Consider the following 144,179-nt stretch of genomic DNA (forward strand, 5'->3'; position numbering starts at 1 on the left):
GTTGTGTTTGTTGGATGTCATATGTCTGAGTTTTGCAATAGTTGGTATGTCTTGAATGTTTGCAAGTTTTTGAACAGTCTAATGTCCCTAGATGAGCGTTTCTGCTGGATATGAGTATGTACAGTGATTTCCAAGCCATGGTACAATGTGGTAGATGAATAACCCAGGATAGTGACTACGCTAAGTATGTTCTGGATAGATATATGCTAAGTGTCGGGCGATGGCCGAGAGTGTTTTGATGGATAAAATGGCATGGATATAGAGAAAGGAGCCGGCCTTTCACAAAGGCGCCTGTTTACCAGGTTTTCACCATTTGTTTTTATTGTACTTTGTATTTTGACTTTTTCTGGAGTTTTTTATTTTTTTGTTTGTTTTGGCGTTTTCCGTGCACTAGGCTACTTTAAGTATAGTACTTTTTTAGATGAATGCTATTAGTTGGATCATCAAGCACATCTCCTTCAGAATTTGTTAGCTGATAAGCACCTGATCCATAGACTGAAATGATGACATAGGGACCCAACCAGTTAGGTTCAAATTTCCCTTTCTTTTCTCTATCTTGCTGGTTTCTGGGATTTTCTTTTAGGACTAGATCACCAACCTTGAAGTTACGAGGAATGACCTTATGATTGTAGCTCCGGCACATGCGTTGCTGATATTCTTTGAGATGAGTATAAGCATGTTGGCGTCTTTCTTCTAATAATTCCAATTCCTGCAGTCGATTGACCCGATACTCTTCATCTGGAATCAAACCTTTCAAAGAGACTCTAAGAGATGGAATTTCTACCTCCAAGGGTAAAATAGCCTCTGATCCATATACCAAGGAATATGGTGTTGCCCCTGTAGGTGTGCGGATGCTAGTCCTGTAGGCCCAAAGAGCTGGATTGAGTTGTATATGCCAATCTTTGCCTGCATCATTCACTGTTTTCTTAAGGATTTTTAGGATCGTTTTGTTAGATGCTTCTGCCTGACCATTTCCTTGTGGATAGTATGGTGTAGAAAATCGATGCTGGATTTTGAATTTTTCACATAGTTCCTGCACATCTTGGTTTTTGAAAGGTCATCCATTATCTGTGACAATTGAACTTGGAATACCATATCTGCAGATCAGATAATTTAAGATAAAAGAAGCAATTTGTTTCCCAGTCACTGTGGTCATGGGAACTGCTTCAATCCATTTGGTAAAGTATTATGTGGCAGTTATAATGAACTTGTGTCCATTTGAAGATGAAGGATGTATTTTGCCTACCAGATCTAATCCCCACTGACAAAAGGGCCAGGATGTGGTAAATGGTTGCAGTTCCTGTGCTGGTGCATGTATCAGATTGCCATGGATTTGGCATTTAGGACATTTCTTGGCGAAATGATATGAGTCTTTTTCCATGGTAGGCCAGTAGTATCCCATTCGTAGAAGCTTTTTAGCAAGAGTAGTGCCACTCGAATGTGTACCACAAATACCTTCGTGAAGCTCGTGTAAAGCCGAATCAGAATCATTACGATCAAGACAACGAAGAAGAGTACCATCTAGACCTCGACGATATAAGGTATCAGCGGTAAGGGTGTAACGGGCATCTTGTCGGATAAAGTTACGTTTTTGGTTGCGGGATTGGTCAATGGGTACTATATTATGCTTGAGGTAGTCATATATTGGTCCATATAACGGAGAATCTGAACCGGTTAAGGCATATATAACATGAGATTCAGAATGGTCATAGGCGGGAGAGAACAGTTGCTCTACCAGGAACTCATAACGACTCTGTTGTTCTGGAATTTGTAGTAATGAAGCGATCATAGCCATTGCATCAGCTGCTTTGTTATTTAACCTTGGTATTTGCTCAAAAGTGATGTGCACAAAATACTGTTTGAAATCATCCACCATCCGTTTGTAGGGTAGTAGCTTATCATCCTTTGTCTGATAGTTGTTGTTGATTTGATTGATGACCAATTGTGAGTCTCCATAGACTTTTAATTCTGTGATCTTCCATTCGACGGCCATTTTGATGCCTATGACCAATGCTTCATATTCAGCCATATTATTTGTACATGGAAACATAAGCCTGTATGATCTTGGCATAGTGTGTCCTTCAGGGGTGATGAATAGAATGCCGGCCCCTGAACCATGTTGGGTATAGGATCCATCAAAGTATAGGATCCATTGTTTGGAGGAAAGAGCAAAAACGTCCCCGTCTGGAAATTCAATGTCCATGATTTGTTTTCCTGGTAGCGGTGTGTCAGCCAGCTGATCTGCAATTGCTTGTCCCTTGATGGCGCGTCTTTCTGTGTAGTGGATGTCAAATTCACTGAGAATCATAACCCATTTAGCTAATCGGCCTGTGAGAGCTGCCTTGCTGAGTAAATATTTGAGAGGATCAATTTTGGCTACTAGCTTGATAGTGTGTGCTAGCATATAATGTCGGAACTTTTGAGATGCAAAAACAACTGTTAGGCAAGCCTTTTCAATGAATGTATAATTGAGCTCATATCCATTCAATGTTCTACTGATGTAATATATGGCGTGTTCTTTTCCTTGTTGATCTTCTTGTGCCAATAATGCCCCCAGTGAAACATCTGTCGTTGATATATACAATATAAGAGGCTTTCCTGCAATTGGTGGTACTAGAACTGGTGGATTCATCAGGTACTGTTTGATTTGGTAAAAGGATTCTGCACATTTAGTCTCCCATTTGAATGGCACATTTTTGTGTAACAAGTGGTTAAATGGCAGACTTTTATCTGCTAATTGAGCGATGAATCACCTGATTGATTGAAGTCACCCTTGGAGAGATCGAAGTTGACTAATATTCTTTGGTGGTGGCATATCCATGATGGCGTGTACCTTTGCTGGATCCACTTCAATACCTTTAGCTGAGACGATGTAACCTAGTAACTTGCCTGATGTAACCCCGAAGACACACTTTTTAGGGTTGAGTCGGACTTTGAATTTCTGCAATCGATCAAAGATCTTTGTTAGGATGCCAAGATGTTCAGCTCTGGTGAAAGATTTGGCTAGTAAATCATCCACATAGTCTTCCATAAATGTGTGCATCATATCATGGAATATGGTTGTCATTGCTCTTTGGTAAGTGGCTCCGGCATTCTTTAAGCCAAAAGGCATTACATTCCAACAGTATGTTCCCCAAGGACAGGTGAATGCTGTTTTGTCTTGATCTTCAGGAGCTATTTTGATTTGATTATAGCCTGAGAAACCGTCCATTAATGAGAGCATTGCATGGCCTGCTGTGAGATCTACAATTATATCAATACTTGGTAGAGGAAAGTCATCCTTTGGGCAAGCTTTATTGACATCTCTGAAGTCGGTGCATATTCTGATACTACCATCTGGTTTTGAGACTGGAACAATGTTAGAAATCCATTCTGCATAGTCAATAGGTCAGATGAATCCGACATCTAATAATTTCTTTAATTCCGTTTTGACCATGAGTGCTATCTGTGGATTCATCTTTCGTAGTTTCTGCTTGACTGGCTTGACCCCTACAGAGATGGACAAATGATGCATGATTAGGTGTGGGTCCACTCCAGGCATATCAGCATATGACCAGGCAAAGTTAATTTGCTGTCCTTTAAAGAAGATGATGAATGCCAATCTTTCTTCTTCGGTCAGAGATTCTGCAAGGTGAATGTTTCTGACTGCTTCAGTGGTACCAATGTTGATTGATTGAGTGGGCTCAATCAATATGGGTGATCGTTCATGAAAATGTTCAGGAAGAGTGTCAAGTCTCCCATCATTAGGTGCCTTATAAAGGTTTTCACCCTCAGATGCGTCCTTTATTTTTACCTTTTCTGGATCCATTGCTGCCATTGACTGGTTTTCAGCATTATATTCATTATTTGATTCATTTTTGCGACTGAGAGACTTGGCACTCCCTGAAGAACAGACGTCGTTATGCGGTTCACTGGCAGAGCCTGTTTCGGGATTTACGGTACATAGGTAGCGGATAATAGATTCATCATTTGGAAAAATTGGGATATCATGAGTCTCAGGTTCAGTCCAGTCGATGAGATCAGGGAAGACAAGTGGTAAGGAATCATTGGGCGGGTCAAGTTCAGCTGCTGTAAGTGTTAGAATAGAGTTATCATCGTGATGGGTCTTGTTTTTAAAGAAGTTTAGGGTTTTATCGAGGTCTTCGATGGTATCATCTTCTACATAGACTTGTTCGTAATATTTGTGTTCGCTTTCCTGAACATCATAGATATGTTGTGGTCCAAATTCGAGAGGTCTATCTTCTGCGTTATGTTCTTCTTGAGAAATGGATATGAAATCAGTATCATCTGGGATATTTGTAGTAGTATCTGAACAGGTACCCCATTCATATTCATTTGAATCGGTCTCATAGGCATCATCCCAAATTCTATCTATGTTGTAGACAGGTATGTTGTATGGCGAAAATAAATCCTTGATGATAGATACTATTTTGACATTTTGTGTGGATTCTGTATCTGATCCATCTTCTACATTCTGGATTTGTTCATATATTGTGCTTCCTCGGGGAGGAATGATGGGTGCTTGTGATGATAGGATTGGTTCTTGAGCCACTGGTGTGTGAATATGAACCACTGCTGCAGATATGGCCTTCTTATGATTCAGAAGCTTTCCCTGATGTATCTTCTGATCTTGACGTTCTCTTGCCTTACGGATTGTTTCTGCTGATTCAAAGAGAGCTTCCTGCCATGATTCTTCCTTGTATTTCTTCTTTTCTTTCCATTGAGGTTTTGTATTTGTATGTGGCGGCCTTTTTAATAGGAAAGTGAATTTAGAACCTAATCCTGCCTTATTTCTACTAGGTTGTGAAGGAAGATCTATAGGTTCAGTGACTCCTTCTTGGCGTTTCCCAATAGGTCCTTTACCGCCATATCCCATTTGTTTCATGATCAGGTAGCCTTTTCCATACAAGTGTGTTGGTAGAACAATGTCTAGAGCGGCCGCTCTATTAGCTTCTTCTTCATCTTTGTATAACCAGTTAAGAACATCTTTATCTTCTGATTCATGTGCTAGAGTCCCCAATTGGATGAAGGTACCATTAAATTTAGTTATGGGCTGAGTTGCCTGATGTATTGATAGAGTAGGTAAACCATGTGATCTAGGTGATGTTGGCAATTTGGTTAAACACAAAGGCTCCATAGAGTATTCGCCCATGCCTTGGTCTTTGATTTGCATTTTCTGTTTGAAATCTCCCCATAAGGAGTTGGATTTTGCTAGTGGTAGATCAGGTGTCGAAGACTATTGCTTTTCTCTGTTATAAGGAACCAAACTGTCTTGGGCTGCCCCCATTGTATTGCAATGTTGAAATGGATTGTGATCAGCTGATATGGAGATTTCCTGTCCATCATAAGGAAATTTGACACACTGGTGGTATGTAGAAGGTACTGCTTGCATTTCATGTATCCAGGGTCGGCCTAGTAAGATATTATAAGTGAGATCAATATCTAAAACTTGACATATAGTATCCTTTTGCACTGGGCCTACCTGAATAGGTAATATCACTGTTCCTTTAGAGGACCATTCCTCATCATCATATGCTTTTATGGTAATCTTTTTACAAGGATCAATAGATTCTTCTGAGAAACCTAGTGCACGGATAAGCTTTAAAGTACATATATTAAGTCCGGCTCCTCCATCTATTAAGACTCTTTTGACACGGTGTTTGCAAACAATGACTTCAATATGTAGAGGAGTATTATGCGGATGACTCAATGAAGTATTATCATGCTCTGAGAAAGTGAGGTTATGAGACTCTGTCATGTGGGCCACCATAGCTTGGAATTTGTCTGTATCCAGATTTTGAGGTACATTTGTTTCTAAGAGCGCTTGCTCCAATATGTCTTTGTGTCTTGGAGATAGCTTTAACAATTCCAGGATAGATATCTGAGCCGGAGTTTTTCGCAGTTGAGTAACTAAGTCGTATTGGATCTTGGGTGTGGTGGTTGGAGGTGCAGTATGCCCCTTTAAGACATATTTCTGGGTCCGGGTTGTTACATTGACAGATTCATGATCACGTTTATCTTGAATGGTTATAACATTGACTTGATGGTCTTCAGCTGATATGTGATTGATTGTGTTGTTGTAGATGTGATTAATACGAGCTCCGCGGGTATCGTTTGAAGTTGATGCTCCATCTTTATAATTTGGTAAAGGATCTTTGAAGGCTTCGTGATCATTATTTGTTTTGAGACCATCCACTGTTAAGTCCCCTCGATCAATCATGTCTTGGATTATGTGTTTCAATCTCATGCACTCGTTTGTTCTATGACCTTTATTTCGATGAAAATCACAATAATAGGAATCATTCCACCAAGGTGGTTTGATCGGGGGTTCATAATTGTTGATTGGAGGTAAAGAAAGAACCTTGTTTGCTAACAGCTCTCTAAATGCGGACTCTAATGATTGGCCCAATGGTGTGAAAATACGCTTATGGAAATTGTTGGTGTTGTTGCGTGAATTGTTGTTAGGCCCTGGATTCAGATTTTTGTTTTGATTATCGTTGGCATTGTTGGTGTTGAGTTTTCCTTGAGTATTGTTGGGTGTATTGGGAGTAGCATTTTTAGGATTTTTCGTATTCTGAGTATTTCCTGATAAAGCAAGCACTGGCTGTTTAGATTTAGGATCATAGGATTCATTGTTGCCGTCGTTTTTGTTTCGAGTCCAAAATCGAGTTTTGTCTAGGTTGGTATTGTTTTGGTTATTGTAGTTTGATGAGTTCGTTCCTTCTTTGTAGAATTTGAGTGTTCCCTTTTTGACACAAGCTTCCTCTACTTGGATGCCATTTTCAATTAACTTGTCAAAAGATGGGATGCATTGAAGTTTGAGTCTGTAACTCATTTCCCCATTCAAGTTATCAATGAAGATTTCCATTTTCTCTCTTTTAGGAATATCGCGAGGATATCTTGATACCATGCGTCGCCAATGTTGAAGGAATAACATGAATGTTTCATTGTTCTTTTGTTTGGTGTTGCAGATATCTAACATGGTTATGGCATGTTGGATGTTGTAAGAATAATGGGTGATGAATTTGTTGACTAATTCGTCAAATGATCTAACAGGTGGTGTAATCTTGGATAACCATTCCATTGTTTGTCCTCCCAGGCTTCTTGGGAATAACCTCATCAGATACGTGTCATTATGAGCAAATTCAAGACTCATAGTACAAAATTCTCGAACATGATCTCGAGGATCACCTTTCCCATCATATTTATCAAATTTAGGAATGTCTGAGTTTGGAGGAAAAGGTATCATGTTTAAGCTTCTGTCAAATGGATAAGGACAGATTTCGTTTATAGAATACCGCACTGTTGTCCCTTGTTGCATATCATGCATTTGTCTTTGTAACATTTGCATCTGTTGAGTAAGAGCAACCAAAGGCGTATTATCTTGCCAAGGGAAGAGTTCTTCCCTTGGATTTGTTCTCATTTGAAAAGGTGTAGCAAATGGTATGTGTTGTTCGGGGGTTTCGAACATAGGTACTCGCATTTCTGGTATATGTTGTTCTGGAATACGTTGTTCAGGTATGCGAGTCTCTTCTTCCCTTTGTTGTTCTTGGTATGTGTATTGTTGAGATCCTGTTTGAAAGACATTTGCGTCGAAATCTTCAGGAATTTTGACACCTTTGCTTGTAAGCATAAGCAGATATTTTTCTTTGTCATTTTCCATGAGTTTTTCAATGAGTTTTTGGAATGAAGGATTCTCTTGGCATTCTTGAAGAATTGCATCAGTAATTTCAGGATCTTCTGAAGATGGAACTTCAAAAGGATTTGATAACCTGCGATTCATACTTGATTCCGCGGGTGTCTCGCTTTGTTTGTTTCGTTGAGAACGAGTGACAGGCATTTCAATAGAAACTTTCAGTGATGAAAGGAACAAAGTCCTCGTTGATGTTTTGCTCTGGCGTTGGTGGTTCTGGTCTAGGTGTGTTATATGTGATGCACTCGTCGGGCAGGAATGCTAGATTGATTTTTCCTCCGCGGTTTATCTTTTGATTAAAAGCAGACTTTTGACAGTATGCTCTTGTTTTCAGGGGTTCTTTGTCAAATTCGCTGGATTTGTTTTGGATATAACGTTTGACGTGATAAAGAAATACCCGATGGGATTTGAAGAGTTGACGATTGATGTATAAAAATTTATTTCTCTTGATGAATTTGGAAAAGCTTGGTTGCTGTTTCTTTAACGTGATGTTGCGATAGAGGTTCTTCTTTCTCAGAATAAGGCGATTAGTCATGCATGAGTGATCTATGATTTCCTTTGATTGATTTGGACTCAGTTGATTCTTGTTTTGAAAATTTCAAATTTTACTTTATCAGAATGAAGGTTTAGCTGTCCCTTCAGGATAAAGCGCGCCAAATGATATGGATAAGAGTTTCCCGATCTGGAAACTGAATTTGACAATTTGGAAAATTTTTAGACAAGTGTTTTTTGAGATGAGATCCGTAAGATATTTAAATGATTGAATTGATACTGATGATGACAAGTTTCCGGATTATGATAGAAAAGACGTCCTCTAATGCTTGATTCGTTTTCAGATTTGGACAACCTTGTTTGACGCAAATTTGACTTGAAAAATAGTTTTATGGCTTGTTTTTGTCACTCTGGTTTGATGAAAAACGTGTTTTGATGGAAAACTGTGTTTGAAATATTTTTGAGATTTTCAAAAATTTTGGTTTTTCCAACTCTCTGTTTTTCTCCTTTTTTTTCACGCGCTAAAACAGTTGTTCGATGCGCTAGCAAATTTTTTCAATGCGCTAAGAATACTTACCTACGCGCTACTCTGCCCCTGGTTACGCACTAAACAATTGATTCTGGAAAATTTTGTGTGGTTGACTGTGAAATATGTACATGCTAAACTGTAATTTCCACGCGCTACCTGGTTTGGTTAATGCGCTAAACCAGAGATTCCACGCGCTAAGATGCTTGTTATACGCGCTAAAACAAACTTTTTTGAAATTTGTTGTGAAGTTTTTCTGAGAATTACGCGCTAGACTGTGACCTTGACGCGCTAACTGGGTTGGCTAATGCGCTAAAGCAGAGTTTCAACGCGCTAAAATGTTTGTTATACGCACTAAAACAGATTTTTTTGAATTTTGTTGTGAAGTTTTCAGAAAATTGACGCGCTACACTGTGACTTTTACGCGCTAACTGGTTTTGTTGATGCGCTAAAGAAGAGCTTCAACGCGCTAAAATGTTTGTTATACGCGCTAAAATATATTTTTTTGAATTTTGTTGTGAAGTTTTCTTGAAGTTGACACGCTACACTGTGATTTGGACGCGCTAGTTTGTTCTTCAGATGCGCTAAAATAACTGTTTGACGCGCTAATATGTTGTTCTCACGCGCTAAACTGCCTTGATTTTTTCTTTTGGTGCTTTTGTGATGTTTTTGATTTTTGTTGAGAGAATTATCAAGTAGGATGGATGATTTTCTAAAATACAAAATGTAAACACGGCATACAAAGTATAATCATTTTACTTAATCTAACATAAAGTGTATGTTCTGTCGAGGATGTTTTCGAATCCCCAATGTTTTAACAGGTTGGATACAAGATAAACACTTCAGAAAGACTCTTTATTCAAGGGTCATAAGCAACATCATAGCTCACTAGTCTCGATACTCCGTCAGCTCAAACAGCCGTGTCACCCCCTAGAGGGCGCCCATTTTTTTTCCTTTTGCCAGAAGTTAACCCAAAGTGAATTGCTTCACAGTTGAGTAGTTATCTTGGGAGATATATGGTGAGTAATCTTGTGGGCGGATTCTTCCCCACCCTTGCACTATGATGTTACAAATGTTTGGATACTGACTTAGCTCAAAGTTTCTAATGCTAAGGTTCTTAATCAGGCTTCCTGTTCGGCCGTCAGTGATAAACTCCCTCAGGAGGCTTCCCAACCTTTAGAACAAAGGCTTTACGTATCTCAAGGATACTGGGGGAAGGCTAATCGCTGCGCGCAACCGTTGAAAAGGACTTTCGTCACTTTCCACATTTGATTATAGTGGGTTGGAATTCTTGGCGTCAAAGTCGTTCCCCACTTAGGTCGTTCCCTTCACACCAGCCATAAACGGCTTTAAGAGTTGAGTGCAACTCCTCGGGAAGGCAGGCCTGCTAAAGGATTTATTGCTTGAATAAAAGAAAGCATAAGAGTGGTTTGGCTTTTTGGTCACCCAGTTAAGGGGAGAGCATATACCTTCCACTTTCAATACACGGCAGATAAATTGTTCTTTTTAGCCTTCAAGACAATGGTTTGCTAACCTCTATTTGGAGATGTTGCTCCAATCAGCATGGTGTTCTTTTTAACCCTTTATAGCAATGATTATTTAATCTATGGAAAATAGATCGTCAACAAAGCAAATTTTGATTTTCGAGGTCAACGAAAGGAAAAACGTTTTGCTTGTAAAACAAATCTCCTCACTTTTCCTGCAAGAAATTTGTTAAAAATCCTGCAAAAGAAATCGGTTAGTTTGTTTCGGGGGACTTCCACAAGTCTAAAATTATTTGTTCGGTTACACAATCTTTTTGTTGGTTTTGTTGTTGATGCGCTACAGAACAAACTGTACGCGCTACAATATTCGGTGGATGCGCTACTGTCCCGTTTGCATGCGCTATCCTATTTCTCCGAAGCGCTACTTTGTGGCTTTGATGCGCTAATTTATGGTCTGGTTTTTCAGCGACTTGTTTTTCGGGAATTTTGGAATTTAATGCGCTAACTGTCCGTTCGGATGCGCTGGAAGATTTAGTCTAAGCGCTTGTATATTGGGCCGATGCGCTAATCTGTCAGGTAGAAGCGCTGATCTGTGTTTCGGTTTTTCTCAGAAAATGGTGAATTTCTATGCGCTAACTGTTTGCCGAGACGCGCTAGTATAGGAAGGTGAAGCGCTAAATCTGTGGGTGTATGCGCTAATCTGTCATGTAGAAGCGCTAATCTGTGTTTCGCCGGCGTCGACACCTACAGGAAAATATGTTAAATAGTATCATGCGCTAAGGAACAGTTTTAACGCGCTAAGACAGAAAGCCCACGCGCTAAACAGTAGGCTAGAAGCGCTAAACTGTTAGGCGGATGCGCTAAAATATGTCTTTGACGCGCTAATTCTAATTTCCCGCGTACCTGCAAAACTCTTCAAATTCAAAAAATGATAGGTTATTGGGGTGCGTGCCCCACGGTGGGCGCCAGAAATGTATGCGGGAAAAGTGGGTTGTTAGAATTAAAAATGTGAAAAATATGTAAAATACCAATCCACACACACGCACAGGACTTCTTGATGCAAGCTATGGAGTAACGATGCGTTACTCAGCTTCCCAAGGAGGGTCCCATGGTTCTCTATCTCACAATGTCCCTCAAACCAATGTTTTGCTCTCAGATTACTGAGCAAAATGGCTTAGGGATGGCAAATATGAGAACGAGAGAGATTTTAACTGATCTTAGTATGAGATGTGTTATAAGCTAGATGAGATGCTTGAAATGCAACAAACTAAATGATAAGATGACGAGGTTAGTATGAAGATTATCCTAGCATACTATATTTACTCTATGATTGAGCTAAAATGATAAATAAATTACTCTAGCATGCATGTTCATGATTAATTCTGATCTAAAAGAGGCTAAATGAGGAGCATATATAAAATGAAAGCTTGAAACAATTTGAGCATAAGTGTGATGCTTCAAATTTGAAAGATGGTTGTTAAGAATGGAGGAATGAGAGCTCTATTTATAGCACAAACAGGGCAATGGATGGTCAAGATTGAATGGCTTAATCAAGGGCCAAGTTTGAAAGTTGGGGATCCATGTGCACAATTGGCACCAATGAAATAGTGACAAATGTCCACACCAGATTGGGTTGAGAGAAGAGGTTGGAGGCATTAAAGGCCTGATGAGACCTCATGGTTATCTAAAGGCTAAGGGTCAAGTCTAAGTTAGGTTTACCCACTGAATTAGGATCTAATCCAAAGATAAACCTTTGTGCAAATGATTAAGAGATAATCATGGTCAAAGCATTAATGACCTGATGAGACCCTTGGGTTGGATAGAGGTTGAGTCAAAACAAATGTTTTAACCATGTGGGAGGGTTTGAAATAACCATTAATGGTTATTGGAGACTTTGTGGATTAAGTGGTTGAAGGTTGGAAGCCTTCAATGGTTTTCAAAGACTTTAGGGTTTTAGTGGTTGAAGGTTGAAAACCTTCAATGGTTATCCAAGACTTTGGGCCATTTGAGAAGTGACCTCCCTTTGCTTAGGGATGTGACAAAGTTTAGAGGAGGGTTAGGTTAATTAGAATCGATTAGAAGATTCTAGAAGGGGTTAGGAAGGGGTTTGGGATTTTGCAATTGGATGAGGGGATAATAGGATTTAATTGAATTTATTTGATTTTCATTCAATTTGGTTGGAATTAAATAAATTTGATTTATTCAATTTAGGATAACTATTTAATTAAATTTGAATTTAATTAAAAGTGGCTAGGGGGATTTAATTGAATAAAATGATTTATTCATTAAATGGTATAGTGAATTTTATTTAAATAAATTGAATAATTTATTTAATAAAATAGAAGAATGTGGATAATTTAATTAAATTGGATTTAATCAAATAGAAAAATGAACATAAAATATTCATTTAGGAATGTGGTCATTTTTATACGTCTACATTTATAAATTCAAATTTCAAACTTCAACCAAAAGATGGATTTTTACTGATAAATACCTTTGACATCAGATTAGGTTTACTCACCAAGTCTCGTAGGAAATCGATAGCACCAATTTTTTCTTGATAACCTTCTTTGCAAAGCTCTTTATACTTCTTCTCTTCAATCACAAAGTGGAAAATGAAGAGGAAAAGATAACTTTTATTCACCACAGACCTAACTTTTCATTGCAATAAATGCACTTTGCCATAATTATTTTAGATGCTCTATATCTATTAGTATCAATGGATCTCAAATAGGTTCAAATCTTCAGGAAACAGTTATGCAACCTGTCGAAAATAGGCACATATCTTCAAATAGGGGGTTGAGAGATTTGCATTATAACTCCCCCAAGGTCAAATGCCTAGGTTCAATTACTGGATGTAGTTCCAACACCAGAATCAGGTGTGAACCCACTTCCTACCTCTAAATTAGTCTTCTTAATCCATGTCTTCTTCATCCGATCTCTGATCTCCTCAACTTTTTCTTTTCTTTTCTCATCTAGCTTCTCATTCTTGTTTTTGTCTTCTAGAGCTTTTCTATTCACATTTATGCTTCTACAATATTTAGCAATGTGATTGGATTTGTGGCAAGCATAACAAACAACATTTCCCTGCATAGGTCTAAAATTCATCCGATTTCTCTTTGATATGCATTGATTAGATACATGTCCAAACATACCAGATGCATAAAATTTGATATTTCTCTTATCTTGAAGTTTATTCATCATACTTTTGCATACATTTTCCTTATGACCATACTTATTGCATTTGAAACATATACCGATAAAAGATGAAGCATTATTGATCATCCTATTTCTGCATTGACTTTCCATATGACCAAATTTATTGCAAACAAAATATTTTTTATTGAATTTATGAGCATTAGGTTGTCTTACCAGAGGCTTCCTTGAGCTGATCTTTTGTTGTGTTGATTTGGAGCTTTCACCTTTCTCAAAACCAATACCTTGAGTGTCATTAGAATTCTTTTGACTTGCAAGCATTTCATCAAGCTTAGTTGAAATGGTCTAGAACTTCTCCTTGTATTCATTTGCAACATCAAGATCTTGTCTAATAAGAATGATATGCCTTTCAAGATCTTCCTCATGTTGTTTAGAATCTTGTAAGTCAAGCTTCAATTGTCCATTCTCACTCGAAAGTCTGCAACATTCTTTAGATTTGTCTTTTAGAGACTCAACAAGATTTTCTTCGTTATTCTTCCTTTCTTCAATCTCTTTTGTCAAACTCATTACAATAACTTCCATTTCATTCTTCTGGACTATATTCGCTCTAGCTAGTCTATCACATTCTTCTGTCTTTTCCCTCAAGGCTTCTTCATCAACACTCTGACTTTCCTTCTGCTTAAGTCGATCAAAAAGTTCCTTTCTCTTTTCCCTTTATTTGTTCAAATGGTCCTTCAATGTCTCAATGTATTCTTCTGTTGGCATTTGACTGAACCAGTAAAGATTATTGGTGATATACAACCGGTAAATGATTGATTGGTGAATCGGATGAAGAGATTGAGATACATGTTTGATGACTAAGTCTTGTCTTGTCATTGATGGCAATAATATTTTTGTATTCATCTAAGTCTTGGAATCCAACCGGTAAGGTTTAACCAGTACAAAAGATAGTTTAACAGAGAACTAGTAATTAGGATCTCAAACTGTAAACTATGAACAGAGTTGCATTCTGACAACCAGTATAGGCGATTCATGAAGAGTTGGATGATGCGGTTTTATAGGAGTGATGGAGATAGGTATTTGGAGATATGTTCATAACCGCATTGGAAGATTCAACTGGAAAAGTGAGATTTGATGTACAAAGCAGGAATTTTGATGAACATTTAACCAATAGTGATAAAGTCACTCAAATCGGTAAAATGACACAGTTTTTTAATTTTTTATGTCAATGGTAGACATAAGTAAAGTGTGTATTGCACAAATGTATAGATTAATTGAACCTAGGAAATTTATCCAAGGTTGTAGCCAACTAAAATTGATGTTTATAAAAAGTCTGATGAGGTATCAAGTCGATGTGTGTATGTATGTAAGTGTGTGAGATCAAAGGAAAAATTTTAGGGTTTGATTATGCAATGATTAGAAAAGATTTGTATTGATATGTTGTTGAATTTTTGAGGATCTGAAGAAAATCTTATCAGACACTAAGGTGTTACATGAAGATCATTTGACTGTTGTTTCCCTAACAATTTTTAGCAGTAAAATCCCCTAAGCGGGTAGGTCCCAATAGGCCTTAACTTGTAAATCTCCTAATAGGGTAGCTCTATATCAGAGTGATAAATCCTCTTGTGAGGTTTATCCTAATAGGTCAAAGCTCCTAACAGAGCTTATCATTTAAATCCCTTAACCAGGTGACTCCTAACCAGGTCTTGCTCCTAACAGGGCATATTTGTAAGACCTTAATTGATCAAGATTTGTATTCTGCAGATAGTGAATCTTGTGGGTATTAACTCCCACCGTGGTTTTTCCCTTTTGGGTTTCCTTGTATAAATCTCTTGGGTTATGTGGAATTTGTTTTATTGGGAATTAGCTTATGTGGTGATATTCCTCTTATGTTTGATAAGTTTTAAGTTGTTTAAGTTGGTGATCATATTCATATTGTTTTTGCTTGCACTGATTCATCCCCCCTCTCAGTGCCTTATAAGTTTATCAATTAGTATCAAATCCAACCTTCTTTGAGTCTTAACCGCTTAAGAAGGATTCCTAAGGCAAACATGGGGACATGAGTTATAGAGAGATGTCTAATAAACTTGCAGAAACTGAGGAAGCCCTAGAAACATTGAGAGGCAAGTACAAAGCTTCACTTGCTAAGAGAAGAGAGCTAATTGAACAATTGTTGGAGGTTTCTGAAAGCAATTATTTTGATGAAGCAAACATTGGTGCATTGCTTGATGAGGTGGAGAAACTAAATGATGAGAATTCTAACTTGAGGAGAGAGCTTAAAGCCCTAACAATACGGATGAGTTAGGAACTTGAAGCAAGGAGGGCAGCAGAAGACAAGATCGTGATCTTTAAGATACATCAGGAAAATGGCACTCTATATGCACACTGGCATGAGGAAAAGGAAGAAAAAGAAGAGATAAAGGCGGAATTAGATATGGTAATGTCTCTTAGAGAGAATCTTATGAAAAGGAATGAAGACCTTACATAAGAACTTGTTGAAGCTAATGAGAAGCTTGCAAAGTTTAACAAAAGTTCTACCATGCGGGATTAATAGATCCAATCTCAAAGGATGAAAGGTGATACAACTGGACTGGGTTATAACAATACATTTGAGAAAGGTGAGTCTTCTGGTACTAAGGACAACATGCATGAAGGTAAACCTGCTCCTAAGATTCAGAAACCCACTGGTGAGAAATCCTATAAGCTTGTTTATTTCAATTGTCATAAGCCAGGACATACTACTAATGTTTGTAGAAGCATATTTGATGTTACTAATGGTTATAGACCTAATAGATTTCAAGGATATAATCCTAGAACCTTTAATGGTTATTGTTACTATAATGGTGGGAAAATGATGAGTGATGGATCAAGAGGAAAACTACCCTTTCCCTCAAAGAGAGATGATAGTTTCACTATTGATTATCCTTCAAGCACTTTTCACCATTACATTAGGAGGAAGGTGATGAGATAATTCACTAGATAAAATCTCCACACAAAGATGATAGATTGGATTATGAATGAATTGAGAATGCTAGGATGATCCCCCTTTTCCTTGTTTGAAATGGAAAGGTATTTGATTGAATTATGTAGTGCAAAAGTGACAAAGAATCCATTATAACTTGAGATCAGAATATGGGATGAAGCTGAGCACATGGATCTAGAAGTAAAATGTCGAGACAAAGTCACCTTGGAAATTTGACAAAAATTTGTCTGGACCATGACAGGAATGTACAGGGTCCTCTAAAAAATCCGCGAAACGAAAAGGGTTTTTCTGCCTCTACAAATGGAGCCTGAATCTGAAAGTACAGCTTCGCACTTGCAACCTACACACATATTAGAGAGGAAAATGGGTTGGGATTGGGGGTTTTCCTTTAGGTCAAATCCCAATTTTTGGAACTAACCAAGAAATGAAAGAAAGTACTTGCAAGTAGATGTAAATAAAAGACTGAATTGCAAATCACCTCAAGAGAGGTTGTAGTAGAAATGTTGATAGAAATGCTTGTGTGGAATTGTATGTTGAAATCAATCTCCTCTCCAATGGTTGAATCCTTGACTTGAATGGAACACCTAGCCTTGAAGGGAGACTTGAGAATGCTCAATGCTAGAAAAGAATTCTTAAATGCTTGAATGCTTGATCTCTTCAACATATCCAACTTCGACCTATCCAACTTATGCAAATGAGAGAGTGAATTCCCCCTTAAATACATGTTTGAAGGATTTGAATTTCGTCACGGGCCGACATCAAAGAGGGTTGGCCAAGGAGGGTACAAATAATACTAATATACAATGATGCCAAATGGAGGGAGTGGATTTTAGAGGTTAGGATTTAGGGAGATATAGAAGGAAAATACATGGAAAGGTTGTGTGAGGATAGGGAATAATAGAATGGGAAGAGTGATAGATCACATAAGGCTTATCAAAGGGATTGTAAGAAGACAAGTAATGATTTTGAAACTTGGAAATAAAAATAGAATGCAAGAGCATGTAAGACAAGTGAGTACCATAACTAGAGAGTGTGAGAGGAGGTATATGTCTTTGAGAAAAGATCTCTTCCTCCTTCTCCAAAGGATTCCCTTTACACTTGTTGCAAGATATCTCTTTTACAACTATCCTTTCCTTGCTTCTAAAATTCCTATCTCTTTAGCTTGGATTTATGTACATTGTTGCCTAAAGGATATCTCGTTGGTGTTGAAGGTGTGTATCCTTATTTCTATCTTCCTTAAGAAATCAACATACATTTATGTTGACATCTTAAGGGGAGGGGGGCCATAAATAATGACCTCTTTGTACTATAGTTTTTTTATTTTGCATGGCTTATATAGGGTGTACATTCTCAAAAATAGACCTAAAGTCTTATACAAGATGCAACCTTTTTATATGTCTTATGCCAGGTATATATTCTCAAAACTAGATCCAATTCTTGTACAAGATGTTCATGAAACCTGATGCAGGAGCATCCCCGGTTCACAACAACCAAAAACATTTTTCCTTTCTGTGTGTCCTATTTTTGGCTCACTGGATCCTATGGAGTTGGATTCTACTTGAATACTTGATCATCTTTCTTTCTTTCAGACCGCATTGCATTTGGATCACTTTCTGACAAGATATCGCTACCTGTTTCCATGATAGTTTCTTGTTACCAGTTGTCCTTTGTTACCGGATGCCTGAGGCCTATTATGGTGATCTACCGGAACCCATTCCAAAATTTGCACAGCCTTGGGTGTTGATTTCAATGTTCCTTGGTGTGTGGCCAAACTTTTGTTGTGATCTATGTTTCATCCTTTGGATTTCCTAGAGGAATCTCTTGGCGGAGGCTGACCTTGTTTATTTTACATATTAGGTCTTGTTCTTTGGGTTTTGATCCCTTTTGGGCCAACTGGATCCTTTGGATCAATATATATATTTGTAATCATGCATTAGAATGCAATAAATTATAATCAATTAGAGTATCAAATAGACAGATTGTGCTTAGAAGATAGATCTTTCGATTAAAGGTCCCGGTTGTGACCTATTATACCAGGCCTGTGTGTCGGTATGTTGTTACTGGTTGGGTGTAATCAAATTTCATGCAATAAAACTATCGGTTCCGCATTACCTCCATCATATCTGTGTGTTTTCAGTGTGTTTACTATTGCTGACCGATCTAGATTGATCTCTTTGAGGTCCCTCATCGCTGGTGACAGCTTCAAGTGGTATCAGAGAAAAGTTTCATTCCGAAGGTTGCATGTCCTGAAATTTTGTTGAAGGGTGGTGGATTGCAGATTTGACCTACAATTGCAGAGGACTAGCGTGAATCGATGGCGCAAAGAAGAACTAGGAATGGTGGAGCACGTGGGAATGTAGACCCTGTTGTGATGGAGATGTTGCAAGGAATAGCAGCCTGATTAGAAGTCATGGAGACAACCCAGAGAAGAGGCCGACATATTGAAGATGTAAGTGAATATGAAGGAGAAGAAGCCCTGGGAGAACAAGTAAACCTACCAGCAGTTGATCCTGATGAAGAAAGGTTTTTAAGGGTTTTGAGTAGGGAGAAAACTAAACCTCATTTTACCCCAATGGAATATGATGAGAAGTTAGATTCATATTAATTGATGGATTGGATCTCGGAGATGGAGAAGTATTTTGATTTTGAAAACACTACATAAGAGAGGAAGGTGAAATATGCCTGTACCCTGTTGAAAGATCATGCATCTCTTTGGTGGGAGCATTTGCAAGTTGATAGACAAAGAAGAGGTAAATAAAAGATTAAGACATGGGATCAGATGATTTCTAAGTTGAAATCAAAGTTTGTGCCAACGAATTATCAAGTGGATTTGTTCCGAAAGGCAAAATCTGAGACAGAAGGAATATAGTGTGAAGGAGTACACCGAAGCATTTTACAAGTTGAACGTCAGATCTAGACATGTTGATGATGAAGTTCAACAAATTACAAGATATTTGAATGGATTGCAGATATCTATACAAGATGAACTCGGTATGATCAAATTGGAGAGTGTTGAAGAGGCTTACCAGTATGCACTAAAGGTTGAAGAGAAATTGAACAAAAGACACGAGTAAAGACAGAGAGGTAGAGGTGGAAGGTTTACCGGAGGAAGAGGATATACTGGAGGAAGAGGAACCAATACAGATTAGAACAAGGAAAAGGAAGTGAACAAAGAAGGTAATTCGTACCAAAAGGATGATAGAAATTTCTACCAGAGGAGAGAACCGGATGGTTACTAAAATGAGAACTTTGGAAGACAAGATAAGAGGACATTTAGAGGAACTTTCTTCAAGTGTGGAGGAGAAGGAAACCGTGCATTTGAGTGTAAGAAGATAGAGGCTACTAAAAGATCAGCAGTGGTGGAAGAAAACCCCATTGGATCAGATAATAAACTGGAAGATGAAGAACTATTGATGATGATGAGAGCTTTGTGTCATACCAGAGGATATGAAGAACCATTGCAGAGGAAGAATCTATTCAGAACTAGATGTAAGCTATCTAGTAAGTGTTGTAAAGTTGTTATCGATAGTGGTAGTTCAGATAATCTTGTTTCAGACGAGATGGTGAATAAGTTGAAATTGGAGAGATTGAAACACCCTAAGCGTTATCAGATAGCATGGATTCAGAATGAACATAAGTTGTTAGTAAGTGAATAGTGTTTGGTGAAATTGAAAATTGGAAATTATCATGATGAAGTTTTGTGTGATATTATGCCTATGGATATTTATCATCTTTTGTTGGGTAGAACTTGGCAATCTGATAGAAAAGCAATACATAATGGGAGGAAGAATACATACACTATAGTGGCCAATGGGATGAAGCAAACCCTATTTCCTTTGGAGGAACCTTTGAAGAATGAAGTCTCTACAAATACCAATATTTGTTTAGTAGATGGAAGGAAATATAAGGATGGACTGAGACATGGGAATGTGTGTTTTGCCTTAATTCCTAAGAAGACTGGGAGACCAAAACTGAAAGAAGAGCACCCGGAAGAGATAAGAGGTTTGTTGACAGAATATGAGGACATCATTTTAGATAATGTACCTGATGGATTGCCACCTATTATAAGTATTAGTCATTGCATGGACTTGGTTCTCGGGGATAGTTTTCCTAACAAAGTTGCACACCAGTTGACACCAACACAGAATGAAGAACTGAATAGACAAGTGCAGTAACTATTGAAGAAAGGTTTGATGAAGGAGATTTTGAGCCCTTGTGCAATACCAGCGGTATTAGCACCTAAGAAGAATGGAGAATGGAGGATGTGTACCGATTTGAAGAGAAATAAACAAGATCATAGTGAAATACCGATTTCCTTTGCCTAGGATGGATGACATAATGGACTGTTTGAGTCGAGAAAAATACTTTACAAAGATAGATTTGAAGAGTGGATATCATCATATCAAGATCAGAGAGGGTGATGAGTGGAACAAACATTTAAGACAAATAAAGGACTATATTAATGTTTGGTGATGCCTTTTGGATTGAATAATGCACCGAGTACTTTCATGAGGATGATGAATGAGGTATTGAAGAAATTATTGGGTAAGTTTGTTATTATGTATTTGGATGACATTCTAATTTTTCAGTAAAACAAAAGAGGAGCATTCGTTGCAGTTAAGACAAGTTTTGCAGAGGTTGAGAGAAGAAAAGTTGCTAATCAATATCAGGAAGTTTACTTTCATGAAGGATGAGTTAGTCTATTTAGGATTTGTGATATCTAAGGATGGTTTGAAGATGGACCCTGAGAAAGTGAAAGACATTGTTGAGTGGCCTACACTGGAAAGTATTGGGGATGTAAGATCATTTCATGGATTGACTAGTTTTTACCATAAGTTTATAATAAATTTTAGTTCAATTTGTAACCCTATGGCTGAGACCATGAGAGGAGATCAGAAGGAATTCAAATGGACCACCAAAGCAAACAAAATTTTTTAAATATTGAAGCAGAAAGTGACTGAGTAGCCTATGTTAGCTTTACCGGATTTCAATAAAGTATTTCAAGTGGATTGTGATGCAAGTGGAACAACAATAGGAGAAGTCTTGAGTCAAGAAGGGAGAGTAGTAGCCTATTTCAGTGAGAAATCGAATGATGCCTAGAAGAGATATTCAGTGTATGATCAGGAATTTTATGCCATAATTTAGGCCTTGAAGAAATGGAGACACTACTTGTTTCCTAAGGAGTTTGTGTTTTATACATATCATCAAGATTTGTAGTGGGAAATATAACAAAGTTGCTTATGCATTGAGTAGGAGAAGGAATTTGCTGATAGAGATGAGGGTGACAGTATTAGGTTTTGAATATTTGAAGACCTTGTATGATGAAGACTCGAATTTTGTAGAACCTTGGAAAGCATGTAGAGAATCGGTTATGGTTGATAGGAGCAAATGGTTGGATTATTTCATTTAGGATGAATGTTATTCAAGGGAATTCAATTGTGCATACCTAAGAGTTCCATGAGAGAGAACCTAATAAAAGAGAAACACAGTGGAGGACTAGCTAGACATTTTGGCATTGACAAAACAGTTGCATTTGTGAGTGAGTAGTAATTTTGGCCCCAGATTTATAAGGATGTTAACAGATATGTGCAGAGTTGTAGAATTTGTCAAGTTGCAAAAGGTAGTAGTCAGAATGTGGGATTGTATAAACCTTTGACAGTACCGGTAAGACCTTGGGAGGATATAAGCATGGATTTTGTACTTGGATTTCCTAAGATACCGAGAAGGAATGATTCTATATTTGTGGTAGTGGATAGATTTCTGAAGATGGCTCATTTCATACCTTGTAAGAAGATATCAAATGCATTACATGTAGTAGACCTATTTTTCAAGGAAGTGGCGAGATTGCATAGATTACCTAAGAGCATAGTTTCAGACAGAGACACTAAGTTTGTTGGCTATTTTTGGAGAACACTTTGGAAGAAGATGAAGATAGATTTGAAGTTCAGTTCTACTTTTCATCCATAGACTGATGGATAGACAGAAGTTGTTAACCAGAGTTTGGGAAATTTGTTGAGATGTTTAATGGGAGATAAAACCGAAAGTTGGGATTTGATCCTTGGACAAGAAGACTTTGCCTACAAAAATTTAGTGAATAGAAGTACTGGGAAAATACCTTTTAAGATTGTTACCGGAGTGCATCCTAGAGGAATATTAGAATTGAGAGACGTTAGCAGTGAATACCAGAAGAGTTCAGAAGCAGAAGATTTTGTAGATCACATGGTAACATTGCATATTCAAGTTAAACAACATTTGGAAGACATGAACAACAAATATAAGGAGAAGGCAGATGAGAAGAGGAGACATAAGGAATTTGAAGTTGGAGATGAAGTGACCGTATATCTAAGAAAATAGAGATTCTCGGTTGGAACTTATAATAAGTTGCAGATGAAGAAGTTTGGACCCTATACGATTTTGAGGAATTCAGTTCTGGAAATGCATATGAAGTAGAGTTACTGGATAGTCCAAGTATTTTACCTATATTCAAAATTGCAAATCTTCATGAGTACCATGAACTAGAATTTGATGAGGACAGTGTTGTAGACCTTGAGAAACAATTGCCCCGAAAGGAACCAGATCAGATTAAAGAGATTTTGGACAATAGGATTCGAAGTAGTAATTGGAACAATTAGTACAAATAATATCTTGTGAAGTGGAAGGGTAGAGGTAGACCGCCTTGGTTTCCCTCTGACCCCAACAAAGTGAGAGGCTCACTTTTCATTAACCTCGAATGCCTGATGCAGGAGCATCTTAGGTTCACAACAATCTTGCATCAACCAAAAACATTTTTGCTTTCTGTTTGTAGTTTCAGTTTTCCTTTCTGTGTGTCTCAGTTTTGGCTCACCGAATCCTATGGAGTTGGATTCTACTTGAAGACTTGATCATCTTTCTTGCTTTCAGACTGCATCGTATTTGGATCACTTTCCAACAAGATAACACTACCAGTTTGCATGACAGTTTCTTGTTACCGGTTGTTCCTTTGTTACCAGTTGCCTGAGACCTATTCTGGTGGTCTACTAGAACTCATTATGAAGCTTGCAAAGCCTTGGGTGTTGATTTCAATGTTCCTTGGCATGTGGTCGACCTTTTCTCGCAATCTACGTTTCATCCTTTGGATTTTCCAGAGGAATCTCTGGTGGAGGCCGACCTTGTTTATTTTGCACGTTAGGTCTTATTCTTTGGGTTTTGATCCCTTTTGGGCCAACTAGATCCTTTGGATCGATATATATATTTTTAATAATTCTTTAGAATGAAATCAATTAGAATCAATTAGAGTATTAGATAGATAGACTGTTCCTAGAAGATAGACCTTCCAATTCAAGGTCCTGGTTGTGACCTATCCTACCAGGCCTATGTGTCGGTATGTTGTAACCCAGTTGTTACCAAATGGGTGTAATCAAATTTCATGCAATAAAACTATTTGTTCTGCACTGTCTCCATCATATCTGTGTGTTTTCATTGTGTTTACTATTGTTGACCGATCCAGATTGATCTCTTTGAGGTCCCTCCTCACCGGTGACTGCTTCAAAACCAAACATGTTTATTTTTATTGAAAGTCTTATAAAAGTCGTTGCATGCTCAAAACTAGACCCGGTTCTTAGATGAGATGCTTAACTCCTGAAACTAGACAATGACATATGTAGCAGGGTGAGTTTACTAGCATAACACAACTTGTTATACCTTTCAAGTCTTCCTTTTTCAAGATGAGTGGAACTAGCATGACACAACTTGCTATATTTTTCTGGCTCTCCTTTACATGAATCACACAACATAATAGAACTTGTTGTCTCGTTAGTATTCATGTTCTTGTGGGTCACCTATCATAGCACAACTTGTTAGTATGTTGATTCCATGACCTCTCTTTCTCTTCTTCTCATGCTTGACCTAGATAACACATATTGCTAGCCCATGGTGTCCAGGTTCTCTCCCTTCTCCTTCCCATGAGCTCATAGATTTTCTATTTGTGGATCATAATTCATCATTTGATGCATGCTCTTGCTCTTTTTATGTGACCACTTGTGTTCTTGTAATCACATTCCAAGAATGATATCAGTGATTGAGACATTTGACTATCAAGGTCTCTTCAACTAGTTGACTTGGAGCCTTTTTGTTTTTAGTACTAACCCCTTGTGTGTGTGTCTTTTGTCCTTTGTTTTTTTTTGTTTTTGTCTTATTTTGTGTGTCTTTGCATGTGATTGTGTCAATTAAGATACTAAGATTGGGGGCTTGGTTCCTTAAAATTGGTGATGTCTTATCTCCTTGTGATCTCACTCGTAGTTGCTCCTCTCTTTCATCTTTCTACTTTACTACGCGTATTTGCATAGGATCGTACTCCCATTAAAGTGGGGGCTAAAAGTAGCATCGTAAATTGTAACCAACATAATTTACACCTCATGTTTGTAAGCTCCTACTTTAGTGTGTCCTATCTTTGTCCCCTCTTTAGGTTTGTTTTGGTTCTCTTCTCCAACTTTGATGTCATGAACACCAATGAGTGGGCCCCATTTTAGAGGTCTCTTCCCCCACTTTCTTATTTGTTGGCTCTACTTTTAGAGAAACATGGCAACCCAAAATGTTCTAGTCCCTCTTAAACAGGTCCCAATTTGAATTGGGGCAATCTTTCTCCCTTCCCAGTGGAATTTGGTCCTTATGGCCACACTTGACCATTGGAGGTTGGCCCAATCATTAATTAGCCTAAGGAACCCTATATAAAGACATCCTATCAATTCATTTTGATATTCATAATCTATCCATAATATTTGTGCATCTGTCAAGCATTAATCATCAAGCATTTTTAGAGGTGTAAGATAGCATTATCGTTCAAGCATTGTGGAGAAAAGTAACATCAATCTTCATGCAAGCATGTGTGTTTGATTAGGTCTTTCATGTCCATGTGTTTGTCATGCCACTACATCTAACATCCACGATTAAATTCAAATAGCATTGCATCGTCAGTCCTTCCATCAACAATTGTAGATTTGAGGTGTATCTCCTAGCATTTACTTCAGTATTTAGATTAAATTGGGGTTTGACCTAAGGAAAACCCCTATCCACAATCTTTCTTCTCTCTTTTTGTGTGTAGGGAGTCGACTCAAGAGTTGTACTTAGGAATTCTAATAGAGTTGATGATGATGAACAAGTTTAGCTTTCGATGGAGTGAAAGTTAGAGCAACAAGGTGAATCTATACTACTTGATCTTGAAAAATTAGCCCGAACTTGTGGGAATAGGTTTTGAATATCTTCTTTTGCCCAGATCTTAGTTTGTGGCTCCATGGGACATCTATGTTTTCACTGTCTCTCTTCAATTATCCCTTGTTTTTCCCTAGTTTCACAATTCACATCGAATCTTCAACTTGAAAGAGGGGGAAAACTAAAAATCAGTGAATCTGATTAGAATTTCATCCCTTTTCTTATTTGGATTGTGTCTAGATCTATTGGATTCACCCCTCTTTCAATATATTGGTCCCCCAAATATAATTAGTGATTTTATTATCTTAATTGATGAAACCTTATATGTAGTAAATATAATTGAATAATATATATCTATAAACATTAATCATATAATATATTTATTCTAAATATAAAATTTTATAATAAAATATTCTTTAAAATATAGTGTTTTATTTTTTTATTTATTTTATTTTTATTTTAAGAAGTATTTTTTTAATTAGTAAATACATTGCATTTTAAAGGCTTAATTTTCTAGTTTTAATTTAATATTATTCGTATTTTCATTCTAGGATGCTTATTGGTATAATTATCATATATTTATCTTTATATTTTTTCATGGTGTCTTTAATGCATGAAATCTTTCTTTAATCAAATTTATGGTTTGATTTGATTTGATTACTACTTTTTTCCAACTATACTCATTTGTGTGATGTGTCAACTTCTCACCTATTCATCTATATGCTAGAAATTGAAATGCACCCCGTGGTTAATTGAGTATGAGCATATGACATGTGCAAATTCAATCTTATTATTGACTTTGTGTGATTTATTATTGACCTATCTACATAATTCACATGTAAAAGTATTTCAAACATACCTTGCTTTGACATTTGTTGTTACGAGCATATGCCATTTGAGAATTCAATCTTATTATTGTTTGACTCCATGTGATTTATTATTGACCTATCTACATAACTCACATGCAAAAGCATTTTAAACATACCTTACTTTGACATTTGTTGTTATGAGCATAATATAATGTGCAAATTCAATCTTATTATTGTTTGACTCTATGTGGTTTATTATTGACCTATATACACAAGTCATGTGTAAAAGCATTTTAAACATACACTGCTTTGGCATTTGTTGTTCTATTAGCATATTGGGGTTCTAAATAAGGATTTAAAAATCTTCATCAGTAGACTTTGACACCCTACCGCATGCCCCCCCAAATCTTATCCATCTTGTGTCTCCCAGTTCGTATATTTTTTGAAAATTAAAAGGTAAACACTTTTGATCTAACTATGAACCAAATTGTTCATATAAATTTATAATCTTACGAGTAGATAAGAGTTTACTCTATAATTCATCAAGCAATTTTATCTTTATAGGACACAATGACATGGTTTATCAATAAATATTATTTGCGAGCCTCGACACTAATAAACCATTTTTTATATAATTTTCCCCACATAACAAAACCAAAATGAAACACAATAAAACTTAAAATGAATAATCAAATTTCATTTCATCATCCTACATCATTCTTAGATCCTTTTTTTCATTAATTTTAATTCCTCACTCACTCATAAAAAGATACCTTAATATAACTTTTTTAAACTATTAATTTTAAAGTTAAAATAATATTCCAAACTTTGATATAAAAAAATAATTTACTTTGACACTAAATATTAGATGGCACTAATTAATAATGAGACATATGAAAGAAATTTGTCATCTAGAAATGAGTTGTGTGCACGTAGCAAACATGAGCTTATCCAAGTTAGATATATTCAAACTTTGATGATAACATGTTTCCCCACAACCACGTGGCCTAGAACCCACATTTTGGGGTACGACCAAAAAACGCATATGATGCTGCTGCACTATTTTTATCCACAAAGCATTTCACACGCAAGTTTTTTTAGATCGAGACGATCACTATGGGCCGTAACGTAACTATCTTCAATACCCCACCAAGGAAAACATGGCCAAGGCTAAATCAGGGAATTTGTCTACTTGATTGAAGGAGTATTTATAATAATTTTTTTTAAATGATTATTTGGTATAAAAGTTTATTGCTAATCAATCTTTTGAGTTCTTGTAATATCAGTTTCACTTTAATTATGTACCATTTTTTCTTATTTTTACATCCAAATAAATATAAATAGTAAAATAATTTTGTTATTAATGTATAGGTGAATTGATTGGATATATGAGGAAAGAGTAAGAGATATTTATATGGGTACTGATGATATATCAGTTATGTACATATTAGTCGTCGTTAATGTACATACTACAAAATATATAATCATTAGGAGGATGGTCATTGGCATGATAGTTGATCTTTTAAGTTATTCCTTATTGAATTTACTTTTTGCGCTTGTACTAGCAGTCAAATAGTATCTATGTACTAGCACTCAAATAGTATCTATGGTCACCTTAGGTATTTATGCAGATTCCACAAGATCCATTCTAACTTTTCAAACTTTTTATCGGCGTTGATTGTTAGCAAAGAAGTCACGTAAATTTTATCTTTTTTTCGATTTGACCTCTAAAGATGGATATAACATCACTTTGTCTTGGTTACCAAAACTTTATTATAGCTGGCTAAGAGGAAAAGAGTAAATCACAAAACTACATTCCTATTTACACCAACATATCAAAATGATAAGGTTGTGTATGGTGGGGTCCTTATATTTAGATGGTGAAAGCAAAGGTTATAGGAACAAAATTATAGTTGTGCATATGCATGCATCCTAAAAAAAATTATATTTCACAAGGTGGGGTCCATATTCAACACAAAGTGCAAGGAACATTTTCTAATTATAAACATTTGATATAACTTTAACACTAGACACTTGTAATAGAGTTTGATTAATAAATAACTTACAACAACCTAAATATACATAACCATTTTCTAAACTTTATTGTCCAATTTTAATCTTTTAAATTCATTTATCAAGCAATCTCAACTAATCTAATTAATTTAAAATTATTAAATATTAACATATTTGATTATTCATTACAATTCTAAAATTAAATAATAATAAAAATATTTGTTATACTCTTTATTTACATTATTTTTCATTTAAAATTATTAGTATTTTATACTTGTATAAATAATTGGAGGAAAAAGACAACGAGATCTAACTTCATTCTTAAAGGAGAGTTGGATGTTGTGTATGATTTTTTTGAATTATAAATGACTCTTTTAGTTGATCTTTTAGGTTATTCCTTATTGGATTTACTTTTTGCACTTGTACTAGCACTCAAATAGTATCTATGGTCACCTTAGGTATTTATGCACATTCCACAAGATCCATTCTAACTTCTCAAACATTTCATTGGAGTTGATTGTTAGTGAAGAAGTCTCAACATTTTAGCTTTTTTCAGTTAGGTTTCGAATGAGACCTCTAATTTTTTTAGCTTTTTCGAATTAGGCCTCTAAAGATGGATATAACATTACTTTGTCTTAGTTACCAAAACTTTATAATAGATGGTGAAAAGAAAAGAAGAAAGACAAAGCTATACTTCTATGAACACTAGCATATAAAAAATTATAAAGTTGTGTATGGTGGGGTCTTTATATTTAGATGGTGAAAGTAAAGACTATAGGAACCAAATTATAGTTGAACATACACTTCCATGTTAAAAAAAATAAAAAAAATTATACATGGTGGGTCCATTTTCAACACAAAGTGCAAGGAAAAGTTTTCAACTATAAACACTTGATCTAATTTTCACACTAGATACTTGTAATATATATAAGTAACTTACAACAACCAAAATATAAAAGACCATTTTCTAAACTTAAATGTCTAATTTTAGTATATTTTATTCAGCTATTTTTTAAGCAATCTCAATTAATCTAATCAATTTAAACTTATTAAATATTTACATGATTTTTTATTTAAAATTCTTAATTTTTTATGCTTGTAATACTTATGTATATGTATATGTATATGTATATGTATGTGTATATGTATATGTATATGTATATGTATATGTATATGTGTATGTATATGTATATGCATATGCATATATAAAGTATTATGTGTGAATTTGTGGTGAAATGGAGTTCTAACCTAGAGACATAAACTAATTCCGGAATCAATATAATTCATTGGAGGAATAAACATCGAGATCCAACTTCAGTCTTAAACGAGAGTTGGATGTTGCATATGATTATTTCCTACTTTTTATTTGATTTTATTTGATGTGAATATGAAATGTCTAGGTAAAATGCTAGGAAATTAACAATATTTAACATAAACATAAACATACAAAGCTAAAAACCAACATAAAAGTATAGATCTAGAAATGATATGCAAAGAGGAACTTGTAGCTAAAATTTGGAGCTAAATGAGCTAGTGTAGTAAGCTAGGCACCCTAGACCTAGAGGTTCTTTCATTACACGAGGCTTCAAATTCTAGATTAAAATGCTCTATAGATCTTTCCCTCCAAAATTTAGCCTACACGTGTCGATCAAGTGAGCTAATTGGCATAGTCTAGGGGTTTTTGCCTATTAAAAGTTTGAAATTATGTATCTTAGTCTTCTCTATGCAAATCTACAACTCTTTGGTCTCGGATTTGTAACTTGTACACATAAAAGAGGGAAAATGTTGTGTTGTATAGGGGATTTCCTAATTCAAACCCCATGTTGGTGTTTCTGCCTCCACAACAATAATGACGATGAAAAAGAGTTCTTACCATTTATAGGTTAGAGGCTAAATCAAAATTGAAATGTTGAATTGATAATATTATACCTTAGGATGATAATGTTGGTGATGCAATGCTCTTTAGACAAGTCCTCCAAATGTTGAGGCAATAACATGACAAGTCATAATAAAATCCATTATGAAAACATACTTGAAGATAAGCTGTTGTAGCTCAATGCTCCTTGTACTTAGATCTATTCTTGAAGGAATTAGGAATTCTTGAATTGTAACTTATGGATTCTTAGATTGTGAATAATAAATGATTTTCCTATATAGGGTACTTAAGGTAATTTTCAATTTAGGTTGATTTCGAATGGTCTCATCAAAATATAGGGATTGGATTACAAATGGTAGGAATTGACACTCACACATGTAAATTTGGGCCTCTTTTGGAGAGATCCCTAGTCCATTAGGACTAGGGCGCTAAGAACCACAGTCCACTCAAAAAGAGACCGAAAAGGGTAGTGGCAAGGTATCGTGATCTAGGACATTGGATTTGGTCTCAATCTTGAAATATGATGATAGTAAGATGTGATGAGGTCCAAAAAAGAATGAAATGATCCAAGATAGAAATACACTAAAACAAAGAACCAAAAAAATGTGAAATTATAAGAAGATACAATTTATGACTCTATCTATCTATCTATCTATCTATCTATCTATCTATCTATCTATCTATCTATCTATCTACCTACCTATCTATCTATCTATCTATTTATCTATCTATGTGGTGATACAATTAGGTACTAAAAAAAAAAAGTTGCCACACCCTTGCTTTTAAAAGTTTTTTTATTTATGAAAAAATGTATTAAAATTAATTGAAAAACATTCTTTTGACAAGATAAATAATAATATTAATTTTTAAAATGTATAGTTACAATATTTAAACATATGGGTCATATGAAATTATATTTTAAAATTTAATTGATAAATTTAAAAAGAAAAAAGAAAAATGTAGATCTAAAAATGGAAATGATCATACAAAACAATGAGAATATGGTTCTATAAGGTGATTAGATATGAAATTACTAATTCAATAATTTTTTATTTTTTTTTTCAATTTATGATCATGATGGGGTTTTTCTTATTAGAGTTATTTCACCCTCCACCTACTAGATCCTTGACATCATCCACACATTTTGAATTAGTAAGAACAACATGTTCTCTTTCACTAGGCTCATCTTGTGTCTAGTTTTATATAGCCTTTGATAAAGATAGAAAAGGGAATTTTTCCCAATCTAGAGGGTCCACACATTCCATTAAGTGGACACAAAAGAGTCATACCTAGGTATGTTGACGTGTGATGAAGCAATGATAATGAATGTTGTCATTGATGTCAATAAGTGTTGATGTCAATAAGCTCAAGCAGGTGAACCAGTATGCACCAGTGTAAAGATTGGAAGTGGTTACGATCAACCAGGATGGAGTGGACCAGTGTCGGGGTTCACTAAGTATGACTATCGGTTGGTAGTCTCAGATCAACTCTACGGTTTTCGGTTTGGCTTGTGCAGTGCAACCGATGATGCTTTGTGATGAGTTAGTTAAGAACGAGGATAAAGATTAAGATGCCACGTTAGCTATGTGCACGTGAAGGATTTCTTGAGGATCTTGCACATGAAGATCAAATGCATTGAATGTCTACCTTAGGAATGTGCATTTTTCTTATAGGTATGAGAAAAGCGCGTGATGGGTTACTGATTTCTAGATGCGGTGAAGATTGGACGATGCAAAATGACTTGAGATTTGTTTTAGATCGCTTCACTCTATGTAATGTATTTGACGGTCAAGATTGGACGGCTTGTAATTGTAAACCTAAAATGTTTAGGGTTTAAGGTTTATGCTACCGACCTAATTGTTGTATATAAGGTCGATGAGTTTTGTTATTGTAGTGGTTGGCAAAAGTTGTGTTTTGTATCCACATGTTGGAGATTTGATACTTGCCAAACCAGAGTGAGAAATTTGCAGAGTGTGATTGTATAGGAGGAGAACTGAAAAGGATTTGCCTTAGCAAGAAGTGTTGTTATCAGATCAGAGTTTTACCTATTGTCTTCAAACCATTTCAACAGAAGGTAAATCCCTTGACCAGATAGCTTTAACAGGCTTTGTTGTAAATCCTCTAACTAGGTGGCTCAAGTTCATCGAGTTATTTAAATCCTCTAGCAAGGTAACTCTTAACAAGGTTTCAACCTTTAATAAGGTATATAGCCATCCCTTAACCAGGTGATCCCTAATAGGATTGGTTCCTAACAGAACCTCATTATAGTCTTTAACCAGACTAGGCTCCTAACAGAGTGGACTTCAAAAGAGTTCACAAACAAGCTTGTGGGTATTCATCCCCACCGTGGTTTTTCCCATTTGGGTTTCCACATGAAAAATTTGTGTGTTATGGGCTGTGAGTTTTTCATGTGATGATTGTGTGATTATGATTATGTTATATATGCGTGCAGTGTTAAATGGTTGTGGTATTATTGATACAACTCATGTATGATTATATCGGTGAAGTAGTCATCAAGATTTGAGATCTATTGAATGCTATTTCAAGTATTTTTGTTTGATCAGTTTAGCTATCTGAAGTATTCGTGTTTAACCGGTATTGCTATGGTTAAGTTCAATGGTGAAGGAAACTGGTTACCTGTGTTTTGATATGACAAGGTGTTGAAGCAAGTTTTTGTGTGTACTGATTCACACCCCCCCCCCCCCCCCCCTCATAGTACTGGTTAGGATCTTAGTAGTTTATCATTATTCATCAATTGGTATCAGAGCACATCCAGGTCCCCAGTGATATAAGCTTAACCATTTGAGGCAAAATATTCTTCTTTAATGATGAAGAGGGAAGGTCCTAAGTTCAATAAGGACAACTTTACAATATGGAAGGACAGGATGGAGATATATATCAGGAGTTTGGGTGCACAACACTGCAGCTATGTTGAGAACACTTATGTGATCCCCACTGACACTCTAACTGATGATCAGAAAAGAGAGATACAAGAAAATGTGCAAGTCATGGAAGCCCTCATTAGCAACTTGTCTGATATAGAGTTCATTGATGTACAAGATAAGGACAATGCTAAAGAAGTATGAGACAAACTGGAATCCATTTATGATGGTGATGAATATGTCAAGAAGGCTAAGGAAGAAATCCTTAGAGGAAAGTTTGAAGATATGAGGATGGTTGAAGGAGAGACCATTTAGTAGTATGACATAAGAATCAAGATAGTGGCTGGAGAGATCAAGAGAACTGATCGAACAATTGATGATGCCACTATTGTCAGTAAAGTTCTAAGATCACTTTTACTGGTCTATGCAATTAGGGTTGCCGCTATTCAAGAGCTAAGGTCTATCAACAAAACCAAGGTATCTTTAGACTCTATTATTGTAAAGTTGACTACATATGAATTGAATAGCTGTGATGGTAGTGTTCAGAAGACAAAGGCAGCCTTTAGAGCATTCATTTCCTCCACACCAACCAAGAAAGGAAAAGAGGTCAGTACCAGTTATGAACCCAGGCCAAGAAGAGATATGGACGATGAGGAGATTCTAATGGAGTTTGAAGCTCTTCTTGCCAAGAGACTTCCAAAGGCACCAGAAAATACAGAGGTAAGATTCCTCTGAAGTGTTTTTCATGTAATAAGATAGGACATATAGTTGTTAACTGTCCTAAAAATGACAATAAGGATAAACTAAAGAGGTTTAGGAAGTACAAAGGAGTAGGTAGGAGAAATTTTCTTGTTGCTGTGGATGAAGGTGTTATCGATGAGGAATCTGAGGATGAAGAGAATGAGGACATAGTGTTTGTGGCTATCAAGGAAGAGTTGTCTAGCCAAAAAGCACTTGTCTCACATATTGACAACTCTAATGAGTGGATCATTGATAGCGGGTGTTCTCACCACATGACCGGTGACCGAAGAAAGTTTTTGTCTCTTGAAGAATATGATGGTGGTGTTTTCCAGTTTGGCAATGATGCACCTTGCATGGTGAAAGGAAAAGGATCCATCTCACTGAATGGAAAGAGCAGTGTGGATAATGTCTACTGGGTGGAAGGCCTTAAGCATACTTTGTTGAGTGTTGCTCAACTGAATGACAAAGGACTTATTCTAGAATTCAAAGGTGGAGTCTGTAGAATAATTGGAAAGAGTCATGAACTTATTGCCATCGGTAAGAAGACCAAAGGAAACCTATTTCAGCTGAATGCCAAGATTAGTCAGTGCCTGATGGCAAAATTTGATGATAGTTGGATATGGTATAGGAGACTTTGTCATATGAATTTTGACAATATTGTAAAGGCTAGTAAGATCAAGGTAGTAAGAGGATTGTCTTTGTTGAACAAACTAGAGAATGCCTTATGCAGAGAATGTCAACTTGGGAAGATGTCTTCCTCAACATTTAAAGGTAAGTCTTTTTCCTCAGAGAACTTACTTGATCTAGTGCACACCGATCTATGTGGTCCTTTAAAAACTAGAAGCATTCAGGAGATCGGTACTGCATGATTCTTACCGATGATTGCTCAAGAATGATGTGGGTCACATTCTTGAAAGATAAGTCTGAGGCATTTGGAAAGTTCAAAGCCTTTAGAGCTTTAGTGGAGAAGGAGAGAAACATAACGATAAAATGCCTAAGGATAGATCAGGGAGGTGAATTCACTTTTGATGAATTCAGTAAGTACTGTGAGGAGAACGGGATTAAGAGGCAATTGTCTGCCCCAAGAGCACCATAGTAGAACGACATAGCAGGAAGAAATAACAGGATTGTAGTTGAGGTGGATAGAACTATATTGATCCAAGGAAATGTTGCTCACACATTTTGGAGGGAAGCGGTGAGCACTGCAGTCTATACCATGAATCGGGTACTCATTAAGAAAGGTAAAGAAAAAACCCCTTATGAGTACTGGAACAGGAGAACTCCCAATGTGAGTTATTTCAAAGTGTTTGGGAGTAAATTCTATATCAGGAGAGGTGAGAACCTAAGTAAATTTGATGCTAAGTGTGATGAAGGAATATTTCTGGGATATTCCACTAAAAGAAAATTTCTCAAGTGCTACAACAGCAGGACTCAGAGGATTGTTGAGAGTATCAATGTTAGGGTTGATGAATCCCCTGAGAAGCCCGAGGAAACTGACAACAAGGAAGCAGAAGATGAATCGAGCTTAGCCTTCTGGGAACTGGTTAAGAAAGAAATGAGTGACAAACACTGCAAAGACCTTAGAGTTTCTGTACCGGTAGAAGCTTCAACGGGTGAAGAAGAAGATAAAGAGAAAATATAAGAGGAAAAACAAGCAGAACCATCTATGGTGATTCCTAGGTATGTAAGGTTGCATCATGATCCAAAGCAAATCATAGAAGACAAAGATGCAGGAATACTTACAAGAACAAAGGTGAAAGAAAATTCTTGCATGATTTCAGAATTTGAGCCTAAGACCACTAGAGAGGCACTTACCGATGAAGACTAGATAAAGGCAATGGAAGAGGAGTTGGACCAGATAGAGAAGAATGCAACATGGTCCTTGGTACCTAGACTGAAACATGAGAATGTTATAGGTACCAAATGGGTATTCAAGAATAAGCTGAATGAAGAAGGCATAGTGGTAAGGAAGAAGGCAAGACTTGTATACAAGGGATATGCTCAGGAAGAAGGAGAAGACTATGGAGAAACCTTTGCCCCAGTGGCTAGATTGGAAGGTGTCTGAATGCTACTTACATTTACAGCATTCAAGGGATTTAAGGTATACTAGATGGATGTGAAGTTTGCCTTCTTGAATGGAATCCTGGAGGAAGAAGTGTATATTGAGCAACCAGATGGGTTTGCTTTGTCAGAAGATAGTGACATCGTGTGTAGATTACACAAGGCCCTGTATGGATTGAAATGACACCAAGGGCATCGTATGAACGGCTACACTCTCATCTTGTGAAGATAGGATTTTATAGAACAAGTGAGGACAACAACATCTACCTGAAATCTGAAGGTGACCAGATTCTAATATGTGAAGTATTTGTAGATGACATAATCTTTGGTGGAGATGATGATATGAGTCATGCATTTGTAGATGAAATGAAAAAGGAGTTTGAGATGTCTCTGATTGGAGAGATAAAGGTTTTCACTAGTCTACAGATTCAACAGATGAAATAAGGTATCTTCATTACCCATTCCAAGTATATCAAAGAGGTACTGAAGACCTTTGGTATGGAGGAGAGCAAACTGGTTGGAACACCAATGGTGACCAGCTGCAAACTAACAAAGGAGGATGATACAACGTTAGTGGATGAGAAGGAGTATCGGTCAATGATCGGTAAGTTGCACTATGTGGTGCACAACAGACCGGATATTGCTCATGCAGTGGTCATAGTGGCCCATTTTTAGAAGAGTCCAAGAGAATCCCACTTGGTAGCGGTAAAGAGGATTCTTAGATATCTGAAAGAGACAATTGATTATGGATTGTGGTATCTATACAATGGTGACTGTTATCTCAAAGTGTTTACTGATGCAAATTGGGCAGGTAATGTAGACGACCGAAAGAGCACAACTGGTGGAGCATTCTTCCTTGGTGGGAGACTAGTCTCATGGATGAGCAAGAAGTGGAGTATGTGGCAGCATTCATGAATTGCACACAGGCAATTTGGATGAAGCATGTACTGGATGGCTTCAAAGTGACTATATCTGAACCGGTGAGTATTTTATGTGATAATACTAGTGCAATAAACATTTCCAAAAATCCAGTATTGCATACTAGGACCAAGCACATTGAGCTCAAGTATCATTTCTTAAGAGAAAAGGTTTAGAATAAAAAGGTTGTGTTAGAACATGTTTCCAGTAAGGAGCAACTACCAGACATATTCACTAAGCCCTTACCGAAGACTACATTTACCTATTTGAGAGGTGAATTAGGGGTTTTGCCCCTTCATGAAGTAAATTAAAGTTGTGTGCTCCACATCAGTCAGGTACTACCATGTTAGATCTTACAGGATTGATGTGTTGAAGGATGCTACTCCATAGGGGGAGCAACATAGTGGAGCTTGGAAGCTTTTGCCTCCACTTTGGCATTGTTGTCAAAGGGGGAGAAGATATCTGATGATGAAGATATATGGGGGAGAAGATATATGGTAGAATGTACACTAACCAGTTTAGGTGGTGGTGATCTTTCAAGTTGAACCGATATATGTTATTGAGAATGGTGCAAATATTGAGCAATGATATACTGAGTATTGCCATCAATGCCAAAGGGGGAGATTGTTGGCATATGATGAAGTGGTGATAATGAATGTTGTCATTGATGTTAATAAGTGTTGATGTAATAAGTGCTCAAGTAGGTGAACCGGTATGCACCAGTGTAAAGATTGGAAGTGGTTACGATCAACCAAGATGGAGTGGACCGGTGTCGGGGTTCACTAAGTATGACTACTAGTTGTTAGTATCAGATCAACTCTAGGGTTTCTGGTTTGGCTTGTGCGGTGCAACCGATGATGCTTTGTGATTAGTTAGTTAAGAACCAGGATAAAGATCAAGATGCCATGTCAGTTGTGTGCATGTGAAGATCGAATGCATTGAATGTCTACCTCGAGAATGTGTGTTTTTATTAGAGGTATGAGAAAAGCACATGACGAGTTACTGATTTCCAGATGCGGTGAAGATTGGATGATGCAAAATGACTTGAGATCTATTTTAGATCGCTTCACTCTATGTAATGTATTTGACGATCAGGATTGGACCTCTTGTAATTGTAAACCTAAAATGTTTAGGGTTTAGGGTTTATGCTATCGACTTAATTGTTGTTTATAAGGTCGATGAGTTTTGTTATTGTAGTGGCTGGCAAAAGTTGTGTTTTGTATCCGCGTGTTGGAGAATTCATACTTGCCAAACCAGAGTGAGGAATCTGCAGAGTGTGATTGTAGAAGAGAGGAACTGAAAAAGATCTACCTTAGCAAGAAGTGTTGTTATCAGATCAAATTTTTACCTATTTTCTTCTAAGCATTTCAAAAGAAGGTAAATCCCTTGACCGGGTAGCTTTAACAAGATTTGTTGTAAATCCTCTAACCAGATGGCTCAAGTTCATTGAGTTATTTAAATCCTCTAGTGAGGTAACTCTTAACAGGGTTTCAACCTTTAACATGGTATATAACCATCCCTTAATCAGGTGATCCCTAACAGGATCGGTTCCTAATAGCTCCTCATTGTAAAGTCTTTAACCGGGTTAGGCTCCTAACATAGCGGACTTCAAAAGAGTTCACAAACAAGCTTGTGGGTATTCATTCCCACCGTGTTTTTTCCCATTTGGGTTTCCACGTGAAAAATCTGTGTGTTATGGGTTGTGAGTTTTTCATGTGATTATTGTGTGATTATGATTAAGTTAGATATGCATGCAGTATTAAATGATTGTGGTATTATTGATACAACTCATGCATGATTATATTGGTGAAGTATTCATCAAGATTTGAGATCTGTTGAATGCTATTTGAAGTATTTTTGTTTGACCAGTTTAGCTGGCTGAAATATTTGTGTTCAACCGGTATTTCTATGGTTAAGTTCAGTGGTGAAGGAAACCAGTTACCTGTGTTTTGATATATGACAAGTTGTTGAAGCAAGTTTTTGTGTCCATTGATTCGCTCCCCCCCCTCTCAGTACCGATTAGGATCTTAGTAGTTCATCATTTTTCATCAAGGTAGAGACCATCCAACTTTGTGGCTAGATGATGAAGTTGGTGGTAGGGTTGAACTAGAATGTTCCCTAGTTAGTGATGGTGATAGAGGAGTGGAGGCTCTCCAATACTTATTAGGGTGGCACTAAGAGTGTGAGATTTTGCCAAGATCTAGAGGCAATGGAAAGCACAAATAAGAGAGAAAAAATAGATAATATTAATAAACTATATTCTATCAAGATGCAAAATATGATCAACTGGATCATTACAAGATGTTCAATAATTGCTTGTACAAACAATGTAGATGAGCCTGCTTATATAAACAAGGCTATATGGATACTCACAAACATGACACGTGTCTCAATAAGAAATAAGGGTAGGTAGGAAATAGGTGTGGGTAGGTAGGAGAAACAATATAATATTCCACATGAGGTGGAATGTAACAACAAGATAAGATCAACACCATAAAAGGTGGAAATTTCCTACACACACTATCCCAATGTGGCACAAACACCCAAGTGTCTCATACCTAAACTACTATTAAATGCTTGTACCTAAGTAAAATTAAGTAAGGTGTAATAATATCCAAGATGAATAATTATTTACACCAACACCCCCCCTTAAGTGCAACTTAGGGGAATGCACTAAACTCTACAATGCAACTAAGCAATGCAAGATGGGTCTCAACTATGAGGACATGTTAGGTACCCATGTACAAATGCAAATGCATGGAAACCAATGCAATGAAATCTCTCATAAAGAAGGGAAAGAGAGAAAAAACCAATGGGAAAAAACCCTCCCCCAAAAGAGAGATGATGAAAGCACACAATGCTCCCAATAAGGAATGAGAAGAACAAAATATGTCCCCCCCATAAGAGAGAAGAAGATACCATGAAGCCCCCCCTCAATGTTGAATCTCTTTCAAGGATGGTCCAATGATGATGACCAAAATACCCCCCATAAGGAAGAAAGAGAGCCACTATTGCACCAATAATTTCAAAGTGTGACAAAACCAGGTACCAAGTCGATGATGATGAATCACTCGCTGCAATAAAATGAAGATCGGGCATGGAGACAACCTACTTTGAGCATCATCTTGATACTCGTAAATGGCAGAAATACTGGTACAATACAAGTCTCATGAGAGCCATGTACAAATGCATACAATCTAAGTCTCAACTAGAGCCATGCACCAAGTCTCACAAGATATTCCTAATCTATGTGTACAAGAGGATTACATCAAATAGTCAACAATGACAAGATAGAAAGAGGTGTGACACTTTATGATAGTGTGAGTACAAAATTGCTCAAGCAAGAGCATACATCATGATAAAATATTCAAATGTGGAAACATGAAAATGATGCCACCAACAAAGAAGCCTTGTAGAATACTGCAGATGAAGATGCCTCCGAATGGAATTTCACCAAGAGATATAAATGAACAACTGCCCCCCCATAAAAAGATCATGTTGTAACTTGCAAATAATGGAAAAGTTGACTTCTAATTTCAATGATTATAACTTATCAAAATGAGATATAAGAGACTTCAACAAATACTGCTAGTGATCTAACTGAGTTCCAAGCAAAATACAAGTACCATATAGGCCAAAAAATGACCAAATACTTAAAGTACAATTTCTACTCAAAATCACTGCAAACTAATGGTATATTATGAAAGTAAAAAAAAAATTAGGCACTTTCAAAAACAACGACACCTAAAATGGAGTCCATATGAGCCCAAACGAAGCCTCCATTAAAGTTGTAAAAATTGGGATTTCACGATTTCAGAAAAACTTGTATCCGAAAATCCAAAAAATCCTGCACCACTGTACAGATCACGAAATTCTACCTCAAAAAAAAAAAATTGCTCGAAAAAAGGAGTCTGGATGAGTGAGATATCACTAGTTGAAAATGTTGGTATTATGGTATGGTTTTGTCATTGACGTCAACACCTACTAAAACACTAGCACTTTGGAGATCCAGCATTCACCGGCGGGATATAATGATCACCGACACTTTGAATGATATGGAAGACACTTGGTAATATCACAGACATCGTGTGGACATCTTATCTTAATGAATTAATCATTGATATATTCATATTTGCATATTTGCATTTACTAGCAAATAAGTCCAGGGTTATCTAGGGTTACACCGGAAGGTTTATCTTTTCCAGATCAGCATGGCACGCTATGGAAATGATTAATTATTGTTGTAAATGCATTAAGCCGACATGTTCAATTGATTATTGCATCAGATATTATATTGTTTGTAAAATGTTTTTATTGTAATATCTTGTAGAGCCGACCTACTAAAATTGGTCTTAGGTTATGGTATAAAGGTAAGATATTATTTGTAAGATCAAGTGTGGAATGTGAAAAAGAATTGTGTGAAGGGATATGTGAGATTAAGTAGTGCAATACACGTAGACATCATTTGAAGGTGAAGTTAGGTTTTTGTGAAAGCATATCAGCATTACACCGGTACTGAATCCAGCATATGAAGATGCTATTTTTCGCAGTACATTCTTATTGAATTTAACCATCCAACTATAGTCAGTGTGACTCCCATTTTGTGATTGAGCAGTGAGCTCTAGGTTGTTGGCCTTTCTACATGTGCAGACCCCATTTATGTACACTTACTATCTGCAGTAGTATCATCTGATTATGGGTAAGGTTTCCCACTGTGGTTTTTCCCCTTACAGGGTTTCCACATACAAATATTGGTGTTATGTGTTGTGGATGACTTTGTGTTTATGTTTCATGCATTAATCTTTATAGGTATAGCAATTAACTGTTAAAACTATCTACCGACATACTTAACTGGTTTACCGGCATTAAGCATTAAGTTGGTTAAGTTATTTTTGGTTTGAATTTATTAGACAACTGATTCACCCCCCCCCCCCCTCTCAATTGTCTCCAAGACCTAACAATTGGTATTAGAGCCTAGTCCTCTTTTGTAGAAGTTTAACAGCTTGAGGAGATCCAATGTCTACTAATTATTTCAGAAAGGGCAGTCCTAAACTTGATGGAACCAACTATGGCATTTGGAAGATCAGAATGGAGACACATCTAAATTACATTGGAAAAGACATCTGGGAAGTTACAAAGAAAGGTTATACTGTTGTTGTACCTAGTTAGCACAGTCCAACTAACTTGACAAAAGATGAGGAAAATGATTGCAAAATAAGAGAAGCACTTTTGAGTGCATTATCAGATCAACAAATCATGGGACTATTAGATAGGTCTACTGCTAAAGCTATTTGGGATCATTTGGAGACACTTAATGAAGGAGATTCCATAGTCAAAATTACAAAACTTGAAAGCTTCCGGGTCAGGTATGAGCATTTGAAAATGGAAGAAGATGAAATGATTTCTTCTTTTATGGAAAGAGTAAATGAAATTGTTTTGGGTATTAAATGTTGTGGAGGAACCTTAAGTGAGGATGAAATTGTTTCAAAATTTTTAAGAGGAATTCCACCGGCATATAAAATGAAGGTTACTGCTATAAATGAGTTGAGAACAATGCCTAATGCATTAGTAACTAGGGATACATTGATTGGGAAACTTTCAGCTTTTGAAATTGAAGAATTTGGTCATGTTGCTACTATTAAGACAGATTTAGCCTTTAAAGCATCAACATCATCTGCTCCATCATTTGACAAATCTGATTGGAAAGCCTTTTATGCAAGAGAACTTGAAGAAAACAGGAAAGAAAATGAAGAACTTGAAAAACTTGAAGCACTATTTGCAAGGAAAATGCCTAAAGGTCCAGTTGGAAGTAAGTATGAAGGTAAAGCACCCTTTAAATGTTTTAACTGCAATAAGATTGGTCATATGGCTTTGAGATGCCTTGATAGACATGCTAGACTAAGAGAAGAAGCTAGAAGAACATACAAACCTAATCCTGAATATTAGAGATACAGATTTAAGAAGAACAAAGACAAATCTTGTTACATTGTTGATGAAGGTGTGACTGATGATTCTGTTGAGGATTCGGTAGACAATGGATGGGTTTTTGTTGCTATAATAGAAGATCAACCAGCACCTACTACTCAACCAATAGAACAAGCCCTAGTAGCTAAAGTTGAAGCAAAGGATGAATGGATAATTAACTCAGGATGCTCACATCATATGACAAGAGACAAAGGTAAATTATTGAACTTTCAAGAATACAATGGAGGTTTAGTAAGATTTGGAGATGACAAAGCCTGTTCAATCAAAGGTAAGGGTGCAATATCTCTTGATGGTAAGCATAATACTAACAATGTTTACTATGTTGAAGCATTAAAGCATAATCTTTTAAGTGTTGGTCAATTAGTTGAGAAAGGATTTTAGTTACAATTTAAAAATGGAAAATGCAAAATCATGAATAGAATTGGTTTGGAAATTAGAACCGGTAATCAGACTAGAGGTAATATCTTTCATTTGAATAACAGTGAAAAGACATGCTTAATTGCACATATAGATGAAAGTTGGTTATGGCATAAGAGGCTCTGTCATGTAAACTTTGATTGCATGGTAAAGATCAGTACTACTAAGGCAGTTAGATATTTACTTGAAATTGTCAAACCTCAGAATACAGTATGTAAGGAATGTCAATTTGGAAAACAAGTTAAAGCTAGTTTCAAAAGTATTCCAGAAAAATCCAATAATGCTCTTGATTTGATTCACACTGATTTATGTGGTCCAGCTAGACCTAAAAGCTTACAAGGTGATAGATATTTCATGCTAATCATTGATGACTATTCTAGAATGTGTTGGGTTACTTTTCTCAGAAAAAAATCAGAAGCACTTGGAAAGTTCAAACTATTCAAAGCAATGGTTGAAAATGAAACCAGTAAGAAAATCAAGTGCTTAAGATCAAATCAAGGAGGAGAATTCACATCAAAGGACTTTAATACATTCTATGTAGTGAATGGAATCAAAAGACAACTATCAAGACCTCGGACACCACAGCAGAATGGAGTTGTTGAAAGGAAAAATAGAACTATCTTGGATGTAGCAAGAAGTATGTTATCAGAAGAAAATTTACCACGTGTATTGGAAAGAAGCAGTCAGCACAACGGTCTATACATTCAACAAAGTTCACATCAAAGGTGAAACCGGTAAGACCCCTCATGAACTATGGTTTGGTAATACTCCTACTCTTAAGTTTTTCAGAATTTTTTGGAAGTAAATGTTATATCAAAAGAGATGAGTATATTGAAAAATTTGATCCTAGAAGTGATGAAGGAATATTTCTTGGTTATTCATCTAAGAGCAAGACATATAGATGTTTTAACAAGAGATTGCAGAAAATTGTTGAGAGTACAAATGTAAAGATTGATGAACAATTCAGAGGAACTTCAAGGTATATAGACTCTGAACTGGCAACATAAATTTTGACAAATGAACCTACACTAAATCCACCATTACAGAATGAAGATCCAGTTACCCCGGTACCATCTGAGGATTCCACAATAATTCAAGAACAATAGCAAACAAAGACACCCTGGTATGTAAGATTAAATCATTATGAAGATCGGATAATTGGAAACAAATTTAAAGGAGTTATGACAAGAGGAAGATTGGTAAATGAAGAGATATGTCTTATTTCTTAAATTGAACCATCATCTATTAATGAGACATGTGAAGATAAATTTTGGATTAAAGCTATGAAAGAAGAATTAGAAAAAATTGAGAAAAATAACACTTGGACATTAGTTCCTCGGCCTAAAGATAAAAATCTAATTGGAACCAAATGGGTATTTAGAAACAAACTTAATGAAGATGGTAAGGTTGTCAGAAATAAAGCAAGACTAGTGTGTAAGGGATATTCTCAGAAAGAAGGAGTTGATTACAATGAAACATTTGCACCGATAGCTAGAATTGAGGCAGTCAGATTATTCTTGGCTTTTGCTACACACAAGAACTACAAAGTTTATCAAATGGATATTAAATGTGCATTTTTGAATAGAGATCTTGAAGAGGAAGTATACATTGAACAACCTGATGGATTTTCTTTGACAGATGACAATGATATGGTTTGTAGGTTTTGAAAAGCTCTGTATGGATTAAAACAAGCTCCAAGAGCTTGGTATGCAAGATTGGATAAGTATCTTTTAAAGCTTGGTTTTACTAAAGGAAATGCAGACAACGATTTATATTACAAAATAACTAACGATGACATCTTGATTATAGAAGTATTCATTGATGATATAATATTTGGAGGAGAAGATGGATTATGTAAGGAATTTTCTACTAAAATGCAGCAAGAATTTGAAATGTCTATGATTGGAGAAATAAAATTCTTTTTAGGATTGTAGCTTTCACAGATTGATAAAGGTATATTCTTGAGTCAATCCAAATATTTGAAAGAGTTACTAAAGAAATTTGGGATGGAGAACTCTAAACTGGTAAGCACACCTATGACTACAAATGACAAATTATCTCAAAGGGATGAATCTACACCTGTTAATCCAACTAGATACAAATCTATGATAGGAGGTTTACTGTATTTGACACAAACTAGACCTGATATTATGAATGCAGTATATATTGTTTCAAGATTTCAAAGTAATCCTAGAGAAAATCATGAATCAACAGTAAAAAGGATTTTTTGGTACTTACAAGGCACTATAAATATTGGATTATGGTATCTTAGAGATGAAAACTTTGAATTATGTGCATACACAGATGCAAATTGGGCAGAAAATGTGGATGATAGAAAAAGCACCACCGATGGAGCATTCTTTCTTGGAAACAGACTAGTTTCTTGGTTGAGTAAGAAACATAGTTGTACATCTTTATCAACAACAAAATCAGAATATGTTGCAGCAGCAACTAACTGTACACAGGTACTATGGCTTAAGTAAATGTTGAAAGACATAAAGGTAAAATGCAAGGAACCTATTACTATATATTGTGATAACACTGTAGCAATTGATATATCTAAGAATCCAGTACTACATTCTAAAACAAAACATGTTTCTATCAAACTGAATTTTCTAAGGGAAAAAGTTGAAGAAAAGGAGATAAAACTGGTTTATGTGAATACTAAAGAACAGCTTGCAGATATCTTTACAAAACCTTTACCTAAGGAGACTTTTGAATATCTCAGAGATCAGATTGGAGTAATACCACCATCGGTAGAGACTTAGACAATTGATGATTGTCATCAACCGACAGAATTAATAGACAAATCTTTTACTCCGGTCTTTGATGAGGAAGCTACTTCTTAGGGGGAGTAGTTGGTATATTGATTGGTATTTTGTATATGAACTTAGTTTTGTTGTAACTTTAGCATTTGATGTCAAAGGGGGAGAGATATCTATGGAAAAACACATTATCTTTTGAGGAACTTTGGATAACACATGTTGCTCCCAAGGGGAGAGATTGTTGTTTGGGAGAGACTATTACTCTTTGTATTATGGTTATGATCTTTTTGGAGATTGTTGGTTTTTGGCATTTCTGTTTTGGTACTTTGATGGTTTTTCCATCTTGTGTTGCCATCAATGCCAAAGGGGGAGATTGTTAGTATTTTGGTATGGTTTTGTCATTGATGTCAACACCTACTAAAACACTAGCACTTTGGAGATCCAACAACATTCACTGATAGGATATAATGATCACTGGCACTTGGAATGATATGGAAGACACTTGGTAATATCAAAGACATCGTGTGGACATCTTATATTAACGAATTAATCATTGATATATTCATATTTGCATATTTGCTTTTACCGACAAATAGGTACAGGGTTATCTAGGGTTACACCGGAAGGTTTATCTTTTCCATATCAGCATGGCACGCTATGGAAATGATTAATTATTGTTGTAAATGCATTAAGCCGACATGTTCAATCAGTTATTGCATCAGATATTATATTGTTTGTAAAATGATTTTATTGTAATATCTTGTAGAGATGACCTACTAAAATTGGTCTTAGGTTATGGTATAAAGGTAAGATCTTATTTGTAAGATCAAGTATGGAATGCGAAAAAGAATTGTGTGAAGGGATATGCAAGATTAAGTAGTGCAATACACGTAGACATCATTTGAAGGTGAAGTTAGGTTTTTGTGAAAGCATATCAACATTACACCAGTACTGAATCCAGCATATGAAGATGCTATTTTGTGCAATACATTCTTATTGGATTTAACCATCCAACTATAGTCAGTGTGACTCCCATTTTGTGATTGAACAGTGAGCTCTAGGCTATTGGCCTTTCTACATGTGCAGGCCCCATTTATGTACACTTACTATCTATAGTAGTATCATCTAATTGTGGGTAAGGTTTCCCACTGTGGTTTTTCCCCTTACAGGGTTTCCACGTACAAATATTGGTGTTATGTGTTGTGGATGACTTTGTGTTTATGTTTCATGCATTAATCTTTACCTGTATAGCAGTTAACTGTTAAAACTGTCTACCGGCATACTTAACTAGTTTACCGGTATTAAGCATTAAGTCGGTTAAGTTATTTTTGGTTTGAATTTATTAGACAACTGATTCACACCCCCCCCCCCCCCCCCCCTCTCAGTTGTCTCCGGGACCTAACAGAAAATTGCCTACAAAATTATAATTTCAGGAAAATTTCCGTCCCAGCTTCAAACTTCAAATGCCTCTAGATTTGGCCTTCAAAGTCCAATTTGGATGAAACAAAAGGAAAAACTGACTTTCTTGGACTTCCTCAATCTAATGGTAACCTCATATTTGACCCATCAAGTTTCAATAATAACCTACAATAGAAAGCTCCAAAATACACAACCCCAAATAGCATCAAATTTCTCTCAATTGGCAAATCAATGACACTCTAATGGCTTTGATACCATGTGAGATGTTGCCAATATCTATAAGCAATGGAAAGAACAAATAAGAGAGAACAAAATAGATGATAGTGTGTAGGGGAAAAAGCGAGACTAGGTTAACATGCCCTAATCCTACCTTTTGACACACATTACGGAATACGAAAGAGCCTAGAGGTATCACACAATTGGCTACTTCTTTTTGTGGAAGAGAGAGCCACGGGATACCTATTAGGATTTCTATTCCCTTGTTGAAATTGAAAGATAAAATGATGCAAGTTCAATCCCTAACCTCAAAATGCAAGTAGGAACTAATGACAAGATTGCAGAATTGAACTTAAATGATGAAAAGCTGTAAACACAAGGATAAGACAAGAATGAAAATGCGTACCCGGAGTTAAAATCTGACTGAAAATGTTCGGGACGGGGGCGCGGGCGCCACTGTCCTGATTCTGCCCCTGAAACTGCTCCGGAAACTGTTGTTTTTGCACTTTGGAAAAAGCTGTCAAAAATGCTGAAAATGCTATCGGACCAGGGCGCCCAGCGCCCCTGTCCCAGGGACCAGGGCGCCCAGAAGGGACCAGGGCGCCCAGCGCCCCTGTCCTGGTAGGACCAGGGCGCCCCACGCCCCTGTCCTGGTCTTTTGTTCTGAAATTTGGTGGGAAGGCCGGTCTCAGTCTGCTTCTTCCGGATCTGCAACTTGCGGCGTCGTCCGAGTCCCGAAACCTGCTCTTATATCTGAAAAGGTGTTTGGGCAGCTATATAGGGTTTTGCCTTAGTCAAACCCCCACTTCGGTGATTTCCACCTCCACGAATAGCCAAGTTGTATTGTAAAATGTATTGTGTGTGCAGACCTAGTGTGTGTGCAAGGTCCTAAAATGCAAGAAAGCAAACTAGAGCAACCTAGAAAGTAAACCCTAATTGCTTGTAAATGATAAGATAAATGCTCTAAATCAAGATGCAAAGTGATCTAAAGCATGAATAAGTGATATATTGAAGCTTATGCAAAGACATGAAAACAACATGAAATCATACCCAACCCTCAAGGGAGGAGTACAAGCCAATCTTCAGTCGGTAATCTCCTATTGTTCTTCAATGTCTTCCAAGCCCTAAATGAATGAATGAAATTGATGAATACTTGATAGATGGATGTTGAATGTTGTTGAAGTCTTCAAAGATCTGCTCTTTTGCTGCATATGAGGCCTTTTAAAATCAAAAATCGGATCCTTTCCAATGAGGAAAGAGAGCTTTTATGTATGAAACCCTAGGTTGTAAATTCGTATTTTGGCCGACCTAGAGATTGAATGTCCCGCCAATTTCTTGGGGTTAAGCTTTATTTTATGATTGGATCGCGCTCCTAAAATTTCGGGAAAAATGTCCGGGACCATGTTGCACTCCGGGCGCCATGGTCCTGACAACTTTTCACCAAATTTTCAGGGCCGTCGGATATGATGATTTTAGAGAGAATCCCGAAGTTACAGGTGATTTCGAGATGTTTTGACCCCCAAAATCAAGCCCCCAAGTTCAAAATAGGACCTAATTAGGGTTTTTGATTAAATGATGTATTGGAAGAATAAAATGAAGGGGGCACACTTTAATGAAAGGGCCCAAATTTATGATATGGAAGATGATAAAATAGGGCCTTAGACCTAATTAATTTGATTAATAAAGTGCTTAAGGAGAAATGCAATGCAGAATGCAAAATGCACTAAGGCGGGTGCTAAACTAGGTGCGAAATTGTACCACCCTAGCGAGTGCGTACAATTTACGACGCTACATTTAGCCCCCACTTTAGCGGTCATATGAGTACTACGTGCATATGCAAGCTAAAGTACAGAAAAGTAAACATTATTTGAAAAAGGATATATCCATAAGTCTGTCGAACGAAGCCCCCAGTGGTATCTGCAGTACACAGTTAGGAACCGCACCCTACAAAACACACGTTAGATCACAAAATCACCTAATGCTTACTAAGGAAGGTGATGAAAATTCGAGGGTAGCTATATGCCCCCCCCTGTTTCGGCTTGCTAATTTTAGTGAGTTGAAACAGGGTATCATGTTTACCACTTTGAATTGTTAAAGAATATTGATGACAAATGCTCACAAGAAGATTTGATATGAGATCAAAAACTAATGGAGAATCATTTGGTAAGAAAGAGGACTAAATCTCAATTTCAACACAACAAAGAGTGTGAGGATTTGAGAGTTCTCTAACACAAGATGAAGGATGTAAATGGAGACAAAATGCAAAGAGAAGAAAAGAAAGGAAAAAAGCATGAATACACACATTGGTGATCCATAAGAAGAATAGTGAGAGAGAAAAAATGGACTTCTCACCCCTAGATCTTGTCTAGGTGATCCATGGGAAAAAGGACATGGAAAACTAGCCCCTAGAGTCTGTCTAGGTGATCCATGTAAGGGAGGAGAGTGAGAAAGTCTAGCCTTATGCCGCTAGTTCCACTCAACCTCGTGCATGTGTGTGTAAGGGAGGTTAGAAGCACCTCATAGGAGTCTATGCCCGAGTATGCTACAACCTGTATATGTATAGTACAAAAAGGTGACATCTCGCTCTAAGAGTCTGTGCTCTGGTTTCGAAAATGACCCATTGCTCAAAAAGTGTAATGTTTATGTCATAAGCAAAGTAGAACAAGGATACCTACCTTCATCACAAAAGAAGATACCCCAAAAATGCAACAATGTCATAGATCCAAGCAAGAGAGTTTTGCACTCTTTAAGCAAGGATGAGATAGTTGAAAAGGGATATCTTGTAGTATGTGTAAAGGAGATCCTTAGAGGAGAAGAGATCTTTGTACAAAAGACACCTATCCCCAAGAGGAATTGTCTTAGACAAATATAACATCTTCTAGAATAAGACAAAGAAGAGAATAAGAATGCAATACTTTCTTCTTTTGCAAGTTGAAAGTGATTCTTAATGAAGGATGATGCTCCTTTTAACCCAATTGGGAGAGTGAATTCATTATAGATGTATTTTACCAAGTGCAAAAGAGGTTGTAGTCAAGGACTTAGTCCTCTTGTAAGAGAGAATCCTTGAACAAACAACAACAAATGCGTACAAGGCATAACATCAAGTAATAAAGTCCACACCATCCACAAAATAGGAAAAAGTGGATCCTTAGATAAAAATAAGGAAAGATCATTGCCTCAATGAGAAGGACTTACACAATCTTCTAGGGAGAGATTTGGACACAAGCAAAAGAAGAGATGTATGAAATCACTCTTGTCCCCATAAGAACAAGAAAATTAGGCTATTATGTTGCTTCAAAAAAAAAAAATGATTGCACTTGAAATTGTACCATCACGAATGACAATGAGCCCCCAGTAAATGAGCTACCAATGTCACATAATGATGAGCAACATAATAGCCATTAATGTTATTTAAAGACATGATAGATTGAATGAGGTATTTGAATATGACATGCTAAATGCTCAACTATAAGTGAGATCAAAAACATGTATAAAATTGAAGAAGAAAAGTCACAAGAACTCTTAGAAGAGGGATGAGTGTAATTTATTAGAGCCTTATCCCTGGAGGAAAGGACTTTATGATGAATAGGAGATAAAGATTCATAAGTGGATTTAGAAATTTGAGGGGATTCATAAAGAGATTTGTTCATTGCCAAGATTTCCTTATGAGGGGAATGAGAGTTGATAGAAGTAGAAGATGATTTAGTTGAAGTGAGATCATCATCACTACTAAATATAGCATTCACATTGAGAGATGGTCTTTTAGATGCTTTAGTGCGTTTGCAGGGATTATAGCCAAGTCCAAAGGCATAATTGTGAAAATTAGTCTCTAGAGGAACTTTTATCCCTTGTTCATGAGCACCACAACCTTTTCCATGATACCCATGCTTAGCAAAAATGCGAAAACCACGACCATAACGATCAGCCATTTCAGTAAGAGAAGGTGGTTTTTCATAAGACAAAGAATCAAACTCTTCATAATTAGAGGTGTGAGGAGAAGAAGTTTGAGAAGCGGCCACAAAATTATTGCTCATAGATTCAGGTAAGACTGATTGATCTCTAGTTTCTTCCTTCTTTTTACCTTTAAGATCTCTAGGAGGAACCCTATATTCACCTACAAAGGTGGGATTAAAATCAAGAGATCCCCAATCATCTTCCGCGAGAACCTTCTCAGGATCAAAAGCCTTTTCATGTGTAGACTCAAGTCGAGAAGGATCTTCTTCAGGAGCTTTAGACTCATCCAAAGAATTTTGATTATCAGAGGGTGATGATTCATCCATAGGTATCTTGTTTAACGAGTCATCACTAGAAGAGGAAGGCTTAGAAGAACTCCCTTTGGAAGTAGATGTTTGCAAACAAGCCTGAAGTTTAGTATCACCTATCAAGGTATATGTCTTATTGTTATAAATGAATTTAACTTGTCTATGCAATGTAGAGGGGACAGCTTGCATACTGTGAATCCAAGGTCTCCCTAATAACAAGTTGTATGTTAAATTTCCCGACATAACATGGATAGGAGTAGGCAAAGTAATAGGTCCCACTGTGACGGGTAAGGTGATAATACCTAATGAAGACTTAGCCGCATTATCAAAGCCTCGAATGGGATGAGAGTCAGGCTCAATAAGGGATGTATCCACATTCATCTTATGCAATAGATTAATGCTACACACATTAAGGCCAGAGCCATTATCTACCAATGTTCGTCTTATAGCAGTGTCATTTATGATAACCACAATCATCAAGGGATCATATTGTTGTTGAATTTCACTAGTAGGCAACTCATCTTGGGTAAACACAATTTGAGCTTTAGGATTCATCACAGAGTTAACCAAAGACACTATATTACTAGATGTATTAGGTGGAGGAACATTCAAATCTTTCAAGGCATCTTGTAACATTCCATGATGAGCAGAAGAAGTTTGGATCAAATCCCAAAGGGATATCTTAGCAGGGGTAGCTTTAAGTTGTTCTATGAGATCATAGTCCTTACTAAGCATTTGTGAAATACGAGGTGCTTGAGGAAGAATAGGTTGGGAAGGAGGAAGTGAAGTGGGGATAATTGGAGGAGGACCAGGTTGCCTATTGTTTCTTGTATTATAGGTATGGGCAACCGCATGATAACTCTCTCTAGTTAGTTGCTTAGCATACTCATAAGGGCTCTTAGAAGAATAACCTCCTTGCACAGTAATAATGGGTTTCTTAGGAGTGCAAAAAGAATCATTAGCATAACCACCTTGAACCACTAAGATAGGCTTATTTAAAGGTTGAGAATTTTGAGAAGGACAAGCACCTTGGACAGTGAAGAGAGGTTTGTTAGGTGTCTCGTTCACATGTATCAAATTGATTGAGGATGGTTTAGAGGAATGAACAAAAGTGTTGGAAGAATTATTGATAGTCTTCTCTAAAATCTTATCACGGATTAAATCAATTTTAGGAGAGAGACAAGGGGTAAGCATTGATGTTCTAGTAGGAAGAGGAAAGGTCATATCATCCTCTATCATCAAAGGATCTACATGGGGAATAAACTCTCTCGGAGAAGGATCAACACTACTCTCTAAAGTCTCACTTTTGAGAGGGAGATCTTTGAAAGAAATGTTAACCATCTTGCTTTGAACTAGGGTTTCCTTATGAGTAGAACCAAGTTGAGGAGAGGGAGATGCTTTATTTTTAGAGGGAGAATAATTGAGATTCAAGGAAGGGGAGAAACTATCAAGGGAGTTTCCAATCTTGATTTCATCCCCTTTGGCTAGGGGTAGAGAATAATCTATACCTTCTTCTAATGGTTCATCCCAAATAGTGAGGTTGTTGAAAGGAATGTTTAAAGTATTGTCAATTTCGGGAGAGGAGATAACATTGTTTATTAATTCTTCATCCTTAGGAGGGAAAGCATCAATAAATGTGTTAAACTCATCCTCTTTCCTCAAAATATGTTCAATATGATCTTTAGGGGAGAGAGAATTAAGGAAATTGCTTATTATTTCATCTTCTTTCTCTAAGGGATGCTTATGGGTAAGACAAACTTTAGGAGAAGGGTAAGCATTTATCATTAATTCATCATCTCTAGTGGGAATTTTGTTGGAAAAGGAAAGGCCATCACTAGGAAATGTAGGGATAATGTCATCTTCTTGCACACAAGGATCCTCATGAAGGGAGCATTTTTTAGGAGACACAAAGGCATCAAGGGCATCATCCCACAAAGCATGATCATATCTATTAAAAGGTTTATCTTTTGATTCAAAAGGAGATATTTCCTCATAGAGGGGATTATTGAACACAACCATGTTACTAGATTCAGTGGAAGAGTTGATAGGAATGTACCCTTGAGAGGAACCATTTGACTTATCTTTCTCATCACATCTAAATGGCATAGTAACAAGGTTTATGAGTTTTTGGTAAAATGAAGGTTTGGTATATTTAGGTTTCAAAAATTCATCTAAAGCTTCATCTAACTCATAATCATCACAAATATGATCATCTTGCAAATAAAAATCTAACATTTTGAAATTGCATAAAATTTAAACACACAATGCAAAGAAACACACTTTTTTTTTTTTCTTTTTTTTTCTTTTTAATGAAAATGAAATGAAAACACACTAAATCTAGATCTAGATCTAACAAATGCAATGCAAGAGGAAGCAATGATAGATTCACGTCAGGTTCACCAAAATGTGTAGGGGAAAAAGCGAGACTAGGTTAACATGCCCTAATCCTACCTTTTGACACACATTATGGAATACGAAAGAGCCTAGAGGTATCACACAATTGGCTACTTCTTTTTGTGGAAGAGAGAGCCACGGGATACCTATTAGGATTTCTATTCCCTTGTTGAAATTGAAAGATAAAATGATGCAAGTTCAATCCCTAACCTCAAAATGCAAGTAGGAACTAATGACAAGATTGCAGAATTGAACTTAAATGATGAAAAGCTGTAAACACAAGGATAAGACAAGAATGAAAATGCGTACCCGGAGTTAAAATCTGACTGAAAATGTTCGGGATGGGGGCGCGGGCGCCACTGTCCTGATTCTGCCCCTGAAACTGCTCCGGAAACTGTTGTTTTTGCACTTTGGAAAAAGCTGTCAAAAATGCTGAAAATGCTATCGGACCAGGGCGCCCAGCGCCCCTGTCCCAGGGACCAGGGCACCCAGAAGGGACCAGGGCGCCCAGCGCCCCTGTCCTGGCAGGACCAGGGCGCCCCACGCCCCTGTCCTGGTCTTTTGTTCTGAAATTTGGTGGGAAGGCCGGTCTCAGTCTGCTTCTTGGATCTGCAACCTGCGGCGTCGTCCGAGTCCCGAAACCTGCACTTATATCTGAAAAGGTGTTTGGGCAGCTATATAGGGTTTTGCCTTAGTCAAACCCCCGCTTCGGTGATTTCCACCTCCACGAATAGCCAAGTTGTATTGTAAAATGTATTGTGTGTGCAGACCTAGTGTGTGTGCAAGGTCCTAAAATGCAAGAAAGCAAACTAGAGCAACCTAGAAAGTAAACCCTAATTGCTTGTAAATGATAAGATAAATGCTCTAAATCAAGATGCAAAGTGATCTAAAGCATGAATAAGTGATATATTGAAGCTTATGCAAAGACATGAAAACAACATGAAATCATACCCAACCCTCAAGGGAGGAGTACAAGCCAATCTTCAGTCGGTAATCTCCTATTGTTCTTCAATGTCTTCCAAGCCCTAAATGAATGAATGAAATTGATGAATACTTGATAGATGGATGTTGAATGTTGTTGAAGTCTTCAAAGATCTGCTCTTTTGCTGCATATGAGGCCTTTTAAAATCAAAAATCGGATCCTTTCCAATGAGGAAAGAGAGCTTTTATGTATGAAACCCTAGGTTGTAAATTCGTATTTTGGCCGACCTAGAGATTGAATGTCCTGCCAATTTCTTGGGGTTAAGCTTTATTTTATGATTGGATCGCGCTCCTAAAATTTCGGGAAAAATGTCTGAGACCATGTTGCACTCCGGGCGCCATGGTCCTGACAACTTTTCACCAAATTTTCAGGGCCGTCGGATATGATGATTTTAGAGAGAATCCCGAAGTTACAGGTGATTTCGAGATGTTTTGACCCCCGAAATCAAGCCCCCAAGTTCAAAATAGGACCTAATTAGGGTTTTTGATTAAATGATGTATTGGAAGAATAAAATGAAGGGGGCACACTTTAATGAAAGGGCCCAACTTTATGATATGGAAGATGATAAAATAGGGCCTTAGACCTAATTAATTTGATTAATTAAGTGCTTAAGGAGAAATGCAATGCAGAATGCAAAATGCACTAAGGCGGGTGCTAAACTAGGTGCGAAATTGTACCACCCTAGCGAGTGCGTACAATTTACGACGCTACAGATAGTAATAAATTGTATTCTATCAACATGCAAAATATGATCAACTGGATCATTACAAGATGTTCAATAATTTTTCATACAAACAATGTAGATGAGTCTGCTTATATAGGCAAGGCTATATGGATATGTGAGCACACAAACATGACATGTGGCTCAATAAGAAACAAGGGTAGGTAGGAAATATGTGTGGGTAGGTAGGATAAATAATATAATATTCCACATGAGGTGGAATGTAACAACAAGATAAGCTCAACACCATAAAAGGTGAAAATTCTCCTACACACATTATCCCAATGTGGCACAAACACCCAAGTGTCTCATATCCAAACTACTATTAAATGCATGCACCTAAGTAAACTTAAGAAAGGTGTAATAATATCCAAGATGAATAATTATTTACACCAACAAAGAGGACTCATGGTGGTTGTGTCATGGGTCCTAGTAAGGGCCTTTGGTGTAAGATGATTGAGAACCCCAATGCAAGGGGCATCTCCTCAATTATAAAGAAAGGTTTAAAGATGTTGGACCTTTAGTGCCAATTTTTAGCTTGGAATTAAATTTGCATGGGAACATTAAATATCACCAACATTTGTAATGAATAACAAAGTTAAAATCCACAAGAAAATGAGAAAAAAAAGTACTAGATTTTTTATTTATTTTTTAAATACAAAAAAAAAAAAAAGAATTTCCATTTTGAAAGAATGCTATAGCTAGGAGAAATTAAAAATAAAATGGTCCCATTACTAGAATTTACATTGCACTAAGTAAATGGCTTATACCTTAAAGGATGAAAAAAACATGGAAAAATTACTAACATTTTATGCACAAACATAGAACTAGAAAATATGTAAAAGGGATTTTGGTTATCCACAAAATATACATCTTGGATTAGATAAAATGAGATGTATCAAATGGGTGCCAATAGGATGGTTTTGTAAAAGCATACACTAGGAAAAATAAGCAACTTTACTTTCCATGACTAATTTCCAAACTATTTGAAAATGCTTGGCATAAATAAAATCGGAAGACTAAATTGTAATATGTTTTGTCCTTGAATGCATCATTAGATTCTTTGAAATAATTATTGCACTTTTGTTGTTACAAAGCATTAAAATAGGCTTATCAAATTCTACCTTCATCTTTGTTGTATGTGAACACAACACGCTCCATTTACGTAATAAATGGGGACCCTTCAAAAAATTTGCTTAGTAAAAGCATCATTTCCATAGATGAGTGAAGTAAAATAATCAGACATCAGGGTAAAGAAAGTTTCTAAAGCAAATGAAAGCAATGACAAAATAAGGTTTTTCCTCACTGACAAAATCATTCGCAAAATAGCTTAAGAATGTTAGCGTAATAAAGACTTTACAGAGGATGTTAGGCATTAAGTAAGCATAACATTGTAAGAAGATTGGAGATCAAAAGTTGAAATTCATCCGCAGTTCAATATTTCTCAAGATGAATTAAACTATTTTATACTTGTTAGGCAACGAAGACTTTTTGGGAAATGGATGAAAAGTAAACTAAGGTAATGAACATCATATCAATCCGAAACCTGATAGCAGACTAAAGGAAAATTTATGTCATTACACATTTGGAGTATTATATAATGATGAAGTGTTTCATTTCATAGCCCAAAATAGAAGCAATGATTGCTTAGGAGCCTAAAATTTAAACAATAGTACAACAAATGTCATGAGGACTGCTAGATGAATGTGTTGAAATTCCCCATGTTTAGGCTTTGTTGTGCTTTATTTCCCATATTGACTGAAGTTTCAGAAAAAATTAGAGAATTGCAACTAATGTTTAGTGTTTGTGGCAAAAACCTAGTAATGGTACATTTCATAGTATTAGATTTGCAGAAGAGGAAATTGAAGGATCTTACATGAACTATTCGGAGGCCCAGACACTGGTACAATATTTAGACTCTACAGGTGATACTTGTAGAGAAATGGGCAAGTACCCCCAACTGCTCCGGTTATTTCATGATAGATTAAAGGTTAACTAAACTAATGATAGAAATATGAGTTTGGCATATAATAGTTTAAAAATCTTGAAGGTAGGATTGTGTTACTTTGTAGTTTTTAGCAGCAATTTTAGAAATTTTGGTAGGAAGATCAGAAGTAGATGACATGGCAACTTGGAAAGATAGAATTGAGAAGAGAATTCAAGTGGAAATTCCCATAGGCGGTGCCTAGTACCACATTCTACTTGGATATTCATTTGGGAGATTTCAGTCTAGTGGACATTATTGATAGAATGAGTGAGCTCGTTGCTACGGAAGAAATACAAAATATGGAAAAAAGTGATTTAATTCAGGCGACAGGGTTTCCGGTTGTAGTAGAAGCTAATGATATGGTTAACTAGTTCATTCAACACCATGATCCAGCCCCAAGGGAGGTAGTCTACGATAAAAGGGTATAAGTGGATTTGACAATGGGTGGATTGAAAGATTTGTTGGGGATTCCTACTCCGATAGCATGGATAGATAGAACTAAGGAAACTGTCGAGCAAGAGTTTAATGAATTCAGGCAGGCTTGTGAAAGAAACATAAGAGAACAAAGGTATATCTAGAAACAAAGTAAAGTATTATCTAAATTACCCACCTTAGTGTTATGAAAAGAGTTATACCCAGAGGTAGCAACAACAATCACATTATTGAGTAGGATTGTTGGTCTGGAGATTAGCAGCCAGTTTCATGGGTGGATGTTCACCTATATATGAATCTTGCGACATAATTTAGGAATGTTTGATTGGGAAAAGTTCATCAGTGAATCCATTTACCATTATATAGAAGAGACATCTAGAAATTTCTATATGTCATCTTACTTGGTGTATGCATATGTAGTTAAGGCAAACATTCAAGGACTGAATATCGTAGGTACTCTAGGCATGACCGCAAGCCAAAATTTAGTATATGTTTATTACCCACAGTTGAAGAAAGATGAAGCAATGCTATATTAAAGAGAAGTTAATGATTATTTTATAATGAAGTTTACTAGGGAGTTAGAAGGAAAACCTAGAGAGAGGGTGTCGAAAGAAGTAAGGAAAGTGCTTCAATATTTTGGAGGATGGTACATCAAGATCCCTACTTGATCCTATTTGAGAGCATAAGGATTTTCAAGACAACCTTTCAATCTACCTCGGTATCCCTCAATTTGGGCATGGTTGATAAAATATTATAGACAAATGATGGAATTCCATGATACCTACCTAAGCTCACATAGAAAATTGGGATTTGTTTCTTCTCAAAACACCTGCACAAAATGACTCCTAAACACCCAAGGCTGAAAGACAAACTTGCAACACAATAGTTGAGTCACTTGCCACAATTATATACAAGTGCTCTCTGCTTATTTTCCAAGGAGCAACTACCTTTGAATGATTTGCAAAGAATCAAATAACTTGCTATGCCTTTAACCCGAAGACAAAGAAGGTAAACTAACATTCATCCATTAACATGAGATGAATGTGATTACAGATTTAATGGGTTTAAAGAAAACTAAATGAAAGGAACAAAGGCCATTTGTTTAATCTTCCAACTTCAAGGAAACAAAAGAAAGATTGACATTTCATTTTGGATATATGAGTAATTAAAATTCAAATATTTTGATAAACACATACGCATTTCAAATGAACAGGACAACATCTGAAATGATTGGGACAACTCAAAGATCATCTCCAATCCAAGAAAACATACTTAAACTCAAAGATTTAACATAAGTTATCTTCTTTTTACAAATGCCAAAAACATGGCTCAAAGACCATTCAATCCTCCAGACCATCTCCTCTTCCCCTTTCCTTTGGCTACTATCCCTCTTTTTCTCTCGGTGAGACACTTTCAGTTACCAAAAACTGAATCCTAGCATATCATATGTTGACAGCTGGATATAAATAACTGTCTTCATTCCTTCCACACTTGACTCCTAAACACCCAAGGCTAAAAGAGTGAGTTGCCTTGAACCTTGTCATTCATCCCTCATAACAAGAGTGAGTCACCTTGCAAAAATTTTAGTTGAGTCTTTGTCTTGTTAAAAATTCGTTGGTTCAATCCCTTATCCGCTTGTAAATCATTTTTTTAGATCCTTAACATTAATGTTCAATGGTCTATTGAACCTCTTGAACCCCTTGAACCATCTTGAATAGAGTTCGTAGTGTTCATTTAGGTACTGCAGGTTCTAAGTTGTGTCTAAGACATTTTCGGGCTAACATTCACTCAAGTGTTGTGCAAGTGATATGTCATATACTGTTCAAATGGTTCAAGGAAGTTCAAACAGTTCATTTAGTTCAATTGGGTTCATTCAGTTCAATCAGGTTCAAAAGTTCAAAAGTTCCATCGGGTTCAAAATGGTTCAAAATAGTTCAGCAGGTTCCAAAATTTCAAGCAGTTCAGGAATGTTCAACATGTTCAATGAAGTTCAAAGGTTCAATACACAACCAAAATGGGGAGACAAAGAAATCAGTGGACAAATTTGGTCAACCAACAAAAGTTTGGAAGAGGAATTTGATTCACCATTTACTTAGGCAGCAATTGATTATTTTTCCTAGAGGATTGTGAAAGAATTAGCACGAAGAATGTTTATAAATTTCAATGTAGCCTGTAAATACAAATTTTCTAAGATAGCAAAATTAGTCTCTGTGCAGGGGGTATATCTCTCACTTCAATCATTGGATCAAGCTGGATTTCGGATATGTTTTATGAAACCTATTTTTACAAGTTCTCACCAAAGGAATTATGGAAATTCAATCTGGTCTGCAAGATACACTTAACAGAATACAAGTGTAGAACAAAGAACATGTTCTGATTTTTGTGACAGAAAACTATCATGTTGCGGGGGCCATATCTTTTGATTCCACTGTTGGATTTTTCTCATTTTTTGGTATGTTGTGCATAAACAAGTTGCGCACGTTTTCACTAAAGAGATTAACTTAACTTTGTCTCCTTCAAAAGATATGGTGGCCTGAGCGTGGGTCTGTCCAAAGTGACCAACAGCAACCAAGTTTACTGTTTTCAAATATTAACTAAGCACGACTTATATTTGTAATGGTGGAGCCCATAGTTAATTCATAAATATTATGTATTTTGAGTTATAATGTTTTCAGATTAAAAAATTATGATTAAATATTAGATTGAAGCCAAGAAAGTGTGGAAGGAATGAAGACAGTTATTTGTATCTAGCTGTCAACATATGATATGCCAGGATTCAGTTTTTGGTAACTGAAAGTGTCTCACTGAGAGAAAAAGAGGGATAGTAGCCAAAGGAAAGGGGAAGAGGAGATGGTCTAGAGGATTGAATGGTCTTTGAGTCATGTTTTTGGCATTTGTAAAAAGAAGAGAACTTATGTTAAATCTTTGAGTTTAAGTATGTTTTCTTTGATTGGAGATGATCTTTGAGTTGTCCCAATCATTTCAAATGTTGTCCTGTTCATTTTGAGATGTGTATGTGTTTGTCAAAATCTTTGAATTTTAATTACTCATATATTCGAAATGAAATGTCAATCTTTCTTTTGTTTCCTTGAAGTTGGAAGATTAAACAAATGGCCTTTGTGCCTTTCATTTAGTTTTCTTTAAACTCATTAAATTTGTAATCACATTCATCTCATGTTAATGGGTGAATGTTAGTTTACCTTCTTTGTCTTCGGGTTAAAGGCATAGCAAGTTATTTGATTCTTTACAAATCATTTGAAGGTAGCTGCACCTTGGAAAATAAGCAGAGAGCACTTGTATATAATTGTGGCAAGTGACTCAATTGTTGTGTTGCAAGTTTGTCTTTCAGCCTTGGGTGTTTAGGAGTCATTTTGTGCAAGTGTTTTGAGAAGACAAATCTAATCACTAACAGATTTTTGGTGACTCTACTGGGGAAAGGAATCGCAGTCTCGGTGTTTTATTTTCTTAGAAATTTGAAGGTACCTCCCCAAGGATGGAGGTTGGCGGCTCTATTGAAAATGAATACCATGAGGTATATCAAAGATATCCAGAAATTTTAAAATATTGGGTTCCAGCAAGAAGTGAAGATATCTTTAATATTTTTATCTTTATTCCACCATTTAAAGAAAACCCAATCAAAGAAGTTATAGAAGACTTGGCAAGGGAAGTAGGATTTCTAAAATCCTTCTATGGTGCTGTCCTTATCAAGAGAAAATCCGTTGTGCAAAAACCATCAGCAAGCAAGAAGGAGCAAATTGGTGTTGAAGATGACCATGCCTATGAGATGCCATAGCAACAAGAAAGATCAACTATCAAAGAAGAGAACCCCACTATGAAAATTTCAGAATATAGAAATGGGGTTGAGCACCATGATGTTTTGATAAATGAAGAAACAGATGGGATGCTTGGTATGCATAATGATGATGTGCTTCTTTCACAAAGTAAAGTAAGTATTCTTGTGAGAGCAGATTTCATGCTCAATAAAACAGCTTGCTTTGCTGAAATATGTCATGATACTAGAGATTTTGTAAAAATGATGATCTTGGCATCATTTATTTTGAAGATTATGTAGTTTCCCTTGAGGAGGTTTCTAGACATCATTTCTTTCAGCCCAAAATTGAAAATCATTTGGGAAATGATATGCAAAAGGCCCAAGGAAAATCAGAAATTTATGATGAAGAATGGCGTTTTGGAGGTGGATGGTTATTCAAGAAAGTTTTGCATGTTACTAATATGATTTATAACATTAATGGAGTCATCAGATGGTAGTTTTTAAGGACTACACCGAAGACGCACCGTCAGTTGCTCCGTAAAGGCTCCTATTTCTCTAAGCCAGTCAATGGCTTCGTGTAAGTTCTTGCTTCCGGTTATTGTGGTAGGAGTTTTTCCTACTTATGTACATATTGTATATATCTTTGGTGTGTGCAACGTTAGTTAAAATAATGCCCAAGCTTTGGGCCTGCCACTTGTCTGGGTGGTTTGTTGTTTTGGCTTTCCTTGTTTTCAGTTTTAGTTTGTTAGTTTAGCCCTGCTCCCCTCCACCCACATTGCAAGTAGTTTCCCTTCCACTCTTTGTGACTCTATTTCCCAATGGTGCTAGGTACTTGTCTTTTCAACCAAATATTCAGAGTTCTTTGCATTCTTCTTCGCAAAATGCAATCCCCGGTCAGAGCCAATGTTACCTTGTCATTCGTCCCCTATAACAAGAGTGAGTAGCCTTGCAAAAATTTTAGTTGAGTCTTTGTCTTGTTAAAAATTCATTGGTTCAATCCCTTATCCACTTGTAATCATTTTTTTAGATCCTTAACATTAATGTTCAATGGTCTGTTGAACCTCTTGAACCCCTTGAACCATCTTCAACAGAGTTCATAGTGTTCATTTAGGTACCGCAGGTTCTAAGTTGTGTCTAAGACATTTTCGGGCTAACATTCACTTAAGTGTTGTGCAAGTGATATTTCATATACTATTCAAATGGTTCAAGGAAGTTCAAACAGTTCATTCAGTTCAATCGGGTTCAAAATGGTTCAAAGTAGTTCAACAGGTTCCAAAAGTTCAAGCAGCTCAGGAATGTTCAACATGTTCAATGAAGTTCAAAGGTTCAATGCACAACCAAAATGGAGAGACAAAGCAATTAGTGGAAAAATTTGGTCAACCAACAAAAGTTTGGAAGAGGAATTTGATTCACCATTTACTTAGGCAGCAATTGATTATTTTTCCTAGAGGATTGTGAAAGAATTAGCACGAAGAATGTTTATAAGTTTCAATGCAACCTGTAAATACAAATTTTTCGAGATAGCAAAATCAGTCTCTATGCAGGGGGTATATCTCTCACTTCAATCATTGGATAAAGCTGGATTTTGGATATGATTTATGAAACATATTTTTACAAGTTCTGACCAAAGGAATTATGGAAATTCAATCTGGTCTGCAATATACACTTAACAAAATACAAGTGTAGAACAAAGAACATGTTCTGATTTTTGTGACAGAAAAATTGTCATGTTGTGGGGGGCATATCTTTTGATTCCACTGTTGGATTTTTCTCATTTTTTGATATGTTGTGCATAGAAAAGTTTCACACATTTTCACCAAAGAGATTAAATTAACTATGCCTCCTTCAAAAGATATGGTGGACTGAGCACGGGTCTTTCCAAAGTGACCAACAACAACCAAGTTTACTGTTTTCAAATATTAACTAAGCACGACTTATATTTGTAATGGTGGAGCCCATAGTTAATTCATAAATATTATGTATTTTGAGTTATAATGTTTTCAGATTAAAACATTATGATTAAATATTAGATTGAAGCCAAGAAAGTGTGGAAGGAATGAAGACAGTTATTTATATCCAGCTGTCAACATATAATATGCCAGGATTCAGTTTTTGGTAACTGAAAGTGTCTCACCGAGAGAAAAAGAGGGATAGTAGCCAAAGGAAAGGGGAAGAGGAGATGGTCAGGAGGATTGAATGGTCTTTGAGTCATGTTTTTGGCATTTGTAAAAAGAAGAGAACTTATGTTAAATCTTTGAGTTTAAGTATGTTTTCTTTGATTGGAGATGATCTTTGAGTTGTCCCAATCATTTCAGATGTTGTCCTGTTCATTTGAGATGCATATGTGTTTGTCAAAATCTTTGAATTTTAATTACTCATTTATCCGAAATGAAATGTCAATCTTTCTTTTGTTTCCTTGAAGTTGGAAGATTAGACAAATGGGCTTTGTGCCTTTCATTTAGTTCTCTTTAAACTCATTAAATCTGTAATCACATTCATCTCATGTTAATGGATGAATGTCAGTTTACCTTCTTTGTCTTCGGGTTAAAGGCATAGCAAGTTATTTGATTCTTTGCAAATCATTTGAAGGTAGCTGCACCTTGGAAAATAAGCAGAGAGCCCTTGTATATAATTGTGGCAAGTGACTCAACTGTTGTGTTGCAAGTTTGTCTTTCAGCCTTGGGTGTTTAGGAGTCATTTTGTGCAGGTGTTTTGAGAAGACAAATCTATTCACTAACAACATTCAAGTTTATGGTAGACTTCATATGTGTGTCCTTGCAGAATGCTAGGAAGGCAAAAGAAGATTTGTTAGCAAGGTATCTGTAAGGAAAGCAAGTGCGGATTTCACTTCCCTAATGTCAATTTGTAGAGGAGAAACAGACTAGTGTAGACAAAATTTGCAACATTTACTGAATATGGCACGAGTAAAAACATACACAACAACAACACAAAGAGATAACACACAGAGTTAACATGGGAAAACCCTTTCGAGAGAAAAACCCACCACCAGCAAATGATTGACTTTATTATCAATATGTTAAACAATACAATAGGGTCTCATCTGCAAATTTCCTACACTCTGTTATACAGTCATTCTAGGTTGACATACAAACATTTGGCTCAAACTCTTCACAGAACACACTCAGCTCTCAAGATTTCATCACGTCGCTATGGATTACAGTCGGCTTCAAATACCAAACTAATTGACGGTTCATCAAAGCAACTACCCTAATGGCTCAAAGTCTAACCATCTGCCTTCATCAGTCTGCATTCATGAAAAGCAATTATCCCACATGCAGTAGAGAACCGGGTCAGTTCGTATTCATTTACACCGACGGTCTCATACTTGGTGTCCGAGAGTCGATCTTTTGGATCTTGGTTTGACCTCACTCTCGTAGTCAATCTCTGCTCCATCGGCTGTCGGCACAACATTCAAAAGGTAAACTCGATGGCCCGATGATACCCGATCACCTAAGGCGACTCCATCGGTCACCCATATAGCTCTCCAAAAGATACTCTGATCTTTGATGGCTAGGAGTGGTCTCCATCAGGACATCAAAACAGGAACACAAAAACTATGCCGATACCAAGAGCACGGACTCATTGGCTCATCGGACCAAAACCAAAACTGCTATCCTGATCTACATTGCTAGCCCGACAAGATGATTTCATCGGGTCATCGAAACACAAAGAAGAATACAATGCCGATGAGTGAAACACTCTGAGACAAGGTAGAGGGAACTCATCGGGACATTGGCATGACATTTAGAATGTCAACCCGATAACCGATATGTGACCCAAACGCCAAAAGTTGACTTCATTGGGCATCGGCACACCGTTGCTGCAGTCTTCCCAAAAACCTGAAGTTATTCTGATCTCCTGATAATACCACAGAGACCCATCGGACCATCGGCATATTGCTCCACAAGTTATTCCGATAGCCGAAGTTACTCCGATGACCAAAATCGACTTCGTCGGGTCATCGGGATGACTTCAAACCTGCTATTCCGATACCCAACAGAGAAGAATACATCGGCAAGAGTCATGCCAATAGAACTCACAAAAAAACCCTTCATACTGTTTCATCAGCAAGACTTAACCCAATCAGTATGGATTATTGTCAAGTGAATTAGAGGCACATATTCCAACAAACTCCCACTTGACGAGGAATTCACTGGACCGAGATACCATTCCAAACGTTACTTACAGGCATGGGTACGAAGACCCATAGAATTTGAGCACCATCTGAACTTGTGTGTGCTCACTAGTTTCATCAAGGCATCTGCAAAATTTTCCAGAGTGTCTACCTTTTTAAGACAAACTTTTCCATCTTCCACCATGTCACGTACGAAATGATACTGAACATCAACATGCTTCGACCTGGCATGGAAAGTAGGATTCTTTGCCAAACATATTGCACTTTGACTATCACTCCAGACTTCAATCTGCCCTGCATTAAAACCAATGTCAGAACTCAAACGTCTAAGCGAGACTTCTTCTTTGTAAGCATGTGTGGCTGCCATGTATTGAGCCTCTGTAGTGGACAAAGCAACTACAGCTTGCCGCTTGCTCATCCAACTAACTGCTCCACCATTCAGGACAAAAACATACCCACTGGTAGATCTCCTGCTATCCATATCCCCTACCCAATTAGAATCCATGTAACCACAAATGCTAAGAGTTCTTTTTGAATCCCTCAGATTACCATGATAACATAATGTAAAATCTAAAGTACCTTTTAGGTATCTAAACACTCTCTTTACAACATCCCAGTGTGATCTCCCTGGATTCGACATAAACCTACTGAGTACTCCCACTGGTTGGGCAATGTCTGGTCTTGTACAGACCATAGCATACATCAGAATTCCTATAGCACTTACATAAGGTACATTATTCATGTCTTTAATCTCTTTTGGAGATTTTGGACTGTCCAGCATAGACAACTTAGTTCCCTGCAAGATGGGAACAACCTGTTGTTTACAGTCAGACATATGAAACCTATCAAGAACATTGGTTATGTATTTTCTATGGATGAGCCAAAGTTTCCTCTTAGACCTATCTCTTTTGATCTCCATTCCTAGAATGTAATTTGCAAGTCCTAAATCCTTCATTTCAAATTTCATAAAAAGCTAAGATTTTAAATCTAAGATCATACTTTTTGTGTTTCCTATGAACAACATGTCATCTACATACAAAGCTATGATAAGAATCCTATCACCATTAGTTTTGTAGTAAACACAATGATCAGCTTTGGATCTCACAAATCCCAAGGACAAAAAAAATGTATCATACTTCTGATACCACATTCTGGGAGACTGTTTCAAACCATACAGAGACTTCTTGAGTTTGCATACCAGATAATCTTTACCTTTTTTCACAAAGTGCTCAGGTTGAGACATATAAATTTCTTCAAGATCACCATAAAGAAATGCTATCTTCACATCCATCTGCTTAATCTCCCAATCATATGCTGCTGCAAGTGACAAGAGAAATCTAATGGATGTCATCATAGCTACAGGAGAAAAGATTTCCCCATAGTCAACACCTTCCTTTTGCGAATACCCCTTTGCAACCAGTCTTGCCTTATACTTGTCAACATTTCCATCAGGACCATACTTCTTTTTGAATACCCACTTACGGCCTATAGGCTTTCTATCTTTAGGCAGTGGCACCAAATCCCAAGTTCCATTTTTATCCAATGATGACATTTCATCATTCATGGCTTCCAACTAGGAATCTGAATCAGGCATTTCAATTGCTTCTTTTATAGTCCTAGGCTCATCAGTATCTGCAAGTAACGCATAAGCACAATTAGCATTCAACATAGAGTGGTTGTACTTATCAGGTGTATACCTTTCAGGTTGCCACTTCTCTCGAGTAGATCTTCTCAACTCTGGTGTTGAGGCTTCTTGAGGTTAACCAGGAGGCTCATTATCATGTTCTTCTTCAGAACTACTTGAACTGCTTGAACTCTCCTCATCTTCAGGTATCTCTGGAGATTCTTCTTTAACTGGAGGTACTTCAACCTCAGCTTCCCCTTTCTTTTCTATTTTATGATCTAATGACATAGGCTTCATTTCATGAAAAATCACACTTCTGCTGAATAAAACCTTACCAGTCATTGGATTCCAAAGTTTGTATCCTTTCACACCAACTCCATAGCCAATGAAAATACATTTTACCGCTTTGTTATCCAACTTAGATCTATTCACATCAGGCACATGAGCATATGCCTCTGCACCAAAAACATGTAGGTGCCTTAAAGAAGGTTTCTTACCAGACCATGCTTACATAGGTGTTTTGTCAACCAATGTTGAAGTAGGAGAACGATTCAGTAGGTAACACGCTATAGCAACTGCTTCAGCCCAGAATGTTTGTTTTAGCCCAGCTCCACTCAACATGCTCCTTGCTTTCTCCATTAGAGATTGATTCAACCTTTCAGGGACTCCATTTTGTTGTGGAGTGTAAGGTACAGTCTTATGTATTTTAATTCCATGATCAACATAGTACTTGTCGAAATCTACACTACAAAATTCACCACCATTGTCTGTTCTTAAACATTTAATCCTTCTCCCAGTCTGATTTTCAACAAGGTTCTTAAACTCCTTAAACCGACTGAACACTTCTGTTTTACTTTTAAGAAAGTATACAAATGCCCTTCTTGAATAATCGTCTACAAAGGATACATAGTATTTATACTGAGACAAAGAAGGTACATCCACTAGACCAAACACATCAGAGTGAACATAATCTAGAATAGCAAAAGATTTAATCTAGAATAGCAGAAGATTTATGAGAACTAGAATAAAACTGAACTCAGTTATGTTTTCCATAAATGCAGTGTTCACAGAAATCGAACACAAAACTACAATCATCGTGACCTTCAACCAGATTCTTATTCTTCAAGGCTTTTAAATCTTTTTCACCTATGTGGCCTAACCTGTTATGCCAGAGCATTGTTTTCTCAGTAGGAAGTTTAGCTTCCAATAAGTTTTCATTATGCATCCTTATAGTTGTCATATCAGACTTCTTAAAAGTTACATTACAACATATAGGTTCAACATTTAACTTATACAGTGTACCAATGCGATTACCCTTTGCCAAAACAATGGAACACCTGGTCATCTTGCAACCACCAGACACAAAATTAACTTGAACTCCAACATCATCAAGTTTACTTACAGAGAGGAGGTTTCTTGCCAGACCTGGTATATGAAGAACTCCATTAATCCCTTCACTCTACTATCTGGAAACTGAATTTTGATTCTGCCTCTCCCTACAATCTCTAATGTAGAATTACTAGCTAGATATACCTTTCCACCACCATACGGTTCATACTTCAAGAACCATTCCTTGTGGGACGTCATATGGAAAGATGTGCCAGAATCTACTAACCAGGTGTCATCTGAGGTAGGCACTGCCAAGGCTGCTACAAAAGCATCAGAATCACTCTAAGAAGACTCAGTGTTCAAAAATTTCTTCTTCTTCTTCTCCTTATTGCAATCCTTTCGGATATGCCCTTTCTCCCCATAGTTCTAGTACTTCACCTTTGACTTCTTGCCTGGAGATTTAAAACTCTCTCGAGACTTGGACTTCTTTCCTTTCTTCTTGTCTTTGTCCTTTGATTTGCCTCGAACAAAGAGTGCATCCTTTGTCATCTCAGAAGACTTCTTTCTCATTTCTTCTGACAAAAGAGTATTAACCACAATATCCATCTTGAACTGGGTTGTGGTACTACCAATAGCCATCACTAAATGTTCCCAAGAGTCAGGCAATGAACACAACAACAACATGCGACGTTCTTCTTCCTAAATGGACACACCAATAGAAGTTAACTATGGAAGAACCATGTTGAATGCATTCAAATGGTCTACCAATGGTGTCCCTACGTCCATCCTTAGAGAGTACAATTTCTTCCTCAAGAAAAGTTTATTCACCAAAGATTTTCCCTGATAAATGTCACCCAACTTCTCCCAGAGAAGATGTGCAGACTTCTCCTCATGGATGTTTAACAAAATAGAATTAGCCAGACATAGCCTGATTAGACCCCTTGCCTTCTAGTCGGCTAAATCCCAATCTTCTTGCTTCATGCCTGAAGGCTTAGAAGTTGCAGTTACAACACCCCAGAGATCTCTGTCGACCAGCAAGTCTTCCATCTTGAGTTTCCAAAGTTCAAAACTGGAACCATTAAACTTCTCCATGTCTATGCATCCTGAAGTACTCGCCATTTCAATCTGTAAAACAAGTAGACACACTGCAAGACTCCCACTGAGACAGAACTAACACAAAAAACCAACCCAACCCAACAAGGATAACAAAATGGGAAAAGCTCTGATACCACTTGTAAGGAAAGCAAGTGTGGAATTCGCTTCCCTAATGTCAGTTTGCAGAGGAGAAATAGACTAGTGTAGACAAAATTTGCAACATTTACTGAATATGGCATGAGTAAAAACATACACAACAACAACACAAAGAGATAACACACAGAGTTAATGTGGGAAAACCCTTTTGGGAGAAAAATCCACCACCAGCAAATGATTGACTTTATTATCAGTATGTTAAACAATACAATAGAGTCTCATCTACAAATTTCCTACACTCTGTTATACAGTCGTTCCAGGTTGACATACAAACATTTGGCTCAAACTCTTCACACAACACACTCAGCTCTCAAGATTTCATCACGTCGCTATGGATTACAGTCGGCTTCAAATACCAAACTAATTGACGGTTCATCAGAGAAACTTCCCTAACGGCTTGAAGTCTAACCGTCTGCCTACATCGATCTGCATTCATGAAAAGCAATTATTCCACATGCAGTAGAGAACCGGGTCGGTTCGTATTCATTTATACCAATGGTCTCATACTTGGTGTCTGAGAGTTGATCTTTTGGATCTCAGTTTGACCTCACTCCCATAGTCGATCTCCGCTCCATCGGCTGTCGGCACAACATTCAAAAGGTAAAGTCGATGGCCCGATGATACCTGATCGCTTAAGGTGACTCCATCGATCATCGGTATAGCTCTCCAAAAGATACTCCGATCTCTGATGGCTAGGAGTGGTCTCCATCGGGACATCAAAACAGGAACACAAAAACTATGTCGATACCAAGAGCACAGACTCATTGGCTCATCGGACCAAAACCAAAACTGCTATCTTGATCTGCATTGCCAGCCCAACAAGATGATTTCACTGGGTCATCAGAACACAAAGAAGAATACAATGTCAATGAGTGAAACACTCCGAGACAAGGTAGAGCGAACTCATCGGGACATTGGCATGACATTCAGAATGTCAACTCGATAACCGATATGTGACCCAAACGCCAAAAGGTGACTTCATCGGGCATTGGCACAAACCCAATGATCTGGAAATTATCTATTATAATCTCATATGCTCTACAAAGTTATTCCAAAAACCCGAAGTTATTCTGATCTCCCGATAATACCATAGAGACCCATCGGACCATCAGCATATCACTCCACAAGTTATTCTGATAGCCGAAGTTACTCTGATGACCAAAATCAACTTCGTCAAGTCATCAGGATGACTTCAAACCTGCTACTCTGATACCCAACAGAGAAGAATACATCAGCAAGAGTCATGTCGATAGAGCTCACAAAAAAAACCTTCATACTGTTTCATCGGCAAGACTTAACCCGATCAGTATGGACTATTGTCAAGTGAATTAGAGGCACATATTCCAACAGTATCTACAATATTTTTAATATGCTAGAAAATATTATAACCCCCTCTAGAAGGTAGATAATTACATAGCTAGAAAATTAAAGCATATTACTGATATAGAATATTACTAGATGGATTGTGAAAATGAGAAAGAGGTTAGAAAGAAATTTTTTTATTAGACGTTAACATTAAGTCAGTTAAGAAAGTTGGGCCCTGATAAGACAACAATAGAAGTGCCACAAGAAATCACAGATGGTGATGAGGAAATTGTAAGGCAGGATTATATAATAGATAATTGAACACAAACCCAATGATCTGGAAATGGTGTCTATGGAACAAGTAAATTGATCAGTTCTGGAATCCACTAAGAGATGGTTAGATGGGTATAAAGTCAGTATGATTCAATAGGGAAACAAAATTTCCATCCGAAGGAAAAGGAAGAGGAAAGAAGTGGATGATAATGCAGATTTCTTAGTTCATAAAAGAAGAATAGATATGACTAAAATACTATAACCTAGACTTGTGCCAGTGGAGGAAATAAATCAGGAAGGGGTCAAAGTGGTTACCACTGATGCTGATCTAAACCAGATGGAAAGGAGTAAGATGACGGATCCACAAGACCAAAGTAGTAGGAATGTACAAGCATCAACATCAAGAGAAGTAGGTGAAAGAAGGATGCATTTTGATTAGATATTTTGAGTTGTTCCAATAACTGTCACTCATCCCACAACTCTATTATTCACATCTCCACCTTCAGTAGACAATTCTCTAGGAGATATAATAGTAATGTTGAATCCAGGAGGAGAAGACATAGATCAGGGGTTCTATGATGATCTAGAGTACGTACTAAATAAGAATCATAAAGGTGATTTAGAGGAATTGTAGAAGAAACTAGAACAAAAGAATGTTCTGCAAAAGTCAATGACTGAAATTCCTTCTATGGTAAAAGGGAAAAGTCAAAACATGGTTTATAACTCCATTATTATAGACTCCTATTCCATAAAATCTAAAGGAGAGAAGGCGAAAGAGCAAGGAAAAACATCCTTGAATGAAGAATCACCCGCAAAGGAACAAAGAAAAGAACAAGAGAGAAAAATAGAAGCAAGCAGAGAGATGTTGGCTTCTGGAGAACAAGAGATGCTGGAGAAAACAAATAAGGATCAAACAAAAAAGATGTCAAATATCCCACAACAAGAAATGGTAGAAATATCATAAAACCCTTAGGGAGGTAATGGTATTGAAGGAACAATGACATTCAAAGCCCTGTCAAATGTAGCAGATAGCAGAGTGAATTGGGCTGATGGAAAAGAGAATATGGAAATAGAAGCATCTCAGTGGGCTATAAAAGATAATCCTGCAGTGGGTAAAGGAGAACAAATGAACTAGGAGAATCCTACGGAAAGTCTAAGAGAAGTTTTTGAAAAGGGAGAAACCCCAAACAAGAAAAAATTCATAATAAATACCAAAAGTGAGGATATTCCTGAGTGGTTAAAACAACAAAGAGTACCCGAAGGACAAGTAAAGATAGTCCCTTTGGACTTCAATAGTTTCCTAGCAGAAACATAAAATGTCACAAGAAGAAGAAGAGATCAAGTAAGGTATGTTTCTCATTTAAATAAGGATGGGGAACATGAGTTACATATTGTAGAACCCATAGCTGATAAGGACAAAGAGGATTTAACGACGCAAGATTATCAAATACTTATAGTACAATTAGGGAAGTCATCTAGATTTGAAGGCCCAAGAACCACTTAGGAGGGAATAGAGATATGGGAAGATAGACTACACAAGGATAACATGAAATTGAAAGCTCAAAAGGCTAAAATACAATAATTAGTTCAATTCATCAAGAGCATTATTCAGAAAAGAGATGATCTACAACAAATTTTTGCCCATCGAGTACTAATGTCACAAGAGGAAGTTGAAGCAGTAAGCACCCTGAAGCATAAGGCAAAAATGGTAGATGAGTGGTTTGGTGAAATATTAGCTCATGCTAAAGCTTCATTAGAATCAACCCCGGTTCGATATCATACATGGGATAAGCTAACCAAAAGGATAACTCGCACTCATAATAAGCATGCAGATTTGTTAGAAGGAATACAAGCTGAAAAGGATGGTCTACAAACTATTAGAAATATGAGCCTAAGAGATGAAGTTGAGTGGGGAATAATAAGATTGGAGAAAGTGCCCAGTATTGAAAGATGGGTTGCATGTAATGCTTGGAAATCTGAAAGATTGTTGGATGGCATGGAGAAATTGTAGAAAATAAAAGATCAAGCAATAGATATTTTAGACAAAAATGCAACATTGATACAGGTATTGATGGAAAGGCTAATTGAAGATGTAGTTTAGTTAGGAAAAGATGGAATGCTTGAAGCGTTTGAGGATATGTGGGATAAAATAATGTCAGCTTCAGACATATATAATAGCCCACAGGTTTTAAAAGATATAGGACAAATTTAGAACATAGTAAGAGAATATAATGAAAAAGAAGCCCTTAAGGATAGAACATTACATCCAAGAGCATAATTTGTCCACTATTGAAGATGTTGAAGATGAAGACATAAATCAAGTGTTTTCGGGTCTCCAGAAGTATCTACAAGCCAATGAGAAGTTTGTGGACCAAGTTGACCAATGTTGAGTTGTCACTGTTTTGTATTTTACTGAAAAGTTTCTTATAAAAATGAACTATGCTCTCATTTTACACAAGTTTAAGAATTATAGATTTAGTTTGATCTTTGTGTATCCTTAGACTTTTCCTCTTGATTCTCTTAGGTCATACTTGTCATGGTGATGTCTTGTCTTTACAAATAATTGATGTAATGAAGTATGAAGGTCAATTAATGATCTATATCGGACTATAATTCATTGTTTTTGGTAAAGAAGTATATGATTCTACGCAGTTTCTTTGGTGTGTTATATTATTTCTCTATCAATTACAATTCCTTTAAATGATTGCACAATATTATGGATAATTGTGAAATATCTAGTTATTCATAAGGTTGTTCTTTGTTACTACAATCTATTTCAGAAAGACATTGTACTATGGAGCTACCCATAGATAGGAAATTTGTTTTACTTAAGTTGTTTAATAATTTTGTTCATCTTAAGAAAACTAGTCTTATTAATCATTATATATTGTGATAAATTCATTAAGTTAAAGGTTTTTATTTGGAATCCCCTCATGTAATAGTTGATGCATGTTTATTGAGTCAAAACTGCAGGGTCTAAGCAAGATGTCCCAAGCTTTGGGATAGATTTTCTATCTTTAAAGTAAGTAGAACTCATTGAAAAGTGGAAGAAAATCACTATTGAGTGAACTCAAAACTCACATCAACAATCTCCTTCTAATTTTTCTTCATCCATAACACCTAAGTGGAACAAGAAACCATTGCAATATATTTAGATTCTATAGTAGACAGGGACATTGAGTCATTTTTTCTCAACCATGACACAAAAGTGTCACCAAAAAAGAATGATCTACCACTTCTAGTCATCTATACATCCAACCCAATCTGCATTTGTGTATGTAGTCAACTTGAAATTCTTACTCTTGGGATATCACAAACCAAACCCCATTGTAGCCTTCAAATATTTTAATATCCTCTTTACTACCTTGACATGAGTTTTCTTAGGCACTTCCTAAAACCTAGCAACCATACCGACCTCTTGCATGATATCTAATCTGGATGTAGTCATATGCAATGGACTACCAATCGTGACCTATACAAGATCTGATTTATCAAAGTAGATTCATCATCCCTGCTCAACTTACACTTAGTAATCATTAGCGTACTTAGCATCATAAGTGTTCTACTGGTTTGCACTCTTCCATATTTTATGTACTTGGTCTAATTAATAATTATACCTTTTTATGTCTAAAAAATCTATAAACCAAGAAAGAATGATAGATAACCAATCATTGACATCTCAAAATCCTTTGAATTACATCCCAAAACTCCTTACACATTACATCACTATTACCTCCAAGAATAAATTCATCAACATAAACAATAGCAATCAACAATTTGTCACTTACTAGTTTATCTATACATTATTGTCAGTACAACTTCTCTTGAAACCTTGCTATTGCAAATATCTATCCAATCTAGAATACCAAACTCTTGGAGCCTAGTTGATTCCATAAAGAACCTTCTTCAATCTTTACACAAAATATAGTTTGTCTAAACACTAAAACCCTTTTAGTTGTTCAATGTTGACCTCTTCTTCTAACTCTCCATTAAAAACTATAGACCTAAGATCCATCTGATAAAAAATGAAATTCTTAAATACTAATATACCTAAAAAATTCTTATAAACTTGATCATATCCCTTGCATACTATTCTAGCCTTATTCTAGATCACCTTTCCTTCTTCATTTAGCTTATTTCTAATGACTGATTTGGTACCAATAACATTATTGGTTTTAGGTCTCAGAATTAACTCCCACATTTCATTCTTTTTTATTTGAGATAGCTCTTCTTCCATAGCATCTAACCATCCTTTCTCTTTGCTTTCTTGTGAATAGTAATTTGATTTAATTTTTAATAGTACAAAAAAATATACATATTCATTTTATTTTTCAATTCTTTTTCGGGTCTAAACACCATTGTCCTTATCTTCTCTAATGAGATATTCAAAATGATTCTTCTACACATACTTAGCTAGATTCTTGGCACTTGTATTTTTTGATTCATTTCCTAAATCTCCATCTCCTCTACAAATTGGTGTATCATTATCAACTTCATTTGGAACATCAAATTACTAAATTACTTGATAAACACTCACATCAAAAATTTACAATACTCTTCTCAATATTTTTTGTAACATTTGTATGTCTTTCTTGTCATATAGTAACCAAGAAAAATGCCTTAATTATATTTAAAATTGAACTTGAAGGACACACAATATACTGAGAACGGGGTAGTGAATCAATATATCTAATTTTTACACTATGTTAAACAATAATTACTATAAACAACCTCTCCAATTGATCATCAAATTAGCTTGACCTAAGTATTGCAATGATGCATCAATTAAAACATGTAAATCAACACACATCAATACAATGAACACTAGATATACGTTGAAACCAAACATGGGAAAAACAATGGTTTGAGTCGATTCTTGGATCTATTGCCCAAATATAGCCTCACAAAATAATGAATCACTTGCATAGATTCAGTAGGCACCAACCTACTAAAGACACCAACCCCCTTAATGAATTTTGAACACCAACCCACTAGACACCAATCTCAAATGCCTAGGTTTGAGCAGCAACTCAAGAACTAGGACCTCAATCTCAACAATATGAATAATATAGTTTTAGGACCTTCAACATACAACTTGCCTCTCATCAAATCAGCTTCGAAACACTCTCCTTTGCAACTTAAAATATTTTGATAATGTCGCACATGAATTAGGAAATCACACTCTTATTCTCCATCTCACATGATATGGACTTGTATCCACAAAGGTACACATCAAATGTTAAGATAAATCACTTGTATTCAATCTAGGACACTCATATATACATGTCATAATTAAAATTGCAATTACATGTTGGCATAGAGAATAACTGATTATCTATAAGTCAGACACACAAATTTTATTGACCAAACATTTAGAAGGCTAGATCTAATTAGTTGTTACACAAATTAATAAAAGAGAACATGTAACATGCTTTACAAGGTAGATTAAGTAGGTCCTAAAGGTTTTCCATGTGTAATCTCGAGCAAACACACATGCTACACTTCATCCGTAATTTAGCCACATCAAATATGTTATAGGTTTAGCCTAAGAAGCTCACACATGATTCCATACAAGGAAACACATCATGTGAATCCTACTAAGGATCAATAAGACCTCAAATAAAATCCACCCTTAATTTCTACCAACGCACAAAAAACATCTCATTGCATCACTATGAAATATGAACAATGTATTTTAGCAACACAATAGCCCGCTGGTGAAACAAACATAGTGTTCCACTACACTCGAATTATGAAAACACTAGTTCTTGATAGAATATGTGTAGGAATACTCTCCATTCAAACTGCAAGTCATAACTCCTAAGCTTTAGCAAATATAGACCTTTACAAATTACCAAAACAAGCATATTGACTAGGTAATTGCAACCAACTTTCTAGATAGACTTTTAGAACACTCCTATCAAAATGAACAACTGAACCATTATAATATAGATATGTATCAACTAATTTTATAGGCATATCAATCAATGGGATTTCCACAAATCAAAATGATCTGAGATGACAAGACATGTAACATAAATTCTCCAATATTTCTAGATGGAACATGAGTAAGTAGTATGACTATCTTTGTTGAAGATATCTATCCAACAATCTCCCTCAAAGACAACTTCCTTTTGACATCAATGAATAATTTTGTTCAATGAAACTTACTCAAACTTTATTAATCTCTTTTGATGTAGCATTTTCTTCCAAAAATCCTAAAATTTCTAATCGATTTTGATTTCCCTTTCTCTTTGCTTGCTTGTGAATAAGAATTTTATTCAATTTTTATAGTAAAGAAAAATTGTCCATATTCATTTTCTTTTTCAATTCTTCTCTGGGTATGAACACCATTGACCTTATCTCCCCTGATGTAATCATCAGAATGATTCTTCTAAACATACTTAGCTAGAGTCTTGGCACTTGTAATTTTTTATTCATTTCCTAAATCTTCATCTCCTATGCAAATTGGTTCATTATTATCATCTTCATCCAAAACATCTAATGAATAATTTTCTTTATAAACATTAACATTAACACTTTATACTACTCTTCTCAATATTTTGTTGTAAAATTTGTATGTATTTCTTGTCATAGAGTAGCCAAACTTGAAAGGCACATAATATATTGAGAGAGAGCTGGTGAATATGTATATCCAATTTATACTCTTTGTTAAACATTAATTACCATAAATAGCTTCTACAAATAATCATCAAATTATCTTGATCCAAGTATTGCAATGATGTAGCAATTAAAACATGTAAATCAATACACAACAACACAATGAACACTAGATATATGTGGAAACCATAGATGGAAAAAACAATGGTGATAATTGTTTCTTGGATCTACTAACCAAATCTAGCCTCACAAAATAATGAATCACTTGCATATATTTAGTAGGCAACAACGTACCAAAGGTACTGACTACCTTAATGTATTGTGAACACCAACCCACTAGAGACACTAATCTCTAATGCCTAGCTCTGAGCAACAACTCATGAGCTAGGACCTCAATCTCAACAATATGAATAATATATTTTTAAGACCTTCAACATACAACTTACCTATGGTAAAATCAACTTCCAAACACTCTCCTTTGTAGCTTATAATATTTTGATAATGATGCACATGAATCAAGAAATCACACTTTGTTTCATTCTCCATCTTGCATGATATGAACTTGTATCCTCAAAAGTATACATTAAATTTTAAAAACACTCACCTATAATATATTTAGGACACTCATATATATGTGTCACAATTACAATTATAGTTACATGTTGGCCACACAACTTTTCCTCACCAAACATGTAGTAAGCCAAGTCCAATTAGCCCATACACATATCAATAAAAGGGAACATGTCAAATGCTTCACAAGGTAGATTAAGAAGGCCCTAAAGGTTGTACATGTTCAATCTCTAGTAAAAAAACATGATACACTTCATCCCCAAGTCAACCACATCAAATATGTAATAGGGCTGGCCTAAGAAGTTCACCACATGATTCCACACAAGGAAACATGTCATGCAAATCCTACTAAGGATCAGTCTAATTAAAAGAACATCCACCCTTAATTTATAGCAGTGAATACATGAAACATCTATCACATCAATTTGGAACATGAACAAAGTCTCTTATCAATACAATAGTCCATTGGTGAAACAAACACAGTGTTACACTACACTAAAATTATGAAAATATTAGTTCTTGAAAACACATGTGTAGGCATATGGCAAGTCATAACTCCTAAGAATTAGCAAATACAAGCCTTTGCAAGTTACTAGAGCAAGCATATTGATTGGGTAACTACAACCAACTTTTTATAATAGACTTATATAATACTCCTATCTACATTAAGAGGTGCACCATGATAATACAAATAGGTCTCAACAAATATTATAGGCATATCAATCAATGGGACTGCCAAAACTCAAAATTCTCTGAGATGACAAGACAAGTAACATAAATTCTCCAATCTTTCCATATGCAACATGAGTAAGTAGTATGACTAAAACTCTTTTGAAGACATCTATCCAACAATCTCACTTAGAGAAGAATTCCTTTTGACATCAATGAAAAATTTTGTTCTACATAACTTACCCAAATTTTCTTCATCTCTTTTCATGTAGCATTTTCTTTCAAAAATTTTAAAATTTCAATCAGTTTTAATCTCCCTTTCTATAATTTATATGGATTCTTAGTAGTCCTTGGCTTGATCCATGTTTTGTTAAAATGTATACTACCATCTAAACATATCTCCAATTGTGGCATCGTAAATTTTCACCATGTACAATTTAAACCTCATGTTTGTGCCCTTACATTAACATGGTCTAACCCCATCATCTCTCTAGGTCTAATTTGTGCTAATTACCCAAATTTGATGTCATGAGAAACCTGTTATGTGTCCCATAGAGTGGTACCCAACTCCTTGGCATCTTGTTCTGGTCCCTTTTGTTGTGGGACTAGGGCATGGTACATCCTGGTCTGGACCATGGCACCCTAAAATGCCATGGTCCCCCTCAAAGGGGCTTGGATTTAAAATAGGGTAGGTGTTGTATTTCCCCAATGAGAATTCACTCTCATGGCTATACATGACCATTAGAGGTCAGCCTAATAATAATTTACTTAGAAACCCCTATATAAAGACATCTTCTCAACCTATTTTCATCTAACCAAAGCAATCTAAGTCTCCATACCTAGCATTCGTGCATCCATGAAGCATTCATCAAGAATTTTAAGAGATCTTCGAGGTTGCATATTCATCATTCAACCATTGTGGAGAAAAGTCATGTCAATTCTTATGCAATCATGTGTGTGTGATTAGGGTTTTGTCACGTTCATGTCATTTCATACAACATTTATGATTACATTAAAAGAGAAAAGCATCATCATCAATAATTGTAGATCTAAGGTATATCTATTTAGCATTCATTTTAGTATTCACATTATTTCATTCAAAGTTAATTCATAAACCAGGGTTTGACTTAGGCAACCCCCTATTCCCAACAATTTCTCCCTTCTTTTTATGTGCAAGAAATAAGTACAAAGTTGTGTGTAGGGGGATTGACATAATTCAGAGAGATGAATAGGTTCACCTTTTTTTGACAATAAATTTAGAGGACCATGGTGAATTGATACTACTTGGTCCTAAAAAATCAAACTAAACTTCTAGGAACAAGTTTGTGACATCTTATTATGCCTAGATCTAGGCTGGTGTCTTCATACAACAATTTCAGCTCATTGTTTATGCTTGATGTCTTCGATAATCACCTATTTTACCCTAATCATCAACAATCCAAACCAATTCAATTCAAGTAGGAGAATGTTGGCATTATTGGAATTAGGTTGTCATTGATGTCCAGTGGTTTGGCATGGTCACCAATGAGTAAGAAGTGGTGATTGATATAGGAGAAGTAAGATATGATGATGTCAATCCATATGTGTGCAATCAAATAGAAGGTAGGTTACTTGTACACAAGAAATGCATCATCTACCAATAAAGTGGGCTCACTAGTAGGGCATGCAAGTAAGCAAAAGAAGAACTGAAGGATGTAAACTAGTATACTCAGAGAAGATTAATGTTGTCGGTAAATGGACTGAGTAGTAGGACCAACATGTTTGATGGAAGGCCAAGTTGATCCATCGTCAGAGAAGAGGTATGCAGGTATAAAGGCCCACCGGTGGAGTTAGGTTTTACCGGTAAGGTGAGTTGAACCGGTAGTCAAATTTGGTTGGTGAAGGATGTTAAAACAACATAGAAAACCAAGCATAGATGGATGTCAACAAGGATGATAGGTGGATGCCATGTGATGATCATGCAGAGGTCGATGAAGTGTTCATCGATGTAACAATCAGCAACTAGGTTGGCTTTTATGAAGAACTCGCAAGTCATGGGAGGATGGCAAAAGATTGTGGCTTAAGGAAGACAATGTGGCAAGTGATTTAACTAATCTTGCAACTTGTACCCATTTGTTGAAGGAAATAGTCAAGCCATTAATGGCATGTGATAGAGAAACATATAAAAGCATAATGCAAACATCCAAATATAGAAAATGCACATTAGAATATGAGGTGTTGGCGGTGCTGATTGATGACGTGCAAATCATCTTGTTGGCAATTTGGAGGAATTGATTATGTGTTGCAATGATGTTTGTCATTGATGCCAACACTAGTTGCTTTGGCTGTTTACCGGTATCCTTTTGGTCCTAGTAGGATGATTGGTTTCTAGTTGATAAGATCATGTTGATCCAATATGCTCTGGTATGCTTTAGTCTGTGTCATTGGTTTGGATTGGTTATTCACCTGATGTGTATCACATTTAGTTGATTTGGGATTTGATGATCTAGAAGCTATCACTTGTTCTAGTAAGCCTCTTGGTTATCGGTGAGGGTTTTACTGATAGATCTTTGTTGAAAATATTTTGATATTATGCATAAGTGGTGTTGGTGCAGCTTCTAGAAGGTTATCCAAATGCTAATGGTTATCATATTCATGTTCCAATTGATCAGTGGTGTTGTAGTTAGCACCTGCCCTATTTTATTCTAGGTTATTTTGTTATCTAGGTTATGGACCGATTTATGTAACATTTGGGTTGATGTGTTATTGGTTGGATTCATTGATTAGATTATGTTGTTTTGGTTTTAGGCCAGCTTGGTTGATCATTAGATTATGGGTTTAAGTTATGAATTTATTGTATTATCTTTTAGGTGGCCGACCTAATTGTTTAGGTCCCAGATTTGTATAATATGATGTAAGATCTCTTTGTAGAGCATATGAGATTATGGTATGAAAGATAATAATGTAATAAACATTTATATAGAGGATTCGGTGGATCATAGGTGATCAAATTGGGTTTATGAAAGAGGTTTAAGGCCTCTAGTGTTGAGCTTAATTGGAACTGTACTTAGGTATGGGAGATGTTATACTTGCAGTTCAAATCTTCATTCCAAATTGTTGTCTGATGTTTTTTGTAGTTAGTGAGACACCTTTTGTGATGAGAAGTATTCTCTAGGTTGTTGGCCTTCCTACATGTGCAGGCCCCTTATTGTAATATTTATTCATCTAATCAGTGGATAGATATTGTGGGTCTCCAATCCCACTGTGGTTTTTCCTCTTTGAGGTTTTCCACATATAAATTTGTGATGTTATGGTGTTTATCTTTGCGGTTGCATTGTTGCTTATTTTTATATGATTTTATATATACTAGTTGTTGAGTTGTTGTATTAATAAGGTTGAATTTCTCCATTCTAGTAGAACACTGATTCAATGCCCCTCTTAGTGTTCTTGCATTCTAATAATTGGTAGCAGACCTTGGTGCCTCCGAGTAAGTCTAATAGCTTGAGGAATATCTTGTATCTAGAATCTAGGGAGATAAGTTTAAGGAAGGAACTTCAAGTAGAACTTGAGGACTATGATGATGAAAGATTTAGGAACATGAAGATGCAAGATGAGTTGAGATCTATGAAGGAATTCATTTTTACTCTGTAGGAGAGGTTGTCATTTGCCCAAGTTAAAAGGAAGGAACTTTTACAAAATTAGGATGATGAAGAGAAGGATGCCCTTAAGGAACAATGTCAGAAGCTGAGTCAGGAGAATATTGTCATGAAGAATGAAATGCAAGCTCTATCTATGAGGATGTCCAAAGAGATTGAAGAATGGAAGAAGAATGAATAAAATCTTTCTATATATTTGAAAGACAGATCTAAGGAATGCATTATGTTAGTGCATGAGAATGGTGTGTTGAGAACTGAAGTGGTGCAATCACATAACAATGAGCAAGAATTGGAAAGAATGGTAACAATCCTAAGAGGAGATCTGGATGTTGCAAATGAATACAAAGATAAGTTCAAGGTTAGTTTTGCTAAGCTTGATGAATTATTGAACGATCAAAGGGACAGTGGAGATACTAGAGGTCTTGGATTTGAGCATGGAGAAAGCTCTAGTACTGCAAATGAAGATCAAACATTTGGTATGCATAATGCTCAGAAGGTCAACCAGAATCAGAGGTAACCGGTAAGGCAATCCAATGCACATAAATTTAATGGTAGGTTATTTGTTTGCAATATATTTGGTCATATGGCTAGGTATTGTAGAAATAAAGAAAATCAGAATAATAATGCAGTTCTCAGTCAATGTTCAAATTGTAAGAAGTATGGTCATAGGACAAAAGATTGTATAATTAATATGAAATGTCATGCATGTGGAAAGTTTGGACATATGGCTAATCAATGCAGGTCAAGGAATGGTCAAGGTTACAGTAAGGAAATTCATAAGAACAATGTCACTTGTTATGTATGCAACAAAGTAGGACATATTGCTAAATTTTGCAGAAGCAAGAACCCACCAGTAGGAAGTGATAAATCTAATGAGAAGGGAAAGAAGAAGGCTGATGACACTTGGAAGGAGCATGAGAAGAAGTGGGTTATGAATTCTGAGGCTCAACCGACAAAATTAATTGCCCCAGATGTTTATTTGATTGAAGGATATACCCTGATTACTCAACCAACAGAGCAGAATGTTCCTGCACTGACATGAAACTCATCTGGTAACTAAGGTATACACCTTAGGGGGAGGCATATTGATGAAAAATCTTGCATTGCCCCTGGTAGTGGTCTAAAGCCTATTTCAGATCTTTGGAAGTAAGTTTGGAGGTCAACCAACAAAGATTAGTTGGATCTTGGATCTAGTTTGGTTTACCGGTAAGTCACTTTATGAGTTATGGTTTGGTCATACATCTACAGTTAAGTACTTCAGAATCTTTGGTAGTAAATGTTATATCAAGAGAGATGATTTAATTAGCAAGTTTGATCCTAGATGTGATGAAGGGATATTTCTTGGTTATTCTAATAAAAGATAAGCATATAGATGTTATAACAAGAGATTGCAAAGAATTATGGAGAACACTAATGTCAAGGTGGATGAGAAAAATAAAAGTCAAATCAAAACTTATGAGAAAGAACCGGCAGTGGAAATGGTCTTAACTGAACCAGTAACACCTACCGGAATAGAATGTTGAACCAATTACTCCAACAGTATCAGAAAATTCAACAGTAACTGAAGATCAAGGAAGAGGAACAGAAAGTCAAAAGATTCCTAGGTATGTAAGGTTGAATCATTTAAAAGATCAATTAATTGGACAAGAATAAGGTTGCCAACTGATGAGGTATGCTTAATTTCTTTAATCATATCGGTATTAGTAATTATCTTTTAAGGATGAATGTTGGATGAAGGCTATGGAAGTGGAATTGGATCAATTTGAAAAGGATAACACATGGACTTGGATGTTAATCTTATGGTTTAGAGGGTTTATGATTTTACTTTCATATCTATGTCAGATCTTTGGCATTGATGTCAAAGGGGGAGAGATATTCATGTAAAAAATACAAGGAGTTATAGACATTAGGGGAAGAGATACTTATGTGTAAAACAAAGCTTAACAAAGATATCAATCTAAGGGGGAGATTATTGACACAAGGAGATGGAACTGAATTTTAGATTGATTGAATCCCATTGGGGGAGTTTGGTTCTGAAACAAATATCTCTTTTAGAACCTTATTGTCATATCATGTTGTGAGAGATCGTTGGTTGCCTTCCATTGGGGGAGACTTGTTTGGCATTTCTTGGTACTTGGATGTTTTTCACATCTAGTGTTGCCATCAATGCAAAAAGGGGAGATTGTTGGCAATTTGGAGGAATTGATTGTGTTGCAATGATGTTTGTCATTAATGTCAACACTAATTGCTTTGGTTGTTTATTGTTATCCTTTTGGTCTCGGTAGGATGATTGTTTTTTTCTTGATAAGATCATGTTGATCTAGTATGCTCTAGTATGCTTTGGTCTATGGATTCAAATCCCACCCTGATTTTTCCCTTTTGGGTTTACACGTAAAAATATTGGTGCTATGGTTGCATGTTTATTTGGTTTATATTTTTGCATTTTTCTTCCAGTTATTTGTATCCAGTGGTTGAAGAATCAACTTAATAAATTTGCAAACTACAAAACACTGATTCACCCCCCTCTCAATTTTCATTGATTCTGACAATTGGTTTCAGAGCCTACTTCCTCCAAAGAATCCTAACAACTTCAGGAAGATCTAAAAGATTGAATCAATGGACTCTGATTTCCAGAAACAACTTACTATGCACTTGAAGATATTGATAAAGTGATGAAGGAAAATAGTAACCTGTAAAGAAATCTGAATGTAGCTAAAGAATTCATTGAGACATTGAAAGATCAATTGAACACTTCTAGAGAAAAGAGAAAGGAGATGATGGACAAGTTGCAGAAGAAAGAAGGATAAAGTGTTGACAATCAAGCCCTACAAGACAAGACAGATGAGTGCAAGAAGCCAGCCAAGGAGAGAGTAGTTTAGAAGAATAAGATGCAATCAATTGTAATGAAGTTGTCTAAGGGGATTGAGGACTAGAAGAAGAATAAGGAAACCTTGACTCAATCACTAGAGGATAGATCTGATGAATGATATAGATTGACATATGAGAATGACCAACTGAAGTTTGAATTGGTACAAACAAAGAATGATTGATAAGAACTTGAAAGGCGGGTAATAATTCTGAGAGATGAATTGACTACTGCCAATGAGTACAAAGAAAAACTAAAATCTAGTTCAACCCAATTGGATGAGATACTGGAAAGTCAGAGACATGGGAAAGATACACGTGGACTTGGATTTGAAAAAGGAGAATCCTCTGATTCTTGTCAAAACAATCATCATAAGAAGGACAAGAAACCTCCAGTAAGACACCCTAATGCCTATAAATTCAATGGAAAATGTTTTGTTTGTGGTAAATTTGGTCATATGGAAAGTCAATGCAGAAGTAAGATGAATAATGGGATAATGAATAATATGAACAATGGTTCTACCTTTACCAGTCAATATTTCATATGCAACAACTTTGGTCATAAGTAAAACATGTACAAAATAGTGATAAATATCTTTCAGAACAAGAGATTCTATGCTTGTGGTATATTTGGACATATAGCTAACTAATGCAAGATGAGACCAGATTAGATGAACTTTATGCCTATGTAAAGGAATGTTGTTTGCCATGCACGTAAGAAACTAGGTCATATTTCAAGACATTGCAGAAGCAAGAATGCACTGATGAACAATAACAAATTAGATGAAAAAGGAAAAGCCAAGGTAGATGAAATAAAAGATCAACACGAGAAGACGTGGGAGAAGAAAGAAGATTCAAATGTGCAAAACGACTCTACACTTGAATCTGGTGATGGAACCTCATCTGGTAACTAGGGCATTTTTTCCTTAGGGGGGGAGATTATCTTGCAGATCCTTTGAACCCCCATACGAAGTTCTGTAACCGGTTCTGGAAGGTTGTAGAAGATCTAGATCAGGTGTGAAGATGATGTCTAAAAGAATTCATGAAGATTTTAGATTCTAGAAGGTGATTTCATGAAAACCAGAAGATTTTAGGGTTGCATATTTATTAAGGAAATTAGGTTTCTGGTAGATAAAAAGGGCATTTCAGTCATTCATTTTTCACAATGCAAACAAGAGTAAGAGCATAAGAGAAAGGTGAATGAGTTTGAGTTGTGTTAATCAAGTTAGAAGTGATCATTCAAATATTTCTAGCATCCGATTGAGATCGAAAGAGGTATTTATCCATTTGTGAGTAATCTTTTCAAACCCTTAATTTCATATGGCATCTGCATCTAGTGTTGTGACTCCTTTGGTGGTAGAAATTTTTGAGAGAGCAAGACTTGTATTCAAGAGGCATTCATTTAAATCCGTTGAAGATGATCCAGAAGGAACATTTTCTTCAGTCTCCTATGGTGGGCTTCATAATGAGGATATTAGGGCTTATATCCACTGCAACCTCGAAGAATTGGGTAATTTTGATATGCTATCACTCTACAACAAGCATCTATAGGATAGTTTGGAAAATATGAAGCCGAAATTCAAGGTACTTTAGGATAAGGGTTTTGTGCAATTGGGAAAATCTACAAGAGGTTTTAATGGTTAGATTCAATCAAAATAAGCATAAAACATATACTCAAATGCACGAGAAACCATTATATCTTCATGTGAACCTCTCTTGTCCTCTGATTGAGCCTTTGATGAAGTAGAGGCACCCTTGTTGCTCTAATTGATTTTCTCCTTTGATGGTGGATTGCTCTCCACTACACAATGAGATTGGATATGGATTGGACTTGAATGATAATGATGGATGAGAGGAATTTGGCTTAGATGAGGCAATATTTTGGCATTATGAGGATGTTATGGATGATTTTATGAGTCAAATGGATAGCATAAGATTAGATGAAAAGTGGATAAAAATGAAGGGGTGGAGACTTCCAATTATAGATTGGAGGAGGCCAAAATGGAGGGCTAAGATTGATTTCAAAATGAAGGGTTGAGATTGATTTGAAATGGAGGAGAGGATTGAGAAGACAAGGTGTTGGATTCAAGAGATATAACATAAAGGAATTTCTTTTCTCCACACCTCTCAAGGTACATGGGGAAGGTTTCCCAGGTACATAGGGAAGAGAAAAAGGAATTAAAAATTCCTTGGAGAAATGGGAGAGGAATTAAAAATTTCAAAATAAGAGGATGCGTGGGAAGACTAAATGGACAAAGGAATTAAAAATTCCTTGAGAATAGGAGGCATGGGGAGATTCAAAGAATTTAAATGTCTTTGAAAGGATCAAGGTGATTAGGGATGTAGAAATGATTAAGGAGATTGACTAGGTGGCTTAATGAGTTATTAGAGTGCAAGTGAGAAAGCTAGGAGGATGTGACATGAGGAGAGAGAATGAGTGGAGGAATATAAAATTGGAGAATAATGATAAATATGATTAAGGAAGAATTAATTAAGCTAAATGAAGATTATAGAAAGTGATTTGTAGGAATCGCCTAGTTAGGTCAATTAATTAAAATTAATTAACTAAATGGGATTTAGAAGAAATAATGATTGAGATGACTTAAGAAGAACGCATAAATAATTAATTTATTGGTAAATTAATTATTGGGCTATACTGATAAAATTAATGAAATTTAATTTAATTAATTTTAAGAGGAATAAGGATAAACATAATTGGATAAATTAACTATGTAGAAAGGCTTAAATTAATTAAATGTTAATTTAATTAATTTTAGGTGTCTACATTTTGCCCCTCTTTGATATAGCATCATGAAGTGATGTTATATCAAAGAAGAATAAGACATAGTGGATGGAAAGGATAACGACTAGTAGCATGATGCCCTAGTCATAGTTGAGATAAGGAAGGGTGATGAGGAGGTAGTGGTATTCCCTCTTGAGAGGATATGCGGGTTTGAAGAACACGGGTGTGCTCTCGAAATGGATTATTTGACTAGAGGATTGAGGATGAAGGCATGAAAAAAAGGATAAGGATAATGAAAAGGGAATGAATGAATTGGAGTCTCCAAGATAAATGGATGAAATGAGATGAATGAATGAAATGAAGCAAGTGGATGGGATTTCTTTTTGTGGAGATGTGGAGATGAAACCTAGTTTTGATTTTGCAACAAACGATCTACACCAATAACTATAGAAGTTAGGATGTTGTGAATATCTGATGCATAGACTAGACTCTCAAACAATAGGTATCTCAATGTACATAGGTTTGCAAACACCAATGATGGTGTAGATGTGATACTATTGGATCATACAAGAGAAACCATCAAACATGTCATACCATAAAAACTATGCCCCATTATACACCAACCAAGACACACCAAGATATAGGATGATCAAGGAAGCCCTAAATAGGTATAGTCCTAGGACACAAGATAAAAATCAAAGTGAAAAGCTCAATCATGTAAACAACATGCCCAAGGCCAACTAATGTCTCTTGCCAAAGAGTAGGATGCGTATTTGGATAGACTACTATATATTGGAAGGATACATCGCGATGGGAAAGTGATGGATTTGGATAAACTGGCAAACATGGGAAGGATGCAACCCGATGGGCAGGGTGTAGATAAATTGATGGAGGAAACATATAAGATGGTTGTGTAGGGTCTGCAAATTAGAGGATTGCCACTTGGATTTGGTTAGCATAGTATGGATGGGTTTTTAGATTACACGCAAGTCTAGATAAGCTCAGATAGATGGGAAAAGCTCAATGTGATGGGGAAATATCAATTTGATAGGGATCATAAATGGATTGGATAAGAAGGGAGGGAGATTAATGATTGCATATGATTGGATGGGATGAGGAATATGGTATGATATGATGAGATGAGATGGATAATATGAGTGGATTTGATTGGATTGGATTGTATATGTAGGATAAATAGATGGGGACCAATGACAAGGGAGAACCAAGGTTTAGTAAGAGAATGGATGGACGAAGCAATTTCTTGGATCAAAGATGGAGGGATTAAGTAGATGGATGGTGATAGGATATGGAGGAGTAAATAATGGAAGATGGGTGGAATGGAGATCCAATAACTATGATGCAAATGAGTGCAATTAAGGATCAAAGGATAGTGGATAAAGATGTATGAGATGGAAGGATAAAGTGCAAGGGATATGGATGGAGGAGAATTTAATGCTTGCATTTTCCAAAGCATGCATGGATATTATTTTTCCCCTATCTTGATCAAGATCAAAAGTATGGATTGAAGGATGGATTTGGATAGGATCAGATGAAGGATATGGATAGGATAGTCAAGATCAAAAAAAAGGGAAAGGAGAATGAGCTTAGATAGGATGTGGATAGTGGATAAAGGATATGGAAGATGTAGATGGTATGATGGTAGGGATGAAGATTTACCCTAAGTGAAGAGTGAAAGAGGATGAGGGATTACACATAACACTTGTTTACCAAGTTTTCATCATGGTACTTACCCAAGGCACCACAAGAAGTGGTTTTCACCATTGGACGGATTTTTTTTTCTTTTGCGGGGGAATAGTTTGGATGGATGAGGATGAGCATAAGTGGATGTAGATAAGTAGATTTAGAAGATAGTGGATGTGTGAAAGGGAGATGGAGGGAGGACTCAAGCGTCTAGTTCCATGGATAGTATCCCTTAAAGAAGTGCTTCATTCAACTGAGATAACTAGAGGTATACTCATAGATGCTGGTAGAAATATATGGGGGGATGGAATGGATGGAAGATGGAGGGGGATAATTATTTATGTGAAGGATTGGATTAAAGGGATGAGATTATGAAAAATGGATGGAGTGTTGGAATAATTGTGGATAAATGGATTGGGATGTTAGGAGGATCAACATTGGCACACAACATGAAGGGTGGTGGAATTGTGGAAGAGAGGGTTTTTAATTACATGGAGGATCAAAAGTGAATTTTGGTACATGAGAACCCAAAATAGATGAAGGGGATGGTAGGCTTAAGATAGTAGATTTTGGGACATAAAGGCCCAAAATGGATTTTAAATATGGAGGATTGTTAGATGGAGGACTAGAGGACATATGATTGGAGGGAGATTTTGGATTAGCAAGTTTGGATGCCAATTTGGATTTTACTTTGAGATGCAATTATTCTATGAGTAGCTTGGGAATCCACATAGTTTTTTATTTTTTTATTTTTGGGCCTTTGTGGCCTTTTGGATTTTTCTTTCTTTTGGATCATATTTTTCTTTTCTTGAACATGTCTTTTTGATGGGACATGTTGATCCTTGGATTTTTGTGGACTTTTATCTTTATGAATTTTAGATTTAGCATCCAAATTGCTTCTAATAGAAATGGTTCAGGTGCATGAGGATGGATAACTTGGAGATTTTATGGTTGGGATGATGGAGGGAGAATGTGGGTAGTGATTCAAGTATGTGTACCCTTGTTGATCTTTCTTAGGAATCATTTGAGGTGATGGAGTGGTGGATGGCTGGATGTAAGGACCCAATATTGGATGGAAGAGATGAAGGGTTTAGCGTTGGAACGTAAGGACCCAAACTAGATGTGGATGAGGAAGGAATGGACTTTAGGACATAAGGACCCAAAAAGGTTTTGGAAGATGGGTGATGGTGTGATTTTAATTTGTATGAAGGGATTTTGAATTTAGGAGGGACATAAGATATACCAACATCTTGAGCATGATTTTTGTAGCCAAGACCATATGAACTTGTATTTTCTTCAATTTGAATGGGTTCCAATATGCCTTGTTCATGAAGGCCTAAACCTTTTCCTTGATAATTCATTTTTTGAAAAAAATATTTTTCTAATAGGATACTTATTATTTTGGGAAAAATATGTGAGTCCATTTTGAGGAGGATGTGAGATGGAAGAAATTGTGAGCTCTTGGAGGAAACTAGAGTGGATGAAGGTGGAAGAGCCAAGTTGATAGGTATAGGATTCATGGATAGCTTGGCTAGGGAAGATGGGATCTTGTGTAAGAGGGGGATCTTCTGGGGTATTAGGTTTATATGGAGGATGAGGATCATGTGTGGGATTATGAGGAATATTAGAATCTTGAGATGGATTGGGATCATGACATGGAGATGGAGGAATACTTTGATCTTTACTTGGGATGGGAACATGTGGTGGAGTGGAAGGGGATCATTCAATGGAGTGGAGGGTAGACTTGTATTTTGAGATGGAGGGATGATTTGATCTTTATATGGAGAAGAATCTATGCTAGCATGCTTTGGAACAAGCTCGTGATGTGTTGGGGGTCGAGGGGATGTTGTGATGGAGGAGGAGGTTGATTAATTGACTTGGATAGATGGGGGGACATGGGTATCTTTATTTGGAGAGAATAGAGGTGGATGGAGGACTTGAGGAGATTGGGAAACTTTGTTTTCATGTGGGGATTTTGTCTCCTTTGCTAGTATTTCTTGGATAAAATTACGGAGAAAGGACTTGGAGGATGGTGATGATGTGGATTTTGAAGGATGAGTATTATGTGGAGGTTTGGTATTAGATGGAGGATTTACATTATGGATCGAGGGACTAGGATTAAGGCTTGGAGGATTATGGTGTAAGTGACTTGGATGGGGAGTAGAGGTGATGAAGGTGTTGTAAGAAGATGATGATTGGGAAGTGGATGGGGGGAGGTGGAGGTATGTATATTGGATTGAAGGGGTATGTGGATGAGGGATAATATGAAGACATGGATGGGGAGTAGAGATGATGAAGGTGTTGTAAGAATATGAGGATTGGGATGTGGATGGGGGTGAGGTGGAGGTATGCATATTGGATTGAAGGGGTATGTGGATGAGGGATAATATGAAGTCATGGTTAGGGAATAAGATGGATTTCCCTTGTCAAAGGTAGGGAAATAATAAGATGTGTGAGATGAATTGGGATTGACATGGTAAGTGGGTTGGGGTGGGAGACATGGGTAGGCGGAAGTTGGATAGTATTGAGGCATGCATGAGCTAGATGGGCATGGTTGATAGGGTGATCCTTGAACTTCCATAACCATTTCCTCAAACCAACTCATGATGTTTGAATGTGGATTTTGAATAGATGACTTTTGCTTTCATGAGTGTGTGTAGACCGTGCAAGGTTAACCTCAAAATGTTGAGAATGGAGGTGATAAGTTGGAATTGGATGAATGTGGCTTGGTCAAGAAAGGTGATGGGATGATGTTAGATGAACATGAGGACTAGGACTTAGAACCTTTGGATTTGATTTGATTTGCCTAGATTGGGTTGGGTTTGATTTTATTGGATTAGATTGGTCCTTGGATTAGGACAAGATTTATTTTGATTAGGATGACACCTTAGCCTTTGGATTAGGACTTAGATGGGGATTGATGATGTTAACCACAAAGCAAGGTGACAACAAAGCTAGGTAAAATTTAGACCTTTGGATTAAGATGCAGTTGATCAAGCCTTCTTCTACTTAGGATAGCCTTACATTCCTAAGCAAAAGAGGGAAAAAGGATTAGGTCTTTTATCAACCCAAAATGATTAAGAAAAGGCACTTGGGAGAGATTCTTTCCCAAGCACATAAGCTAATTGATTGATTGATTAAAGATAAGGGTCTAAATCAAACTTTCACAAACTGTCGACCTTAGGATGCGGTTGATTGAAAATTTATTAGGGATTTGACTCAGGTAGAGATATTGAAGAAGGACGGAGATGTTGAAACAGTGAGGTAGAGATGCCAATTTGCAGGCGAATAATTTGAAGGACAATTTGGCTGTGAAAAATGTACATTTTGATGGGACAGTGGTAAAATTTGGTCAATTTGAAAAATGTTTGATTTTGTCTACTCTTGGCGATAAAATATCAGACACATTGGCCAAGGTTTCAATGCTTATGAGAAGCATAAATGGGATTGGGGCCTAGATTAGCCCAAGATGACAAAGATAAATGAAGACACACCAAACATAAAACCTAGGTTCAAAAAAGGAAACCATCCAATGGGCCTCTTGCACAAGTGATACCTCAAAAAAGAGGACAAATCGAGACTCTGGTAGCACTGGCTCCCCCTTATAGTGCACTCACTTCTTGAGCATACCAGATTCTCTTACCCAAAAGATCTAGAGATCATATGAGGGATTTTTTCTCATCTTGAGTGGGTACATGAGAGGTAACTTTGGGGTATGATCCACATCCCCTGCACCATGAATGTAGGATTTTGGTTACACTACAACAAGGATCTTAGTACAGAACTTTCTTTTGAGCATCCATGTACGCTCTCTCCCTTGGGAGGCCTCCTTCCTATAGAACACGGGTATTGGGGAGGTTGTCATAGGTAGGCGATTAGCACCCATTGTGAGGACTTTTGTCCCACGTGTTTTATATAGTGGCTAAGAGGTGACCTGGTTAAAGGCTCATTACTACTTGGGTCATGCTCCCCACACTGGCCTTATGGGCTTCCTCGGGGGACAGGGCCTCTACTTATGAAAAAAAATCGAGCATTGCTAACACTTTTCTCGTGCACCCAAGAATTTGAAAATCATGGAAGAGGATAGTGTGTGTCAGCGATTCGAGTCCACTCTACACAATGTGCAAGTGCACAAAACACAAAATACATAGGTTCTTTTTAGGCCCAAATGAAAGATTTTGCTAATCTAGAATGCAAGAAAAAGAAACTAAATCTAGCAGAAAATATAATGGTCTTCATCAAAATGTTCGACAAAAGAGTGTTAGTAGTCTAATTTTATGTCTTGGATATGCGAAAAAGCTGCAAGGATAGAGAAAAGTTAGCAAAAATTTGAAAATAAGCACTTAAAGAAGAGACATTGAAGTGTAGGCACAAACATTGAAACGTCTGCACAGACGTTCATTGAGGCCCTACACAGAGAAAGTTAGCATTCAAAAATTCAAAATTTTAAATTTTAAAAACAAGTGGGAAAAGTATCCAAGTGAAGATGTTGAAGGTATGCACATACGTTGATCTGTGGATTCAACTATGCTCATATGTTGAAGGCATGTGCATATATTGATCTGTGAATTGCACTATGCTCATGCATTGAAGGGGTGCGCATACGTTGATCTGTGAATTGCACTATGCTCATACGTTGAAGGCATATGCATACGTTTATTTGTGGATTTCACTATGCTCATACGTTGAAGGCATGCACATACGTTGATCTGTGATTTTTAATGAAAAAATTCAAAAATGTTAGCAAGAAAATTTAAATTTAAATGGAGATGTTGAAACAGTAGAGCGGAGGTGCTAAAGTGCATACACAAATGTTGATCCACTAACCTACGAGGAAAATTCTTTAAAACAAGAAAAATGATTAGCTAAAAGGGATGTGGGTCCCACTAGGCATGTTGAAATGAACCAAGGGAAAATCTACAAGAGATTTTAATAGTTATATTTAATCAAAATAAGCATAAAATATATACTCAAATACAATAGAAACCATTATACCTTCATGTGAAGCTCTCTTATCCTCCGATTGAGCCTTTGATGAAGTAGAGGCACCCTTGTTGCTCTACTTGATTTTCTCCTTTGATGGTAGATTTCTCTCTACTACACAACGAGATTGGATCTGGATTGGACTTGAATGATGATGATGGATGAGAGGAATTTGACTTAGATGAGGCAATATTTTGGTATTATGAGGATGTTATGGATGATTTTATGAGTCAAATGGATAACATAATATTAGATGAAAAGTGGATGAAAATGAAGGGGAGGAGACTCCCATTTATAAATTGGAGGAGGCCAAAATGGAGGGCCAAGATTGATTTCAAAATGAAGGGTTGAGATTGATTTGAAATGGAGGAGAGGATTGAGAAGACAAGGTGTGGGATTCAAGAGATATGCCATAAAGGAATTTCTTGTCTCCACACATCTCAAGGTACATGGGGAAGGTCTCCTAGGTACATAGGGAAGGAAAAAAAGGAATTAAAAATTCCTTGGAGAAATGGGAGAGGAATTAAAAATTTAAAAATAAGAGGATGTGTGGAAAGACTAAATGGATAAAGGAATTAAAAATTCCTTGAGAAGAGGAGGCATGGGGAGATTCAAAGAATTTAAATGTCTTTGAAAGGATCAAGGTGATTAGGGATGTGGAAATGATTAAGGAGATTGATTAGGTGGCTTAATGAGTTATTAGTGTGCAAGTGGGAAAGTTAGGAGGATGTGACATGAGGAGAGAGAATAAGTGGAAGAATATAAAATTGGAGAATAATGATAAGTATGATTAAGGCAAAGTTAATTAGGCTAAATGAAGATTATAGAAAGTGATTTTTAGGAATCACCTAGTTAGGGAAATTAATTGAAATTGATTAGCTAAATGGGATTTTAGAAAAAATAATGATTGAGATGACTTTAAGAATAATGGAGAAACAATTAATTTATTGATAAATTAATTATTGAGCTATAGTGATAAAATTAATTAAATTTGATTTAATTAATTTTAAGAGGAATAAGGATAAACATAATTAGATAAATTAACTATGTGGAAATGCTTAAATTAAATAAATGTTAATTTAATTAATTTTAGGTGTCTACACAGAGTTCACGATGACTTTATGTTGCTGGATCATCCTTACAAGATAACCAAACAAGCTATTGAAGCAGTTTCCTACTTAAAATCAACCGATGAAGTTCCTGGATCAAGGAAAATACATAATAAAATGCTAACAAAGATTATTGGATCTTAGTTTTAAAGTTGGTCAATGACTATCAATGACATTATTGAGAATGATATTAAATTTTCCTCAATGGTGATTGGATACAAGGTATATCGATTGCGTAGGCTAAATTCTGTCTCCAATACGGTCATCTTTGCAGCCTATGAGATGTTGAAGGAAGACAAAAGGTATGATCTTTGTAGAGCACTCCTCAATGAGTTAATGAGAAAATTGAAAAAGATCAAACAAGATACGAAACATGTCTTCAAGTTTGGATCCCTAATTGTTTGTTTAGCACTTTACTTCATGAATGAGATTCCCAGAATTGGTAATGTCCAATGGGCTTATGATAAGACGGTACCCATGCAAATCAAGGAAGGATTGTTGGGTTTGGGTGACAATGTTATGCAAAAATCATTTTTACGAGGCTATTTCAAAACCTTTCAAGCCACTATGAAAAGAAAAGAGAGAATTCCTATAGATATAGTGGAGAAGTATGAGAAAACTATTTGTTTTATGGTTGACAAAGATCGATGTCATATGGAGGCAGTTGAGCCCAAAACTATCTGGATCATTCCCATGGGGTATGAGGTGGATGTTGTCATGCTTGATGCATATGCTCAACACCTATTAAGTCAACCAGTGGACCAGAAAGAAGAGAGATTTGGCACCTTCGAGGAGAAGGACCTGGACCTCCACAAAAAATTCATTGGGCTTGGAAGTAAAAGAAAAGTAAGAAAGGAAGTTGAAGAACTTGTTGAGAAAATGGTCATAACCCAAAAAGCAGTGTACAAGGTAAGAGAGAAAAACATTCTAAAGGAGGAAGATGTGGTGAAGCCACAAGCTAGGCTGGTCCCTACTCCTCCCAAATAGTCCAAGGCTAAACCAAGCAAGTCTGCACCTACCTCTGGTGTGCAGAAGTTTGTCCCTTCATCTAAGCCACAATCTACATCAACTGGTGGAGTAGAAAAGAGGAAGAAAGAGAAATCTGCAAGGAAGTATGTAGCATTAGATTAGGAAACTGAATCATATGAAGGGTTCAAAGAGGTGAAGAAAACAACTACATTTTCTAGAGTTGTCAGAAAATGTGTATCTGGTGTTGCTCCATCTCCAAAGAAAGCTAAAACACAAGGTGAGCCATCTGACAAGACAAGAGAAAGCAAGAATAAATTTGAGATAGATGAAGCTCATAAATCCAGTAAGATTGAAGGTTCCTTCACAATTGTACCTCCATTACAAAAGATTATAGATACAATATTTAATGAAGGTAATTTGATAAACCTTTTTGTATATTATGAGCATTCTTCTGAAAAAGTTCAGAGAGATATTGAAGAGGCAGTTGTAAACTACATGAATTCTTTTAGTAAAGCATTGATTGAATTATCATCCATGATCCCAAAAGAATTATATGATATCTTGGATGCTTGGAGATACACAACTAGTATAGAAGATGAAAGGATAAAAAAACTTATCTTAGTAAAGTTGTTTCCTAAAATAACTAGAGAGGATATACCAATAATTTAGGGACTTGCAAAGGAAAGCTTCCAAAGAAAGCATGGAGTAAATAAAATAATGTTCAGAAGAGTAGACGAAGTAGTAAAGGATATAGAGGAAAATTTGAGGAAAATTTTGAAAGAAAATAACTATCAGGTTATTCCGGAGAAGGATGAATCCCAACCAGAAGGAAAATCAAGAAAAGATACTTATCCTCTGGTGTTCCATGTTCAAACAAAAGTTCCTTGGAATCAACCATCTGTATAGATTGATCCAATTGAATAGGAAGCTACAGATGATACCACTAACAATCAAGAAATTGGCAACTCTGATGAAGCTATGCAGGATCCTCCAAAGATAGAAATCATTGCTGAAATGATAACTAAGGAGTTAAGTGAAGCAGGAAAGGGTGAAGGAGATGGTGAGAAAGGAGAAGAAAATGTAAAAACTGAAGAAACTGTGAAGGAGAAGGGTAAAGAGTAGACTAATGAAGCTCTGGTGACCATGAAAAAAGCCACTATTCTTAATAAAGGAAATAATATTGTAGTTGATGAGGATGTTTTCTCTCATGGTTTGGTAGACTTGAGTACCCTATACCCTCTTCACCACTCTTACACAAATCAAAGCAAGTGAGGACTTAAGTCTGCATCAAAAGAAATAAGAAGTAATATCTTTGGCAACTGTAGTTTTGGAGAAGATTTTGCCTAACCTTAAGAAGATTTCTAGTGACACACCATCCAATAAGCTTAAGAGTATGTTGAGTAAAGTTGAATCAGATTTTGTATCATTAGAGAAGGCAATGAATCTAAAGGTTTTGAATAAGTTCAATGAAATAAGGCTCCAAATATTTTTGAAAACAATTGAGTCTAATAGGACAGTTTTGAAAGCCGCGGTGAAAATGTTTAAGATGCTCTAGATGAAGGTGGTAAAATCTTTAAGTCATGTCTGTTCTTGCCTAATTTTTCTACAGATATTGATAAGAAGATACGAGATCTTTAAGGATAGTTAGCCAATATAGCACAATCATTTGCCCCACATTTAGTCTTTTCAAGTAGCCTTGAAGCATAGATAATGGATCTCACTGATAAAATAAAGGGCATGAATAAAGAAAAGGAACATATGATAAGCAGAGTGGGAGAATTAAGAAGTTTAATAACTCCCCGGATGGATACCTTACTTCATGCTCACCAGGATGTAATAAATGCTTTGGGTAAAGATGTCTTGGCATACCTTAAGGGCATAGAAGTTCATGCATATATGTTCAATGCCTTAATAAATGTTTTGGATTGTTTCCTGAGAGGATGAGATGAGTACTTGAAATCCTTGAAGGTAACTTATCTTGATATTTTCAAATTCTAGTAAATTATTGCATACATTATTTTATACATAGGTTTTGGCGGATTCCTACCTTTTCCATTAATGTCAAAAGGGGAGAGAGAGAAGTGAAAAATGGTGCATATTCTTAAGGGGATTCAGTAGAGTATACAAAATTTGCGATTGATTGCAGTTTTGGATTCTTGGATCACTTGTCATTTTTCACAGTGTTGCCATCGATGTCAAAGGGGGAGATTGTTAGCAAAAGGCACTATTTTGGTGATTCTCTGGTGAATATTGATGATGTTAGATGCATAGAGATTACTTCAAGGTTGTCATTGATGGCAACTAAACCTAGTAATCATATCCGGTATATGGAGTTTGGGTTTACAGGAAATCATTTTGTTCATATGGCTTAAGTCTGGCAAGTGGAACATAGTAACTAGTAGAGAATGAGTCCATGGTGCACATCTTGATTTAGATGAAGTATTTTTGGTTGTGGTGATCAAGGTTGGTAGTTCAAGGTTTGAGACAAATTATCGTGATCCTATCAATCCAGTGTTGATTCTAGTGCAAGTTTCTTGGTCTGGTATATGGTATTACCAGAAGAACAAGGTTATCTCCTTCTTTGATGGTGTAGCATGTGATCCGGATTCTTTGAGGTGATTCTCGTGGTTGTTGATGAGTTCAAGGTGATTGTGCCAACTTATTGGAAGTTTGTGATCATATGTTTTAGGTCCAGAATAAGGATTTGTAGAAGGATTGATCTGACATGAGTCTACATGTTTTAGGTTTTGTTGTTGTAAGTAGCCGACTAGTTAGAGATCTATTTTGGTGGTGTGGATATATAAGATGGACTTGGGTGATCTTTTTGATATGTATGAATGCGTACAAAATTTATTTTGGTGTGATTAAGCATGATTTCACGTGCACATCTTAAGTGTTAATGATCCAATATTTGGTAGCAAAGCAGAACAAAGCAGTCTTTAAGAGTAGTGACAATAGATCATTCCTGAGCCTAACTGGAACTACTTTATGGAATTTGTAGATGCTATACTTCAGTTCACACACTATATTAGTTTCTGATGCCCTCCTAAATGGCACAAGGTTAGCAAATGACAAATAACACAAAAGACACAAAACCATTAGTGTTAGTCAATCAAAAACTAATCTAAAAAGGCATACCAAGAGAGACACTAAAAACATGCTAATATATCTAACTAAAGAAGCAAAGATAATGAGACATATCCAATTGCCTCTTAGCATGGTCTTGGTTCCTTTCTCCCTTGTTCCTCTCCTCTCCAAGTTCCAAAATAGTGTAGCTCTCAGCAGCTTTTTGCACTATGGATGCTTATGGAGGATTGAGATTATAGTATAGCTCTAAATGTGAAATGAAAAGCTAATACTATGCTATTGATGCTAAAAATGATTTATTTTATCCAAAATAACAAGATATTAGATTGTTTATGCTAAAATGCTCTCTTAAAATGCCTATAGCTTAAATGCATACAAGTTTTCAGGATCTGGTTTATGAAGAAATGGGCTCTATTTATAGGAAAAATGGAGCAATGGATGGTTGAGATTGAGCAATCTCAACAAGGGTCAGGATTGAATGATTTCAAATCCATGTGAGGGCTTTCAACCCAATCTCAGGATGACAAGTGTCAATGTGAGATAGGTTGAGAGGAGAGGGAATATGCATTAAATGCCTGATATGACTTTGAGATTTAGAGTCAAGGTTGGTTGAATGAATAAACTCTTTATTCAAAGAATAAAGCTTTTATCCAATGGATAAACTCTTGTGCAAATGTGAAATCGATGAATATGGTCAAAACAATAAATGTTTGGGGGGACAAGTTTGAAATAACCATAAATGGTTATGTAAGAGCCATAAATGGTCATGTAAGAGCCATTAGTAGTCTTGGAAGACTTTGGGGGTTAATTTGTTGAACACACAAAGCATTAAATGCTTTTCAAAGACTTTGGAGTCTTTGAGAAGTGACTCCATTTTGCTTAGGAATGTGACAATAATTAGGGGATGGATTAGGCTAATTAGGAAGGGATTAGAAGAATCTAGAAGGGGATTAGATTTGCAAGTGGGTTTGGTGGGTGAGGGAAAATAGGATTTTATTAAAATAAAAATTCATTTATTTCAATAAATGTGTGCAAGTAGCATTTGTAGGAAAATGCAAGTTGGGGGGGATAATGATTTAAATAAATGTTTTATTTAATTTATTTAAAAGAGGAAAAGGGGATTTTATTAAATAAATTGATTTTATTTATTTAATTGAATGGAATTTGATTTAATGAATTAATTAAAATAAATTGAATAATTTATATAATTAATAGAAGAATGTTTGGAGATGAATAAATTAAATGTTAATTTAATTAACTGATGGCTAGTGGATTTTTAATCAAATAAATACGAAATATTCATTTAATTAAGCTGGACAGATTTGTGTGACTACATTTGCCCCTCTTTGAAATGGTGCGGTTTATCGCGTCGTTTCGAAGAAAGAAAAACTGGTGTGAAGAAAATGCCCCATAAAATGTAAATTTAATGGGTGGTATGCCCCCTCGAGAGATGGGCCGAAAAATTTCAAAAAATCAGGCGATCTCTCGAAAAAGAATGAAAATTGGCAAGGTGGTAGAAGAGAAGAAGTTAGCCATACGGGTGAAAAAGAGAAGAAAACAGGGGAAATATAGAGAAATGGGGGGCTCGGGAAGTTCACGGGGACCACGGCGATGAGCAGGGGGGAAGTTATGGTGACGATGAAGGGTATAAATGGGGTGAAAGGGGTGAAAATAGGATCATTTGTGACCGCGACCAGTTGAAAATGAGAGCTCTGATAGTGACATTTAGAGGAGCAAGGAGCAGCTACGATGTCGATTCCGATCACCGAGCACATATTCGAGCGAGTCCGACGGTTCCAGCGCCCAGATGACTACGGACCAACGGTACGCAAATTCGAAAACTTAATTTTTGTGCATTTTTGATAGGTTTTTAGCTAAGTCCAAATCAAATCGGAGCAAGAGTGCTGGAACTTTTGTTTTGGCGCTTTTGCTCCATGAATTAGCACTATTATGCCGCAATGGCGCTATTATGCCCTTGTTTGAGTGCTTGTGCTCTGAATTAGTGCTACTGTATGCAATTTTTAGTGCTATTGACTGAGTAGCGCTATTGTGGGGTTAATTGAGCGCTATTGTGTTAGAATAGCGTTATTGGGTAGTTGATTTAGCGCTTTTGTAGTTGTAGCGCTATGGTATAGCTGATTGAGCACTATTGTTAGGGTTTTAGTGCTATTGTGGGGTAACTAGCGCCTTTGTTGGTGAAATAGTGCTTTTGCCTTAGGATAAAGAGATGCCCCAGTTTGAATAAAGAAAATCTCCCAATGCCTAATGATGAATGGTTGGCGATGTGAAGTGGGAGTTGTTTTGAACCATAGTAGCCTGATGAGACTTAGGTCATTTTGTTAGGATAAAATGCCCGTTGAAGTCTAGGTGGCCATGATTGCTTACCTGTTGAGACCCGAAGATACTTGATCAAAGTATCTGATGATAGTCTAGGTTTAAACTTAAGAAAGTTTGAAAATAAAACAACTGATGGTGATTGATGAATGTCCATGTGCAGGAGGATCTGCGCGTGTTGCAGTTACGCGAGCGTTATCTTGCAACACAGGGGTTACGGGACCGATTGACTCAGACGGAGATTGATTGTATTGCAGTGACTGGTCTTTATGAGGTGATGCACATGCCTGTGATTTGTATGAATCACGGATTGATCACAGCACTGGCAGAGCGGTGGCACAGTGAGACGTGCACCTTTCATTTGGCACAGGGGGAGATGACCGTGACCTTGGAGGATGTGTGGTGCATCCTTCGGATTCTGATTCAAGGAGAGCTAGTCACATATGATAGATCCTGGGGGACTGTGGCAGTGCAGAGGATTTTTGATGAGGATGTGTTTATTGATGATGGCTCGATCGCGTGGGAGGATATAGCGGCACTATATGAGCCTCTTCCAGCAGTGTTGTCAGGGATCATGGGACGACTGTTGTGTCCAGACAGGCGGTCACATGGGTTGGCGGTGGGATGGGGACAGGTTATCGAGATGATGATGACTGAGGGGACCCGATTTGCATGGGGGTCGTGCATGTTGGCACACATGTATCAGGAGCTTCATGAGGTAGTATACCAAGGGAGGGGTTCCTTAGCAGTGGGCATGACGCTGCTACATATTTGGGCATGGGAGCACCTACCAATGACTCGACCAATGAGTCTTAGATTCCGGGCAGTGGACCAGCCGTACATGTTTATGTATAGCGGCATGATGAGACAGCCCCACTTGGGGAAGTTAGAGTGGTGGCGACGGGCATTGGATGACCTAGATGCAGTGATATAGCGGCCATACTTGGAGTGTGAGCCATGGGATGATGACGCAGAGGCACTGCCATATGTTTTCATGACCCTATTCCTCATTGGGAGGACCTCCTACCATGTGGAGAGACAGGTGCTTGGGCGAGTGATGAGACAGTTTGGACGGCAGCAAGGACTGCCTAGTGGATCTAGAGAGTATGCTCGAGTGATTCAAGAGAGGTATGCATGGGGTCCAGTGCTACCTTATGATCAGGCACTGGCAGAGTTTCGGACACTGCAGGTGAGGCCATGGGACCTATGACCGAGGGTTGTTGATGCAGGGGTGACAGATGAGTACACGCAGTACCAGGTAGCGCACCCGATTCCACGAATATCAGATCCAGCAGAGCCGATCCCAGCATTTGAGGATGAGAGGGGACGGAGATGGAGGAGGGTAGGAGGTCGAGGAGGTGGAGGAGGAGATGGAGATGGAGGTGGTGGAGATGGAGAGGTGGACTGCCTCTACAGATCTCACAGGGACCATTGATACCAAAAGGAGTTCAGCTGAGTGGGAGGGGGATGGAGAGGGAGATCCCAATGGACATAGGGGAGGGGACTACTGGAGAGGGAGGTGTAGGGGAGGCAGCTATGGACATCGCGGAGGGAGCCACTATAGATCTGCGGGATCACATCATAGTGCGCTTGCAAACGCGGATAGAGGATTTGGAGGCAGAGGTGGCAGCTAGGGATGTGCAACTATTTGCACGGGAGTCAGAGCTAACGGTGGTGCTGCGGGAGAGAGATACTGCAGTGGAGAGATTAGCGGAGCTACAGGAGAGAGTCTGGGTTGGAGTAGGAGTACAGGGGCCTACAGGGGAGGTGATGAGGGAGATAGAGTACTGGTAGGGGTTATATGAGCAGGTGGTGCTAGTCAGTCAGCGAGCTCTCAGTTATTCGCAGATGCGGCAGGCCAGATCAGAGCGGTCGCAGAGGGTGCAGAGTGGTGGGGGTGTGATGGGTCGTTTGAGGAGGGAGAGATCAGGGGATGTAGGAGGGAGTACGGGTTTGATGAGGCCTCCACAGAGAGATGGATCAGGTGGTGCAGGCACTAGTGGTGGAGTAGGGGGAGGTGTTGGGACAACATCTGGCTAGAGTGGCATTTGAGAGAGCATTTTTTTTTGCATATATGTATTGTATCATTGTATATTTTTTGGACTGTATCTTGGATGGCTCTTGGTAGCCAATTTTGTAGACATCATTGTACTCTGATATATGAGATGATATATATGAGGAGATCCCATATTTTGATGATATGCAGTTGATTATGTATGGATGTTTATGCAAGATGATGAGTTTATTGCTTATATGTGTATATGTATGCATTTATGAGATGTTTCTTTTATGCATGTTTTTATGATGATTCATGATGTGGGATACTGACATATGAATGCAGGTTTGTATATGTATGATTTGTTTTGATTTTTGATGTAATGCTTTATCTATGTAATGCCATGATGAGGATGTATGCTTATGATGATTTATGAACAGGATTTTGGTGTTTCCTATTTTGCTATAATGATGAGGTGATTTATGTGATGATGTTAATGCAATGGTCGAATGAATGATGTTATGTATGGATATGCATCTAGATGCTTTTTAGATGAATATAATATGGATAAACAAAATGTAAAGTACAAATGTTTATATGATAATGTTTAAATGAATGCACATATATAATGGATATAAAACGCTAAAAACCAATGTTTTTGTAAGCAAAGGGATTTATAATTCTAAATGCTTAAATATGATGATAATGTGATGATACTATAACTAATGTTTTAATAACTGCACCTTAATGTAATTAAAAAGAGGATAATGAATGTAATGTGAATGAATCCTAAAATGAGCCTAATAAGATATTTTAATAAATGGATGAATGAATGCACTTTTTTACTAATGAATGGATGCAATAATAAATGATAAAGGATGATGAAATGATGACGGATAATTGACACTAAATGAATGTATAGTAAATAATTTTACAAACACAATCAAAGACCATTTGATCCCATGAATGAATCCAATTATTTATGATTGGTGCAATGATGCAAATGTTTAATGAAAACTAATGTCCAAAATGAACTATATGCAATGTTAAGTTAAAAATGACATGAATGTTTCTTAATGCAAGATGCAACTAAATGCGACGATGATGTGACCATGAGGAATGCAAGGTTTGTAGGACTTTGTGTGATGCATTGATGATGTATTAGAGTACTTGGTCATGTTTGTATCCAAGACCAGCTTTAATGGTCACTTTTTGCATAAAAAGCCTACATATGAATGAATGAATGGATGGGTGATATGCAACTGAATGCAATATATAATCAGATGAGATGAAAATGATGATCCATAGTGCTCTATTTTCATCATTGAGCTTTAAAATGTTGGAAGAGAATACAAGCATCTTGACATAATGATTCAAGATGACCTGAGTATTCCTTTCATGGATTTTATATAGCAAGTTAATACAAACAACTTGATATAAGGGTCAAGTCGACTAGAGTATTGCTTGCGGAATAGACAAGGATTATCTCGGTTCATGCGTGACTTGAATCATCCTCCTTGATCTTAGGCTGATCATATCCTAAGACAAGTGCATATCGTACTAAGAGATAAAACCTTTATCCAATTTGGATGAGGAGGAACCAAAGAATGAGCCTGTGTACCTGCAAACAAACAGTATATACATAAAGAATGAAGAATAAGGATCCTTGGCAATGGTTCATGCCCATATGGTCGAGGTATACGATGTAGTCAGTAAGCCATAGTGATCTATGACTACATTTTGCATAAGATCACATAGCTTAGTGAACTTCCCACATAGACACCATTAGTACATGCCCCAGTACTTCATCGGAAATAATGCGCAAACAATACAAAACAATGCTGAAAGATCCCGATACAGATAAACAAATGATTGTACTCACAAACCAACCAAGTATTTGATAGCTTAACATAATTTCCTTGTCAAAGAAAACGTCACTTTTGTCTTTGTTTTGGTAAGGAAGGATGCATCCTTGTTGAAGACAGTTTTTGAGTGTTGATGTTGATTGTGTGGTTGATTGATAAGTGGTCATTGTGTGAGTATTTTGTCAATGTTTGTTTTGGTATCTGCATGGATGAGTATGTACAAAGTGTTGCCATGTTTTTGTGTGATTTTCGATGTTGTTTGATGTTTTTGGATTTTGAATTGTTTTGAATGTTTTTGGTATTTTTGCGAGATATTTTTGAATGTTTTTGGATTTTGTGAGACATTTTTGAATGTTTTGGATTTTTGATGATTGCTTGAATGAAGAACTGAATGAATCATAAGACAATGTAGAATCCACTTCCATCTATAAGTTAAGGGCATTGCCCCCAGTTTTAGACATGACTATGAAAAAGCGGGATGCAAGACGCATGGAGTACTTTCTTAATTGCAGATGAATAATAAGCCATGGTTTTGGATGGATGGATGTGTGTATGAAGTAGATGTGATCGCAACAAGTCTAAAAGACAATGGAGCCATAGCCTTTACGAGTGGCGCCTGTTTGCCAGGTTTTCACCATTGCACTTACCCAAGGTGCCACCAGAGTGGTTGTTCACCGTTTGGATGCATGATTTTTCTTTACTTTTTTTTTTTTTTTTGGAATGTTTTTGTATTTTCTTCCTGACATTTTTTTGAATGTTTTTGGTATTTTCTGGTATGCAGGGGAGCCTGATGCTCTGTACACCTTAGGTATAAAACCATTTGAGGTGCATGTTGTTGATTGGATCTGCAAGTGGTTCTCCTTCTGATGTAGCCAATTGATATGCCCCGGACCCGAAGACAGCAGTGACAACATATGGGCCCAGCCAATTTGATTCAAACTTGCCTTGATGTTCTCTATTTGGTTGGTTGTGAGGATTCTCTTGTAGAACAAGATCACCTACCTCAAATGTACAAGGTCTAACTCAGTGATTGTAGCTGCTACTCATGTGTTGCTGATAGGCTTTGAGATGGTTGTATGCAGCTTGTCGCTTCTCATCTAGTAACTCTAAGTCCTGAAGACGGGATACTTTGTATGCTTCATCATCTATCAGATTATGCAAGGAAACCCGTAATGATGGTATCTCAACCTCAATAGGCAAGATAGCTTCTGCACCATAGACCAATGAATAAGGAGTTGCACCTGTAGGGGTTCGAATGCTAGTTCAATATGCCCATAGTGCTGGATTGAGTTGAACATGCCAATCACGGCCAGCATCATTGACTGTCTTCTTGAGGATCCTCAAGATGTTTTTATTGGATGCTTCGGCCTGACCATTGCCTTGTGGGTAATAGGGAGTGGAAAAGCGGTGTTGGATATGAAATTTTTCACAAAGTTCACGGACATCCTAATTTTTGAAAGGAAGACTGTTATCTGTGATGATGGACATGGGCACACCATACCGGCAAATGATATAGTTGAGGATGAATGAGGCAATCTGCTTGCCGGTGACTTGGGTAAGTGGAACAACTTCGATCCACTTTGTGAAATATTCGGTGGCGGTAATAATGAATTTATGGCCATTGGATGAAGATGGATGAATCTTACCCACAAGGTCAAGGCCCCATTGAAAAAAAGGCCATGGTGTCGTGATTGGTTGTAGTTCCTGGGCTGGTGCATGTATCAGGTCACCATGAACTTGACATTTCTTGCATTTCCTGACAAAGTAGTAGGAATCCTTTTCCATAGATGGCCAATAGTATCCATTGCGCAGGAGTTTCTCAGCTAGTGACAGACCACTTGCATGGGTTCCACAAATTCCTTCATTTATTTCTTCCAAGGCCTTTGTTATCTCATCATGTTCCAAACATCAAAGGAGAGTACCATCAAGACCGCGTCGGTATAGGGTTTTAGTAATAATGGTATATCGAGCAGTTTGGCAAATGAAGGTTTTACGTTGGTTATTGGATTGGTTGGGAGGAAGGGTGTGATCGCGGAGATAGGTATAAAATTCACCATACCATGGGGATTCAGAACTGACAAGGTGACATATCATTTTGGATTCGGGGATATCATAAGCGGGGATCCAAAGCTGTTCGACCAAGAACTCATAGCGTGTTGAATTCAGTGGAAGATCTAGTAGAGATGCAATGGTAGCCATGGCATCAGCAACTCGATTTTGATCTCGTGGTATTTGCTCAAAAGTGATAATAATAAATGATGTCTTTAGAGTGTCCACCATTTGCTTATATGGCATGAGTTTATCATCTTTGGTCTGATATTCATCTGTTTCTTGTCGAATGACTAGATGTGAATCGCCATATACTTGCAGTTCTTGTAATTTCCATTGTATAGCTAACCTGAGTCCTGTGATCAAGGCCTCATACTCTGCTATGTTGTTTGTGCATGGAAATTTGAGCCTGTAAGACTTTGAGATGCTATCACCCTGAGGTGTGATAAACAGAATGCCTGCCCCCGAGCCGTGCCTAGTGTACAAGCCATCAAAGTAGAGTTTCCATGGTTGTGTTGTTGTGATCATGAATATCTCTTCATCTAGAAAATTGGAAATAAGAGGATGATCACCTATGAGGGGTGCATCAGCCAACTGATCTGCAATAACTTGACCTTTGATAGCCTTTCGGTGCACATACTCAATGTCAAATTCACTTAGAATCATCACCCATTTGGCCAAGTGGCCTGTCAATGCAGCTTTGCTGAGTAAATACTTGAGTGGATCAATCTTTGCGATGAGTTGTACCTTGTTTGTCAATAGATAGTGCCTCAGTTTAGTGGCTGCCAGGATTACTGCTAGGCAAGCTCGCTCAATAGGTGTGTAATTGAGTTCATAGCCAACTAGTGTGCGAGAGATGTAGTATACAACACACTCTTTGCCTTCTGCATTATGTTGTGCCAATAATACACCTAATGTTGTACTTATTGTCGAGATATAGAGTAACAATGGTCTACTTGGATCTGGTGGCATCAGGAATGGTGGATTCATGAGATAGTCTTTAAGCGTCTGAAATGCTTGTTGGCATTGGGCATCCCACTGAAAGCGAATGTTCTTGTGTAGCAGGTGTGTAAATGGGTGACATTTATCAGCCAATTGTGCAATGAATCTTCGGATGGATTGAAGTCGCCCTTGTAATGTCCTTAGCTGACTGATATTCTTTGGTGGTGGCATGTCCATGATTGCTTTTACCTTTGCTGGGTCAACCTCAATACCTTTGCTTGAGACAATATATCCTAGAAGTTTCCCGGAGGTTACTCCAAAGACACATTTCTTTGGGTTGAGTCAAACATGGTATTGTTCCAGTCTATCAAAGATTTTATCTAAGATGTGGAGGTGTCTTTCTCTGGTGAGTGATTTTGCTAGTAAGTCATCCACATAATCTTCCATCATAGTATGCATCATGTCATGAAAGATAGTGGTCATTTCCCTTGCTCCTACATTCTTTAGACCGAAGGGCATTACATTCCAACAATATGTGCCCCATGGACAGGTGAAGGCTGTCTTATGTTGATCTTCTGGTGTGATCTTTATCTGATTGTATCCTGAAAAGCCATCCATGAGTGAAAGCATGGCGTGTCCTGCTAATAGATCCACTATGATGTTGATATTTGTGTAGCATCCTAAAATTGCGACACTTGCAATTTCGACCACATTTTGGGTCTTCACGATGGCGACGCAACACGGAACCTGAATGGAGACCCCGAAACTTGCTCATGGCATTAAAAACTGCATTTTTCCAGCACCCTGGTCTGATCCTCCTTGTACCCTGTTGTCTCGGGAGGTGGGACCAGAGCGCCCAGCGCCCTGGTCCTGAAGGACCAGGGCGCCCAGCGCCCTGGTCCCTGGCCCTATTTTTGGGCCCGGTCTCTTATGGGGCTTCGGGTCTTTTTGTTTGCAAATTGGAAAATACTCTTTCCTTGTCAGCCCAAGGTCGGAAAAATCAGTCTATCAACCCTAATTGGCAAGTATATAAACTACATTTCCTCTCCCATTTTGGGGAGATGAAAGAAAAAAGGACATATGTGTACAAGACGTGGAAACGATACTCAAACATTCAAGCATTCAAGCATTCAAGCATTCCTTCAAGCAATTGATCATTCTCCATTCAAGGCTAAGTGTTGCATTCAAGACAAGGATTCAACTATTGAAGAGGAGATCACTTACAACATACAACATACAACAACATTTACACCTTAGCAAGTAAGAATACAAACATTCTTACAACAAGGTATTAGTACTTGATTACATTACAATCATTTACATTTACAGCATTTCTCATTTCTTGGTTAATTCCAAAAATGGGGTTTGACCTAAGGGCAAACCCCTAATCCCTAACCCCCCAATTGTCTTCGCTTTTCTATGTGTAGGTTGTAGGTATGCAACTAAAATTGAAGATCTGGAATCCTTGTGCAGAGACGAACCGATCCCCCTTTGTTTCATGGATTTTTCGGAGGACCGTGTGCACGCCGGGCGCCATCGTCCTATCAACTTTCGCTCAAATTTGCTGGACAGCATCGTCTCGACATTTTACTGCTAATTCCAGGTCCGCAGCTTCATCCTATCTCAGTTTATAAGCAAATCTTTCTCACTTTCTATGTATTTCTAGCTTAATTCTTCTATCTACATTCTTTACAAAAGAGGGTAGCCTTGCTGTCTTAACCCTTGAAACTCATTTAGAATCCAATCTTGCATTGTGTGGGATTGGATCTTGTGGGTTTCAACCCCTCTTTTGAATGTAAAGTCTCCCCTAAGTGAAAACCGACAATCCTAAGTGACCTCCCCTTTCCCCTTTGGAGTAGTGGAGGGAACACTTAGGGTTCGCTCGCGATTTTCCACTTTACATTTTGGTGAACCCGACGTGAACATCCTTTCTGATTATTCATGGTTAGATCTGAAAATTGGATTCCTTGATTACATTTCCGTGTTTGATCTTTTGCAAAATTTTAGAGGTTGATTGCATAAAAACCCTAAATTTTCTTTTTAGTAATTGAGCTTGCGAAATGTTTAATTGTTAATGCTTGTTTCAGATCTACCCTTCTATTACAAATTATCAATTCATATTTGTGCTTTAATTCTGAAAATTAAGTGGTTAAGTGTCAAAATCCTAATTTTTGAAACCCTCTTGATTCAACCTTTGTCCGACAATTTCACTGATCAAAACATCTCCAAACCAGCTGTAACTTTGGATTCCGCAACAAAATCATAATATCTTTCATCCCTGAAGATTTGGAAAAAAGTTGTGAGGACCATGTGCACTCCGAGTGCCATCGTCCCCGACATTTTTTTCAAAATTTCGGGAGCTAGATCTTACTGTATTTTCCTGCTAAAATCTAGAATTTTGGCTGATTTTATCAATTCTAACACATTCAAAATTAAAGTCAAAGTTGGTCTTGTGATTGCTTGGATTAAGGCTCCTAATCATTCAAAAATTGTTGAAATTGAAATTCATGTCGAAATTGTGTTCTTACTGTCCTAAATCTGAAAAGTGTGTTGGCATTCATTCAAAATTTCAGTGCTTTATTCAAATTCTTGCAATTTGTGATTTTTGAAATTAACTGCTTAATTACAACAACTTTGATTTCCGCTTTCAAAATTGAATTTTGCGCGAAATTGAGTCAACTTTTAAATTTCAAAACTTGCATTGCTTTTGGTATTCCCTCTAAAATCATAAAATTCAAAATTTCAGTTTCCCTCTCTTTTTCAAAATTCAAATTTTGCATTTTTTTTAACAATCTTGGTAGGGTTCAATTTTGAGATTGCAACTTTAATTTGGCCTATCTACAGATCGTAAAATCACTCAATTTTTTCAGATTAGCTTTAAAATCATCATACCTTTCATCCCTGCAAATTTCGAAAAAAGTTGCGAGGACCGTGTGCACTCCGAGTGCCACGGTCCCTGACATATTTTTCGAAATTTCGGGAGATTGTTATGATTGCATTTAACAACTTAAATCTAGGAGATTGGCTGATTTTACTGAAATTTGCTACCTCTAAATTCAAAATCTTCTCTCCCTCTCTAGTGCATGAGTTTTACAACAATAAGCCCTACTTACACTATTCCCATTAGATGAAGCCTTAGAATTAAGTCTTTCCAAGGTTTAATTACTGAGGAGATGGAACCTAATTTGAATAGCCTTTTTAACGAGGACATGGGTAATTCCTCTAATCCTCCTAATGATGAAGAAGCTCTCCATGAGGTTTCTGTAGAACAACTTTCGAAATTGGATAACCAATTTGATGATTTTCACCAATGGATGTCTCAAGAATACCCCGATAGTCAAGCTCTTCCTTTAATTGAGGGTCTAAAACGCATGCTTCAAAGTGATAAGAATGGAATTGATATTTTGCGTGGTATTGCACACATTGTGGATTTGAATGTGATGCCTATGAAGAGTTGTGCCAAAACTTTAGGTTATACACAACCTCCCACTCAAGTCAATCATTCTATTCCTTTGACAACTTCTATTGCTAGCATACCTACCTTTACATCAAACATAATGGCTACTTCTATATGAGACATTCTGCCTATGATCACCAGTCATGGGGGCAATCCTTCTTCTTCAATTAACCCTCTTCCTTCATTCAATCCAACTTCTTCATTCATTCCTTCAATAAGTGTTCCTATTATATCTCCACAAATGAACATGACGTAAGGGGGCAATTCATTTAACCATTCCATTCCTCCTTGTAGTGTTCCTCCTTTCCAATCCTCTCCTATGACTAACCATCATAGTGTCCCACCACCTTACTCTTTACCTTCTTTCAATAACATAACACCTCCATCTCAATCTAACACATCTAATATGAATTCTTCGACTGAAGCGACCATTAACAATCTTGCACAAACTGTCTCTTCTTTACAGCAACAAATTGCCTCTATGAATCAATCTAAGTTTAGTGTGCCCACATTTGATGTTGCGAGCCCACTTTCTCTTGACATTGTTCGAGCTATTCCTCCTAAACATGTTGAAATCCCACATTTGGAGATTTATAATGGTAAAGGAGATCCTCTAGCACATGTTAAGACTTTTCAAACAATATGTACCGATTTTGCTTATGACCAAAGGTTGCTTGCAAAACTGTTTACTAGAACATTAAGAGATAAAGCCCTACAATGGTATTGCTCGTTGCCTTCTTATTCTATTACTTCTTTCGAACAACTTGCAAATGCTTTCATTCAACAATTTCAAAACAATATAAGTCCTAAAGTTACTTTGATTGATTTAATGCATTGTAAACAAGGTGTTAAAGAAAAAGTGACTGATTTCATTGGTAGATATAAGCATTTGTATGCTCAAATTTCTTTTCCAGTGCCTAACAATGATATTCAAAGAATCTTTATTTCTAATTTACAAAAAGATATTTGAGAAAAACTTCTATTTTCTGAGTTTACTTCTTTCCAACAGTTGTGTGCAACTCTTCACAATTATCAACTGACTGTGAGTCAAATGGAACAATCACATCCTATGGCTCCGAGTGATAAGGGTGATAGTAGTCAACAACCATTTGGCAAGTTTAAACCGAACAGAGATTCCATCAAATTCAATGAAAACATCATCAACAACAATGTGAATGCAGCATCAAGTGTGCCTCCTATTTCTAAGTTTTTCAAGAAAGAAAGAAAGTATACTCCTTTGAATGAATCATTGCATAGTATTATGAACAAGCTATTGGAACAAAATGTGCTTACTCTTCCTCCTATAAGGCAAATAGATCCTGCAAAGATTAATTCACCCTATTTTGATAACAAATCTTTTTGTCAATTTCATCGTCAACCTGGGCATGATACTGAAAAATGTTTTGCTTTAAAGGGTAAAATTCAAGATTTGATTGATAATAATACTATCTCTGTTTCTGGAGTGAATGATAAAGGCAACACATCTGTAGCTCCTCCTAACCAAAATCTTTAGATTTTTACTGATCCATTGCCTTCTCATACCTCTAATGCAATTGAGGCTAATGATTCCTCTCTTTCATCTGATGGTCTTGTGTCTATGACTCCGAATGTGATTAATTTTGTAGAGCAGCAAGAAAACCCTAAAGAACCTTCCATCACATTTGATTCTAGTGAAACTATCAGGGCACCTGATGGTCCTTTATACATAGTTGCAAAAGTCAAGAATACACCTTACCGTGGAGTGCTTATTGATCCTTCGTGCATGGTTAATGTTATTACTGAAGAATTTCTTTTTACTTTGCAATTGAATCAAGTGATCTATGACAAAACAGATGTGATTGTGAAATTATTTGATGCATTTTCTTCTCCTGCAATTGGTTCTATTACATTACCTATTGAAGTCCATAACAAATCCCTTGATGTGAACTTTGCTATTATTCCTTCATCCGAACAATTTCGTGTGAAGCTTGGCTATCCTTGGCTATCTTCCATGAAAGCTATTGCTTCTCCTATTCACAAGTGTTTGAAATTTCCCCATAATGATGAAGTTGTTACTATCAATCATAGTCTCTTTAAACCAGTTGAAATAACTTCCAGCGTTCCTATTGATTATTTTTGGCCTAAAAAATTCCAATCTCTTCCTCCGCGAAGTGATCATCTTTTCAAATCTTATCAAAAGTGGAAAACAGATATGATCCTATCTCTAAGTGAACCTAGAACACCCAAACTTGATATTCCTATCGTTCTTGAGAAGGAAGTTCTTCCTTTGAAAGATAAAACTAATGTCTTTCCTCAAGAAGATTCCCAACCCATTCCTATGGATGTGACTATGTCTATGCCTAATAAACTTTCTAAAAGCAGACCTATACCTCCTCATCATGATGGACTTGGTCTCCTTCCTAAACCAAATATTTCTCCTTTATATGGAGCAGTTCCTCCTCCTTCCTCTTATGGAGAGAAGAGACCTTCTTCTTCTCCTATTATCCAGCCTAAGAGACCACAACCTAAACACCCAAGTGATAAGGATGAGAACATTCCTCCTCCTCAATCTTCTCAACTTCCTACTAAGACTAGATGAAACCATTTTGCGCACGAACGCCGACGAAAGCGTCGTCTTAGAGCTCAAGCAGTTGCTTCTCAAACTTTACAATCTCCAAAAACACCTTCAACAAACATTATTCCATCTTCTCCAAAATCTCCTAAACATAAGATGCATGATGGTCTTGATCCTGTGCGAGTTAAAGATCCTATTTTTATAAATCTTGATGGTGATATAGATGAAAATGTTATTCATGATGAAAATGTTACTTCTCTTGCTTCTGATAGTGAATATGAACTTGTTGATACTGATAACAATTTATCTAACGAATTTTCTAAAGCACTTATCCTAGCTCCTAGACAAGAACAACGTGGCTTGGAACATGAACATAGCCCTTGTTTGGATCTTGTGATAGCTCCATCTGCTGTGTTGGATGTTCTTCCCCTAGCGTTTTCCCTGCCTTCCCAAAACATTGATCAGCAAGATCGGGGGGTAGATGACGTGCTAGACTAGTTCATTAGCATAGCAGATTCTCTCCTCCTCTCTTTTGTTACTTCTTCTATATGTTATTCTCATTCTTCTATTTGTCATCCTTAGTGTTGTCTACTTGAGGACGATGCAAAGCATTGAGATCTCTTTTGGTGTCTCTCATGTTGACTCAAAAGACACATGTGTTCCCTTCTTCTAGGTGACCTTCCTTGATTGGGGAATGAAGAACAATTATGCATACATACATATGATATACATGAATTATCATACAACATACTGACCCCAAGGAAAGTGAAGTCACCTCGTGCTTTGTGTTTTGTATCTATTATCCTTGGGTTTATCTCACACTTGGGGGCAAAATCTTTGTGATAACGTGCTCCTTTCCCTTCTCATTTCTTATATGTATCACTACCTTAAAGCAATCACCCCCGTTGAGGCATGTGTGATCTCTTTAACGTAGGGGGGCATACACCCCGTCTATCCCTTCAGGATACTTGAAAATTTCTTGGCGAATTTAGCTTTGCCTTGAAAATTTTTGGTATTTCTCTTGCATGACTCATAGTGAGGGAACCTTACTACTGACAGTCATGGTTCTCCCTCGTGATCTTCCCTTTTACTTTGTCAATCGAAGTCGTAAGATCCTTAGTCCACTGGGGGCTTGGTGTGTCTTGCCTCCTTGACGTGGTGAAAGTCTTTTTAATGTTGTTTCCTTGTACTTTACCGGAAGTATGAGCGTACGCCTATACTCCTGCTAAAGTGGGGGCTAAATGTAGTGTCCTAAAATTGTGACACTTGCAATTTCGATCGCATTTGGGTCTTCATGATGGCGACGCAACACGGAACCTGAATGGAGACCCTAAAACTTTCTCATAGCATCAAAAACTGCATTTTTTCAACACCCTGGCCTAATCCTCCTTGCACCTTGTTGTCCCGGGAGGTGGGACCAGAGCGCCCAGCGCCCTGGTCCCTGGCCCTATTTTTGGGCCCGGTCTCTTATGGGGCTTCGGGTCTTTTTGTTTGCAAATTGGAAAATACTCTTTCCTTGTCGGCCCAAGGTCAGAAAAATCAGTCTATCAACCCTAATTGGCAAGTATATAAACTACATTTCCTCTCCCATTTTGGGGAGATGAAAGAAAAAAGGACATATGTGTACAAGACGTGGAAACGATACTCAAACATTGAAGCATTCAAGCATTCCTTCAAGCAATTGATCATTCTCCATTCAAGGCTAAGTGTTGTATTCAAGACAAGGATTCAACCATTGAAGAGGAGATCACTTACAACATACAACATACAACAACATTTACACCTTCGCATGTAAGAATACAAACATTCTTACAATAAGGTATTAGTACTTGATTACATTACAATCATTTACATTTACAGCATTTCTCATTTCTTGGTTAATTCCAAAAATGGGGTTTGACCTAAGGGCAAACCCCTAATCCCTAACCCCCCAATTGTCTTCGCTTTTCTGTGTGTAGGTTGTAGGTACGCGGCTGAAATTGAAGATCTGGAATCCTTGTGCAGAGACGAACCGATCCCCCTTCGTTTCGTGGATTTTTTGGAGGACCGTGTGCACGCCGGGCGCCATCGTCCCGTCAAATTTCGCTCAAATTTGCTGGACAGCATCATCTCGACATTTTACTACTAATTCCAAGTCCGCGGCTTCATCCTATCTCAATTTATAAGCGAATCTTTCTCACTTTCTATGTATTCCTAGCTTAATTCTTCTATCTACATTCTTTACAAAAGAGGGTAGCCTTCCTGTCTTAACCCTTGAAACTCATTTAGAATCCAATCTTGCATTGTGTGGGATTGGATCTTGTGGTTTTCAACCCCTCTTTTGAATGTAAAGTCTCCCCTAAGTGAAAACCGACAATCCTAAGTGACCTCCCCTTTCCCCTTTGGAGTGGTGGAGGGAACACTTAGGGTTCGCTTGCGATTTTCCGCTTTACAATTTGGAAGGGGGAAGTCATCCTTCAGACAAGCTTTATTCAGATCTCTGAAGTCAGTACAAATGCGGATGCCCCCTTTTGGATTGCCAACAGGCACAATATTGGAGATCCACTCTGCATAATCAATGGGTCGAATGAAACCAACATCTAGGAGTTTCTTGAGTTTTGTTTTGACTAGCACTACAATCTGGGGATGCATCTTATGAAGCTTCTGCTTGACAGGTTTGGCCCCTTCTACTACAGTAAGGTGATGCATGACTAAATCAGGATCAAGCCCAAGCATGTCTACATATGACCATGCAAAGTTGATCTGACACTTCTGAAAGAACTCTATAAACTTAGGCTATTCCTCTAGAGTGAGAAGAGATGCCAGATGTATGAGATGAGGATTTGCAGGAGTCCCCACATTGTATTCTTTAGTTTCCTCGATGAGAATCATTGATCGTTCTTGTTGTGTACTATTAGGGAGAATGTCAAACCCTTCATCCTTAGGCACCTCAGAGAGGTTTTCACCGTTGGATACACTCTTTCTTTTTACTTTTGTTGGATCAAATAGTGCCACAGTGTGGTTTTCACTAGAAGATCCATGTTTCATTATTATATTTTTGCAGTTGAAAGGTTTGGCATCCGCCCCGAAGTATGCTGCGCTATTAAGTTCAATGGCGAATCCAGCTTTGTGATCCTCGCTTGGTAGGTTATCCCTTAATTCCAAAAAGTCAATGATGGCCTCATCATTTTGGAAGAAGTCAAGACATGGGGGATTTGGTTGGTTCCATTCGATGAGTTCAGGGTGGATAATGGGCATTACTTCATCGATTAGGTTAAGGTCTTTAGAGGTATTAGTGAGGTTTAAGACGTGATGGTGAAGGTCATTGATGGTACTCTCCCTATCAGAATCAGGCGTAGGATGAGACGTAGGGTCTGTGGAAGACATTTCCAGCTCAAGAACCCAACTGGTCTTTATCTGTGCTTCTCCGTAAACAGGGATGTCTTTGTGTGGTGGAGGTGGTGATGTGTCTTCCTCATCTGAAGTATTGAGCTGCACGGAATCAAATTCCCACTCATGTGAGTCGGTCTCTGAATCACTTTCCAGCATCCGATTACTATACCATACTGGGATATCCTTGGAGTTAAATACTACAGGTGTGATTGGTTGATGTACCTTTGTAATGATCGGTGCTGCAGGGCGATTGATGGGGATCAAGGAATCTATTATAGGGAGTATTGGTAATACTCACTCAGTGGTTTCTACTGGAACTATTGGTGCCATAGATGCTGCTGTGGGTTCTGATATAGTTGCTACTGTTGATGGTGTTGCTGATGGGATTACGATTTTGTTTGGTGGGATGAGTGGTATTGGTGATAGTCATGTTGGGGTTTTGAGCCTCGATGGGGCAGTTGGGATGGTGCTTGAGGATGCTTTGATTATGAAAGGTGTCCGCTTTGCAGTAGGTGGACAAAATGGTTTGCTGGGTTTTCCTTTGAACTTGAGTTTAGGAAAGATCTCTTTTTCAAAGCCTAGGCCTGTATTACCTTTGGGCTTGAATTCTGGTAGTAGAGGTTCATGTCATCCTTGTTTGCAATATCCCAAAGCACTCTGACCATCATACCCCATTCTTTGCATAATGAGGAGACCTTTGCCATACTGTTCCATAGGAAGTGTAACTCGCGGTTTATCAATGGTGATGGGATCTTTATAGATCCATTCCGCCAGGTCCTCATCTTGTGTTTCTTCCTCTTGACTCTTTTCAAGAATGAAAGGCGTCAAAGCACATGCTGGCATGATTAGTGGTTGCTGGAGTATCTATTGTGGTTTACCATGTGTTCTAGGAGAAGTGGGCATTTGTCCCACATAAAAGAGTTGACTCAAGTTATATTCCCCCGGACCTTCCTCTGCGATCTTCATTTTAAGCTTTTCTTGCTTGGGTAGAGTGGTGTTTGAACGGGTAAGAGAGGTGGGACTTATATATGATGTGGAGGAAATGGCTTCTCTATTATTAGGAACAGTAATCTCTGGTTGATGGCTGATATTATGGCAATATGCAAAGGGATTTGCATCACCCAGAATTGTGATCTCTACACCATTATGTGGGAACTTGATACATTGATGGTAGGTAGATGGAACGGCGTGCATGGCATGTATCCAAGGTCTTCCTAACAATAGATTGTATGGTAGAGGAAGGTCCAGAACCTGACAAATGATGTGCTTTACCACGGGGCCTACTTGGATTGGTAGTACCACAGCTCCTTAGGATGAACGCTCTGCATCGTCATAGGCTTTGATTGTGATCTTCTGATGAGGATCCACTGATTCTACCGCATATCCTAATGTTGTGACCAATTGTAGTGTACAAATATTTAGGCCTGCTCCATTATCGATCAAGACTCGCTTGATCCGATGCTGGTTAATAAATCCTTCGATGTGGAGTGAGGCGTTATGCGGTTGTTGGAAGGAAGAGTTGTCACTTTCAGAAAAAGTGAGACAAGGTGATGACTTGAGACTTCCAACCATGGCTTGAAATTGGTCTGTATTCAGATTTGCAGGGACTGATGCCTCTTGGAGTGCTTGATCCAAGATAGTTTTATGAGAGGGTAATAGGCGAAAAATCTCTAAAATGGATATAAGCGCAGGGGTTTTGTCTAATTGTTCCACAAGATTGTACTTCTTTGGGATAGAGGTGGTGCCTTGTGGAGCTGCCTTTATCGTAACTTTGCCGCGACGCGTAACAACATTGCAATTGGAGTTGGGACTTTTGAAGGTTATGGTTGCAACTTGTTCATTGGCATCATACAGATGATTTACAGTGTAATTATACGTAGCCTGTGTATAATCAGTGGTATTAGTGCCTTGCCTGGAAGTGGAAGGATCCCTTTGATCTTGTGATGGAAGTGGATTTTTGAACATCAGATGATCATTATTGGTTGTTTTTGGGTTATGTCCTTCAATTTCAATTTCTCCTCGATCAATAAGATCTTGAATAAGATCTTTCAAGTAGTGATAATTACTTGTCTTGTGCCCTCTTCCTTGATGGAATTCACAGTGTTCCGTATCTCTCCACCATGCCGGTTTGACCTGAGGCTCATAGTTTGATAGTTTAGGTAGAGTGACCAAATTTTGAGAAATGAGTTGTTGTAATACTGTTTCAATGGGTTCCCCTAAGGGAGTGTATGTGCGTTTCTGTTTTTGCTGACGAGGTCTAGGTTCATCATGAGATGTGATGCGACCTTGATTAGAAGGAACATTTGTGTTATTCTGAGGTGGAGGATTTTGTCCTGCAAACCGCACCACAGGTTGTGCATTTTGGATAGTTTGGGCATCAACAACCCCATCAATGACGATATTCTTGTTTTTATTCCAAAAGTTTGGTTTATCGCTATTGAAGCGTGGGCGAGGACCATCTTTTGGTTCATTAAAGATTTTGATGAGTCCTTTCTTGATGAGTGCCCGTTCACACTTCAAACCCTTGGTGATCATATCATTAAAAGAGTCTGTGTCTTTGACATCCAAGTGAAATTCCATTTCTTCATTTAAGTTGGAAATGAATATTTCCACTAGTTCTCATTTAGGTAACTGAAGAGAACGTCTGCTAGACATTTGATGCCATCATTGTAGGAATACTGAGAATTGTTCACCTGGTTTTTGTTTGGTGTTGCACAGATCAGCCATGGTGATGTCGCGTTCAATGTTATGAGAGTAATGAGCTAGGAACTTCAGGATGAGTTCCTCAAATGTTCTAATGCCCCCTGGTAGTCAGGAAAACCATGATGTGGTTGTTCCTCCCAAGCTTTGGGGAAAAAGTTGCATTAGGTAGGTGTCTTCATATGCTACTTCAAGACAAGTGGAATGAAATTCTCTGACATGATCACAAGGATCTCCCTTTCCCCTATATTTTTCGAATTTGGGTGTTTCGAATCCTCTTGGAAAGGGTGGCATATAAAGATTCCTATCAAAAGGATAGGGATAGATGTCATTGAGTGAGAATTGGTTAGTCTTGACACTACTATGAAGTTGTTGGGTGAGATTCTCGACTTGTTGCCGCAACATCTCCATTTCATTTGGAGGAGGAGGTGGTGGGTTACCTCGAGGAATGTTATATCTGATGGGATCTCTACCTCTTTCCTCTTCATGGTGACTTTGTCTTTCTAATGCTTGTCTTAATTGGGCAAGATCAAAGTCTGAGGGGAGTTTGGCTCCTTCTTGAGTGAGTTTTAAGAAGTGAGCATCCACATTGCTCCTGAGTATTTCGTCAAACAATCTGTTAAAGAGAGGGTTATGCTGAGCCCTTTCTATTGTTGCAGGAGTAGGAGTACTTGGGTTTTCGTCATTTGCATTTCCTCCAAGTGCTTCTTGGAATTCATTGAGATTTTCCTCTTCTTCTTCTTCTATTTCTATTTCTCGTTGTCGTGACTGTGATCGGGTTTGAGCCATTTTGTTTATGAGTTTTTGTTGAAATTGCATGAAAATGATGATGAGTTTTTGATGAAATGAAAGATTGATGGTTGGTGATTTGTGTTGTATGTGGATCTCTTAACACTTTTAAGGTAGATGTAACCGAAATTCCTTCTTTGAATTGCTTGTTTGTTTGATAAGATTTGATGTGATAAGGTGTAGAGAAATCTGAGATGTGTTACAGATTCAACTACCTAGCAATGAGAGGATTCACTCATGAACTAGTTTTAACCTGCGTAGATGTGTCTCTTAGGATGAGGTTATCCTAGATGTAGAAACAATCTAAAAAGTGATGTGAAGTGTTTGATTTCAAGCAATATCTAAAAAAGAACTGGGAACAATAACCTCTTAATGTTTTGAGAGTTGGGACGGATTGATGATGAAATGATGATGTATGAGTGAGATGTTGGATGAAAATGTTTTCAACTTCAATAAAAACTTTGTGTTACAAATGGGACAAACTCTACCTCTTCCCTTTCAGGTGTTGGAGGTATTTCTCGAGCTGTGTTGTAGGTGATGCAAATGTTTGGGAAGAAGTTGGGATTAATCTTTCCTCCTTGATTTTTGTGATAACTCAGAGCTCTATATTGCATAAAAGCTCTGCGGTTCAGTGATTCAGAATCAAATTCGTTTGTTTTGCCTTGAAGGTAGAGATGCATACGATGTAGAAAGACTCTATGAGAGACAAAGATTTGTCGATTGATATAGAAGAATTTCCTCCTTTTGATCAAAGCCTTTGAGCTTAATGGTTTTCTTTTCAAGTTGATATTCTGATGACACTTCTTCTTTCGCAAGATGTGAAGAATGGTCATAAAGTTTTTGACTCTTTGTTTGCACTTTGGTTTTGATGTTTTTGGTTGTTTTGATAGATGTTTGGTTGGATGAATACTTTGTTTTTGGGAAGTGATTTTCTGATTTTTCTTTGACAAGAAAACAAAGCAAGCACACAAACACAAGAATGTTGCCTAAAAGGCACAAAATGAGTATGGGTCTAGATCAACCCAATCGTTGGACTTGCATATGACCCTTCCTTTAGATGTATTTTAAGGTCTATTCCCAAAGCCTGAAGTTGGCTTAATTTGCACTCGGTCTTTAAAACGTACACACTTCAAACGCTTTTTATCCCTAAGGTCAAATGGCCAGTTGTGATAAATTTAGCCCACATCTTGATATTTCTTCGACTTTGGTACTACATACCTTACGAATCCCACCTTGGCAGGTAAGGATGTGATATACTAAGTCTTGCATGAGAATAACAAATAGATGATCCCTATGATGGGGGAGTCACCACTTTTATCAAGCCACAAGTGACTTTTCAAAAAGCTATGTTTCTACTCAAGGAAATATGTATGGTGAGTATCTTGGGAGTAAAACCATCTATGCTCTTGCACTAAATTATATTGCAAATATTCTCAATCAATAGAACAGGTGGGCTACTACTTAAAGGTGTTTAGTCATGTTCGATGTTTTTGGACATAAGTTCATTCTGCAGTGACTCACTTAAGAGCCTTGTAACTGGTGGTGGGGCCCATTTGTCCTTTCGGCCAGTTACACTGTAGGAACAGCTATACCCAAGGCTACAACTTTCGCTCTCACCTAATTTCTATAGCGGCTCGAAGGATTTACCGCTCGAGGTTGTTCCCAAGAGTATCGATCCCTTGGCAGGCCTCTCTTAAAAAGATAAAATTTTGAGTGTTACTAACACTTTTCTCTTGCACCTAGGACCACGAGAGCCAAGGGAGAGGATAGTGTGTGTTAGAGGTAGGACCACTCGACTGACTTTGGTGCACAAGCGTGCCAAACACGTAAAACACTTGTTCTTTTTAATCCCTCATTTCAAAATGTGGTCTAACTATTTGGAGATGTTGCTCCAACAGTCATGGTGTTCGTTTTAACTTCAAAGGCAATGTGTTTTGTAATCTAGAATTCGAAAATCCTGGTCAACTTAATGAAAAACACGTTTTTGCTTGAAGTAAAATTTGTTTGCAAAAATCAAAAACAAGTGGTTTGTTCTTTTTACTTGCCCAAAAATTGAAATATGGATTGTGATTTTTAAGTTTGATGCAAGAAAAGAAACTTTGTGTGTTGATTTTAAGCACCAAAATAAAGATGAATCTTAACTAGAAAGCAATACAATTGTGTGTTTTTCAATTTTTTTTAAGCACCAAAAGACAAGTTTGCGATTTTTATGGTGAGTTTTTAACTTGCACAAACAAAAACATGTTAGTAAAATCTATGTTCAAGGGGGGCTTCCACAAGCCTAAGAATTTCCATTTTTGTGGTTACAAGGCAATTTGGACGACACTCTGTTGCAATAGCGCTAGTCTGCGTTTAAACAGAAGCGCTATTTCACACAGAAGCGCTGAAATAACAAAAATGATAGAGAGTCAAAAGCGCTAAAAGATCTTCAATAGTGCCAGAAGAATGACCAAAGCGCTAAAATAGTGTCAAAAGCGCTGAAACTTTTACAATAGCGCTATTGTAAGAGCAATAGCACTACAAGAAAAAGTGTCAATAGCGCCAGAACGTGTTCAATAGCACTAAAGTGCGACCTGTGTGACACTTTCAACAATCAAACATGTTAGTTAAAAAAAATGATATGTTTTTGGTGGTTTGATTCACGTCGGGTTCACCAAATGATGCCCTCCTAAATGGCACAAGGTTAGCAAATGACAAATAACACAAAAGACACAAAACCATTAGTGTTAGTCAATCAAAAACTAATCTAAAAAGGCATACCAAGAGAGACACTAAAAACATGCTAATATATCTAACTAAAGAAGCAAAGATAATGAGACATCTCCAAATGCCTCTTAGCATGGTCTTGGTTCCTTTCTCCCTTGTTCCTCTCCTCTCCAAGTTCCAAAATAGTGTAGCTCTCAGCAGCTTTTTGCACTATGGATGCTTATGGAGGATTGAGATTATAGTATAGCTCTAAATGTGAAATGAAAAGCTAATACTATGCTATTGATGCTAAAAATGATTTATTTTATCCAAAATAACAAGATATTAGATTGTTTATGCTAAAATGCTCTCTTAAAATGCCTATAGCTTAAATGCATACAAGTTTTCAGGATCTGGTTTATGAAGAAATGGGCTCTATTTATAGGAAAAATGGAGCAATGGATGGTTGAGATTGAGCAATCTCAACAAGGGTCAGGATTGAATGATTTCAAATCCATGTGAGGGCTTTCAACCCAATCCCAGGATGACAAGTGTCAATGTGAGATAGGTTGAGAGGAGAGAGAATATGCATTAAATGCCTGATATGACTTTGAGATTTAGAGTCAAGGTTGGTTGAATGAATAAACTCTTTATTCAAAGAATAAAGCTTTTATCCAATGGATAAACTCTTGTGCAAATGTGAAATCGATGAATATGGTCAAAACAATAAATGTTTGGGGGCACAAGTTTGAAATAACCATAAATGGTTATGTAAGAGCCATAAATGGTCATGTAAGAGCCATTAGTGGTCTTGGAAGACTTTGGGGGTTAATTTGGTAAACACACAAAGCATTAAATGCTTTTCGAAGACTTTGGAGTCTTTGAGAAGTGACTCCATTTTGCTTAGGAATGTGACAATAATTAGGGGATGGATTAGGCTAATTAGGAAGGGATTAGAAGAATCTAGAAGGGGATTAGATTTGCAAGTGGGTTTGGTGGGTGAGGGAAAATAGGATTTTATTAAAATAAAAATTCATTTATTTCAATAAATGTGTGCAAGTTGCATTTGTAGGAAAATGCAAGTTGGGGGGGGATAATGATTTAAATAAATGTTTTATTTAATTTATTTAAAAGAGGAAAAGGGGATTTTATTAAATAAATTGATTTTATTTATTTAATTGAATGGAATTTGATTTAATGAATTAATTAAAATAAATTGAATAATTTATTTAATTAATAGAAGAATGTTTGGAGATGAATTAATTAAATGTTAATTTAATTAACTGATGGCTAGTGGATTTTTAATCAAATAAATACGAAATATTCATTTAATTAAGCTGGACAGATTTGTGTGACTACAGTTTCTATATCTCATTTGTAGGATAGTGAGTCCTCCGGGGTTGCACCCTTGTTTTGTACTTGAGCAGTGTTCCTGAATGCAAGTGTGTTCCACTTTTATAATATTGTTTTACTACTGGCCATAGTATAATAATATTGTGGGTTCAAATCCCACCGTGTTTTTTCCCTTTTGGATTACCATGTAAAAATATTGGTGTTATGGTTGCATGTTTATTTGGTTTATGTTTCTGCATTTTGCTTCCAGTTATTTGTATCTAATGGTTGAAGAATCGACTTAATAAATTTGTGAACTACAAAATATTGATTCATCTCCCCCCCTCTCAGTTTTCATTGATTCTAACACTAATAAATATAAAGGTAACCTACCCTTCAAATGATTTAAATATGGAAGAATTGGTCATTATGCTTCTAGGTGTACTTTTAAGGATAATAATAATAGAAGGGGAGAAGATAAAAACAAAAGAGAAGATAGAGATAGAAAAGATAGGCCTAAAAGAAGTTTTTACTTTGAAGAATGTTACTCATTTTAAGACGAGGATTGTGAGGATCCAAATAATGAAGTATTGTTCATAGCTATTAAACTTAACAATGATGAATAATATGAGGAATTTGGTACCTTGTATGCTGATGAAAACAATGAAAGTTCCTTCATTGTCTAGAATGCTTTTCATGCAAAAGAGGGCCCAAATATTTGGGTGATTGATAGTGCCTATTCCAATCACATAACCATTAACAAAAGAAACTTCATCAATCTAACAAAATAGGATGGTGGATCAGTTAAATTTGGTGGAGAAGAAGTTACTCAAATCTGTGGAAAGGGTGTTGTTACAATTGATTAGAAATGCAGAACAAACAATGTTCTCTATGTTGAAGGTCTGAAACATTATGATAGGGCTCTAAAATGTCTATTTTTATCAGTCTTTTTTTTTAGTTATAATTTAGGCTTTGGTCAAACTTTATAGTCAATTTTTATGGACATCACTCACAGTATGGTTTGTATTTGCATTAAAAATTTATTTGAGAACCTCTTATATGTGTTGATGGTGACTCTAGTATTATGTGTGTGTGTGTGTGCTTATAATTGTGTGCATGACATGATGGGAATGGTTAGTTGCTATGATTTTTGATGTTGTGTGCTAAATGTTTTCTACATCCTTTTTTAGCCAGAGTTGGTTGTTCCTGCAACCACTCATTGTCCCAATTCGCACAACCATTCTAGAATAAATATTTATTTGGTCAACAATAGTTTAAATGGATTAATGTCTCTAAGGGTAACACTTCCACATGGATTCCCTCCATTATGAATTCAACTACTTGAGCACATACTATTAGGAAGTCTGTTGAATCTATAATGGATAATTACATAGCTGAGAAGTTATTGGGAGTTGCAGTCCTAATAGGACACTTGTTCAACTTATCATCTTTTATTGCTATTAATAAATTTCTCCCTAGGTAATAGGTGTGGTGGTGAAAAATTATGGTTAGGGTTAAATTAAAATAATAAAACCATTAAGTGTCCTAATTTACCATCACATTAAGGAGGAGATAAATCTAATAGATCTAACCTTGATAGATCTAGATTCTGATTAGATTATAGGCCTCCTTGATGTGGCTATTTTCTCCTTAAATTGAACGGAATTTGAATTTTTGAAGATTAGGGAAAGATAGTGAATTATTGAAGTAATTTGATAAAAACAGTGAGCTACAGATGTCATACAAAGATACCAACCTTGATCTCAGTAGAAGATTATTTTGATATTTTCCCAAAAGTTCGGCCTGATTTTTTGGGACCAAGTAGTATCAATTCGTTGTGGTTCTTTGAATTTGTTGCCTCTTAAAGCTAAACCTATTCATCTCTACAAATCTTATTGATCCTCTCAAACAAAACTATGTACCTATTTCATGCACATAGAAAGAAGGGGGATTTTTTGGAATAGGGGTTGCCTTAGGTCAAACCCTCATTTTGGAATTAACCATGAAATTGAATTGAAAATGAAAATGAAGTATTGTAGTAAAATACTTTTCTTTTGATTGAAGGGCAAAAAATATTTTAAACACTAATGATATACCTTTAATTAAATTTTTGTTTGTCTCCACAATGCATTTAGGGTTTCATGTAGATTACCTTCATAAAACATAGAACATGAATGCCATCTCCAATGATTGAATCTTTACTTAAGTTCTGCTCCAATTCTTGATAGAAGATTAATTGCTTGCTTACTTGAATGTATGATCTCAATTTTTCTCTCTTGATTTGATTAGGAATTTGAAATTAGGTTTGGAATGAGAGTGATAGACCTCCATTTCTACTTGTCGAAAATCAAGTAAAATTTTCAATCTAAGTCAACACAAGACCTAATTTCCTTCTCTCACTAGGTTACCATTGAGAGGGTTCAGTTTGGGGCCCAATTGAGGATCCCAAGGTATATACACCCTAGTCCTAATTAGGCCTATGGTGTGGGCACCATGGTCCTATGCCCTAGTCCAACAAGTCAGGACTCCAAACAAGGGGGGGAAATTGGAAAATAGGTAAAAATGTGACATGAATTAGAGGTGTGATAAAAATTGATGCTTCAATCAAGCCTTAGAGGATGAAATGCCAAAGTAAGGCCTAAGTGAAGACAAAATTATAGGCGAGTACAATTTAGGACGCTACATTAGGATTGAGTTGTAATTAGTTAGATGGCTAGTCATAAGAAATATTGTATAAATAAGATAGTGCTCTAACCTAAAATGGTTAATGTGTTGTTGTCCTTATGTTGTTAGTTAATATGGAAATTATCATCAATAAGAAATGATGCATTTATGAGTTGAAGTATAATTTTGTGAACCAGTAATTGGGTACTTACCCAAGGGGGTACACTTGAGGTATAATACAATTGTTGTTAGCATAATTTAGATTTGATTTTGTTTTCATCATTAGAGAAAGTTTTTGAATTATATTAAAATAGCTATTGACTATTTATGTTCTTGCAACAACCATAGTTGTGATTAGAAGAATAGAATATAGTTAAAGTAGTGGTAGATTTGATTCTTGTTTATTATTTGCATTCATTTGTTGTAGTATAATGTTTATCTTTCATTTTACATGCTCTTTCTTTGATATTTCTATTTTTGTTGTAGTAATATTTAGCAGTTGTTTTCCAACATGTTTCTTTACTACTATTTTGAAGTTAATGTAGGATTACAACTATAGATAGGATTATAGTGCACATGCAGTGTTGCACCATTTCAAGTTATATGACCCTTGGTTGATAAGTAAATATAATATTTTGAGCCATGAAGGGTTACTTAGTATGGATAAACATCCATGAGCTATGAATTAATGTTCCAATCTCAATCAGAATTAAAAGTCTCTACATATAACTTCCTCAGTGTTAATCAAATGTGCAACAAAAGATACAAACTTATATTTCACAAGAGTGACTATGGAATTAGAAAAAAGTAGCTCTAAAAGATTGGTTGCAAAGGGAATCAGGATTGATGGAAACATTTATCAACTAAAGGAGGAAAACTCATTCATAGGTGGAATCAAAATTGATGAAGTCTCAAGTAGATAATTGTAAAACTAACTGGGATAATAGTGATCTACATGACTATGAAATATAATTTGAAACATATCTTAGATATTCTCTTAATGACCTTCTTGCTACAAATACTGGATGTGAAGAATACAAGCTAAGATTGAAAAAGGAAAAAGATGAAATGATCAAGCTAAATTCATAAATTGGAGAAAACAAAGAATATGAGGACAAACTCAGAAGAGATGAAATTATGTTAAAGAAGTTAAGTAGCGAAACAACTTCCTATATTGACCTTAAGAGGAGTGTAATGCAAAAATATATATATATATATATATATCCTTACAACAAGTTACATAAACTTAATAGAAATAAACATAAATAGCATGCATACCACAACACAATGTTTTATGTGAGGAAGACTCTTTCGTGAGAAAAAACCCACGCTCCAAAATTTGCCTAATATATTATTTAGAAATCAATAATAGATTATACTATACTTGGAGAGAAATATTTTCATAGGAGTATCACCAACCAGAGATTGAGAGGTAAATCAATAGCTTTAAGACTCTTACACCCAACCTCCATCTCACACACCTCATATATGGGAGATACAATATATGAAATCGGCAAATGGTATTACATAACCATGGGCTGAAACCACCCAATAGAGTGGTACCCATCTTATATCCAATCCTAGATGCCCTATGATGTGTCAAAACATTTGCATCAACATGGTACCTCCCTTTTACAACTTATTTATGTGTTTGACATGTTTTTATATTTCCTCTTTCAAGAGACCCAACTTCTGGAGGCCATAACTTTGAACCAAGTGTCCAATTGATAAACCATTTGAAGCATTGAAAATAATCCAATATTCTCTATCAAGATATAAATAGATGCACTAATTATAAATAATATGGATAAATTTAAGATCCTCTAAATCCCTCAAAATTGATTTCAAAAATTTTGTTTGCAACTTTCAAAAACAAAAACTTTAATATCTTCAAATCTAGAGATGATCCCACAACAAAAAATTACTAGAATTCTTATCTAGCCAATTTGAAGCTTTGGGGAAAATTTTGGACTAATCCATGCTCAAATAAAAACTTACTAAAAATAGTAACCTTATGTATATGCAAGGTTGAGACACCATTTTCCTAACATTCTTTCACTTGTCGAACACCTTGAAAGAGCAAAGGGACTATCTACATAATAATTTAATTGTTAGGGGTCATGATGCCCATAGACTTCGAACACCAACTGAACTTATTATTGCTCACAACCTTGGTTAAATAATCTACAACATTCATTGAAGTATCTACCTTAAATAGATTCACCCTACCATCCTCGACCATATCTATGACAAAATAATACTAAACATCAATGTGTTTGGCTCAAGCATGAAATGTCAAGATCTTAGCTAGGAAAATTGCACTATGACAATAAATAATTATTGCACATTACTTTATTCTAATATTTGAACACACTCTCGTAAGTCTAATGACTTATTTACAAGCATGAGTAGCTGCCATATACTCTGCTCCAGTAGTGAGTCACTTATTTATCCAACTAATTAAACCACCAAATAAAGTAAACACATAAGCAATAGAGGATCTTCTACTATCAACATCATCAACCCAGTACAAATCCATATAACAATGAATATCAAGGGAAATCTTGTTTCCTATCAAATTACCATGATAACACAAAGAATTTTTTGAGATGCTCTTTAAATATTTGAAGATCCTTTTAACTACATCCCAATGAATTCTACTAGGATTAGACATATATTTGAAAGAACTCCCAGTGCTTGGGAAATGCTTGGTCTAGTGCAAACCATAGCATACATCAAACTTCCAACTACACTCTGATAAGGCACTCTGCTCATCTCTTCGATCTCTTATGAGGATGAAAGATAATCAGAAATAGATAATTTGGTTCCAACTATAAAAGGAACACATAATGGTCTACAATCCTACGTGTTGAACCTCTGTAAAATTGATTCTTATACTTACTCTGGCCTAGCCATAGCTTTTGTTCACTCTATCTCTTATAATTTCCATCCCAAAAATGTGTTTCACTGCACCAAGATATTTTATTGCAAACTTAGTAGCAATCTGTGACTTTAGTTCTAAAATCACACCTTTCCCTTTACCAATGAATACCATATCATCAACATATAATTTAGCGTACGAGAAATGATCAACATCAGATTTATAATAAGCACAATGATATGATTTAGAATGTTCAAAACCTAAACTCAGCACATATGTATCAAAATTTGGAATCACATCCCAGTACTCTACTTGAGGCCATACAAAGATTTCTTCAATTTATAGACTGAATTAATTTTACCTTTTACCACATAGTGCCTAACTGTGTCATATAAATGTCCTCATCCAAATCACCATGAACAAAATTAGTTTTCACATCCATTTTCTCAAACTCTAAATCATAAGTGCAACAACAATAGAAAGAAAAAATCAAGTGGATGTCATTTTTGCAATAAGAGAAAATATCTCACCATAATCAGCACCCTCAACTTGAGAGTAGCCTTTCACAACCAAACTTGCTTTATACTTTGAATACCTCTATCCGAACCAATATTTTTATAGAACACTCATTTTAAACCAACAGGTTTGCATCCTTCGAGCAATGGTATAAAATCTTATGTATCATTCTTTTTCAATGCTACAATTTCTTCTTCCATAGCAATCTTCCAGGATTTTATGTCGTTCATACCTAATGACTCTTATAAAAATCTAGGTTCATCTATATTAGTATTCGAATAAGAAATACATCTCCAATAATTAGGTGAATACCTTTCATGTCATTGTCTATGTCTTGTAGAATTTTGAACAAGATGAGTTTGAGGTTCTTCCTCCTCTTCTGAAGATTCAGAATTAGATGAGCTCTCCTCAACTTCTTTCTTATCTCAGTGACTCGATTCAACTCTTTTAAGAATAGAAGGAAATTAAATCACATCTTCTTGTTTAATTTATTCTAGCTGAAATGTAATAGAAGGAAGCTTAGTTTCTTTAGAAAGAATAATTCTACTATGTATTACCTTCTGTACAACAAAGTCCCAAATCTTGTACCCTCACACCATAATTGTATCTGATGAAGATACAAATGCATCCTTTTTCTCCAACTTTGTTCACTTCTCCTTTGGCAGATGTGCATATGGATTGCAACCAAAAACTCTAAGATGTCTCAATGAAGGCTTATGACTCGATGATGCCTCCATAGGTTTTTTGTCAACAAGATTTGATGTAAGAGACCTATTAATCAAGTAGCAAGTAGTGGCAACAACTTCAACCCAAAACTTTTGTTCTAGACTAGCACATCTCAACATACTCCTAGCCTTATCCATTAATGTCCTGTTCATTCTTTATGCAATTTCATTCTATTGTGGAGAATAAAAATGTGTCTTATATCTATTAATGCCATAATATTTATGTTGCAATATGCCCAACTGCTTGTCATTGATGTTAACTACTCTTGATTGTAGGTTGTCCAGTATCTCTTGCCTGGTTCAATTCATGAATAGATTTTGTATAGTCAGCTTCTAGATATTCATGTTTTATCTTAAGTGGCCAAGAAGATTGAATAAAATTTATCTTGATACTTTCTCCAGAGTATATGATAATCAATTTTTGGTTCAAATCAAGGAATAATGAATTGTTAATAACATTTGAGGATGTGCAGTAGCATGTGGAATAGACGGATCTCTTGCAGAGATTGGATCTGATAGTATACATGTTTTTGTGTATTCTACATTAACAAAATTGGGTTTTTCTATTTGGTGGCAATATGCATGTTACATCTACCTTTAGATGAATTTATATTATATGTATTTTGATCTGGATCAAATATACAAAGGTCAAAAATACTTTATAATTGAATGTATGAATGTGTGTGAACATGAGAAAGGCAAACAATGCAAAGATGATATAGATTTGAAGTAGATCAGAGATATGGAGAATTAGCAGATGAATCAAAGAGTGCTTTAACTGGAACTACTATTAGTATTGTATAGATTCTCTTTTTACAGTTCAAATCATATTGCATATTGTATTGAACAGTTGTATATATCTTGCTTGAAGAAGTGATCTTCAACTCTATAATTCATCTTTTGTATCTTGCCTAAGGTAGTGCACCTTAGTTTGCAAGTTTGGAGTATTAAGATCTTTGGTCGATGGTCACATTCATTGTAAACAATGAATATGTATATTGTGAGTTTAATTATCATTTTGGTTTTTCCCGATTTGGGTTTTCCGCATAAAAATATGGTGTTGTTGTGTGGGTGTACTTGTTGTTACTATTATTTACTTTCAGCTCACTGATATAGATGAATGGTGAATATAGAATCAGTTTAACTTAGTAATATTTTATTTATTCTAACTCACCCCCCCTCTCAATATTCTGATAAATGATCAACACTTTTCATAATCTATCAAAATCATTAGAAAAAATTCACTGCCATTATCAGTCCCCAAACATTTTATTTTCTTCCCAATCGAGAATTCAATTGTTGTTTTAAATACCTTAAATTAACTGAAAACTTCATATTTACTCTTTAAAAAATATACCCATGTCCTACTAAACTCATCAATAAATGAAACATAATATGTTGATTTTGCAATAGAAGGAACATATACAAGACCGAACACATCTGAATGAAGAAGATCCAACACACCACAAGATTTATGAGAACTCGATTAAAACTAAATGCTTTTTTTTTTTTCATAAATTCAATACTCATAGAAATCAAAATCAAGATTAAAATCATTCAAACCTTCAATAAGGTTTTTGTTTTTCAAAATCCTTAGACCCTTTTCTCCAATGTGGCCAAGTCTTTGGTGTCATTGTATAGTCTTATCTACAGGTAACTTTGATTCAAAATAAAAAGCACCCTTAGCTTCCCAAAATCCATGCTCATCTGTAGAAGGTGAAACCTTCACCTCTTCGAATGAAGTATTCACATAATTAATTTTCATAAAAGTACTATTGCACTCAACAGTGTATGCATCTAGTGTATATAATGTTTCAAATCTAACACCTCTAGCAATCACCATAGAACCTCTGACCTTTTCGCATCTTGTATAAAAAAAAACTACCTCCACACTCACATCTATTAATCTATTCACAGACAATAGTTTTCAATCTAGTCCAGGTATATGCAACACACCACTAATATTTTTTATTCTACCATCGAGAAACATGATTCTAGATTTACCATGACCAGCAATATCAAAATCAGAATCATCACCCAAGTACACCTTACCTCCATTAAATGAGATTCATATAAAAAAACCAATCTCTATTGGAAGTCATCTGAAAATATGCACCTAAGTCAATTAACCATGCATCATTATCTACGTGAGTGGTCAAAGCTACAATGAACACATTACTATCTTCCTTACTGGACTCGGAATTAGAATCAAACTTCTTCTTTCTTTCTTTGCAATCCTTACATAAGTATCCTAATTTACCACAATTCCAACAAATGAATTTGGACTTTCTAGGATATTTGGATCTACCTATAGATTTGGATTTGTCATGCTTCTCATTCTTCTTTACTTTTCCCTTGGGTCTTCTATAAATAGTAAGGCTTCCATCAAATTAATGGATGCCTTCCTCCACATCTCTCTGTTGGCATTTGCATGAAGATTGCATTAATGAAGTTTAAGTATTTTCATTGATGTCAATTGTAATCGGTAGTGGAGTTGTTATGCAACTGATAGTTGTGCAAGTGATGGAAACCAGTATTACTTTAGAAGCAGTGAGATCAACTGGTAACCCTACTTGTCAATATGACAAACCCTAACTGATGGAGCTTGGTGAATCGATTACATTGATCTATGATCAAATGGTGATTGGTGATGATTATTCCACTATGCATGGTGCATGTGATGAGTTTCAAGTGGTTTTTGGCACATAGAGATAACGGTTTTATCTTGGGAATGAGCAAGTACATTGCATGAAGTGGAAACCGCATGATGAGTTATAGGAATCGATGAGCGGTGATCAAGGAGCAGTCGAGGTTGTCTTTGTATAATGTGCTAATGATTTCTATGTGATCTAATGGTCATGTTTGTTTTTTGTCATCTTTATGAGATCTTGGGTTTGTGATGTCTTATCGACCTATTGTTTTTCTTATAAGGTCGATGAGTTGTTTTGTAGTGTGGTTGGCAATTTTAGTTAAGTGTTAGTGTGATTGATTGTCGAACTAGAAGGCGTATCTGCAATATGTTTGAAGGTAGATAGGAGCATGAAAAGGATATGATCAAGCAGAGTAGTGTTATTTACCAAATCAGAAAACCCCTATTGTTCTCTAACAATTAAAACAGTTAAGTCCCTTAATCAGGTAAGCTTTAAAAGGCTTAGTGATATCTAAATCCTCTAACCAGGTGATCCATTAGCTTGGATTTAAAATCCTCTATCGAGGTTACTACTAATAGGACATTGCTTCTAACGGGGCAATATAGTCAATCCCTTAATTGGGTGGTCCCTAACAGGATATTTTTGTAAAGCTTTAACAGGCTTTCCTCCTAACAAGGTGAACTTTAGAAGAGTTTAGAATACTTGTAGGTATTCATCCCCACCGTGGTTTTTCCCATTTGGGTTTCCATGTCAAAAATCATTGTGTCAAGTGGTGAATGGTTTTTATGGTTCTGTTTTGATATGGTTAATTTGCTTAACTGATAAATCCACTTAGATATGATAAGATGACTGGATATGATTTGAAAAGTGCTTTTACTTATATTAGTAAAATATTTTGACGTTTTGGTTAAATGGTTTACTAATATTTTACTAATATAAGTAAAAGCACTTTTCAAATCATATCCAGTCATCTTATCATATCTAAGTGGATTTATCAACTAAGCAAATTAACCATATTAGTAAAATATTTTAATGTTTTGGTTAACTTGACAGTGCATTCGCAATTTATAGTTCAGTGTTTGAACCAGTTAGTCTAGTGATTGATTTGTGAGTTGGGTTTTGAGTTTGGTGAAAGTTTAGTCAGTTTTCTATCTACTAATTCACCCCCCCCGCTCTCAGTAGTTGTCTGGATCCTTATTGATTCATCATATCATCAATTGGTATCAAAACATTTCAGGTCCTCTAGTGTCTAAGCCTAACAACTTGAGGTAAAGATCTAGAAGAACATTATGAAGAAAGAAGGTCTAAAGTTCAATGGGGAAAACTATAGAATATGGAGTGATAGGATGAAAATTTATATCAAGAGTCTAGGAAGTCAATATTGGGAACATGTTGTTACCAAGTATACCTTGCCTAGTGAGATTTTGTCTGATGATCAAAAGAAGGAGCAATAAGAGAATAATCAGGCATTAGAGGCCATTATTAGTTCTTTGTCTGATTCAGAGTATGTTGATGTCCATGGTTTGGAGACTTCTTATGATGTGTGGAAGAAACTTGAGGATATCTATAGCAATGATGAGCATGTGAATATTGCCAAAGAAGAGAGTCTGAGAGGTAAATTTGATGACATGCAGATGGCTGAAGGTGAAAATATTCAATAGTATGGTCAAAAGATCAAGGATATAGTCGGTAAGATCAAAAGTCCTGATAGTAAAGTGGAGGATACCATAGTGGTTAGTAAGGTGTTGAGAACCCTTCTACCAGTCTATGCTATCCGAGTTGCAGCCATTCAGGAACTAAAGTCTATTGATAAAACAAAGGTAACTCTTGACTCCATCATTGGTAAACTTAGTGCATTTGAGTTAAATGGTTATGACAGTAGTGCTCAGAAATCTGAATCTGTATTTAGAGATTCAGTTTCTAACCCACCTGTAGGAAAAGTAGAGAATCTAATCACAGTTATGAGTCTAGATCCAGCAGAGAAGTTGATGATGAAGACAGTCTGATTGAGCTTGAAGTTTTGTTGGCCAAGTAGTTACCCAGAGGTACTGGTAAGTGCAGAGGTAAATTACCTTTGAAGTGTTTTACATGTAACCGGATTGGACATATTGCAACTAATGGAAATGACTCACCCTGCATGGTAAAAGGAAAGGGAACCGTTTCTATTAATGGAAAGAGAAGTGCAGATGATGTCTACTGGGTTGAAGGATTGAAGCACAGTCTTTTAAGTGTTGCTCAACTCAAAGATAGAGGTTATCCATTGGAATTCAAGAATGGAATGTGCAAAATCTATGGGAGAAAATGTGAACTGATTGCAATCGGCAAGCAAACAAAAGGTAACCTGTTTCACCTGAATCTTAAAGTCAACAACTATTTAATTGCTAAAATAGATGATAGTTGGCTTTGGCATCGGAGATTTTGTCATATAAATTTTGATAACATTGTCAAAGTCAGTAATTCCAAGTTAGTAAGAGGTTTTCCTCAGTTGGACAAACTGATGAATGCTCTATGTAAGATATGTCAGTTAGGGAAGATGACATCCTCAACTTTTAAGAGAAAATCTTTCTCAGCAGAACATTTGTTAGATTTGGTTCATACAGATATATGTGGACCAATAAGGACTAGAAGTATTCAAGGTGATAGATATTTTATGATCTTCACTGATGATTGCTCAAGAATGATGTGGGTCACATTATTGAAGGACAAGATAGAAGCCTCTAGTAATTTTAAGGCATTCAAGGCCTTAGCTGAAAAGGAAAGTGGTAAAATGATAAAGTGTCTGAGAATTGGTCAAGGTGGTGAATTTACTTCAGAGGAATTCACTAGATATTGTGAAGACAATGGAATTAAGAGGCAACTTTCTGCACCGAGAACACCACAACAAAATGCTATTGCAGAGAGGAACAATTGGTCAGTTGTTGAAGCTATTAGAACTATGCTGATTCAAGGAGGTGTAGCAAAAACTTTCTCGAGAGAAGCTGTCGGCACAACTATGTACACTATGAACCAGATATTGGTTAAAAGAGGTAAGGATAAAACTCCTTATGAATACTGGTATGGTAGGTCGCCTAATGTCAATTATTTTAAGATTTTTGGCAGTAAATGTTTTATCAAGGGAGGTGACTATGTTGGTAAGTTTTATGCTAAGAGTGATGAAGGCATATTTGTTGGTTACTCAACCAAGAGTAAAGCCTACAAATGTTACAACAACCGAACAAAGAGAATCATTGAAAGTGTTGATTTTTGAGTGGATGAGTGTCTTGAAGATATAGGAGAAACCAGTGAGGAGAAGAAGGAAGATGAACCTTAAATTATGATTTGGAGCAAGAACTAGTGAAGCCAGAAGTTGGTGAAGTGAATGTTGTAGTACGAGTTCAACCAGAATAGGTAGATTTTGTAGAAGATGAAGATAGTGAGGAAGAAGAACCTGAAGATAATGATCATGTTATTCCAAGGTATGTGAGACTCAATCATAATCCTAATCAAATTATTGGAGATAAGGATGTTGGAGTGTTAACCAGAAGAAGAATAAGAGAGAATTATTGTATCATCTCCACTATTGAGCTAAGAACTGCTAAGGAAGCCTTTTGAGATGATTACTGGATCAAGGCTATGGAAGATGAGCTTGACTAGATTGAGAAGAACAATACATGGACCCTAGTACCTAGATCGGTGAACAAAAATGTAATAGGTACTAAATGGGTATTCAAAAATAAATTGAATGAAGATGGAGTAATAGTCGGAAACAAAGCTAGATTGGTATGGAAATATTATGCACAAAAAGAAGGAGAAGACTTTGGTGAGACATTTGCACCAGTTGCTAGATTGGAAGGTGTTAGGACTCTACTTGTAATTGCATCATATTTGGGGATCCAAGTTATATTAGATGGATGTGAAGTTGGCATTTCTAAATGAAATACTAGAAGACAAAGTATACATTGAACATCCAGATGGCTATTATTTAACTAATGCAAAGGATATGGTGTGTAAAATACACAAGGCACTATACGGTTTGAAGCAAGCACCAAGAGAATGGTATAAAAGACTACATTCACACTTGGTGAAGATAGGTTTCCAAAGAACTAGTGAAGACAACAATATATCTCAAGACTGAAGGAGATAAGATACTAGATAGTGAAGTGTTTGTGGATGATATCACTTTTGGAGGGAATGATGACATGAGTGATGAATTTGCAAATGAGATGAAGAGTTAAATTGAGATGTCTCTGGTAGTAGAGATAAAATTCTTTATAGGTTTGTAAATTCAACAGATGAAGAATGGTATTTTTATCAAACAGTCCAAATATGTGAAAGAGGTATTGAAGACATTTGGAATGGGAGACTATAAACCAATTGGGACACCAATGGTTACAGGTTGTAAACTGTCTAAGGAGGATGATGTTGCATCTATTGATGAAAAGGAGTACAGATATATGATAAGAAAACTACATTATGTTGTTCACATCAGACCAAGTATTGCTCATGCAATTGGATTAGTTACCAGATTTCGGAAGAACCCGAAGGAGACACACATGATTGCAACTAAAAGGATATTCAGATATTTGAAAGGTACTATTGATTATGGATTATGGTATCCATATGTAGGTAACTTTGATTTGAAAATTTATACAGAAGAAGATTGGGTAGAAAATGTTGATGACGGGAAGAGTACAACCAGAGGTGCATTCTTTCTTGGAGGAAGGCTTGTATCTAGGAGCAGCAAGAAGTAGAGTTGTATATCACAGTCCACTACTAAAGTTGAATATGTTGCAGCGTATATGAATTCTACCCAAGCAATCTGGATGAAACACATTCTGGAAGGATTCAAGTTAAAGATCACAAAACTAGTAAATATTTTATGTGATAACACCAGTGCAATAAATATCTCAAAAAACTCGATGTTGCATGCTAGAACCAAGCATATTGAGCTGAAATATCATTTATTGAGAGAGAAAGTGTTGAGTAAAGATGTGTTACTAGAACATGTATCTACCAAGGAACATATAGTAGATATATTTAATAAACCTCTACCTAAGACTACTTTTGAGTATCTTAGAAGTCATTTAGGGGTTGTGCCCCTACATGAGGTCAGTTGAACAAATGCGGAAGACATCAGTCTCGGAGCATATTGAAGAATCTTGAAGAAAAATTGTTGTAGAGTGGAGCTACTCCATAGGGGGAGCATCTTGTTGCAGAATAGTGAAGTATGACACTGCATGTTTAACTTTTACTTTGGCATTGTTGTCAAAGGGAGAGAAGAAATGTAGCCAGTTATCGGCTGAAGACATGGAGACTCAATTGAAGGAGAGTACATGGTAAAATGTAAACTGAGATTCCTATACCTATGTATGTGCATTACTCTCAATAATCACAATCCAAGGGTATTGATATTTGTATTGCCATCAATGCCAAAGGGGGAGATTGTTGGCATTTGCATGAAGATTGCATTAATGAAGTTTAAGTATTGATATTGATGTCAATTATAACTGGTAGTGGATTTGTATGCAACTAGTAGTTGTGCAAGTGATGGAAACTGATATTACTTTAGAAGTAGTGAGATCAACCAGTAACCCTACCTGTCGATATGCCAAACCCTAAATGATGGAACTTGGTGAATCAATGATGATTATGACATGTATGCATGGTGCATGTGATGATTTTCAAGTGGTTTTTGGCATGTAGAGATAATGGTTTTATCTTGGGATTGAGCGAGTACATTGCATGAAGTGGAAACTGTGTGATGAGTTACAAGAATCGATGAGCGGTATTCAAGGAGTGGTCAAGGTTGTCTTGTACATTGTGTTAATGATTTCTATGTGATCTAACGGTCATGTTTGAACCTATTTGTTTGTAATCTCTATGAGATATTAGGTTTGTGATGTGTTACCGACATGTTGTTTTTCTTATAAGGTCGATGAGTTATTTATAGTGTGGTTGGCAATTTTGGTTAAGTGTCAGTGTGATTTATTTCTGAACCAGAAGGAGTATCTGTAGTATGTTTGAAGGTAGATAGGATCATGAAAAGGATCCGATCAAGCAGAGTATTTCTATTTACCAGATCAACAAACCCCTATTGTTCTCTAACAATTACAACTGTTAAATCCCTTAACTGGGTAAGATTTAATAGGCTTAGTGCTATCCAAATCCTCTAACCAGGTAATCTATTAGCTTGGATTTCAAATCCTCTATCGAGGTTACTCTTAACAGGGTATTGTTTCCAATAGGGAATTATAGTCAATCCCTTAACCATGTGGTCCCTAATAGGACATTTTTGTAAAGCTTTAACAGGATTGGCTCCTAACAGGGTGAACTTCAGAAGAGTTCAAAATACTTATGGGTATCCATCCCCACCTTGGTTTTTCCCATTTGGGTTTCCACATCAAAAATCATTGTTTCAAGTGGTGAATGGTTTTTGTGGGTTTTGATATGGTTAATTTTCTTAACTGATAAATCCACTTAGATATGATAAGATGACTAGATATGATCGGAAAAGTGCTTTTACTTATGTTAGTAAAGTATTTTGATGTTTAGGTTAAATGGTTTGAGAGTTTCAAATCTGTAATTCTATTTGTTTGTTATGCCAGTCAACTGGTTAACTTGACAGTGCATTTGCAATTTATAGTTCAGTGATTGATTTGTGAGTTGGGTTTTGATTTTGGTGAAAGTTTAGTCAGTTTTGTATTGACTGATTCACCCCCCCTCTCAATAGTTGTCTGGATCCTTATTGATTCATCATATCATCACTCTCCACCAAGAAAGGTACCCACCACATCTTCATACTTCAAAACAATAAAAGTATTATCGATAGCCATAACAAGAGAATCCCACAAATGAGGCAAAGTGCAAAGAAAGATTTAACATTTCTCCTCATCCATATTGACACCAATAGATGCCAATAGAACCACTAACATATTGTATGGTTCTAGGTTATTTGTAATCTATCCACTCTCTTCCATTCTAAAGGAATACAATTTCTTTCTCAAGAAAATGTGATTCAATAAAGATTTGGCTTGATTCATCTCACTAAGCTTATTCAATAGCTTCTTTATAGAGGAATCTTCATGGACATTGATTAGAATATAGTCTTTCAAGAACAATATTATTAGACCCTTAAGTTTATGATCCATAACATCATATTGAGCAGACACAATAGGATTTGAAGGTCTTGAGACATTCACATCAATAGCATCCCACATATCCTGATCTATTAGTAGATCCTCCATATTCTTCTTCCACATCTTAAAATTACTTCCAGGTAATTTCTCCACCTCTATTCTCCCTAACAAACTTGCCATATAAAAATTACTACAACAAGATCAAAAATTATATCTTGCACAAACTCCCACTAAAAACTAGATTAGTTCAAAAAACCCAACAACCCACAACTAAAACCAAAGATGATTAGGGTTTGATATCACTTTTAAGGAAGTTAAAAAGTGAAGTAACTTCCTATACTAACCTTGAGAGGAGGGTAATGCAAAAACTTTTACATATCCTTACAATATTTTATAAAAAAATAATAGAAATAAACATAAATAACATGCATACCACAACACAATGATTTATGTGGGGAAAACTTTTCAAGAGAAAAACCTACACTCCAAA

This window comes from Cryptomeria japonica, chromosome 7, assembly GCF_030272615.1.
Source record: "Cryptomeria japonica chromosome 7, Sugi_1.0, whole genome shotgun sequence".
In the NCBI taxonomy this organism is placed as follows: Eukaryota; Viridiplantae; Streptophyta; class Pinopsida; order Cupressales; family Cupressaceae; genus Cryptomeria; species Cryptomeria japonica.